Below are 126263 nucleotides of genomic sequence, written 5' to 3'. Positions count from 1 at the left end.
GCATCTCCTAGGAGTCTAAGCCCCCAACCTGTCCACCCCCACTGCTGGCTGGGAATTAAAAACAGCCAGTAGTTCACGATACCCCTGGGCCTCCAGGAAATGAGGGAGGGAGAGAGGATCTGTCCTGTGAGTCCACATGACTTCTCCAGCCCTCAGCTCCAGGAGCCGTGTCTGTGACTCCCAGCCCAACCAGAGGGCTTGCTCTGGCTTGGGGAGGTAGTGAACAAAGAGGGGGTCCATGATATAGGGGGACCTAAAGAGAACAGAGGGAGGTGGGGAAGAGCTGCCCCCTCCGTCCACACGCACACTGTGCCTCCCATCCACTGTGGCCTCAGCAAAGATGGCCACAGCACACACGCCACAGCACACACGCCGGACTGTGCTGCCTGGAGTGGGAGAAGGGAGGGAGAGAAAGGTCTAGACTGGCCCTTTAAGAGCCACTTAGGGTCAGAGAGCCTGGGCTACAGAGAGGGGAAGGAGCTGATGTCAGAAGACGGATGGGCAGCAAGATGGGGATTGATGCTAATGGGGGAGTTAAAGCTAAGTACCCAGACACGCAGAGGGCAGAACTGCAGATCTGTCTTCCTCATGCTCACCCCCCTCCCCAAACCAGTGCTGTAAATCTGCCTTCTCAACTGGGGGAAGAGGGAGCGAGGAAAAACGAGATGCTCACTTCTCCCTTTTCCTGTTTTTTTCCTTACCCTGTGCAAATCCCCACCCCACCCCCAGTTCTTTTGTCCTCTCCCATTCTCTCCTCCCAACCCGTGAATGCTTCCCACTGAAATTTCCAATTTTTGGCTTTCCATCAAGAATTGAGGGAATGGTTTCAGCTTGCAGAAGAGCCTAAAAAGAAACCAGAGAAGATCTCCCTCATCAGCCCCTGGGTGGGAATGGGTTGGTGGGATTGTGGTGAGAGGCTGATAGACGGGAAGCTCCCACTTGCCTCGGTTTCTCTTCCCTCCATCCTCTTTTCACTTGGAGATAACTTGAGCAGCCTTCTCCTGGGACAGTAGGGTGAAGGCGGCAAGCAGGATGTTGGGTGCCAGGAGCTGGAAGTGGTGCAGCTTCAGAGTTGGGTTTGCGGAGGCCCCTGACACACTGAGATTCTGGAGGGGCTAGTGGGCCTCCAGGGGTGGCTCGGGAAGCTGCAGGAGCTGTCCACTGAAAGATATATGGTCTGGTTTCTCGGAAACTCCTGGATCATACCGTTCCCTCTCCTTGAGCACACACCCTGCCTGCTGAGTAGAGACAATTTCGGGCCAATAATCTATTTACTGTAAAGGCAGGGTCCAGCTGCTCCTCATCTTCTCAGGAGGCAGTTGGAGGTCTCAGGGAGGAAGACCTACTTTTTTTTTTTAAATCCAGTCTGAAGGTTTTTTTTGTTTTGGTTTTTATTTTTTGCGGTATGCGGGCCTCTCACTGTTGTGGCCTCTCCCGTTGTGGATCACAGGCTCCGGATGCGCAGGCTCAGCGGCCATGGCTCACGGGCCCAGCCGCTCTGTGGCATGTGGGATCTTCCCGGACCGGGGCACAAACCCGCGTCCCCTGCATCGGCAGGCGGACTCCCAACCACTGCGCCACCAGGGAAGCCCTTTTTTTTTTTTTTTTTTTTTTTGCGGTACGCGGGCCTCTCACTGTTGTGGCCTCTCCCGTTGTGGAGCACAGGCTCCGGACGCGCAGGCTCAGCGGCCATGGCTCACGGGCCCAGCCGCTCCGCGGCATGTGGGATCTTCCCGGACCGGGGCACGAACCCGTGTCCCCTGCATCGGCAGGCGGACTCTCAACCACTGCGCCACCAGGGAAGCCCGGGAAGCCCTTTTTAAAAAAAATAAATAAATAAATGTATTTCTTTATTTATGGCTCTGTTAGGTCTTCGTTGCTGTGTGCAGGCTTTCTCTAGTTGTGATGAGCGGGGGCTACTTTTCGTCGCTGTGCGCAGGCTTCTCATTGTCGTGGCTTCTCTTGTTGCGGAGCACGGGCTATAGGCGCGCAGGCTTCAGTATTTGTGGCACTTGGGCTCCGTAGTTGTGGCTTGTGGGCTCTAGAGCACAGGCTCACTAGTTGTGGCACACGGGCTTAGTTGCTTCGCGGCATGTGGGATCTTCCTGGACCAGGGCTCGAACCCGGGTCTCCCGCGTTGGCAGGCGGATTCTTAACCACTTCGCCACCAGGGAAGCCCAAGGAAGGCCTTCTCACGGGGCCTGGAGCTAGTAACCCTTGGGGAATTCCATTTCTTTCTCCGCTTCCAGGTGAGACGGTATCTTCCATCTTTCAGGACCCATAATCACCTTTATCTCCCTCTTTATTGGCAATCAGGGCCTGTTCTGGAGAAGTCCTTCTAGATTAGGGGAAGTTCATCTCGTTTCGCCTGTCGCAGGGCTAAACCTGAACTCCTTTCTAGTCTTGGAAATAACTGGCACCTGATTCTACCTGGTTTCCAGATCCTCCCCAGTATCCATAAGAGAACGACCCTAAAACACTAATCTCATCTCTTCCCTCCGCCCAGGTTTTCCTTCAGAGGCCTAAAGCCACGTCGAGGCCATCGTCTCTGTTTCCTCAGTCTTCAGGGACAAAGGAGAGAGCAAGGTTATAGTGGGAAGGGGCGGGGGGTGAGGGTTGTGAGCAGGAGCCATTGGAACCCAGGCTTCCTGCCTCCCAGCATCTGGCCAAGCACTCCCTCCCATCCAGGGAGGTCAGCCATTGCCCTCAGCCCTAGTCTCAGGGATGCTTCTCAATCCTGGTGATAAATCCTGTCTTTGTCTTCCCTCCAACCCAGGCCCCAGGCGGCTGGGGGTCAGAGGCTGGGGGAGGGGTCAGTGTGGAGGAGGGAGAGATACAAGGAGAGTGGGAGGAGAAGACGGACAAGAGCAGCTGGTGAGCAGGCATGGGGGTGGGCAGTGAGGGGATGGGGCCTCTTGATGCTGCAGATCCCGACTGCACATTCCAGCAGGCCTGCATTCCAAGTGAAAAAGCCAGGATTCCTTGGAATCCTGGAAATACCTTGGGGATGGCCCCTGGAGCATCAGGAATACTGGGGTGGGGGGGTTGGTATGGGGTGCCTCAAGGAAGGAGGCTGCTGAAAGAAATGGGAGAATGAGAATATTGTGGGGATCATCTCTATCCCCACCAGACACCCCTCCACGCCTGTGCCCTGCATGCACGTGCATAGACGGACAGACTGACACACATACATGCGCATACACGCAAGATTTCTGGCCCAGCAGCGTGAGGGCGCCCAGGAGGGCCAGCCTGCCCCTTGCCCGGCCCCTCTCCAACTGCCTTCTCTTGCTTTGACTTTCCTGTCTCCACCTCCATTCTTTCTCTCTGCTCCCAGCCTTGCTCTCTTTGTGTGGGTTTCACTCACTCTTCCAGTTTGCTATGCTGGCTTTCTGCTAACCCTCAGCCCCTGCCCTCTTTGTCTCTCAGTCACTTTTTCTTTCCATCTTCCTGTCCCGTTCCTCCCACCTCTCCTACTTCCTTGGACTCTCCATCGGCCTGTCCAGCCTCTGCGGCTCTTCAGCCCAGCCATCCTCTAGCCCACTGCCACCCCAGAGCCCTCTGTCTGGCCCGGGGGGACAGTCAGATTGCAAAGAGGGATGGCAAGGAGAAATGAGTGACTCTGAATCAGAGTCTCTGCTTTGATGGGAGGTCTGGAATCATACTGTGTTAGGACATGGGATGGATGGAGGTGGGGGAGGCCAGGTGACTGCGAGACAAGTTTGACAAATTGAGGAGGGTGAAATGGGAGGGAAGAGAGATTGATACAGAGAAGACACAGAAGGGCAAACACTAAAGAGAGACGGGTAAGGACTAAGGGTTCCCTGTAAGTGTGTGTTTTGGGTCAGTCTGAAGGGTAGGAGCCGAGGGGCATCTACTGAGTCATACTGAGACACAGATCCAGAGACAAGATCTGGAGACCCAGCCAGAGGAACACAGATGCCATGTCCACCAGGCAGCCGAACAATTCGAGCTCTCTCACCTACCTGGGAAGGTCTCACAGACCTCTTTCTCCTCTGCAGATAGTCCTGGAGAGCCAGTTCCCTCTCCACTCACCTCCTCCTCGCCTACCCGCTCCCTGCCCCACCAGTGGGAATGACATGAGCTCTGGCTGCCACTGTCCTCAGCCCTGCTGATGTACTCTCCCATGGGTGAAACAGAGGCCAATCACCTCTGCCCCACCCATTCATTCTCCAGCCCAGGAGCTGGGGCTTACACAAGCCAGCACCCTGGGGTGGGAGGAGGGGGGCATGGGCACCAGGGGGAGGGAGAGGAACTGGAGGGGGTACTGAGGAAGAGGGGCTGCAGCACTAAATCACTCTGTTGAGGGGGCTCCCTCTGCTCAGTGGGGTGGGGAGAGGATAGACGTTTGGGGAGGAGGGAGAGAAGAATGGGAAATCGCCACATCTGGCAGGCAGGTGTCTGGCACTATTCAGGCTGTAGTCACTTTCCCAGCCAAAGGGGAGGGACAGGGATGGGGGAGGAGGGGTTCCCAGGATCCCCTGGGGAAGAGGGAAAGGCTCACAAACAGAGACAGAGGCCCAGAATCAGACAGAAAGAGACCAAAGGAGGGAGACAGTCCGACCCTACTCCCCAGTCTCTGCTTCAGTCAGGGCTGGGAATGGTTTTGCTCACAGTCCTGAAAGGAAATTGTTGGCCAGAGGACTGGGTAGGCCGGGGAACTAGAGTTCCATTCCTAGTGGGAAACGGAGAAGGCAGGAAAAGTTCAAACCAGGCCAGGCTGGGGAAACAAGCTCAGAGAATTCCAAGTCTGAGAACTGGATAGAACACCATTCTCCACACCCGTCACTGATCAGCAGCCCTCACCTCTCAAACTGACACGGCCCACCCCCCAGCAGGGCCAATGCTGGGTGATGAGTAGGAAGGTTAGGACAGCGACCTTAATTACTGAACACTGCTTTCCCCCCACCTCAGGGAGGCAAAGACAAAAATCCCTAGCCCTCATCCAGCCCCCTGTACCCTAACTCTCAATGCAGCACTGCAGGGTGCTATACCCAAGCATTTTTCTTTTTCTATCTGCTGAGGGTGACCCTGGGCCCAGTTGCCCCACAGTTGCTGAACTGAATTGCTAGGTTCTCAAACAGCAGGCGAGACTGGACAACTGTAGGTTTCATGCCTTGACGCTGGAGAGCCTTCCCCCTCTGGTTGCCTTTCTTCCCTCATCCTTTCCTATCTAAGGTCCTAATGCAGTCCCTCTTGCCTAACCCCAGAATTAACAGGCCTACCTCACAAGCAGTAGAGGTGACAGAGACCCTTCAGACTGCAGTGCAGAGAAGGGCTCCCCACGCTCCCCCTCTGCTTCAAATCCTGCAGGGGAAGGGGTAAAGAAAACCAAAGCGTTCTCCTGTCGCCGCGGCAACCATAAAACCCCCAGCTAAATCCATCTTGTGAGCTCACCGCCCCATTAAGATGCAGGGCCAGGCTCCGCGCCAGCCCAGCCACATTCATTTGTGCGAAGAAAGGTGGAGGAGGGGGAGGGGAGCAGGCTCTGGAAGGACGGGGAAATGGCGAGGAGAGGTTATTTACACCACTGTCCTGACCTTCTCGAGCACCACTGGCTCCGATAAATAACCCGCTCAGCGCCATTTCGGAGCGGGAGAGGGAGGTGCAGGGAGGGCGCCGGGGCTGCAGGCGGCCCCCACGCAGGTGCGCGTCTCCAGGTTACTAATGGCTGAGGCGGGCGCAGGCAGCTGGCTTCGGGGGTGGTGGGGTAGCACTCAGTTCCCTGGGACTCCCACTGAGAAAATACCATCCCTACCCCACCCCTGGCGCCGATTTCCAGGCGAGTGGCCGGGGAGATGCCAAGGAGGCAAAGAGCCCCGTAAATTAGGGATGGGGGGCGGGGGGGCAGAATGCTGGGGATTCTCTGAGGTGGGAGGGAAGGAATATTACAAGAGGGGGAGCGGGCGTGGGGGGGGCTGTTTAGAGGAATAGGAGCAGCTGCCGAGAAGAGAGGAAGAGGAATGGAAACATCACACAAAGGCAGTTTGGAAAAAGAAATGTTTTATTCCTCTCTGCGCAGAGCAGTATATGAAGGTGGCTATCATGCTGACTCCGCACATCTCTTCCACAAAAATGCCCCTCCAGGTCCAGGAAGCCCAGTTACCCGCCCAGTTACCCGCCCCCTTGGAAAACCGGCAGTTAGTGGGTGCGGGCAGGACGCTAAGTCTCAGGAAGGTTTCCTAAGACATTTTTGTGGGAAGTTTTGGGTCAAGGGGAGAGATGACCCAACAGTGGGTGTCCCATCCTCTGTCTTCCTGGGGAAATCCAAATCCCAAAGGTCTTCTGAAGAAAGGCACCTCTCTCAGCGACCTAGGGAAGGGAGGCGCCCAGACCTACTGCCTGGATGTAAGGCTGAGGCAGAGAGTGGACAGGGTTAAGCAGCAGAGAACGCAGACCCAAGGCAGAGGAGTGAGGCGCATGTGGGAGAGAGAAGGGGACTGCGAGAGCCCAGAGGCCCAAGTCATAAATTCCACCCTGTCCCCAGTTCTGAGCAGAAACTCTTCCTCCCAAGACTGGAATGGAGTTTTAGATCACGGACTGGCTTTGCTCCAGAGCACAGACAGGGCAAGCCAGGCAGAGCTCGCACGGGTAGTGAAGGTGGAAAGTTAAGGTATCAAACTGAGAGACAGACACTCCCACACCGAACACTCACAGACCATAGCAGTTTTGAAGCTATAAGCCAGGATCAGGGTAAAAAATGCAGCTGTGTCTGAAATACATAATTTTATAAGCCCTGTCCAATAAAATTTAATCACTGCTCCTTCCACTCTGTCCCCTGACTATGAGCTGTTCCCAATCTTTTTTCCAAGGCTGGGGGCCTGGGCAGTAAGAAGGAATGGGAGAAAATACCGAGTCCAGCAAGCGGGGCTGTGGCTGAGACTTCATCTGCCTCTCCCCACCCGCACTCCTTCTATAGAAAAGAATTCTCTCTCTCTCCCCTTGCTGGACATATGGACTGTTGGGATGAAGGCCGGATAAAGGCAAAGGGAGGAAAACACTCAGAACATTCTTTCTCCTGCTTTGATCTGAAGTGTAGCTGCAGCAAAGGGCACAGAAGCGGAGGAGAAAATATGGGGGATAGGAGAGCATGGGAGCATAATCCAGTCGAGCAAGGAAGAGGGTGCTCCCCCTGCCCTGTGTCCAAATCTGCTGAGAGCTTTACTCCCAGGACTGCAAAAAGGAGTGAGAAGGAACGGGAAGCGTATACGGGTTTGCGAGGGGGCAACCACAGACAGGATGGAGATTAAAGGATCCCTGTTATCCCCGAGATGACCCTGAGAGCATCAGCTGGGGGGCTGGATGAGAAGTCACAGCAGACATGTGGATTTTTTGAGGGGGTGAGGAGCCAGGAACAGTGGGGTCTTCACCGAAGGAGTGACCACTTGATCTGTTCTTTGGCTGACTGCAGCACCTGCAGGGACAAGGGTGGCATTGAGGGGCTTGCTGGGGGGTGGGGGTGGGGGGACGGGGCTCTCCTTCCCCTCACTTGCCTTCCCTGTCCTTAGAAGACTGGCAAATAGAAAATCCCCAAGGGTAGAGGGATGGGAAGAAGCTCTCTAAGGCCCTAGAGGACTATCAGTTTGGGAAATTCCAAAAAAATTCAAGTCCACTGGGGGGATGAAGAGAGAAGAGGTATACCTGGGAGGAAAGAAAAAAAACTGGGGGTTACCGGACATATGCTGAAGCGGGGTGGTAGGGGGAGAGTTTTACCACATCCAGATGGACCTCTTGGTAAGAATTCCAAGTGGGTAGAAAACAGAATCCCTCCCTGGCCCCCCTCCGCATCAGGTAGACAATCTCTCTGCAAAGTAGCAAGATCGATCTGCAAAACCTGCATATTCTAGAATGTGCACTTCCAGCTTAGCCCTCATTTGAATAATAAGAGAAAGACAGAGAGTGTGCATGTGTGCACGCACACAGATCGTGTGCTTAAGGCAAGCCTCTGCTGGGGAATAAATCACTGAATGAGGCATCAGGCAGGGAGGGTTTGAAGGGTACACAGCAAGGCTGACAGCCTACTGCTCATAGGAAACGGATAGGAGTTGGAGTGGGGTAGGGAGCGGCGGGCTATATGAGCCCCAGTTTTCTGGACTAGGAGGGAGCCCAAGAAGATATGTCTTCAGTCTCTAGTCTCCTGAATTCAGGCTTGGTGGGTTGGGGTGGAATACTACGCTAGCCTCTTTAGTGACCCAGTCCATCTGGAGAGGACAAAGGAAGAAAGTCATACCTGAGACACGGTCTGCTCCGTAAGGGGGACATCTTCTCCCTACGGCACAGAGAGACAAGCATTCAGCGTGGAAGAAAGCTGGAGTAAAACCTGACTGAGGTGGGACAATGGAGAAGGAAGAGGTGGTCCTTTAATGTCATTTTATTTATTTATGTATTTTTTGCGGTATGCAGGCCTGTCACTGTTGTGGCCTCTCCCATTGCAGAGCACAGGCTCTGGACGCGCAGGTTCAGCGGCCATGGCTCACGGGCCCAGCCGCTCCGCGGCATGTGGGATCTTCCCAGACCAGGGCGCGAACCCACATCCCCTGCATTGGCAGGCGGACTCTCAACCACTGTGCCACCAGGGAAGTCCAGAGGTGGTCCTTTAAACTGAAGCAAAGGGCACATGCCCTAACCTTCTCAGTCCCTCCTAGGGACTAGTTAGTACAGCCACAGTTTTACTTGGCCAGAGGGACTGTTGAGCAAAAAAGGGTCATTTCATCCATCTTCTGTTTTAAGGCAGGAGGACTTCTTAAAAGATTTATTCCATTCCAGGTAATCAGCAGGTTGTCTGATCCTCAACTTGGGGATGGGAGACCAGATTCCCTAGTCAGAGAAGACCTTCCCCGAATATCAATATCGCTAGGGAGAGGATAAGGGGGAGCCCAGGGTAGTTTAATGGATCCCGCAAGGCCTGATGGGTAACGACAGCATGTTAATTTGAAGAAATAAACTGCTGCAACAGCAGCCTGAGAAGGGGAAGGAGGGAGTTGGTGAAGGCGGTGGGGGTGGGGTGGGGGGGGAACTTCTCTCTTGCCACATAGAGACATATGTTAGAGGAGAAGATTAAACTATGCAAATGGAGCCCACGGCAGTTAAGGGAGAAGATTTCCCATTACCCGGCACTGTCAGCCTTCACTCTGTGGAGGTCAGAGCCGAGACATTCTGTGAATGGAGAGACTGGCTTTGCTCAGGCATCTCTGCACCCCTACAATTTGCTGGCAGGCTCTCTCTGCACCCAGCTGACTCGGAGCTTTCTCTGGTTAACTCAGTGGCCTCTTTCTGCTACCACTAGCACCAAAGAGGACAGAGGTTCTGGCAAATAAGTACTTCCTGACGGAGAGGTACTGTTCTCAGTCCTAAAAGACTTTAAAAGACAAGGAAGACATTCCTCTGCCTCAGGTAATTGGGATTCATCCCCACAGGAAGAAGCAGCCAACCTCAAATTCCTTTATCGTTTCAGAACCATCAATATTGAAGTTCCCTTTATTTCATCTTTGATCTAATAAGTATGTATTAAATGTCCACTCTGTGCAGACTGTATGAGATGCTAGGTACCAGGTGAGGGGCAGAAATATATTCCTCCTGCTTCCCGTCTTTGAGACAATGAGAATTTGAAAGGGAAGGAGACAGTATTCCACAAGTATGTATTCTACAAGCCCCAACCCTTAGATCATTTAGCAGGTCTGGCCCTGGAGGGTGAGTAGATGGGGGATGTAGGGGGGAGACAGTCCTGCTTACCCTTAACGCCACCCGGTGTACCACTTGCTGGGGATCGCTCTCCAGGATCACCCTGAAAAGACAAAGAAGAGACCATTGTTCACTCTGTCCTGAAGAACCAACTTAGTGTGGGGAAACTGGTCACTCGGCCCACTTGCCTTCGGACAGGGGCAGTGGCCCCACCCCTCATCCCAGATCCAGGGAGGTCCAGGGAGGTCAGAGCACTCACCCTCCGTCTACGATTTCATCCACAGCCAGGAAGAGCCCCTCCATGTTCTCCAGCAGAGCTCGCTTTTCTACGTTTTTCCTGAGTCCCCGAGAGAAGAGAAAACCCAGCCTGAGTGTGAAAGGGATCCTAGGACATTGTCTGAGCTGGGGAGCCTAAACTAGACCAATATGTGTCTCCACGAACCACACAAAGAAGTAAATAAGCACTTTCTGACTAACCCATTCTAACTCCCTTCCTACTCTTTTTTTTTTTTTTTTTGCGGTATGCGGGCCTCTCACTGTTGTGGCCTCTCCCGTTGCGGAGCACAGGCTCCGGACACGCAGGCTCAACGGCCACGGCTCACGGGCCCAGCCGCTCCGCGGCATGTGGGATCTTCCCGGACCGGGGCATGAACCCGTGTCCCCTGCATCGGCAGGCGGACTCTCAACCACTGCGCCCCCAGGGAAGGCCCCCCTTCCTACTCTCATTTGCTGAGTAACGATCAGGGATGCCAGGAAGAGATTCAAAATATACATACAGTCAACTTCTGACTATTCAAGGGCTGATTTCCAGAGCTATTGTTTCTTTCCTACCTGCCAGGATGCTGCTCACAACATTGCTCATGAACACTGACATCAGTGGGTGGAAAAGAGGGAACACACAGAGCTAAAACTCAATCTGGAGGTGGCGGGAGGTGAGGAGGGGCTGAGTGCAAACTCTGTTTGCACTCAAGCTCTGATAAGCCTTCCAAGCTTCTCTCTGCTCCTACCACCAGCTCCCCCAGCTCTGCTCAGGCCTTGAAAAGAAGCCCAGCTAGGGGGCTGGGAACTGCCAGGGCCCGGCCTCCACCAGCCTCAGATCTGGTGGTTGGTGCATATGGCCAGTCACATCCGTCAGTTTGACTCTTTCACTGGATCACCGAAATGAAGTCTATTCCATCACCTGGCTAAGAAATAAATCATGCCCTTCCTGAGGAAATCTGAGCCATTCACCCTGCTGATTCTGTGGGGCTGAGAGTGCCTGCTGTTCTGCTCTGTCCGGATGGCTGTCTGTACTGGGTTCACTTGGGAGCCCTGGATGTTTTCAGGAAAAGTATCTCGTCTCTCTTCTATTGCCCACCTGCATGGGGAACAGAGGGCTGGAGGGGAGGTGGATGGGGAGGAGACGGTAAAAGGCACATTCTTCCTGCTCTCTAGAAGGAAAAACTAAGGGCCGGACGTGAAAAACTGTGAGTGCTGCCTCCGTTCCCAGGGTGCTGGTGTTGCATCTGGGACATTTCCCAATGCTTGCCCTTTCTCTACCTCGAATGTAAAGAATGAAGCCGGGAAGGCACCTTGAGCGTGCTTGGAACTCTGACAGAGCCACTGGGGGATGCGAGAGTAGACACAGAGGCAAAGATTCTGCTCCCTCCCAGTCCCTTTTCTCAGGAGAACTATTCCACAGGAGTAACACACTCTCCCATCCAGTCCTCCCCATCAGTGCAAATTACTCTGAAATAATAAGCCCGACTTCTCAAGGTAAATCAACTCCCCAGAGCCTCTGCTCATCCCCCACAAATCCCTGGACCTGAAGAACAGTGACTGTCTCTCGCAAACAGATGTCAAGAATGGCCTGCTCACCTCAGCATCTGGCTCAGTGAGTCGAAGAGGCAATTCAGAACAGCCATGAGCATCAGCTGTTTGGAGACAGAAGAAGCAGGAGGATAAGGTTTAAGGCCCTGAAAGCTGCTACCTGAAAACAAAGCCCTCTAACTCATTAAGCATCAAAAGACACAGGCCTTCACAAAGGACCAACAGCATAAGGTGGAAGTGAGAGTAAAACAGGAAGACGACCCGTGGCTTCCCACAGAAATAAATTCTGCTTCATGACTCCATAATTTTAGGTCTCTCTTTGACCAGACTGGTCAAACAGAACTTTCCTGTCGCAGTCTTCTTCATGTCTTTACCAACTGTATGTGTGTTACCCTATGTCTTTGGTAGAAAAATCATTAACCAAGCAATAGATGAGGTCAGACTGCTGTCAAAAGAGAATGGACTTTGGAGTCAGGCAGATCTGGGCTTAAATCCCAGCCGAGCCATTTCTAGATGTGTGACCCTGGGAAAGTTGTCAGTTTGAACCACATGAAACTGCCACTTTTGTAGTCCAACAGTGGTCAAATGTAAGTAATTTCATATGGTTCCTCAAGGTTTAGTTTCCTCACCTATAAAACAAGGGCACTAATGCCCAAAACTCATAGAAGTGCTGTAAGGTTTAAATAACAATGTATTCTACAAAGCACTTACAGCAATAAGAACTCAGGAAAAGTTGGTTCTCTCCAACTTTGACTTTTGCCTCAAATTAAGTAAGGGCTTATTTTTACCTATCTACTCTCCTAGAAGTTGTGACCTGAGGTAAATAGCTTTTCCTGAGTTTAGGAAGCAGGTTAGGACTACACCCACAGTCTTCAGAGAGCCACTCAGAACGTATGGCTTTGACGTGACCCACAATGTTGCCTAACTGACCCAAACTCAGTCAGGTGTGGACCCTTCACAGCAGGAGCAAGCGTCCCCTGAACCCTGACCACACCTCAGAAATCCATCTCAAAACACCATCCAGGGAAGGCCATTGACATTATACGTTAGTATGGATCAAAACATAGATAGTATGGATCAAAACACAGACGGTGTGTCCTACATGGACACAGGAATCTGGGAAAGCTTCCACTCTAGGTTGATTCAGGTGCTCAGCCGTGTCTGTGAGGCTGACAGGGATCTCCAACAACTGCGTTAGCCAGTCGACGCCAGAGGGACACAGGGACGCGGCAGTCCTAGGGCCCAGAACCAGTCAGGAGGTCCTGCCGGAGGTTCAGGAAGGGAGAGCAGAGACAGCAAAGAGGGGTGGGGATTCTCACCTCATTTTCATAGGAGCTGCCGATCACATAGAAATAGAGATCGATGCTGCTTTTGTATACCACTGTCAGGCCTTCCAAGAGGGCAATTTCACCTGTGGGGGGGACAAAGGTGGAAACGGTGGGTGGCCTGAGACAAAGAAGTAGGAAAGAGGGAGTCACCATGAACTCCAGGTATCCAGCTGTGTGGGGCTGAGGGGAGGCAGGTCTTAATGACCCCCAAAGACTGAAGCGGACCTGCTTTTTCTTTTTGGGTGGTAGCAGAGGGCGGCAAGTGTACACTTGGGGGAGTCTAAGTATCTTCTCCTCTAACTGCTCCTGCCCCCCAGCCACCAGTAGCCTTATTTCCCTCGTCGTGTACGAGACAGGATACTAGTCAATCCTTCGGAGGTGGAAATGCAGAGCGGTCACCTTTACAGACTTCCATTTCCCTGCCCTAATGGACGCGGTACAACAAGCAGAGCTGCAGTTAAACTTGTCAAGTGAGGCCCATAAATCCGGGGGCCAGACAGGGAGCTAACAGCCAGCCTTCTAGCGCGGTATTCCCGCGTGGGGTACGCTCACCTCCCCATTACATTGCTGAAGAGTTTATTACATGAGGGGAGGAGGAAGAAAGAGAAGGAAGAGGCAGAGTCATTTCGCCCTTCCTCCGCCGCCCGCCGCCGCCCCCTTCCCGCTGTGGCTCTCCCACTGCAGGGAGTAGTGAAAGGAAGACGACCTACTGTCAGTCCGGTGGGTCTTGTTGAAAATGTTCTTCTCGAAGGCCTTTTGCTCCTTGACACTGGGGTAGGTGTCGTCATAGTACTGGTCAGAGGGAAAGGAGATGGGTTGGGTCATTAGAGCTGGGAGCCCAGAATGACTAGCGACTGTTTTGCCCTGGATCTTGGATTTCTCTCCTTCAAGGCGTGGGGTGAGGGAGAAATACTGACACGAAGAAGGGAGAACTACAGAGGCAGGGAATGGGCCGCGAGTAATCGGATACAAAACAAGGTTTTTAAGGACCATGCTACAAGCCACCCCGCCTCACGGTTCTCAGACCGTAAGGGCAAGAGGCCTAGAAGCCCTGTGATGAGGCTCTGCCCCATCTACATTCTAGGGCAGCAACCCTGAGGCCATTCCCAGGCGCCACCCCAGGTCAGGGAGCACTGCTAGAGAACACAAAAGGCACCAGGCCCTCACTGTGCAGAGCTGAGGAATGGGGAAGGGCTGCAAAAACCTCCTCTAAAGAAGGGCAAGCCCTGCCTGTGCTCTCTGATCTCCTGTATCTTAGCTTCCTTTCCAGTAAACTGAAAGAAGTGGGAGGCAAGCTAATACACTGTGGAGCCCACTCGCAAGCTCTCCCTGGCAAGGGGGTGGAGATGCAGGCTGCTAAATCGCTCTGCTCTTTAGGGGCTAATCCGCTGCAGTCAGCTGAAGACCTATAACAGGCCTGGCATTTAGTAACTGGATAACTGTTTCAAAAGGTGTCCTGCATAGTTACATCCAATTACAGGGAGGAACAGCTGGTGAATTCTGAACTAATCTCTACCTGCTGATTGATTTATGCTATGCTCGCCCGGAGTTAATCCACCAGGGACAGAAAAAATTTCTCCAGGAGGGGGAGAATATGGAGGGAGAGGAGACGGGTGTCCTTTCTCCTCTCTTTCAATAGATCCAAAGTTAGGAACATCCCACTGGGGAACTCAGCAGGTAACAAGCTTGGTGGTGACTGGAGACCTAGGACTGGAACCCTGGAGCTGCAAGAGAATTCCCTGGAAAAACCCAGGCAGGATGATGAGGTAGAAGAGAAAGGGACAGGAGTGATGGGCATGGGCAGGCTGCTTCTCACATCTAGACACTGCTTTGTTCAGAAACCAAGGTTCCAAAGTTTTTTCCTGTTCTGATGTTGATGACAAAGTCTAAGGATGGCAAGTAGGGAAGCAGGGCAACTAAGAGACAGGAGCAGTTTAGGTTTTATCTGGAGTAGTCAGAGGTAGATGGAAGAATTCTCAAAATTATGTGTGGGTGAATATGAGTTAATAGGGCCAGTCCCAAGATCCAAAGCTCAGAAAAAGTCTGTCTTTGCTCCTAAACTAATCTGAAAGGGAATCTCACCTTGGCAAAAAGTCGATCTCCGTCATTGTCCAGAATCAGGATGGCTTTGACAGTATACAGGGAGGGTTCCTGAAGAGATATGAACATACCTTCAGTCCTGAAGGCTCTTGCCACCATTAGCAAACCAGATACCTTCCCCTGGCCCCACTGGGGCTGCAAGGGGATACACAGGTGCCTCTGTAGGTCCCCTATCCCAACCTGGTTAGAGTTTGACATTTCCCACTGAGAATGACCAAGTGGTAAATGAACTGAATTGAGGGAGGGGACATTTCAACAAAGGACCCAAAGCAGCACCAGAGAAACAATTTCTATGAGCCAGACTCACAGAGGGCTTAATATTTGTTATTTCCAAATATTATGCTACAGTTATTTTCCAAATTACTCTCCCTCCCTGGTCTCCCAGGCACAGGTGGGTATGGAATGTGGAATGTAACCAGATTAATTAATAGGCACTGCACGAGGCTTTTTGAAAATAGCATTGACTGCCCTAGTGTACTTGGAAGTTCCTGCAGTCCCGATGCAGTAGCAATGCAGAGGTATAAAGAAAGCCTTCCCTAAACCACCCACACACTGAGCAGATGGAAACAAGCACGCGTGCACGCACACACTCACACACAGACACACCAGTTCTGAATGCAGCCCAGCGAGACATCCATCTTCCAAGACTTCCCCTAGGAGCTCAGCTCCTCTACTATACCCTGACGACCACCACGTAACTTGCCAAGACAAAAAGCAATCTGAATTTGTGGTAGTTAAGAAGCAGTAAGAAGAGGCTCCGTCTAAGAAACACTCTGGAGCCTGGAGACAAGGAGCAGGGGTGGAGTGTTCTTTCACAACCAAAAAGCAACCTTTGAGGAAACTGGCTCCATAAAGAAATCAGGGGCTTCCCTGGCGGTCCAGTGGTTAAGACTCCGTGCCTCCACTGCAGGGGGCACGGGTTTGATCCTTGGTCGGGGAACTAAGACTCTGCATGCTGTGTGGCATAGCCACAAAAAAAAGAAAAAGAAAAGAAAAAGAAATCAGAGTCTCAGCCTTAACAGTTACACTAAAACTCAAAGCATATCACTTTGCAAAAGCGCCTTCACTCCGGCAACTTCCAGGGAACCAGCTAACAGGAAAGGAAGAAGAGGAAGGGAAGGGAGCCCGTGGGATGTGTATGGAAGGTGTCTGCAGGCTCACATTCCTTGACTTTCTCATCAGCGTTACTTACCGTGGATATCCTTCTCCCGTGCTTTGAGACAAGAGTGTTGCTTTGCTACCTCCGTTTCCTGGCCCTACTTAGGAAACCCACAGCCTTCACAGGGCCAAACATATTCTCCGAACGTATGTTTAACAAAGACCCAAAGGTGATCAGGAAAGATTCACTGCCAAGGATCTGCAGCCTCTACAAAGGTAAACTATCCCATAAGGCTCCAGGAGGTTTATGGTTCCATGCAAAGAACCAACCTTAGCTCAAGGAGTTAAGAATGAGAGTAAAGGGAACCCAGTCTTTTGAGAACAGGGTGATAAAGAAGGTAAGCTTTCCCCACTCGGATTCTTGAGGACAGAAATTTTTGTTTCTTTCACTGATTTATTACAAGTGTCCAGAACAATGCCTGACATATACTAAACTCTCAGTATTTATTGAATGATTATGAGAATAAATGAAGTTTGAGAGTAAAGTAGAAATTTATTGATGCAGTAAGCATCTAGGGGATTCTCTTATAATTAGACATCCACGTACAGGTAGATTTTTTGGTGTGGCCATTTTGGGTGATATTACTACCAAGTCATCCTCCTCTGACAGACATTCCTTCAAGATGCCCATGCTACACATATTACTCTATGGAACCCTCTCTCAAACTAAGGGACTCTGCCTAGCAGAAGGACGTCCTCTAGAGTCTCATCTAAAAAGTCACAGATAAAGCAGCTTTCCTAACTCCTAATTCCCCACAGAAAGATCTTCCCATAAAGCAGGCTCAGTTCTATAGCAACTTGGATCCTCGATTCACCAACAGGGAGACAGTCATGGGAATGAATTTTCTTAATAGAGGAAAAGCAGTCCATAAGGAAGGAAATTTAGAAGAAATCGTTTTTCCCACAACATTTTCCCTGGAAACCTTCGGCTCTGTTTCGCTATCCGCATTCACAGCAACCTTGGAGAGCTTCCCAATGGTTGAAGCCGGGCATTGATCTGGCGCAGGTAACTCGTGCCTGCAGCCACAAAGTCTGGCATCTCTAGAAAGGATGGGATCCCAAAGCAAAGAAAAACCCTTACGGCAGGACTTCCCTGGTGGTGCAGTGGTTAAGAATCCACCTGCCAATGCAGGGGACATGGGTTCGAGCCCTGGTCCAGGAAGATCCCACATGCCACGGAGCAACTAAGCCTGTGCGCCACAACTACTGAGCCTGTGCTCCAGAGCCCGCGAGCCACAACTACTGAGCCCATGTGCCACAACTACTGAAGCCCGTGCACCCAGAGCCCATGCTCTGCAACAAGAGAAGCCACTGCAATGAGAAGCACGCGTACTCCAACGAAGAGTAGCCCCTGCTCACTGCAACTAGAGAAAGCCCGCGCACAGCAATGAAGACCCAACACAGCCAAAAAATTTAAAAAAAAAAAAAAAAACCTTATGGCCACCAGCCAACTAGGACAGTCAGACAGTCCTCTGTGGCCAACAGGGTGAGAGAGTGCCTAAAACAGCCAGCAAAGAGAGAGACAGATTCCTAGGTCCTGCTCCTGGCTCTTTTCACTGGCTTCCTAGAAGACGCAATCAAGGAAACCCCCAAAATAGAAACCTGGATCTTCCTGGGAAGGATAAAATACAGGCAAAGGCAGGCAACGAGAAGACCAGAAGGGACCGTAAGTATGAAAAGGGTAAGATGGCACTAGAGAAAAGGCTGGTCATTTCAAACTTCCAAAGAAATGACTACACTAAATAAAGCTGAGAACTTAGGCAAGAGCTTAAATGCTGCTTTAATTCTCCACTCTGCTACAGCCACAACTGGCAGCTTCTCCTTTACTTCTCCTGCCACCTCCTGACTGCAGCTGGTTCCACTTCAGCCTGGGGCCTTTACCTCTCAGGAGTGGGGAGGGCCTGGAGTTCCTCTCATATCATAACCAGCCAGTTTAAAGGGCCCAGAAGCCATTACTGATAATGTAATTTCATTTTAAGTTTTTCACAAAGGGCAAGTTTATAAATAACTCCCAGCTCTTGAGAAATGGGCTTCCTGGACAATGGACTAGGCTTGACCTTGTAACACATTAAATGCTGATTATTGAGAAAGACACTACAAGCTTAGGACCATGTTCAAAGGATTTAAAAGGTCTATCCTTCCCTCCCATTCCCAAATGGGTAGCTGCTAGAAAGCTTTCGAGACAAAGTTCTGTGATGCACTGACTTTCAGAGAGCCACAGCCTGAGTGTATAACAGAACTTCACCTCAAATGCTAATGGTGCCTGGAAATGATGTGCAGGCAGACTGGTGTTTGGGACGGTGGGTGGCTCGGATAGATTTTCATGTCCATTTTTATTATCAAGAAAACTAGACTGGACTCCTCAGGAGAGCTGAAACAACACCGAATGAGCAACGAGCCTGCTGCAAACAAGTCTTATCTCAATCACGGGCTTCTGAAGCCTGGTGAAAAACATCAACATCTCCCAGCATCCCCTACCCCAGCACACAGAGGACTAGAAGGGAAGAGTCATTCCTCGTGCTGCCCCCTGTGGGCCTTCGGATGACCTGCAGCTTCCTCAGGATTATAGTCATTAGCAAAAACATTAAAAAGGCAACTCTGGAGAAAAGCTCTCTATTTGTGTGTCTTGTAAGTCAATCTAGGAGAGGTGGGCCCTGAAGAAGCACTGAATTAAGTCTATCCACAATGTATATAGTAAGAGGACACTCTGGGGTAAGATCATGATACGCCACCAGAAGAGGACTAGGGTAGTGTTTGGAGCAGGTAGACAGGATATTTGAGGCCTATGATTAATTATTTTATTTGATCCTTTGTGGGGGATGGAGGAGGAAGAGGGAGGGAGCCAAGAAGTCTTTGTGGAGTTAGAGGATGCTATCCACAAAGCTGAAAGGACACAAGTAAGAATCTGGTTGAGATTCCTAGAAAGTTCATTCCCCACTTGTAAAGAAATCTTTATGGCCATGCCAAAAAGTAGTACCCTGGCTTGGCAATGGGTCTCCATCAACTAGAAACAAGATGCTCTTCCCTCAACCCGATTTATAAAGTAAAACCAAGACAAAACCAAAACCAAGAGAAATTTCTAGATACCACTCCCAGCCCCACATGGCTAAGCAGGTATTTTGCTCTCTGATTCTGTGCCAATTTCTTTAAAATGAAAAGCTCCTCTGGGATTGAGGGCTCCGATTTGCCAGCCACAAGCCTGGGGACTTCAGATGAAAAGAAAAGAAGAATTAGGCAAAGGTTTTGCCAGAGAAGGGCAGTTTTCACATACTACCCAGGGGTTTGCTTAGATTCAGGCAGCACAGCTCAGGAAAGAATAGGAGCCACAGGTACCACAGAACATTACCCATCTGACCTGAGACCAAATATCGGTTAAGAGGAAACTGAACACAAGTCTTAGGAAGGAAGAACTGTTGGCAGGAAGAGCCACCTAGAAAGAATCTTCCTATCTGACACAGATACAAACCATGAAAGCACGGTCACCAGAAGTCTGCCACTACAGGAAAAAATGTCTCTAAACTCCTAAAATCCTTTATTATAGTCTGCATCAGCCATTAACTCAAGTTCCACCTTTCTCTGGGACTCAGCTTTCTCATCAGTGAAATGAGAGGCCTGAGCTAGATCAGTTAAGTTAATAACTTTTCTGAGTTACAGCAGACCCCCTTTGATAAGCTGACGAAATCTATGGACCTTGTTACCAGAAAAAATACACATTCACAAATTTTTATGATTTCAAGGAGTTCATAGACCTAGGTTTAGAATTAAATGAGATTCTCTCTGAAGACAAAAACACAGTGCAGGGAGGGGAGGAAAAAAGGGGGAAATGAGTGATACTTTTGTAAATCACCCCCTGTCCTCTGCCAGGCACCAAATAATGACTTCAAGAAGTATGTGTGTGGCCTTCATAAATTAATAAATGATTGAGAAAACTAACACAGCCAGCAGGGGGAGCTAAGGTCAGCACCACACCCCTCCAGCTTTCAGTATTAAATTTCGCGGCCATGGGACAGGCAGGACAAAGATAACCAGGCCCCAAGCTCTTCAGGAATGCAAAGTCTCAGGTCCTTTCTTAAAATTCCAAAAGCTTGTCTGCTAGAGAATTTTTTGCCCAGGGGGTCACACAGTCCCTAATTCTTCAACTATTCTGGAAATGAGAGAATTACAGAAATGAGGGGACAAAGCGAGGAGCACTGCTGGGAAGACATGAACTGAACAAGCAGAAATCACAGTACTCCACACCTGAGGCCTGAGAGCAACATTAGAACTTCCTGCCTGCCCAGTTTGATAATCCAAGAGCTCTCATTTAAATATCATGCAGCAAAGGGAAAACTCAAATGGGGCTAGACCTATTTCTGATGAGTCCTTGCTCATGATCGGTATCATAATTTACTCCCCGCCCCATCCTCCATCTGCTTCTGAAAACAAAAAGGTAGTCTCTGAAAGACTGAATTGACAGCCTCTGTGTTCATCTTTCAGTCTACTTGCTCCCCCAAATCAACCCCCGAGACAGAACTGCTCTCCTCTCCCCTAGTTTCAGCCTCCCTCTAAAAACTACACAAATAGTAGAAAAGGAGTTGGAGAAAATTGGTGGACAGAGCTGTCCAGGCCAACTGGCTGTGGATGGGGATATCTGCCTTAATAGTGGGAATATTAAAAAGCCAAAACAGGAGACGTAGGCTTCATCTGCAGCATGTAAGACTTAGGTTACACAACAGGAAAGACTTCCTGAAGAGGTGAGGGTAGTCAAACACCGGAAGAGGTGACACAGGCCAGGGAATCTAAGGACAGGAGAACTCCTCTAATAATCTGATCTGAGGAAAAGCCTGTTCTGTGCAGAATCAGCTGAGGCAGAATGTGAGAGGGCCCTTGCCAGTACGGATCTCTTATAATGTGCATGGACCCAACCTCCTCATCCAGCTTCATCAGATGCCCATGGGCACTCTGCCTTCCATCTTCCTAATTACTCTAGAAGTGGGTAGGTAGGCACTAATTCTTTACCCGTTCCATCCTTTATTTGCTTCTCTAGCTCCCCTTTCCATAACCAGTTTTCTTGTCAGTAACCTGACTCTAACCAAGTCACAGTGATGGACTAAAGTAAAAAACAGTAGGGCTTCCCTGGTGGTGCAGTGGTTGAGAGTCCGCCTGCCAATGCAGGGGACACGGGTTCGTGCCCCGGTCCGGGAGGATCCCACATGCCGCGGAGCGGCTGGGCCCGTGAGCCATGGCCGCTGAGCCTGCGCGTCCGGAGCCTGTGCTCCGCAACGGGAGAGGCCACAGCGGTGAGAGGCCCGCGTAACGCAAAAAAAAAAAAAAACAAACAGTAGCAAGTATCTAGCTGAAAAAGACCCTAAATCTGCCACTAGGCTCCCTCAAATATCTGGATAATTGCATTCATCCTCTGCCTCCCAGGGAAGACCTGGCTTCTCAAGGGTCTGGCTTTCTTCACATGGAGGCCCCCTCCTCCTCTTTTGACTGTGTGACAGCTCCCCCAGACCTCTGATATAATTTATACCTTGCCGGGGACCAACTCTTTCCCACCACTGTGAAGGAGAGGGAAAAAATACATATAAATACGTCGGAAATCTATAACGAGGTCTTCTTGGAGGGCAGGACATGGGGGGAGTTAGAAGCAGCGTCAATTGCTCTTTAGGGGTTTTAGTTCAAGCCGAGGTCTGCTTCCAGCAATCAACCATTAAAACAAGCCGGCCAGAGTAACAGCACAGTTTATTCTGATCATTTAATTTGAAGTGTCAATAAATTAAACTTCAATCAATTAAACTCGGTGTGCAATAACCCAGATGGACACCCCGACACCAACATAATCACAATAAAAATTTTTATGGTTGCCAGGGACCTCACCGGGGGCAGTGCTGGCACTGCTCGCGCCCTAGCTGCGAAATATATCTCCACAGTGCAGGAACGAGGAGATTGCTTCTCCTAACGAAATGGACGGGCCAGGCACCGGCAAGGACGCAGCTGGGAGAGGGGCACAGGGGACTGCCAGGAACGAGATGGGAGTGCTTTGGGGGCTTAATGTAATTGATACCTTTGCCCAGAGCAGGGGGAGGGGGCATTTAGGCCAAGTACCTCTACTGTTAGTGCCAAAAGAATTTAACAAAAGCCCCATTAAGATGATTCAGGAAGCAAAGGCCACGGAGCAATATGAACCTTTAAGAGTCACTGATGTATTCTGCAGTTTCTTCCTCCACACATACACATGCTCTCGTGCACTCTGGATGCCCTGATTTTTGAATGAGGCTTAGAATTCAGGATCTGGTCATTGTTTTAGGATAGAAATTTATTAAGGGGAGAGTAAGAATAAAATTAAGAAGTCTAGTCCAAAAAGCACTGGAAAAGCACTCAGAAAGTGAATCCAGAGAGGATTAGGAAAAATGAAACCTATGAGGAAAGATGTAAGGATCTAGACTGCTAGAGTAATTCAGTTTTGAGGAAAAAAAGGGTAAAGAGGGGAAGGAGGAAGGGGATAAGTCATTATCTTTAAGATTCCGTAGGTTATTAATGGCGAATGGTGACCTGCAGAGATCCCTCTCTATTCACAACTAAGAGAGTACCAGCAGAAGACAGCAGGAAAGGAGGAAGCTGAGTCCAAAGATGCGGGCTGGGGGCATTATTATCAAGCACTGGGAATGGAAGGAGATGAAAAGAGACCCGAGAAAGATCAAACAAATCTGCTTGAAAGGTAGGGCTGGATTACCTAATTCAAGAAAGAAACGCCACCCACTGTAAAGTACCTAAATGAAGGGAACCTATTGGCATTTAGAAATTCCCATAATCAGATCAAATTTCTAATGATGGTTCTTCTTGCCCCCCTCTAGCTTACTCTTCCCTTCTTCTAAACATCCTGTGGCTATGGGTCTTGTAGAGGTGAGGAGACAAGAATATGCTTTGATCAGGTTTCCCCAGAGGGCCAGCCAAACCAGGAAACAGAAATGTGAGAGGAGGAAGCCTAAAGGAACTTTAGAAGGTATCTGCCCACTCTAAGGAGTGTTTTGTTAAATACTATCCAGGCACAGTAAACTCTTTAGCTCAGCGGAGAGCTAAGGTAAAATCCAGATTAACTGAAAGTACAATTTGGCATACTGAAGACGTGGAAAGCCCATGATGAGATAACATCAGAGAGACACTTGGTCTGGGAGGCTTAGGAGTCGAAAACTAATCCTAGTCTTGATTGTGCTTCCTTGAGGAAGCCCTTTGCCCTAAACCTTCGTTTCCCCTTACCCCATCGAACAGGTTCCTCATGACAAAGAATCAGTAAGGTTTCTAGAGCAAACTTCAGAGGTACCTGACCAGGTCAGCAAGGATCTGTAAATGCAGCATCTTAGGTATAGATTAAAATGGATATAAGGAAGAAGCAGGTTGAAACAGACTTCGCTGAGGAAGCAGAGACAAGAATTGAGGTAAGAGAAAATGTGAGAGAGACTTTCATATGTAACTCCCTCAGGTCAGCACTACACACAAATCCCTTGTTAAAAGAGCTCCTCAAGTAATATCGCCCTCACTCCTTTACCTCTAGGCAGGCTCCCTTCTAAACAGATCTAGGGGGCAGTCTAAAAATTTCTTAAACTTCCAAAGAAACAAATTCCCTAGAATTTATCCCAGACTGTTAACTGGTTAAGAATACTGGTTAATGGCGGGGGAGGGGGGTGTGGGTGGTGGTGGGATGAATTGGGAGACTGGGATTGACATATATACACTAATATGTATGAAATAGATAACTAATAAGCACCTGCTGTATAAAAAAATAAATCAAATAAAATTCAAAAATTAAAAAAAGATATAATTCACATACCATTTACTCATTTAAAATGTACAATTCAACTGTATTTAGTATATTCATAAAGTTATGCAACTCTCACCATAATCTAAGTTTAGAACATTTTTATCACCCCAAGGAAACCCCATACCCACTAGCAATCACTCCCCATCACTCTTCTCCCATCAGCACTAGGCAATTACTAATCTGTTTTCTGTCTCTACACATTTGCCTATTCTAACATTTGATATAAATGAAATCATATACTATGTGGTCTTTTGTAACTGGCTTCTTTCACTTAGCTTATGTTTTCAAGGTTATCCATGTCGCAGCGTGTATCAGAGCTTTATTTCTTTTTATTGCCAAATTGTATTCCATTGTATGGATATGCCACATTTTGTTTATCCATTCAGAAGGAGATGGACATTTGAGTTGTTTCCACTGTTTAGCTATTGTGATAAAGCTGCTATAAATATTCATGTGCAAAAAAAAGAAAAAGAATACTGGTTAACCACTTGGTACAGAAAATGTCTTTAATAAGATTTTAAAGCTTTCTACCTAGACTTAACCAACCCATATGATGGGAAGGAATTATCCCTATCTTTGCCATTTTGAAAGAGGGGAATTGAAACCTGTTATTCTCTTTTACCTGATGAGGATCTGGGTGTGTACATGTGAAGAGCTGAAGGAAAAAAAAAAAGGCCTAGAGTTCAACTCAATTAAGGAAGGAGCTGGGAGCAAAACTCCTACACCCACATATATATATGTTAAAATCCCCAAATTGAAAAGGAGGGGGCGCATTTTTGAGAGAAACGCTCTGGTTCAGTTCTAAAGAAAGGGTAATAGTATTTTATTTTTTTGAACAAGAGAAAAGGATCACATGGACAGGGGAGTGAAAAGGCGCCCTTTAGCCACCAAAATTCTTATATAACTAGAGGAATAGTGGGCATCCCAGATCCTACAATAAGAATTCCCAAAGTTTAAATGAAGAGAGAAAGGAGAACAGAATAAGGAGTCGAGAATAAGGAAAAATATTCCACACTCCATGCTGACTCTATCAGGTATTCCAGAACTCTGATGGAACACTGATTCCTCATGATGCCAAATCTACATAGTAGGAAGCCGAAGAAGAAAATCGTGTTTTTTGAAGGAATATGACAGGGAATTATCAACGGAGAGGCACACTGTGACAACTACCAGGAGGAGCATGTGATGACAAACACCTGCACTCTATTCTGACAATCTGAGGCGAGTTTGGAGTTTTGGGGAAACTCAAATCAGGATATCATCCACAATGATCATAATCAGAGGGAATCTGAAGGACCCCAATCCAGTACGCTCATGATACTATGTGTCCTAAGGACTCCATGTGCTCCCTTCAACTTTCCACTGACTCTGCCCTCTCCACGGCAGAGCTTCCTACTCTAAACCGAGGCTTTAGCTCCTGCACTAGGCCACACGCTTATTCCAGGAACCGGCAGAACGGTCGGACCCCGAGGATTACCCGGAACTCCCCTTTCTACCCCCTCCCACTCAGACTGAACCCCGACTCCCGGCCCCTCTGGACATCGCAGCATCTCGGCCGCCCCTCCAGCTCCTACCAAAATCAGCGCCTCCATCTTGCCCCGCAGCTGGTGCCGACGTGGAGCCGCAGAGACAACGCCGCCGCTGATTGGCCCTAAGTCCTCATTAGATCCCGCCCACAATGAGGGTTATTGGGCTCCCAGGTGTCAGCTATTACTGTATTAACCAATCAGTGTACTAGCTTACTTAGCGGAAGCAAGGTGTCCAGCCAGAAGGCGCAGGTATTTGATTGTCAGTTTAAACACTCAATAAAACAACAAAACCTCACTAATAAATGGGGCGGGAGGGTCAGTGGGGCGGGGTTGTTTCCATGGGGAACAGAGGAAGCGATTATCAATTTTCAATTGGCCGGGCTGAGGGCACATGATATCGTCGGCCGGATTTAGCAACTTTAATTCGCACTCCCTTTAGGGAGCGCTGTGTCTCTTTAGCCCTTAACACAGGCAGCTCTCGACGGAATCCTACCCTAATCCGCATTCCAGAGCCTCCATTAGGTCCCTGATGTCCACGGTTGCTTTGGGAAACACTGCTAGCTCTTCCTTCAGACTCGCTCAGATCCCTTCAGCATACTCGCAGAAAGTCTGCACAGCCATAGAGTAAAGGCACAAGATGCCCAGCGTGTTATTTAGATAAACCATGGCCTCTAGAGGTTGATTGCTAACAGTAACAATCTTCCTGAGGTGGAGTCCTAGACTTTGCTTGACCCAGGGAGTTTCTAAAAGCAGATTTTCTTTGGCCGGACGTGAAACGGGATGTTAGAGCTTTGGAGACTAGAGAGGGGAGAGTAGGAAGGACAAAGGGATAAAGAGTCCAGGATAAGGAAGGGTATAGGGAACAAGGCCTGCGGTTTTCCAGTAGGGACAAACCGTTGCAAAATGAGAAAAGAGAAGTTTACTGAATGCAGAGATTTCACAACAGGGAAGAATTTTGATGAAGTTTAGCTTTCCCCCACCCCTCAGTTCCTTGGCCCCTGACCCCCCCCTTAGGTCAGTGACACCTTCTATTGCGTTATATTGTCCCCCAAAGGTTTTTGTGGGGTTTTTTTTCTTCCATCTCTAAAAATTATGTCTTTAGGAACTCTCCAAGAAGAGCATCCAAACCCAGGAGTCTTACTAATAATTTCAGAGCAGAGTCAGAGTGCCTAAGAGAAAAGTATAGAACAATACAAAACAAACTACAGAGCTAACATATGCTATGAAGGAAGATATATGATTTTCTGGTAAAGTCCCAGGTGACAAGCCCCAAATCTGGAACCAGCAAGGGTATATCCTTTATCTATTCCCATGAGGAGTCCTTCAAACACTTAGCATTGTGCCTGGAATCACAAGATAGTCCTTGGCTTGGCAGTTTAATGATAATACTAACATTTATTGACCACTTACTATGTACCAGGCACATGCTAAATCTTTGAATACATTATTTAATATATTTTTTTAAAAACTTATGAAGTAGATGGTTATTACTCCCATTTTACAAATGAGAAAAGTGGAGCTCAGAGCAGTTAAATAATTTACTTAGGCCATACAACTATTAATTGACAGCTATACATTTGGGCATAGGAGGTCTGGTTCTAAAACCATGCTCTAACCCACAATCCACTCCTCTGACCTGTGATACAGGCTCCCTGTATCCCAGTCCTACCTGAAGTACCCTATACCAGTGCCAGATGTTCTATAGGGACCACGAGGAGGAAAAATATGTGATGTGGTTGGTTTGGGGGAGGGGGTTGGCTCCTCTTTCTTTGTGGAGTAACTGACAAATTTTAACAGTCAGACATTGTTCCAGAAGATGGCTGATTCTTAGCTCTCGAGCCTCTTGAGTAAATGTGCTGTGGAGGGAAGACAACCGGCTGGATAGGAGACATTAGTTCTTGTTGTGACTTTGCCTTAATAAAGTCCTTGTACCCTCTCTGGACTACAGCTGCCACTTTTGGAAAATGGGGAGGCTCAGACCAGAGTTGTTTTTTGTGTGTTTTTTTTTTTGCAGTACGTGGGCCTCTCACTGTTGTGGCCTCTCCCATTGCAGAGCACAGGCTCTGGACGCGCGTGCTCAGCGGCCATGGCTCACGGGCCCAGCCGCTCCGCGGCATGTGGGATCTTCCCAGACCGGGGCACGAACCCGTGTCTCCTGGATCAGCAGGCGGACTCTCAACCACTGCGCCACCAGGGAAGCCCGCCCTCACTTTTTTTTATGGCCATTTATTAGGGGGCGGGGGAAGCCAGCACCGTGAGGCTTGAAGGATCTTAGTTCCCCCCACCAGGGATCTAACCCACGTTCCCTGAAATGGAAGCTGGAAATCTTAACCTCTGGACTGCCAGGGAAGTCCATGAAGTGGTGTTTCATTGTGGTTTTGATTTGCATTTTCCTAATGACTAATGATTTGAGCATATTTTCATGTGCTTGTTGGCCATTTGGATAACCTTTAGAGAAATATCTATTCAAGACATTTACCCATTTTTTAATTGGATTGTTTTTCTTTTTGTTGGTGAGCTCTAAGAGTTCTTTATATACTGGACACTAGACCCTTATCAGATATATGAGTTGCAAGTATTTTCTCCTATTTTGTAGGTTGTATGGAACAGATTTCAAGATGATTAATTTGACAACTCTGTGTGCAAGAAAGATTGGAGGAGAAATGAAAGGCAGTAAGACCGACTAGGAAGTCATTGCACTTCTTCAGTTTGCAGTGAACGCAAAATAGTAACAGTAGGAAAATGCCCCCAAAAGATTGTGTACCACAAGTGAAATTAGGAAAAGTCAAAGTGTAATGGATGAGACCCATATTTAGAAGGAGCAAATAACCTGGTGTAGTTTCAGGAAAGCATAATTCTTTTTTTTTTTTTTTTTTTTTTTTTTTTGCGGTGCGCGGGCCTCTCACTGTTGTGGCCTCTCCCGTTGCGGAGCACAGGCTCCAGACACGCAGGCTCAGCGGCCATGGCTCACGGGCCCAGCCGCTCTGCGGCATGTGGGATCTTCCCGGATCGGGGCACGAACCCATGTCCCCTGCATCGGCAGGCGGACTCTCAACCACTGCGCCACCAGGGAAGCCCTTTTTTTTTTTTTTTTAATTTATTTAATTTATTTATTTTTGGCTGCTTTGGGTCTTCGTTGCTGCATCAGGCTTTCTCTAGCTGCAGCGAGCAGGGGCTACTCTTCGTTGTGGTGCGCAACCTTCTCATTGTGGTGGCTTCTCTTGTTGCGGAGCATGGGCTCTAGGTGCCTGGGCCTCAGTAATTGTGGCACATGGGCCCAGCTGCTCCACGGCACGTGGGATCTTCCCGGACCGGGTCTCGAACCCGTGTTGCCTGCATTGGCAGGCGGATTCTTAACCACTGCACCACTAGGGAAGCCCAGGAAAACATAATTCTATCAACATATCTAAAGCTCTAGCAGCCTAATCACTTAAAGTAAAATGACTGAAGCCCTAACACAATCAGACTCTAACCTGATCAATTATAATAAAATGGCTGAAGTGAACATAAACAGAATCAGTTATATTAACTTGGCTGGAGCTGAAACCCAATCAATTGAATTGTACCTTGTCTTCATGGAAGGGAGAGATAATCTGCATAGAATTCTCCCTCTCCAACCAAAAAAAAAAAATTTTTTTTTGTCACTATGTCTCCTGCGATGTTTAGGGAAGAGCATTCCGTTTGGCCAAGTGAATATCTTATATATTTACAAAGGTGAGGGATGCAGTTCTATTAGACATTAAAATTATCCAGCTAATTTGAATCACTTGTTCACTAAACAACCTTCTGATTATAATATTTGACTTCCAAAATTGCCAACTATTTCGATCAGTCAATAGAATTGCCTAGGCTACTGTAAGTTTTATGTCGAACTATGTAAATGAACTGTATGGCTTATATATCATGCTCTTTTAAGTTTAGTCATCATAAGTGGGCTCTCCCAAGATGAATTAATTGACCAAAATCAGCTTCTGGGAATTCACGCTGAGGTTCGGATCCTCTTAAAGAAAAAAACAAAAACAAAAAACAACTATGTTTCTATCTCTTGCCACTCTAACATAAACCTAAGTGTGGAAGGAACCACATTTCATGTCCTCAGAGAGAGATAGTGAGAGGAGTTTTTGTTGTTCTGTTTTTCCATTCTAGAATGGAACCAGAGACTCAGAAAAGTGACTCAAATTGCCTAGGGCCATACACAGTTCACAAGATTGACTGAAGCTGAAACCTAATCGTTTGAATTGTACTTTGTCTTCATAGAAGGAGATAGTCTGCATAGAATTCCCCTCCTCGGCTTTCCTGGTGGTGCAGTGATTAAGAATCCTCCTGCCAGTGCAGGGGACACGGATTCGATCCCTGGTCTGGGAAGATCCCACATGCCGCGGAGCAACTAAGCCCGTGCGCCACAACTACTGTGCCTGCGCTCTAGAACCCGCGAGCCACAACTACTGAGTCTGCGAGTCACAGCTACTGAAGCCTGTGCGCCTAGAGCCTGTGCTCCACAACAAAAGAAGCCACCGCAATGAGAAGCCTGCGCACCCCAACGAAGAGTAGCTCCCACTCGCTGCAACTAGAGAAAGCCCGCGCGCAGCAACGAAGCCCCAATGCAGCCAAAAATAAATTAATTAAATAAATTAAAAAAAAAAAAAGAATTCCCCTCCTCAACAACAACAACAAAAAGTTGTCAATATTTCTCCAGTGATGTTTAGGAAAGAAGATTCTCTGTTTGGCACATGAAAAGATGTTCAACTAATAATAATCACTAATTATTAGAGAAATGCAAATCAAAACTATAATGAGGTATCACCTCACACCAGTCAGAGTGGCTATCATCAAAAAGTCTACAAATAATAAATGCTGCAGAGGGTGTGGAGAAAAGGGAACCCTCCTACATTGTTGGTGGGAATGTAAATTGGTACATCCACTATGGAGAACAGTATGGAGGTTACTTAAAAAATTAAAAACTTGAGTTACCATATAATCCTGTAATCCTATTCCTGGGCAAATATCCAAAGAAAACTATAATTCGAAAAGATAGGGGGGCTTCCCTGGTGGTGCAGTGGTTGAGAGTCCGCCTGCCGATGCAGGGGACACGGGTTCGTGCCCCGGTCCGGGAATATCCCACATGCCGTGGAGCGGCTGGGCCCGTGAGCCATGGCCGCTGAGCAAGCGCATCCAGAGCCTGTGCTCCGCAACAGGAGAGGCCACAACAGTGAGAGGCCTGCGTACCGCAAAAAATAAATTAATTAATTAAAAAGACAGGGACTTCCTGGTGGTCCAGTGGTTAAGAATCCGTCTTGCAATGCAGGGGACGCTGGTTCAATCCCTGGTCAAGGAACTAAGATCCCACATGCCACAGGTTAACTAAGCCCGCGCACTGCAACTACAGAACCCACACGCTCTGGAGCCCACGCGCCACAACTAGAGAGGAGTCCACGCACCACAACGAAGAGCCCGAGTGCTGCAACTAAGACCCAACGCAGCCAAAAATTAATAAATATATAATAATAAAAAAGATACATGCACCCCAATGTTCATTGAAGCACTATTTGTAAAAGCCAAGACATGGAAGCAACCTAAATGTCCATCGACAGATAAATGGATAAAAAAGATGTGGTATAGGGCTTCCCTGGTGGCGCAGTGGATAAGACTACGCCTGCCAATGCAGGGGACACGGCTTTGTTCCCTGGTCCGGGAAGATCCCACATGCTGCGGAGCAATTAAGCCCGTGCACCACAACTACTGAAGCCCGCGTGCCTAGAGCCCGTGCTCCGCAACAAGAGAAGCCACTGCAATGAGAAGCCCACGCACCGCAACAGAGTAGACCCCGCTCACTGCAACTAGAGAAAGCCCACGTGCAGCAACAACGACCCAACACAGCCAATAATGATAATAATAAAAGATGTGGTATATAAATACAATGCAATATTACTCAGCCATAAAAAAGGATGAAATAATGCCATTGCAGCGACATGGATGGACCTAGAGATTATCATACTAAGTGGAGTAAATCAGACCAAGAAAGACAAATATGTGGTATCGCTTATATGTGGAATCTAAAAAAAGAAAATGATACAAATGAACTTATGTACAAAACAGAAATGGACTCAGAGACACAGAAAACAAACTTATGGTTACCAAAGCGGAAAGGAGTGGGGGAAGGGATAAATTAGGAGCTTGGGATTAGCATATACACACTACTCTATATAAAATAGATAACCAACAAGGACCTGCTGTATAGCACAGGGAACTGTACTCAATAAAAATAAATAAATTTAAAATTTTTTTAAATAAATAAATAAGCGGATTCCCTGGTGGTCCAGTGGTTAGGACTCGGCGCTTTCACTGCCATGGCCCGGGGTCAATCCCTGGTTGGGGAACTAAGATCTCTCAAGCCTCCTGCAGCCAAAAACAAAAAAAACAAAAAGCCAAAGGAGACGAATGCATTTCTATTAGCTGAGCACTCTAACTCCTAGCCCAGGGCTTGCTCTGCCTCTTGCTAAAGCAATCATAGATTGCTTCTACTCCAGCCACTGCAGAATGGGAAACAGCACAAACAGCGGTAATCACAGACAGCAGTGTTGGCAGCTACAGCTTATGGCCTGGAGGTGTGGGCACATGCCCTCTACAGGATGACTGGTGAGGACACCTCCCTCAAGTGTTGGGTGCTCAGAGGGGCACTCCCTGACAGTGAAGCAGGTCTTAAGGAAACAGAAGAAGGTAGCTTCTTTCTGACCTAATAACAGTCTGGCTTTGTCTCAGAGGTGTAGGAAGTGTCTCCCCAACATACAGCTATGATGGAACTTAAGACGTAAAGAGGAAGCTTCCTGGGATTATATAGCTGCTGTTTTCATCCAAGGGAATGGGTGGGGAGTTCTACCTGGATGAACTCTTAAGACTGCCACCTTGTGATTCAGCCGTACCTCTGAATTATTTTATCATTCTTCCTCATGACCGAATCCATGCAGTCGGCATCACTTTGGTGTGGTGCAGAATTGAACGTTAGCTGTGCACTCAGAGGAATCTAATTTTCTCAGCTCTTCACAGAGCTGAGAGGGTATGGCTAGGAACAGGGATACTTCTTTCATCTTAATAAGGTAGAAGGTCAAGCATGTAGATGCAAGTAAGCTGGTAGATTTGGTATTGGAAAGATAGGGCAGTCTCATCTAATTGCATCTATTTTATCAATGAAATATGGGCAAGGTCATCTGCTGAGAGGGAAGTGGAGGGGGTGCTGGAGATTTTAGAAGAGAGAAAGTGTGAAATAGTTATTGAGTAGAGTAGAAAAAAGAGTTTACTAGGGAACTATAGAATTAGTTGGCAATGTTGGGTTTGGGGGGCATAAATTTGAAGTATACTAGTCAGCAAGATTCTGAGATTTCCTCCATCAATATTTAGTTGCCCAGGTATAGATGTGGAGAAGCTGAATTGTTAGACTTAACCAGAAATGTTTTGTTTGGTTTTGTTTTGCTTTCCAGGAAAGTTCAGTGGAGACGGAGAGGGGCAAGGAAATTTACAGTGTCTACAAGTTTGTAGTTCTGGCTATGAAGGGGAGTGGATGGATTATTTTAAAAATAAAATTAAAAGTAGTACAAATGGTTTAGAGGTCCTTGAGGCAGGAAGGGATTAGGATGGGAGGAGGGGTGTTAGGGTATGAGAAGGAAAGGCAGATGGTAAACAGAGAATGGGTTTTTCTGGCCATGCCTCACAGCTTGCAGGATCTTAGTTCAAACCCAGGCCCTGGCAGTGAAAGTGCCGAGTCCTAAACACTGGACCACAAGGGAATACGTACTTTCAGTTTCAGAGGATTTTATCTGGATTGAATTGCTCCAGCTCACTCTTCTTTTCCAACCCTTGGTTTTCCCTTCTTCCTTCTTTCCATCTCTCCTCCCACCAGAGAGAGAGAGGCAATGAAGTCTGCTTTTCATTTCTGGTCTGGACGACTGAGAGGCTGGCTCTCCACCAATCCTCAGATGGATCTCTCTTTTTCTCTCTCTCCATTCTGGAAAAGGGAAGCTGATATTTGGGGGATGATGTGGCCCAGGAGCCCTTGACCTTCCTCCCCATGGGTATCTCATTCTCTGGCAAATGATCTCTTTGGGGAAAACAAGGCCAGAGTTAGCAGCAACCAGGCTAGGAACGTGGTTTCAGCTGCAACCAGAAAGAGCACAGACAAGAACCAGGGAGAGTGGGAGGCCCTGGTGTGGAGACAGCCTTCAGGGGAAGAACTTTCAACACCAGAGAATCTGGGAAGTGGCCCAGAGACACTGAGCAAATTAGACAACCCTCATCCTGGCTCTCCATCACCATACATGAGACTTGGGGAATCAAAGGGACCCGGGCTCACACAGTGAAGACAATCCCAGGATGCTCCCTTCTTGTTGGTTTGGCCCAGACGGTCACTCCAAGAGACTGGAAGCACCTCAGGAAAGCCCTCTGAGTCTTCCCAGGGAGGGCCAGACCAACCTGCCCCAGGGTCCTTGGAAGGAAAGGACTATCTGAGAACTTTGATAGGCAACTAGACTCCTGGCAGGGAGTGGGCCCTGAGCCTCGTCACCATGACCTACGCTACTGTCCCAGGAAAGTGTGGGAAACTTCCCCTCCACCCAAACCTCCTTTTATACCCCTGGACTTCCAGACTCTGTAACTGATCAAACCTTTATAGACTTTCCCCCCACAGCTATGTATTTACACATATTGTTTCTTCTTCCCAGAATTCTGTCCCCCATTTTTCTCCCTAGAAAATTCAGATTCTTCTATTTTCAAGACTAGTTGAAAGGTTACGTCCTCCCTGAGGCCTTCATTGAGAAAGTTAGTCACTCCTTTTTCTGTTTCCCCGAATGTAACTTATCCATTCTCATATCACATCACATGTTTATACATGCGTCTGCTCAAAGGCAAGGCTCACTCTTTTTTTTTTAATATTATTTATTTGAACCAATTTGGCACTTTATTAATTTTAGTTGGTGTGGCATTTATTTTACTTATTTATTTTCCCTATTATTATTATTATTTGGCTGCGTAGGGTGTTAGTTGCGGCATACGGGATCTTTGTTGAGGCATGCAGGGTCTTTTCCTTACAGCAAGCGGTCCACTCGGGTTTCTCCCTAGGTGTGGAGCGGGCTCCAGAGTGCACGGGCTCTGTATTTTGAACAGCGTGGGCCCTCTCGTTGAGGCCCGCAAGCTCTGTAGTTGTGGCACGCGGGCTTAGCTGCTCCCGCCCCGGCATGTGGGATCTTAGTTCCCCAGCCAGGGATCGAACCCGTGTCCCTTGCATTGGAAGGTGGATTCTTAACCAGTGGACCAGCACGGAGTCCCAAAGCTCACTCTTTTTTTTTTTTGCGGTAGGCAGGCCTCTCACTGCTGTGGCCTCTCCCGCTGCGGAGCACAGGCTCCGGACGCGCAGGCTGAGCGGCCACGGCTCACGAGCCCAGCCGCTCCGCGGCATGTGGGATCTTCCCGGACCGGGGCACGAACCCGTGTCCCCTGCATCGGCAGGCGGACTCTCAACCACTGTGCCACCAGGGAAGCCCCCAAAGCTCACTCTTTAATCATCTTGGTATCCTCCAAATTTAGCAATCTGTTAAATACTCTATAAATATTTGTTGAGTGAGTGACAGTATATTGTACTCAGAACTACACACCTTGAGGTATATATAAAAAAGACAAAACATAAAATGCAACCCCTCACAAGAAATTTACCTATTAGTTAACAATAAGTTAATTTAATATATTTATTTGATAATAATAGATGTACCATATATGTGTCATTTAATAGTGCTTACTATATCCCAGACACTGAATCACTAAATTAAACATACATACCCACTTGTTAACTTCTCACAATAACATGTAAGGTAAGAATTGTTACTATCCCTAAATTACAGATGGGTAAAATTAGGCTCAGAGAGATTAAAGAATTTGCTTGAGATCTCAAAGTGACTGTCAGAGCCAAGATTTGAATGTAGGCATTTCTGATTCTAAAACTTGTGCTCTTCACCATTAAACTATGATGCTCATGATAAGTTTTGTATAATACTGTTTATGTCATCACTATTACAAGATGATGTAACAAAACACAAAATCATATGGTTCAATTGGAAAAGAAACAAATTTTTTTATAAATTTATTTGTATTTTTTATTTTATTTATTTGGCTGCATTGGGTCTTCATTGCTGCGTGCAGGTTTTGTCTAGTTGCGGCGAGTGGGGGCCCCTCTTCGTTGTGGTGTGCAGGCTTCTCATTGAGGTGTCTTCTCTTGTTGTGGAGCATGGGCTCTAGGCACGCGGGCTTCAGTAGTTGTGGCACGTGGGCTCAGTAGTTGTGGCTCATGGGCTCTAGAGCACAGGCTCAGTAGTTGTGGTGCACGGGCTTAATTGCTCTGGGGCATGTGGGATCTTCCCGGACCAGGGCTCAAACCCATGTCCCCTGCGTTGGCAGGCGGATTCTTAACCACTGTGCCACCAGGGAAGTCCCAGAAAAGAAAATATTTAAATGAGGTTATTAATTCTCTGGTACATATAATAATTGCAAAAGGAGTTAGACAAGAGAAATATGTGTAAGTGTTGAGGTAGCCAGAGAAAATGTTGTGGAGACAGAACTTGAACTGAGCTGGGTCTTGGAGAGTAGATCAGAGGAAGGGATCCAACATTAATGTCCCTTGTGTATAAGCACTATGTGTACATTGTCTCATCTGATCCGTAACAAGAAGCTCTGTTCTCCCCAGTTACCAAGGGGAAACCGAGGCTCAAGGAAGCTATATAATTTGCCCAAGTCCACACTGCTAAGTGTGAGCTGAGACTCAAACCCAGATCTCTTTTCCACTCTGTACTGCCCCTGGTTGGTAAAAAGGGCCAAGGAGAGCACTCTGGTGCAAGGGGGCAGGAAGAGCAAAGACAGGAGGCTGGAATGAGCAGGATGCCTGTTTAAAGGAGGAAATAAATAGTCAGGCATCAAGCCTTCCATCCTCTAAGGAGCAGAGGGTGGGACTTCCTAGGCAGCTCCGCCCACTGCAGAGGATTGCAACAGGGTGGGGTGGGGGTGGGGGTTTTGGGGTTCCTGGAAGGTGACTGAAGCCCGTAAGGCTGGCACCATGCCCATGGTGTGGCTACAACTGGCCCCGCCCAATAGTGCTGGGGTGGGAGAGCCATGGTCCCGGAGCTAGTTCCTGGAAGTGTACCACCCCTCCCCCACAAACACTGCTGTATCCTGGTCCTGGTTCTCTCCCAGAACCAGGCTGCCTACCAGCTTCAGTTCTGGCCCAGGTATCTCTCCACCAGAGTCTGGCTTCCAGATAGACTGTTCTCAATTCCCAAGCCCCTGAGGCACTCTGGCCTCCAGGTTTCTAAGCTTCTATCTCCTAATAATAACAGACTCACTCTCTTATTGATCTCTTTTTAGCTTCCCCAAAACTCCCTTTATCTTCTCCCAAACTCCATTATCTCCATTTTCCCCAGTGAGGAAGCAAGGCTCAGAAAGGTTGAGCTGCCCAAAGCCACGTAACCCGTGAATGCAGGGACTCAAGTCCAGGTTTTAAGGTTCAAGATCTGACCCTCCCTCATTCTCCTCTACACCATGCAACCTACTCCTCTCTCTAGATTTAGAATTAAGCTCCAGGGGTTATTTCTTCTGGACTCTTCTGGACTCATTTATCAGCCTTCATCTGTTTTGGATTCCGTGCGGGGCTCTGCTAGCAGGGCATAACTCATAGTCGCCCAGGTCTGGGAACCTCAGTCCTACCCACTCTCTGGACCCTTTTGGCCTGAAAGTGGGGCTCAATGTCCTCAACTCCTGAGTCAATCCTCTAAGAATTCTTATCTGTGGAAAGGAACCTCTTCAAAGACTTTTTTATTCTATCCTCACCCAAACCAGAACACAAGGAAAAACCAGTGGATGGCTTAGGAGATCTGTCTCCACCATCTGGGCCTCAGTTTTTATCTCCCTTTTCTTACTTTAGTAAGAGGGGCCTCACTATTCCCTGGTCCCAGACCCCCTCCAACACCTCCCCCAGCCATCCGGGGTAACCGCCGGGCTCTGCAGCCTAGGATAACGTCCAGCCCTCCCTTGCACCCTGTGGCTGCCTCCCTTTCCGTCTGTTGAGAGAGGAAGCCAGGGGGTGGCGGGTGCAACCCTGCAGGGCACTGATAAAAGGGCAGCCCTGCCCCCGCCCCCTGGGGCCACTGCGGTCAGCCCAGCAGGCAAGCAGGCTAGGCAGCCACCTCCCTCCGGGACCTGTGGCCCTCCCCAGGTTCCACCTCTAGCCACCCCGCCCTACTCGGGAAGCTGGTTGCATAACCCAGCGGGGTGTTTGGCAACACTGCTTGTGGCTTGCCCTGATGGTGGTGGTGGTGGTGTGTGCACACGCGCTGGGGTGAGGGTGGGGTGGATTGGCGGGGGGTGATGACAAGTCAGCCTTTTGGGGGTGCCTGAGCAGCATAGATGGAGAATGGTATAACAGTAAAGATATGTGGTCATGTTTTTCTCCATATTCTGTCTCTGCCACCTTTGCTGAAGCAGGAGAATCTTACGTATCCCATCTTAGGGATAGGAAAATCTTAGGTATCCTGGCTTGCCCAGCCGCAGACACTATCCAACCCATTCAGGCCCCTAATCCCCTGCTCATCTTACATCAAGCGAAAGAGATTTAAGATAGAAGGAGGTTGACTCTGGACCTCAGGGATCTGAGAGGAGGGAGCTAAAGGAATCATCCGCACCCCCGAGGGCTATAAAGAGCGTTCTGGAGGCAGGACAGAGCCTGGGAACCGCAGTAACAGCCTCTTCCTATGGGAGGGGAGTGGAGTGAGGTGGGAGAGACACTCTGGCCCGTCGCCTAAATGAGGGCTGTCTGTTCACTTAGCTCAGCCTGCACGACCATGCCTGTCCCCGCAAACAAGAAAACTGCTTCAAACACATCTATGACCCTCGCACGGGATGGAATACAACCTCCCTAGTTTAACTTTCAAGACTTTACTATCTAGCCCCAGTCAAATTTCCCAGGCTTACATTTTACTACTTGCTACCTCACACCCCATCCTAGGAAACCCAAAATACTCCTCTGTGTTTGATGCTTCTATGTCTTCACACCTTTGTTTGGAATACCCTTCTCCCCTTCTTTTCCTGGTGAACCCTGAGTCATTCTCCACAGCCCAACTCAATTGTCATCTTCTCTGTGAAGCCGGCTATGAATTTCACCAGCAGCAGTTCAGCTCCACAGCACTTTATATAGACCTTTATTACTGGAATTCCCTGCCTAGACTGTTAATGAGGACACAGACTATGTCTTATTCATCTTTGTGTTCCTGGAGTAGGAAACATGGTAGATACACAATAAATATTTGTTGAATGAATGAATGAACGAGCAGACACTCAGTAAATATCCACTCATTCATTGAACAACTTGTGTTATCCATAGTTGTATCTGCAATGCCACAAATAACGTCCTGAACTGGTAGCTTTCATTCAGTAAATGTTTGTCGACTAGCTGTAACCCGATATCATTACTGAATCAGTCACAAGTGTGACTATCTCCACCCCTCATCCCCTCTGAGGGGCCCAAATAAGTATATAAATGAGAAAGCTATCTGAATGCTCATGTATGTGACCCAGATTCATACCCAGGTCATCAAGAGATTCTGAACCCACTTGTAACATGCAATGAAGCCAGGGGTCACCTCCTGCCCTACACAGATCATGCCTGTAGAATTATGATCTCCTGGGATGGGGATGGAATTCAAAACACTGAACCATGGGTTTGGCATGGGTGTTGCTCAAACCCCCACACACAGGCTGCAAGGAGGCTGCAAAGAGGTGGGTATCACATTGCCTCTTGAGTTGCTTGGTTGGGTTATTGGGTTGTGGGGGTGGTCCTGAGAGAGAATCGGGGTGGCTGACATAGTGGTGGAATGGTGGGGACACTTGGAAGACTCCCAGAAGCTATTCTTCACCAACAGGGACAGAATATTTTCATTATTTTAATAGTGAACGCAACCCTCTAAGAGAATGCTGGCTGAATGCCAGCTCTGCCTTAGGGTGGCACCTGCCTTCCTCCCCAGTCTTTAACTGTTTCCAATTTAACTTGAACATCATAAGAAGAAAAAATAGAAAAAAAGTGTAAGCTGCAGCTATAAGGAGTGAAGCTAGACATAGGAAGGACTTTCCTTAGAGCTGAAAACCGCTAAAAGCTAGGAGGAAGCAAGGCTTTTCTCCTAGTCTCTGCAGAGAGATCTGTTTGGCCTGGGACTTGGGTTGTGAGTTTGAGGCAAATGGATGAATGAGTGACTTCTGGGGTGTACTTACTGGTCTGCCCCAGAGCTGCCGTGGGTGCTGGGGGATGGACCTGATATCCTACACACGTGTCCTGGTCTGTCCAGTGTATGTGGCTGCCATGTGGCTGGGGTGCCTTGCCTGGAAGAAAGGACAGAGGGCATCTAGGGTCCCCTTTAAGGGAGGTGAATAATGTCCCTGCCGGGAGCCTCCCCCACCCCCAACTCCCCTCACCCACTGACAACAAACCTGTCCAAGAAAGAGGCCTTTGTCCTAGGACATCTGAGGCTGCAGGGGGAGGGGAGAAGGCTACAGGTGAAAGGACACATCAAAGCAGCCGGCCCCTCCTCCCCCCAAAAGCTCCCCTACCCCTTGCCCAGAGCCCAGGCTTTCCTGAAATTAAAGCAGTGCCCTGAATGCCCACCTGCCTAACAGCTGGGATGCTAGACATCTGGTCCTTTTCTTCAGCTGCCCTCCACCTTGCCAGGACTCAGTTTCCCTGCCCCTCAGAGAGTCAAGGGGGTAAAGAGAAGGAGGTTACAACTTGTATAAAGTCTAGAGGTCACTCTGCCACGGATCATCAGGTTGGAATCCATCAGATGCATGGGAGAAGCGCAGAGCTGGCTGGACTCCTGGGCTCAAAAGGAGGGCTGGGAGAGGCTTGGAGCCATGCGTGCCCCCGCTGGCTGGGAGCAAGGTGGGGGTGGGGTGCGGGCAGAAACCACACCGGGCTCAAGTTTCCTCTCTTGGCCAGAAGGGGCAGGAGGAGAGGAGGGCCACGGGGAAAGGGGAGGGTTGGAGGAAGGACGGAGAACTCAGGCTGAGGGCTTCAGAGAGGAGGCTGGTGTGCCGGCCCCTGAGGTCCCCTCACTCGGGCCCGAGCCTACACACTGGGCGCTCAGCGATGGCCTGGGCGCAGGGCACGGCCCTCCCCGGTTCTCAGAGGTAGCAGGGATCCTCACCCAGAAGGTGTCAGCCCAGGCCCAGCCTCCCCAGAGACAGCACCCGGAGCCACATCTCTCTCCTCACCCTGCTTGGACCCTGCCACAGGTGCCTGAGGGGCAGGGTGGGAGGAGGATTCCAAGGGGACCCAGGGGCAAGCTGGGGAGGTGAAGGAGGCAGCGGGAGAAAATAAGCAACTTGCCGTGCATTCCTCGGAGATCTCAGACCTTTCCAGGCTGCCTCTGGTTCAGGAATTTGACATCTTTGGGAATTTCTCTGGGAGAAGACCTAGATGGCTTTTTGAGCCCTCTGGGATTCTGGGGGTGAAAGGCTATGGATGGGGACCAGACAGTGGTCCCCTGAGGCACGCCTGAGGGGCTGGGGAGTGACACTGAGTAACCCTTCAGCAGGCTGGCTGCCCTGGGGCAGCCAATGGACTCTCAGGTATATGGTACCCTCCTTTCCCCTACTCCGTCCTATCCCACTGCCCTGTCCAGCCATCTGGGAGGTTTGGGGAATGCTAAGGAACCCGAGACAGTGGATGCCTGGATTGCTGGGAGGTGTCGTTGCAGCAGGATGGGCTGCTAGGGGTAGAGGGTGCTGAGTTCTCGCCTCCCTTTGCCCGTTCTCTTCTCTGGGCCTAGGGTAGTAGCTGGAACTGGAAAGGAGAGGAAGGCATCCCACCCCAGCTTAGTTTCTTCCGACTGGAAATCTTGGCAGCTTGGGAGGTAGAGGGCTGGGAAACAGTGGAAGAGAAGAGGTCAGGTATCACATCTGCTGGGGCTGAGATTCTCTAGTCACTGGCCCCCGAAGGACTGGAGTTGGGGGGTCTAGTGACCAAGTGACAGGATGGCAGAAACTTGTCCCTCTCTCCCTTGTTCCATGCACCTGTTTGAGTCATGTATGCCCCCAGGAGACTGAACCTTACTGTGATCAAAACTGGCCCCCCACCTACCCCGTTCACTCTCCCTCCGCACCTCTCTCCCCAGCCCCTTTTCCCTCCAGGCTATTTCTTTCTCTCACTTCTGTGTACCTCTCCCTCCTTGGGGATTCTTCCTAACCTTTCTGAATAGGCTGCTCATCTGCCTTACCACACCCCAAGTTTTACTGATCCCTCCCCATCCTTTCCCTGCCTCTATTGACACCTGGAGAGGAGGGGTTGTCTAGTAAGCCTCAGTACACGGTCCCAGACAAACAACAACAACAGCGTCCCAGAGGCGAGCCCTTTCTCTGTCTCTCCCCCTTGTCAAGGTGTTATAGAGCCCTGGGCTGCCGATGAGGCCAAATATCTTCCTTTCCCCAGCATCCCTCCCCAAATGGTCCTCATTCTGTATCCTGAAACATAAAGCTCCCATGTCATTCTGTGTGTATTCAGGGATTGTTGTAAGATCTTTCCGGGTAATCCCATCAGGATGAGAGTAAAGAGGGTGGGTTAGAGTCTCTGGAGATGGTGTCCGTCCTACCTGATGTGCAATGTTGGGGAGCAAGATGTCTGTGTGAACTCAAAGTGTGGGCTAAACTGGAAAGTGGGAACCGTCTGTTGTAAAAGAAAAGGGACACAGGGAGGCATGTTCCACTTTCCCAGTATCTCTCCAGCTTCTGTACCCTCTGTGATGTTCTATTTGATCCAATTCTGACTATACCCTCATACCTCTGGCTGCCAGCCCCCTGGCCCGTCTTCAGGATGGGAGACTCCTAAGACCTGTTGAAGGTAGACTTCCTGACCTTGCCTGTTGTATAGACCACCACCCATCTCTGAGTGTCTAGGGAAAAACAGACTACGCCTTTCTGGCCTGGTGCAAACTTGCCACTGCACCAGGGAGCTGGTTGCATTTGAACCTGAGGCTCTCCTTAACTGCCTCTTTCCTAGCCTCCCACCTCCCCCAGCAGCCCTTCTGGATTCTCATTTCCCTGTCCCAGGGAGAGGGGAAGATTAAATTCCTGGTCTTTATGAGGAGGGGCTGATATCTAGTCTCAGAGACTAGGGCAGCCTAGAACCCAGCCTTGCCTGGGTCAAGGGTGTGAAGCTAGGAGAAGTCTGGAGATTACTTGCCAGGTGCTCTTCTGCCTTTGCATTCTTTTAAGTCCATATGGTTGGACCAGTTTAGTAGTTTTCAAAGTAGGGTGGGCCTCTGGCATCAAAAACACCAGGCCACTTGTTAAAATGCTGATTGCGGGGTACCTGCGCCTATGAATTCAATTCGATAGGTCCAGGGTGGCTTTCAGAATTCTGTATTTTCACAAGCACCCCAGGTGAAGGCAGGCCACAGTAAAGTTTGTGACTGCCTGAGCCAGATGCAATCTACTGCAAGGAGGTTCTCCAAGTCTGTCCCCATTTAATAGGAGAGTCTGAGTAAGAAGCGATTTGCCCTAGATCATGCATCTGGAAGGCTAGAGAACCTGGTCTCCTGCCTCCTAGGACAGGATCTTTGTACTGCACCTAAGAGTCAGATCCGGGAAACTATGAGGGACAAAATGGGATGTGTGTGTGTGTGTGTGTGTGTGTGTGTGTGAGAAGGACTGTGAGGCAAGAGTCATCGTCCCTGCCCCCTAAACCCCTTCTCCATTCACTTTGCCTTTGGGCAATTTCCGCCAGAACCTGGGTGGGGGAAGGTGGGGTTCCGGTGTTGAAATGGCATCCTGGACAGACATAAACACCCCACCCTCTGCCCACTTGCCAAGGGCCTGTGCCTATACCAACTCCCAGCTCTGGGGATGGCAATATAACAAGGGTTAGGGTTAGGGTTAGGGTTAGGGGGCAGGGGCTAGGGGAGATCCTCCTTTGAAAGGACAATTTAAAGTTCTCACCAATTTTGTGGTGAGTCAAAGAGTGGATCCCATATTAAATAGCTGTGATAGGCCAACCTTGTGGTGATCTAAGGTCACCCAGTCCTATGCTCTGTCCTTCTATAAGTCTCCCTCACCCACCCAGCCTGCCTGCCCTCACTTACATGGCAAAGGTAGGGTGTGGTGTCTGGCCCTAAGAGATCAGGAGGTCCCTGTCACATCTACTTGAAGTCTCTTGCCGAAGGCAGGGAGAACAGATGAGGGTGAGATGGGTGTCAGGGAATAGGGAGGTGGGATGAGGAGAGAGGTTGACAGAGAGGAGAAGATGAAGGTGGGGTGAGGGGTTACTGAGAATGTTGAGCTATCCAAGCAGAGAGGGACCTCCAAGTTCAACTTGTCTCACTCCCTGGTTTTACAAATGAGGAAACAGAGGCTCAGAGAAATGTGATGGCTTGCCCAACATCATGCTGCTGCCCTGTGGCAGAGCTGCAGCTGGAGCCCAGATCCAAAGAAAGGGGGCTGGAGGGAAGTGTGTATTCAAGCCTCTAAAGAAATATTCCTTAGAAGAGAAAAGAGACTGAGATTCAGAACTTCTCTGGTGGCGCAGTGGCTAAGAATCCACCTGCCAATGCGGGGGACGTGGGTTCGAGCCCTGATCGGGGAAGATCCCACATGCTGCGGAGCACCTAAGCCCGTGAGCCACAACTACTGAAGCCCGTGCGCCTAGAGCCCATGCTCTGCAACAAGAGAAGCCACTGCAGTGAGAAGCCCGTGCACTGCCAATGAAGAGTAGGCCCCGCTCGCCGCAACCAAAGAAAGCCCGTGCGCAGCAACGAAGACCCAGTGCAGCCAAAAATAAATTAAAAAAAAAAAAAAAAGAGTCTGAGATTCCACAGAAAGAGTTGACTGATGTCGACCGCCAATAGAGTCTCGGCGAATGGAGGAGACATGGGAGCAGGATTGGGAAGGCGCCTGGAAGGTGGGATGGGCTAGTGGAGTCGGCAACTCTAGGTACCAGACCTGACTCTGCTATTTATCAGCCTGAGTCTCAACTTCTGAATGGAACTTACAGGATCTTTGTGGAAATCAATCTCATAAACGAGTGCTTATAAACCACCAGCTCGGTTCTAGACAAATGCCAAATAAGTCTTTGCTGTGGTTATTATATGACCTCAGGAGAGAAAAGACCCCTGGTTGTATGGAGTGGGGTATAGCCAGGATGACCCTGTGGGACACAGGGCAGAGGTCCAGTGTCTCCCGAGACCATTCCTCCTCTGCTGCCTGCTGCTGATAAACCTCTTATCTGGCCCAGGCAGGGGAGCCCAGGGCCAGGATAGGAGGAGAGGGCAGGGCTGCTATCAGTCACCAGGCCTGGGCCATATCTTAGAGAAGGGGAGGGGCTGTCTGCTTGGCTCTTCCCACAACACACTCCTTGGGGATCCCCAAGCACTCGCTCTCATCTTGGAAAGAAAAGACTGAGATCCTAAAAGTGAGGGCAGAGGAGGAGAGCAGGAGTGATCCCTGATGTTGCTGCAGGAAACAGGAAAAATAAAAAACACTGGATGATGTGACTTTTGTCCTGGCCAGTGATACAGTTTTGAGGAGTAAGAAGTAGGGGAAAGTGAAGGCATCTTGTCCGAAAAGAAGATAAAAACCTACTGTGCTCCCAAAGGAACTGCCTACAGCCATAGCGGGTGAGATACAGACAACACGGCAGAAAAAGGCTTTCTAGCTTCAGGAGTTTGTCCGATGATGAGTACAGCATGAATGGGGGTGGGGTAGGGCGGGGAATGAGGCATCTCCTTCCCTCAGGTGAAGCTGGAGGGAGCCTCTCCATGGAGGAGGACAAAATCGCTGACCTGTGGCAAGAGAGGCCCTAACTCCTGTTTCTCCTTTGACACAGACTGCTGGGACCATTTGGGCTTTCGGGACCTTGGACCAGGCCCTGGCCCAGTAGGATGCCCCCGTGTCCTCCCCAGCAGAGCAGGAACAGGGTGACACAGTTGCCCACTCTGGAGCTGGGTGAGATGGAATTGACTTGGCAAGAGATCATGTCCATCACTGAGCTGCAGGTGAGTGGGGTTAGGGGGCAGGGGTGGGGGGAGGGAAAAGCAGAGAAACAGGGAGTCTGGCTGGGACTGAGGCCGGGGGCTGGAGCAAGCAGAGCCCAGGGTCTCAAGATGGAAATGTTCCAGGCACTGTGAAAGGAAGGGCTGGAGTCAGAGGGCGATCTGGATGGAAGACCAGAGCATTGAGGGGGAGGGAGTGTGGATGAGCAGGAGATAGGAGTGGTGGGGAAGGAAGGATCTGATTGGGGGTGTAAGCTCTCTTGGCAGTCACTCTGCTTACGTCTCTCTGCCCCACCTCCTGTCCCGCCTTCCCTTCCTCACCTTCTTCTGTTCTGACCTCCTCCAATCCTGCCCATCTTCTTCCCTCACTTCCTCCCCCTGCCCTCAGCAGCCGGGGCGGGGTGGGGGTGGGGTCCCCTTTCCCTCAGGTAGCAGAGCTGTAGTTCTGACCTTGGGAAGGGGGGTCAGACTATGCCGGGGTCCTCTCCTCCTGCTAGTTGGACAAAGGGGTGTCTGTTGGCCTAACAATGATGCCTTTGTCCCCAGCTGGGCTGGAGCAGGGTGGCTCCCCGATGTGGGTTGGGGGCCCTTTTCCAGCACGTTCTCTCCTCCTCTCTGCACCTGGGCAGGGACAGAGGGACTGAAGGGGAGAGGGCAGAGCTTGTGCCGGCTCCCCAAGGTAACTCTCAGCCCCAGACTTGGCTCTGTGCCCACCCCCTTCTCTTCCCTGCCACCATGCCTGGGCCCTCAGGATCTGCCCTAAGCCCTCTTCCCACACAGCAGCTCCCTCTGCTGGGCACCCAGGGCATGGCCAGGGTCTGAACTTGACCCTTTGACCCTAGATAGTGGCAGCAGGAAAAGGGTTCCGAGGGTCATCCTGGAGACACTCCTTGTCTTCCTGAAGGAAATAAAGGGACATGAGCCATTTCAATACAGTAAGAACTTCTCCTGAAGAGGAGGGGATTCCATAATTGTTGCGTGACTTCCCTTCTTGTTTAAGCCACTTTCCTCGTGAACGAACTGTATCACAACTTTGCCAGAAGCTTTCAACGATACTCAGCACCGTTCTCTTCCCTTGTGCTTATCTCACTGGGTCTTTCAGGGGACCCGGCTTGGTTCTGAGAGACAGCTGGTTTCTTCTCTTCCTCAGCCTGTCTCCAAACCTTTTGGTGTCTTTTCTTGCAGGGCCTAAACGCTCCAAGTGAGCCATCCTTCCAGCCGCCAGCCCCATACCCTGGGCCCCCGCCGCCTCCAAGTTACTGCCCCTGTTCAATCCACCCGGAGGCTGGCTTTCCCCTTTCTTCACCACCTTATGAGCTCCCAGCACCCACATCTCATGTCCCAGACCCCCCATACGCCTATGGCAACATGACCGTACCAGCCTCCAAGCCGCTGACCCTCTCGGGCCTGCTCAGTGAGCCCCTCCCAGACCCCTTGGCCCTCCTGGACATTGGGCTGTCAGCGGGGCCATCCAAGCCCCAGGAAGACCCAGAATCCGACTCAGGATTATCCCTCAACTACAGTGACGCTGAATCTCTTGAGCTGGAGGGGACGGAGGCTGGTCGGCGTCGCAGCGAGTACGTAGAGATGTACCCAGTGGAGTACCCCTACTCACTAATGCCCAACTCCTTGGCCCACCCCAACTATGCCTTGCCACCTGCCGAGACCCCCTTAGCCTTAGAGCCCTCCTCGGGCCCCGTGCGGGCCAAGCCCACTGCACGGGGGGAGGCGGGGAGTCGGGATGAGCGTCGAGCCCTGGCCATGAAGATCCCCTTCCCTACGGACAAGATCGTCAACTTGCCAGTAGATGACTTCAACGAGCTGTTGGCACGGTACCCGCTGACGGAGAGCCAGCTGGCACTAGTCCGGGACATTCGAAGGCGGGGCAAGAACAAGGTGGCCGCCCAGAACTGTCGCAAAAGAAAGCTGGAGACCATCGTGCAGCTGGAGCGGGAACTGGAGCGGCTGGGCAGTGAGCGGGAGCGCCTCCTCCGGGCCCGAGGCGAGGCCGACCGGACCCTGGAGGTCCTGCGCCAACAGCTGACGGAGCTGTATCGTGACATTTTCCAGCACCTGCGGGATGAGGCAGGCAACAGCTACTCCCCTGAAGAGTATGCATTGCACCAGGCTGCTGATGGCGCCATCTTCCTGGTGCCCCGGGGGACCAAGATGGAGGCCACAGACTGAGCTGGCCGGAGGGTTGGGGCTGGTGATGGAGGTTTCCTTCATTCTCTTCTGATAAAGGTGCTCCCCAACCGTGAGGCCCAGAAGGAGCTGAGTTCTGTAGACCAGGAGGGACCACAGTGGGAAACCTGGCATTTGGAAGGTCCAAGGTGTGTTCAGTGAGGCTTGCCCGGAGGCGAGGACGCGAGGGGAGGGCTGGAATCTCTCTTCCGTGATTCCGTTTCCCAGGTCTCCAATCTCTTGTCTGAGCTTTGGTATATAAAGCACTCTACAGAAACAGCTTTCCGCTGTGTCTTCCTTCTCGAGGGAGGGTGATGAAGGGGGTGCCCTCAGAGCTCACTGCCTGCTGGCGGCAGGGAGGTAGCTCTGCCCTCAGAGCTCACTGCCTGCTGGCGGCAGGGAGGTAGCTCTGCCCTCAGAGCTCACTGCCTGCTGGCGGCAGGGAGGTAGCTCTGCCCTCAGAGCTCACTGCCTGCTGGCGGCAGGGAGGTAGCTCTGCCCTCAGAGCTCACTGCCTGCTGGCGGCAGGGAGGTAGCTCTGCCGAGCTTGCTTCTTTCCCTACGGCTCTGTATGAGGACGTGTGGATACACGACGCTTGGGCCCGAGCAGTGATGTCTACCGCCTTCGCTCCCCTTCTCAGAGCCAGGGGCCATGGGTGATTTGTGGAACCACACCTTCTCGGGTGGCCCCCTATTTATAGAGCTGGGATTGTTGCCAGAGCCGAGTAGACCCTCTGTGAGAGGTCCCTGAGTGTTAGGCCACTCCTTTTACAAACTTTGGGGCACTGGAATCCTAGAACGCCCACAGGCCGTTTTCCCCTCCTCATGCCTAGTTCTACAGGACTCCCTCAGCCTGGGCCCTGATATGCCAGAGCTCTCTCACAAGACTGAGTGAGCTGCTCTTGATTGCAATGAGAGAATTTGATTGGACACCCAAGTTTCAGGGGATTTCACACCCAGGTCTGGGTACCAAGTCTGCTCCACAGTGGAGCACAGTATGCATTTCAGTGAAATCTTCCATCTCCCTGGTTACATTAGACAGAAGTTACCCAATACTTGTTTCGGTGCCTCCGCCCCCCTTTCTAGATCCTTGAAGATCTAGGGCCTTTTATTAGTATATTTTTTCTTCGAACACGACTAAGTTTCAGAATTCTTAGCCACATGGATCAAAGTCCAGTCAAACCTCCTCCACACACCTTCATCTCCTTGCTTGGAATTGCGGTGGTTCCCACTCTTCCCAATCACTGAATTATATAAATTACATTTTGCTTCTTTACACTTCTATTCAATTTTACTAGCTCCATTTCAATAGAGAAACCTTACTTCCAAGTTCTGATATTCATTAGTTGAGACAAAAAAGCAGACAGAAGTGATCAAACTGGAATCTTCATGCCTACAGATTCAGGAAAAAAGTGGTCTCTAGGGAATGAAAGCTTCCTAATAGATCTGAAGACAGTCCAACCTGTCAACTTTCCAAAAACCTGAACATGTGGGATCAAGTGGTAATGAGATTAGTTGTTCAATTTGACTAGTTTGCTTAAGGGATATCAGAATGAAGTTTTTCATTCTAACCAAACTCACAAAGATGGTTAATTCAGAGGCAAATTTAAACATTCATTCATTCAACCAATATTTACTGGGCACCCAATAAGCTGAGGTATCATTCTAGGCACTGGATAGTCAACAGGAGACACTTCCCATGGAGTACACCATAGCAGGCAAGACCCTCAGATACACGTATTTAACAGTACCTAAGGCCAAAGACGGAAGGGTGGTCACAAGAATTTGAACAAGGTATTAATCTTCCTACAGGTTATTTCCTCATTTAAAACATAGGGAATTTACTTTTAAGCAAACTGGTAGTCTCAGTTCTATCCCTCCAAACCATTGTTGTATGGACTTCCTTTACCTTCTTACCCTTGGCTCAATATTTTTGAAGCCTGAAATAGACCAATTAAATGTTCATTCACCCAAGATGAGATCCACTATGCCCCTCAGGAACTGAACAGATAAGCACAGTTTCAGAAGAGACTCAAACTCAACAGCTGGCCTTCACTACAACTCCATTTTCCCTTGCCAGGAGAGCTACAAAAAAGACCTGTTCAAGAGGAGCAGTAGCGAACAGCTCACTTCTGGGTCAAGATTTACTCCTGCAGTGAAATTAAACCAGTTTCTCTGATTTCACTAAACCATGGATGCTGATGGGACAAACTTTAAAAAATAGCAATACACAGCATTAGAATCACTTCCAACAAACCCAGTACTTCCTCCATCTGAATTAACACGTGGCTATGCTTGAAACATGTATAATGCAGTTTTCTTTAAACAGCTTACAGTGACTACATGGAAACACTGGTAAGGAATGAGGGTAAAATTCTTCTGGTTTACCATTAACTCCTGCATTTCCCATTCTCAAACTTGACCTAGTAAAGAACATGCACTATCTCAAGTTATTTACCATAAACATCATGAAGACGACATAGAAAACAAGAACTAAAACCAAGTTAAATGCATTTTATTTTTAAAAAGTCCATTCACAAAACTGAATGATTAATTCAAGCTACGCAGCAGCTAATGACTACTGCATGGCAGTGAAAATGAAGTGCACAGTGGCTCAGATAAAGGTCCTCATAAGGATGGTCCTGCAAAAAAGAAAAAAGCATATACATAAGCAGGTGAAAGATTCTACAACTACACCCATTCTCTTTACTGAGAATCCAATTGCTTTAATAGCTTTTTGCCAGCTACAGTCTGTTAGATAATAGAACAATAGATCTTACTTTTTTTAGTTCCGAGGCACAGCCTGGCATTTTACTTTAGGAATACTAAGCACTGTTACTTTATAAAAACCTACCTTTTAGCCATGAGCTTGAACTGGAATTTTGTTTAAGAGTTGCTAAGCCTGTGGTAGCACACTCCTCCCTAGAAAAGCAAACAGCCTTTAAGAACTAGCTTTTCTCAGAGACAAGGTCCATCTCAGGCTAAGCCCTCCCACCCCCCACTAATGGTCCGCCCACCCTCCCACCAGCATTCTGGGGAAGATTCTAATATATTACTTTGAGCCATTGTTTTAAGTTAATAGGTCAAAAGATAGGAAATATAGAAATTAAAGGGTAAAAATGTATCACTGTAGAAGTAATTAAAGTGCTGACTTCCTTCAGTTGGGAGCCGCCAAGAGTAGGGTGTCAACTTAAGCAATTCATTTCCAGAAAAACCAAGTTCAGCTTAACTGGACTAGTTTTGGCTCAATATATTAAAGAAAATATAAGAGAAAGCTGGATTTTAGAGAGCTATATGGATGTAAGTAAAATCTGTTCTTACCTACCAGCATAGCAATAAAACCTTTTCTCCTGGTTCTGACTGCTAGTCCTAAGAGTCAGGTGTGCCTTACTCTTGTCTGCCTCCTTCCTTGCGATGGTCACTGAAACTTCACTCCCTCCTAGCTTTCGTGGAGCGTGCCGTGGCCTGCCCCTGGCTTATCTGTACTCCACATACCACAAGTGTCTACTCTCAGCTGTAGAGTGTCTGACCTCGGAGCCATTCGCGCTATACTTGCTAGCAGTTCCTAGTAGCTGAACATCTCTCCTGGATCTTTAAAGGCATTGTCACGAATCCTGAGGTATCTGCAAACTCCCTCAATAGTTAAGGTTCCACCTGCCATTGCAAACTCAGCCAGTATCAAGCCCATGGAACTATTACCCACACTTTCCCACCCACCTCCACCTCCCACCCAACCCCACCCAACCCCCTCCCCAAACTTCCAAGTAACACACCCATGGGATGGAATACACAGTCCTAGTGATAAACAAATCTCTATTCTACTAAGTACAATGGCACTGAAATTGAGGGTACCAAAGGGAGGGCTCAAAGGAAGCTATGTACAAATAACAATGATTGGATATTAAGTAAACTGTTATAAAGGTTTAGAAGTCATTTTCTATACAACCAACATTTTAGAATGTTTGTGTCATCTTGTGCCGTATTTAAAGGAAAACTGCAGTTAGCATGAATTAAAGTAAATAACATGGCTCCTCACCATACCCAATTTTGATCTCCATACAGATAATTACTAGTGTGTCAATCCAGAAACCTATATATACCCACCCAACCGGAACAAAAACTGCAGTTTTCCTTTAATGTAAACCTGTTTTTGTGTTAAAGAGTAAATTCCTTACTGATACTGGTCAGTTTAAAAATGTCTCCCCAAAACTTCTAATTTGTGGATTTATGGGGTGGCATTAGCCAGCATCTGGTTTCTATTCCCTGGCAGAGTTTTGAACTTGAACTGTGATAGAAGCATTCAACATTATCAGGGGTAGTGGGTAGGGAAGGCCCAAAGCTCTGCCAGTCCCAAATCCATACAGTTGTCATTCCATTCAAGAGGGTATTAAATTGTTTATTTATTACACATGATAATGGATGATACACAAGCTTCATTCCCATCTATATCTGGTACCATAATCCAATTTAGATATATTGCATAGGATGTGCCAACAATCATATATTAATAATCAAAAAACTCCATGACTTGGCTTGGGTGACCCTTTTTCACGGTGAACTCCAAGGTCACAACGCAGTAACTGTCAGTTCAACTACACCAAGGTTTCAGAAGACAGTAGCTTCTCCACCAAAGCAGGTTGTAAATAAATTTTGAATGGAACCTGGCATCACCCTGAAGGAATACTAACTTCACACTGTTGGGGTGGTTTACCAAAATGGCTTCAGAGTAGACTAACTTTACACAGCACATTTAAAAAAAAGACACATTTATTCAGCGTCACGATCAGACTATTACATTTAGCAATCAACAGCATGGGTGCAAAAAAAAAAAAAATCTACATTAAAACCCTTTGTTGGAATGCTTTACACTTTCCACAGAACAGAAACTAAAATAACCTGTTATACAATTAGTCACAAATACAGTCCTCGAGTTTTTTTGCCCATACACATGAGTATTGTCTAAAACATGTCTTCTTTGTAGCAGCTAGGCCCTGCCACCACTGTGCTTGGCTGAGTTCACAAATCTGTTGTAACCTGTAGCTTCCCTGTCACTTCTCTGGCTCTCCTCTCCTGCTAAGCTTTGTTTCCTGTTGAACAATATGGAATAAAGTTGTTAATCTAAACATATTAAGACTCAAGGCTACAATCCAATAGCAAGTTGTTTCCCACAAATTTTGCTGATCTGAATATTAACTTAATATCCACAATTTTACTGTAATTATAATGTTAACTATGTTTCACTGCTCAGCTACATTAGGGTTACTGTGTTCATTATCAATTACAAGAAAATTAAGTGAAAACAAAAAAAGCTGTTCACTTACCTGGCAGTAATCAAAACCTTCTGCCACTGCCATAGCTACTGCTGCTGCTGGAACCACCATAGCCACCTAAGAACAAATTTGTTCCCTTAAGCTTTAGGAGTATGAATAATAACTGTAATACTTTTTATATTTGGGGCTTTCATATTTGTATTATATAAGTTCAAATTCACAAGTTTGGGCTCACATGATTTTCCTAACTGAACTACAAGTTACCAGTCACTTAAAATTTCCTCAAGATTTTAAATTGTCAGTTTTCCTGCACCTGCCCTGCCTAAAGGTCTAATATTTTCCTCAACGGCACTAGTTTAGCCCTCCCATACCACATATACACCATACCTTGGTTTCGGGGTTTGGCAAAGTATTGGCCTCCACCACCATAGGGGCCAGAACTTCTGCCTCCAAAGTTTCCTCCTTTCATGGGTCCAAAATTTGAAGACTGATTGTTGTAACTGCCAAAATCGTTGTAGCTTCCACCACCTCCAAAATTGCTTCCTAAGAATGGAAAAGAGGACCTTTATCTGTTACTCGGGGAAAATGATAAATTCTGGTGTTCAAAGTAAAAAAGTTGCTTGATCTGCCTTGCTCCCAAAACTGGTGGCTCCAATGTTTATCTTTGTATTTTATCCCTCCTGGGCAAGGCATTCAGTTGAATAATCCAATAATTAAAAAAAATTTACCCAACTCACGACGGTATAGCAAATAATATATTCTCTTGCCTTGAAGACCTTTACCCATTCAGGGGCACAGCAAACACATGCTGGATACGTCAACTAAGTGCCTAAGACCCCAAGAGTTAAGACACTAAATCCTGCTAGAATCTAATCTAATTCCAACTGAAGACACCACTATCCACTTATCCATGTATCTATTTGGGAGTGAGGCGGCCCCAGCTTAAAGCTAGGAGGAGGTAGCATTGCAAGCCCGTTAATTAAAAAAGTACCATGCAGCGTAACACACAAAAGCATCAAGTCCCCATACTAAAAGGCTAATCTAGCTATTGCACCAGTACTTGGATCACTGGATACCTACCACTACCACCGCCAAAGCCGCCTCCGCCTCCTCCGTTGTTATAGCTGTCACTCCCGCCATAGCCACTGCCCTGGTTTCCATAACCCTGTCCACCACTTCCATAGCCTCTGCTTCCTCCAGAGTAACCAGGGCCGCCTCCTCCATAACCACCTACAAGAATACAATTCTTCTCAATAAGACAAAAGTATTCAACAGTCAAATTCTGTGATAGCATGACAGCTAAAGGCCTGCTCACAACATGCTATTAGGTCAGAATTGAGCTTATCATGCACTAGACTTTTAATCTCTATTAGCCTATTCTAAAGGTTGCCAAAACTTTTAATCTGTGGTTCCTTAAATAAAACAAAACTTACCATCATTACCGAATCCATTATAGCCATCCCCACTGCCACCATATCCACCACCACCGCGGCTGCCACCAAAGCCACCTGGAGAAAAGCAGAATTAAAACAAACAAACAAAAACCAGGTTTGAAGTATGTGGATCGCATACAAGTCACCCCCTTCTAAGTCTAAATTTTAGGAAGCGTTAAATCAGTAAATTATTTCCATATGCAAGACTAACTAACTACCGGTTAGTGAGAAGCCAGAACTACATCTGGATTAAAATGTAACTTCGGATAAGACATCTGGGGCTAATTATAATTTTACCATTAACTCTCATTAGTAAACTATAACCACACAAACCTCGACCGCTGAAGTTTCCTCCACGACCAAAGTTGTCATTCCCACCAAAACCACCTCCACGACCACCACCAAAGTTTCCAGAACCACTTCGACCTGAAGAGACGAGTTTTAAGTGTTAGGCTGTACAAATTGGAATTGCTCAAAATTATGTTTAAGGTTTAATTAAGTAACAAACTGACCTCTTTGGCTGGATGAAGCACTAGCCATCTCTTGCTTAGATAGGGCTTTCCTTACTTCACAGTTGTGGCCATTCACAGTGTGGTATTTCTGAACTGAAAAAATTTGGAGATAAAGAAAACACCAACACAGCATTTAGAATACAGCATGGATTTCAAAACCCTTAGCAAATGCCAGCCACCCGATACTTACTGACAATCTTGTCTACAGAGTCATGATCATCAAAGGTTACAAAAGCAAAGCCTCTCTTTTTGCCACTGCCTCGGTCAGTCATGATTTCAATCACTTCAATTTTCCCATACTGTTCAAAATAATCTCTTAGATGATGTTCTTCAGTATCTTCTTTAATGCCACCAACAAAAATCTTTTTCACAGTTAAGTGGGCACCAGGTCTTTGAGAATCCTAACACGAAAAAAATTAAGTTAACTTATATTAACAAAACCTATCCCCAAGTTAAGAATTTTAAGTTTGTTACACCCCTAAATGTTAAGTCCCCCTAGTGGCACACTTCCAAATGACTAAAGGAAGGGGGGGGAAAAGATCACTTACTTCTCTTGAGACGGCCCTCTTTGGTTCCACAACTCTTCCATCCACCTTGTGTGGCCTTGCATTCATGGCCGCATCCACCTCCTCCACAGTGGCATATGTGACAAACCCGAAGCCTCTGGAGCGTTTGGTGTTTGGATCCCTCATTACCTTTAATGTTTAATACGTAGTAAGCCCCCAGAAGCTATTGCCTTTTCTACCTTAAGTAAGGCAATAGGAGACTTTATACCAACCCTTTGTCTGAAGCCCTTCAATTTCCCACTAACCATCTAAAGCTAATCAATTGGGAGCTTTTTAATCAGTTAAAGCCACACCTTACTTGAAACTATAATCCCATTAACATTCAGACGGTAATACAGCAAGCTAAGCCAAAGAAATCAACGAGTTCTACGGTCCTTTGTCTCTTTCAAGTCTTACCACACAATCTGTGAGCGTTCCCCACTGCTCAAAATGGCTCCTCAGACTCTCATCGGTTGTTTCAAAGCTCAAACCTCCGATGAAGAGCTTCCGCAGCTGTTCGGGCTCTTTGGGTGACTATGAGTAGGGGAAAAAAAAGCGGTAAGTGGGGCTATAACGCAAAACACCTTCCAGCTACAAGAACCAAAACTAAAACTAGATAGCAACGTACGAAACACTTATTGTTCCTTCTGGTCGCAGCAAGCCACGTGCTTCTCCGCACTGGGGGAGGTTTGTTGGGTGCTGGGTGGGTCGGGAGGCGCCGAGCGCATGCGTCCCTCACTCCCTTCGACGCACGCGCAACAAAAGGACTAGGAGGGAGGAGTACATCGCCAATATCGACTATAAATGCTCTTTAAGAAAGTCGCCCACTGAGACAAGGTAAAAAAACATATTGAATGTACTTAAGAGTTTTGCAAGGTGGACCGAGCCTGCGTGATAGCTAAGGGTTGCAGGACGGCAGCCTCATGGCGAAGAGGACAAAATGGCGACCTCAACTTAGGGAGGGGTAGGCCCTGGCAGAGACCGACGAACTGCTGAACCGGCTGGGGCAAGCAGCCAAACCAGGCCGAACCCTACTGAACTCAGGAAGGCGCGAAAAAGAAAATTTAGGTGGAGAGAGCGTCCTACTCACCTCTGACTTAGACATAACGGCAGTGGAGGGTGGGGGGAGACGTCAACGATGCTAACTCGGCGGCGTCCACGAGCAGAAAGAAGTAAGCTACCGAACGTATCTGCCAGCCTACCTTCGGCCTCGCTCTTTTATCCCGCCTCCTCGCTTTCAGCATTGGTAGACTCCGCCCCTGAGTAGCTCTGATTGGATATTTGAAATTGCTCCCCCCCTACTATTGGTCTCTGGTACTGCAGTGCTGTGTAACGTCATCCGTTTGGGCGTTCTACGCAGTCTCCACCCCTCGGGGGGGGGTCTATGGGTTCCCGAGTAATATTATTAACTAGTCTGATAGGCTAGTCAACCAATCATTCATGTTTGAATGCACTTAGGTTATTTAGGTAACTTTTTAATTCTCTACGTTACGAATTTTACGTTCAGCTCATCTGTCAAACCATGATTGATACTATGAATCAGAAAAGTAGTTAGCATGTAACAATTTTTTTTTTTTTGGCAGCGACTGCCTGCTGAGCGCATGTGTAGTAAAATGGCGAGTTTACGCAGGCGCGTTAAGAAGTTCCGCCTGGCGCTTGGAACACGTGAAATGGCGGGCAGGAGACAGCGGCGAACCTAAGGCGCCTGCGTAGTGGCGGGAGTTGGGCCCCTTTTTGCGCAGGCGTAATGGGCGGGGAAAGGGTCCAGTCCCAGGATTGGTCGCGCAGGCGCAGGGAAGGATCCGTTTTGGCGGGCGGTTGGCGTTACGCAGAACGCGGCGGCAGCGGCGGCCTGTGGTCCGGCCTCACCACCGAGGAACAGGGGAGACGTTAGCGTGAGTGATCGGTCTCGATCCCGGGTAAGTGGCGGACAGTCTTGCCTACGCATACGAGGTCTTGAACCGACTCCAGTTGGCCCCGTTATTGTGTGAAATGAATGGACCGCGGGGTGGGGGCTAGTGAAGGGGGAGCGGTGGGTCCACCCAACCAATGGAAGAACAGGGGCGGGATGTTTTATTCCCGTAGTTTCTGTGGAGCTTTGCAGCCGAAGAGTTTGACTGGCGAGTGAATAGGCCAATTGGGTCCTCCTTTAGCAGCCGACTGACCGGTCCTTGGGCCATCGGTATGTGGGAGGCGGGCTTTCTCTTCCTGAGCAGCGGCTCACTGAGCCAATGAGCACGAAGCGCGCGGTAGGTTGGGCTCCTCCAAGAGGCAGCGGTTTGACTCCAATGGGGGATGCGGCAGTCGGGCGGTTAAATGGATGGACCAAATCTGGAGCCAGTAGGCGGACAGCTTACGGAAAGCGCTCGGGCTGGCCGTCCAATCAGCGCTCCAAAAGAGGGAGGTCTTAGATTTGGGGATGCAAGGATGGGGAGTCACTGCCTGCGATGGCGCGAGGGGGTGGGTATTTTATTCACAATGACTTGAACGAAGCCTTTGGGTCTCTTAGGCCACACACTTCTCTGGTAGGGAACCTGTAAGTTTGCTCCTATAGTTCTCGAGTTTGGCTTTATTTCCCCATGTAGGTACATCCCACCATCCAGCAATGTTTAGGTTTTGCGGGGGGGGCAACAAGGGAGGTCTTTTGACTTTGAGAACTCGCTTCTTTAGGAAGACGGACTTGAAATGTTAGAGCGAATAGGATAAATCTCTTTGTATTGTTGTGGAAAGGTACCCAAGAAAAATCAACATAATTGTAATAATGCATATTTTCACGGACAAAGAGATTTGTAAATCCACAGAAAAAGTTTTGGAAAGCTACATACCAAAGCGTGTTACCTCTAGGGATACAGTGGGATGGAGACAGGTCCGATTTCCAGTGTTTAAATCTTTTCAGGGATAATAATTTGTGATTCAAGTTAAATTTAAAAGCCAATTGTTTTTGTGTTTTCAGTTATAAGCAAGTACTTCTCAACACCTCCTTACACCTCAAAAAAGTTCTATTTTTCAGTTAAGAACTAAGGTGATCCTCTGTTTAAAAATACAAATTTTAAAAAGGTAGCTTTTTTTGAGTACTTAGTATTGATACCTGCTAGGCATTATGCTAAATGCTTTGCAAGTATTGTCCATGTCCCCAGTGCCTTTATCTTAGGCTCTTCTCTGTGGAACTTTTCTCTCCATATATATCTCTTTCTTTACACCATTACAGATCTCCTAAGCCCTTTCTGCTGTTCTATTGAGGATATCTGGATTTGGATAAAAAGGAAGTTGCTTAAGGAGGATGATACTTAGGGTGTTGGAGACAGGAGGACACATTCATCACCTGGGTTATATTTTTGCCTTTTGATTATATTTCCTTCAAAGTATTTTATATGCAGTTCATATCTTGTTAGTAATGCCCATTCGTATCAGTCGAGTGTATTTTAGTAAAACAGAAATTTTCATTGCATATTGGCTATATCAGAGTCTATACTGTACTAATATTTACTGATTTATTTAGTGTCAAGGGAAAAATGTTTAAATACTGTAATAAGTTCAAATACATATGAAGTTCTCTTATGAGTAGAGACCTTTCTGACATTGTACAAAAGGAAGATGATTTTAGATGAGCTTATCGTGAACCAGAGGAGAGATTTTCGTGTTCTCTGGCACTTGCAAAAGGAAAACCTATTTTGTATTTGCTTCTAAACTATTCGTAGGTATGCTAATAATGCAGCTACTTAGTTTATAAGAACTAAAGTGAAATAGATTAAGGGTATCTGTCCCTAATTTATTTAGGTCTGAAAGGAATACAATCTTGATCTACTACAGGGTTTCTCAAGCTCAGCACTATTGATATTTTGAGCCTGATAAATGCATCTCACCTCCCCCCACACCGCCACTTGTGACAATCAAAATGTCACCAAATGTCCTGGGAGGGAGGGGTGCAAAATCTCCACTTGAAAACCATTGACTGAAATGACAGATGGTAGAGTTGATTATCTTGACAAAATCTTTTATTTTGCCAATTGGAATTTAGAGGGAGAAGATGGGTGAAGTGTTTAGGAAGTATCCTTTGGTAAATGGATCACTAAATCCTCATGATTATGTCTTCAGATATAGCATGATCATTGTTTGATTGGATAAAAGGAAAATTTCATTAAGGTTTTTACCATTTCTTGCAGTTTGAACGTTGATTACATCTTGTGTTTGTTTGGCTTCCTAAAATAATGGCAAATATGTTTTTGAAGAAGGTAGACTTTGCTTCAGGTGCTTATTACATTCTCATTTGACTTAATCCTGTTTCCTTTAAAGTTTCATTATGCAAATAAATGTGCAAAGCACTCTGACATTTTCTTTTTTTTTAATAAAATTTATTTTATTTATTTATTTTTGGCTGTGTTGGGTCTTTGTTGCTGCACGTGGGCTTTCTGTAGTTGCGGTGAGCGGAGACTACTCTTCCGTTGCAGTGCGTGGGCTTCTCATTGTGGGGGCTTTTCTTGTCGCGGAGCATGAGCTCTAGGCACGCAGGCTTCAGTAGTTGTGGCTCATGGGCTTTAGAGCACAGGCTCAGTAGTTGTGGCGCACGGGCTTAGTTGCTCTGGGCATGTGGGATCTTCCCGGACCAGGGATTGAACCCATGTCCCCTGCATAGGCAGGCGGATTCTCAACCACTGCGCCACCAGGGAAGCCCCTCTCTGACATTTTCTCATCTATAGTACTCTATTTCATTTTCTTAAAAACACAGGTCGATTTCTGCTGATCTGATTTTTCAGCTGTGTAGAGACTTGTACACTGGGGGAAAAGAAATACTGACTGAAAAATAGGTAACCAAATCATGCCACCCTAGATTACTCCGAGTAGATTCATCTCATTTCCAGCCCCACCTACTTGGCTGTAATCAGTGACCCCTTATTTGATGTTTTTAATGGTATATTTTAATCTGAAAAATTTCAGGACTTGAAGCTAGACTTTTTGGTTTACTGTGGTGTGCAAATAAAAGTTGTTTGTTTTATTGTAACTTCCCTTACAGTGTCACAGTTAATAGGTCTGATAAACATTTCTTTCTGGTGGGTAATTTTTCATTGAAATTCTGAGACTATCACATTGAAAATCCTAAGTTTAGACTTATTTCTTGCCTTTGGAGAACTTGGTTTGGTTGTTAATTTGTTCCTCTCTGTTAACAATATAAAATGCTGAGCCTTTGTTACAAAAATTAAATTTCAGGCACTTGCACTTAGAATTTAGAAGCATCTTATTGCATCCAAACATGAAATATTATTCACTAAAAGGGAAAATAACACATCTTCGCTGGTCTGTCTGAAATACAGTAAGTAGACAGCTTCTGTCTGGGCAGGAGGTGAGCAAGATGATAACTGGGGAAAGAGAAAGAAAGAACATACCTCTGAAGTGACTGGATTTTTATATTATCTAGGGAAGTTCTGGTGATTTTCACTGCCCTTGACAGTACCTCTGGAAAAGAGAGAAAGGTATCCAGGGTACAAAGGTTTCCAAGGAAGACTACTATTTTTTGCTTTTATCAAGGTATTTTATTTTACCATATAGCATGATTTATATATCTTACTGAAATAGCCCATTTAACATCCCCTGGTAAAGCATTTTTTCTTGTCCTTTTACTTGGTCTATTTTTATTTCCATTTACCTTATGTGAAACTGGGCCTAAATGCTCTGGATGTTGATTTAAAAAGCAATAAATTACAGTGTGAGATATCACAACTGACTTAGTATGGCTGATATTTACACATTGTTATCTATGAACTTGGACTCTGGGCAGTTGTCTTTTTTTCCCTGACATAAACTTTGATTTTCCTTCCCTCCTTGTAGAGGATGGCTTTAGCTGATCATCGTACTAATGGGAAGGAGTCCAGGTCATCCTGAGAAGAGTTGGCTTGTGCAGAGTCCAGGACGCAGATTTGTTGGATTTCTGTAAGCCACTCGAAGCCACGTGTTCTTTTCTGATGACAACTTTACACTTGTGTTGGCAGAACACCCACAGTGACAACTGTTGCCCATGTTTAGTCTGTTCGGGAGCTCTACCAGATAGCATGTTTGGGGGAAGACCTACACTGTTCTTGTTGGAAGCTGTGTAAATATTAGATCTTTCTGAATTTATCTTCTCAGATCTGCCATAATTTTAGATAAATTGCATCCTGTGATTGCCTCAACTTACCCTTTGAAATGAAAGATTAAAGGGTTTAGGCATTCTTTGGGTCATTTAAAGCACAATTTTTTTTGTATCAGTAATTGGTTTTATATATGTCTGGTTTATGATTTTTACAATTTTATTTCCCCTGTGTCTTGGTTTCCTGTGGCTGCAATTACCACAAACCTGGTGGCTTCAAACAACAGGAATTTATTCTCTTACAATTCTGGAGGCCAGAAGTCTGCAATCAAGGTGTTGAGCCCATTCCGGAGGCCCTAGGGGAGAGTCCCTTTCTTGCCTTTCCAGCCTCTGGTGGTTGTCAGTTTTCTTTGGCTTATGGCCTCATCTCTCCCTGCTCTGTCTTCATGTTGCCTTCTCTGCGTGTCTGTCTCAGAACTCCTGCCTCTCTTAAAAAGATACATGTGATTGCACTTAAGGTCCACTGATAATCCAGGATAAATTTCTCCTTTCACATCTTTAAATCACATCTTTTGCCATGTAAAGTAATATTCACAGGTTTGAGGGATTAGGTCATGGATAACTTTTGGAGGGCCATCATTCAGACTGTTATACCCTGGTTCTCTAACCCCTATCCAAATAAATTTTACCTAATTCAAAAAGGAAAGGTTATTTTTAAAAATGAGGGGCAGCTGGGGGGCGGGGGAAGGCTCAGGAGACCCAAGTGAGCCAATTGCCCTCTTCAGTCCTTAGTTTCTTTTTTTTTTCTTTTTTTTCCTTTTTTTGGCTGTGTTGGGTCTTTGTTGCTGCACATGGGCTTTCTCTAGTTGTGCACGGGGGCTACTCTGTTGCGGTGCGTGGGCTTCTCATTGCGGTGGCTTCTCGTTCCGGTGTGCAGGCTTCAGTACTTGTGGCTCGCAGGCTCTAGAGCGCAGGCTCAGTAGTTGTGGTGCATGGGCTTAGACGCTCTGTGGCATGTGGGATCTTCCCAGACCAGGGCTCAAACCCGTGTCCCCTGCATTGGCAGGTGGATTCTTAACCACTGTGCCACCAGGGAAGTCCCAGTCCTTAGTTTCTTATATGGAAGAAATTGGATAGGTGAGAACTAATAGCCTTCTGGACCTAGGACTTTTATGAAGTGACTCCTAAATTGTCTTGGAGTTTATTTTTGAAGTTAATTTTAAATGCAAATCAAGAACTCATTCTTATATTTTGGGCCAATGTAATCCACTGGTGGTTTTGCCTAGGACTTGAGGGACAGAAGACTTCGTTGGCTGCTTGTCAACTTCTCAGGATGTTAACACAGGATAACAAACTGTACTTGTTAATTGTGTGTGATTTTCTAAAAAGAATGTAATGGACTAGCTGGGCCACTTTTCACTCTTTCTAATGAGGCTGTGGACTGTGTAGTCTGCATTTCCTATCCAGTAAGAATAGTTCATCAAATTTAAACACTTACAATCAATTATACCTCAATTTAAAATTATTTTTAAAGAGAGGGGAGTAAGCAGAATTTTAAGAAAAGAAAATAGCACTGACAGATTTTTCTAACTGAAAATAGGTCATGGACCTAGTTTTAAAATTTTTCACATGCAGTCCTTTTTTTTTTTAAACCAATTGGCATGCCGGATCTTAGTTTCCTGACCAGGGATCGAACCCGTGCCCCTGCAGTGGAAGTGCAGATTCTTAACCACTGGACCACCAGGGAAGTCCCAACATGCAGTCTTATTCTTCATACTTACTAAGTGCCTGTTCCATTGTGTTTCATTGCTAGGAAGGACACCAGAAAGCATAGGATTGAGATGGTGTCACTGAAAGGACTACTTTAAGATCAAGTTTCATAACACACTCATTATTTATTTCTTCCATGGAGAGGAGGAATCAAATTGAATTCAAGTATTTCTCTGATTGTAATCTACAATTCTTAGAATAAAGCAAGTTCATATCTGAACCAGCAGGCATAATTATGTTGGAATAAAATGCCGTCTGCTAAAGAGATCAGCCAATAGGCTGGGAAATCTATCTTAAGTTTGGTTTCTAAGGCAAATCCTTGTGCCTTGTTTCTCATCCCTAAATTAGTAAGACTCACTACCTCACAGGGAGTTGTGGAGGGTAATATACTGCTAACTTGTTCAGTATTTCACAACAATAAATTATATCTAGGAATCTGATGAAATATAGACAAACCTCATATGTGTAGTTAGAGACAAGCATAGGTGAAACTTACAGATAGTAAGCAAATTCATTAAAGTTATTTTTAACATCCAACATTTTACCTTCTGTTTCCTGTGTATTCTCGAGTGTTTTCTTGTTCTTTTTCCGTAATAGACATGAGGTAGGTAGGGCAAATAGCTAACACTAGGTTAGATGATAAAAGGATCAACTCATCAAGAGGACACAATAAAAAAAAAAAAGAGGACACAATAATTCTACACAACTAATAATAAGTGTCAAAGTACAAGAAAGAAAAAAACAATAGAACTAAATAATAGACATCTGCAATTATGCTGGAGACTTCAACACCCTCTTTTAATTAAAAAAACAATAGAACTGAAATAGTAGATATCTGCAATTATATTGAAGATTTCAACACCCCTTTTCAGTAATTAATAGAACAAGTAGACAGAAAGTCAGTACGGAATAGACTTGAACAACACTATCAACCAGTCTGATGTAATTGACATTCATAGGATATTCCATCCAACAGTAGCAGAATACACTTTTTTTTTCAAGTACACGGGAACATTTACCAAGACAGACCATCTTCTGTCATAAAACAAATCTCAAAATTAAAAGGATTTGATCATACAAGTATGTTTTCTGGCCATAATGGAATTAAATTAGAAATCAGTAACTGAAAGACATCTTGGAAGATCCCCAGATATTTGAACTAAACACACTTCTAAGTAACCCATGGATCAAAGAAGAGATCACACACAGAAAATTAGAAAATACTTTGAACTGAATAAAAATGATAACGTCAAAAAAAAATGATAACGTCAAAATTTGTGGATATAGCCAAGGCAGTGCTTAGATGAAAATTTATAGTATTAAATGCTTTAATTAAAAAGGCAGAAAGATCTAGAGTCTGTTTCTATCTTAAGAACCTAGAAAAAGAAGGGATAAGAGTGATGGTGTTTAAGGGTACAAACTTGTAACAAGTAGTAAATAACCCTAAAGATCTAATGCATGGTATAGTGAATATGGACAATAATGTTGTACTGCAGTTATGTAACATAAATATCACTACATTGTCCACCATATTACAATACACAAATGTATCAAAGTAACACACTCTACACCTTAAACTTACAGTGTTACATGTCAAATTTATTGAATTAAAAAAAGAAGAAGCAAATTAAACCCAAAGTAAGCAGAAGAAAGGAAGTAGTGAAGGTAAAAGCAGTAAGTAGTTGATGAAGTATAAGAAAAACCAGTAGAGAAAAATCAATGAAACTGAAAGTTGGTTTTTTGAGATGATAAATAAAATTAACGAGCAAGTCTGATCAGGGGAAAACGTCACAAATTACTAATATCAGGAATAAGAGAAGGGCTATCACTACTGATCCTGCAGACAGTGGAAGGGTAATAAGGGAGTATTATGAACAACTATGCCAATACATTCAATGTCTAAGGTAAAATGAATGGCTTCCTTGAAAGACAAACTACCAAAGCTCACTTCAGAAAAAATTCAGAACCTCACTAGCCCTATGTGTATCAAGGATAATGGAATTTGTAGTTAACACCCTCCCCACAAAGAAAACTCCAGGTCTAGATGGCTTCACAGTTGAATTTTCCCAACTTCTACGGAAGAAATAATATCAAATTCTACACAAACTGTTCCAGAAAATAGAAGAGGAGGAAACACCAACGTGTTCATTATTTTTAACTACGTGTTCATTATTTTTAACTTCATCTACTATTAACTTCCCTGCTTTTTATATATATATATATTTTTTTAAATAAATTTATTTATTTATGGCTGTGTTGGGTCTTCGTTGCTGCGCGCGGGCTTTTCTCTCTAGTCGCGGCGAGCGGGGACTACTCTTCGTTGCGGTGCATGGGCTTCTCATTGCGGTGGCTTCTCTTGCTGCAGAGCATGGGTTCTAGGGTGCACGGGATTCAGTAGTTGTGGCTCACAGGCTCTAGAGCGCAGGCTCAGTAGTTGTGGTGCATGGGCTTAGTTGCTCCGCGGCATGTGGGATCTTCCCGGAGCAGGGCTCGAACCTGTGTCCCCTGCATTGGCAGGCGGATTCTTAACCACTGCACCACCAGGGAAGCCCCTGCTTTATATTTTTAAAAGTGTTTAGTTTTTTTTACCCCCCACAGCAGACCTATGAGATAAGTAGGGCAAATAGCTAACACCCTTAAAGTTAAGTGAACTGTCCAGTTCAACTTTTCAGTGATCTAGTTGGGATAGGACCCACATCTCCTTATTCCTAGTCCTGATATTGCCACTGTTAACTAGTTACCCCTTTAGTAGCTTTTTTGTAATAACCTTTGGGGATGGTGCTAACCAGTGCTGACTTAACTAAGGAGAATCTTAAAATCCTTAGTCCTTAGTCCTTAAGTTGAAGACTGGGCTAGGCTCACTGCTTATGCAATGCTTGACACCTATTTGGCCCTCAATAAATGTCCCATAACCAATTTTAGAGCAAGGATCAGTATTACTGTATCATCCTTTTGGCATAGGATCTAAATTGGGATGATGGTTGGAAGCTAGACAAAAAGAGAGAAACATCTTATTTGGCATAAGCAATGTGTCAGAGTGCTCAGTGGAAGAGCTGGGTGGTCTGAGATTGGCCATCCCTTTAGCTGTTTATCTGATGGCCTTTCTTTGCATTTAACTGTCAAGATATCTGAAGTGTAGAGCACACTTTTATGATATTGTGGCATAGTAACTCACACTTAAATGTCAATAGAGACGCTTGCAGAGACGTACAAGGTTCAATAATTTCTGGTAGGTTTGTTTCTCCTGTCACCACCCATTATGTATTTTTTTTACAGCTTTTAAATTGCCAGAGAGAAATTGGTCAGGATCATAATAGATGGCCAAGGAGCTGCCAAGGATACCGTTGTATGGGATGGGAAAAAGTTCAATACTGGCTTGATTTTATTTATCTAAATTGTAGGCTATGACTTCAATATAATTCATGTTGCTAATACACCAAGGTAATGGCAGAGCACAAAACTATGCCATATGTTGAAGGAATGCTCTCTTTTACTCCTGAAGTTTTACAATCTGAGATATCTTTCTTATTCCAATTATATAAAAACTCCTTTTTTTGTCAGGATGTATTAATCAGGTTTTAGCATATTGATTTAAAGTCTAATACCATCTCAACAGTTAAGAGATTTTAGTTTGGTTATGCAAATTAATTTTTATGACTCTTGAATGTCTTTGCAAAACTAAGACTCCGTTAGAATGTAAATTGTTTGCCATAGTAGAAGCTCTTCCTTCAAATAGAGGTTTTGTTGAAATGACCTGAAGGGGCCCTTGTAACCCTTAAACTGCTGATGGCCAAAATCTGTACAAGCTAGATAAGTGTGAGTCTTAATTTTATGGCTGTTTAGAAACTGCTCTATGACCATAATTTTATTTGGTGTGGATACTTCAGTTCTCTTTTAACCCTTCCATATTTTGTGAACATGAATTGCCAAAGTGGTATGTAAAAATCTAAGATTCGTGGTAATCTACTCAAACGTTGCTCTTTGTCATTTTTCTTAAGATTTATGATGAAATTGCTAGGTTCTTCATGAAAGGTGACAAGATCTACTAGTTCATGCTTCATCACATTTAATTAATAGAGAGGAATGGGTGTGAGATTAACACTCACTAGAGACTGTGGTGCTTTGAGATGAATTCAGTACATTCCAAGGATAGAGTTGTTGGAAGCACCATCTGGAAGACATTTGCCCATAGTGATACAAATTCTACTTTCTCATGAATCTTGGAACAATTGACTATCTAACCTCTTGCCCAGCGATGGGTTTAGGTGTGCCCTAACTAAATTTAGAGAAGATGGACACTTGGGAGAAGAAATTCGGTAGATTTGAATAAAAGAAAAAGAAAAATTTCATGTAAAATTATTATTTTGTGGAATTGTGATCTGGTAATGAGTTATCAAGAATTTGTGTGTTAGTGGTAAATATACCAATGAACCAGACTTAACGCTTTGAGCAGTTCTGAGAATTGCTATAGTACACATTCATTTATATTTTTTAATGGCATTCAGAGATTGGAGGACAGTACAGTCAAATGAAATTTATAAGGCACCCTTTATCTCCATTTATAATGTAGATATTTTAATCTAAAAGAACAAAAGGCTCTTTACTCCCTTGCTCGCTGGAGCGGGAGGCTTAGATAATCAACAAATAGGATACTTTGCCCCCAGAATAATTCTGTGACTGGTTGAAGCAGTGCCTTGGCCTGATTTTTGAAGGATCATGAACTGGAGCTTCTGCTAGCCAAGGGAGAACCATTTCCTCTTTCCACACTCCTCTCTATTAATAAAGTTTGTGTTCTCTGTATGTGGCTTGTTAATGACAGGGGTGTTAACGACCACAGTTAATCTTCCTCCTCAACTCTTTCCTAATCCAGTCTCTTAAATAGACATTTAGAAAGCTTTTAACTCCTCTTGAGTTGGGTGCCCATAGGCTTTTGGTGGAGGTGGAGTGATAGTTAGCAGCCCATTTAACAAAACCTGAGACAGCCGGGACAGCTGTAATGTGCCGTCCCTATGCTGTGTTTTTGTTAAAATGTCACATGGCTTATACTTTGGAAATCATAAATCTAGTGGAAGAAAACATCTTTATAGAGGGTATTTTAGTTTTATGCTGTATGTGTTACAAACCTAAAACCATTGGTACTTCTAGATCTATGAAGAGCAAAGAACACAAACCAGATTAAAATGGTTCTGTAAATTTGGTTGCTTTTCATCTGTTTTATTTGCTGCAATAAAGCTATAAAGAGGATGCCTTGAAGACAATGTTGTAGCTGACAGTTTAATCTTCGAATAAGCCACCAGCTTTCCCCAAGGGCCTTAGGGGAGAAATGGGAGTTTCTCAAGCCTAGACCAACTGAAGTCACCCATCAGGCATATTAATATATGTGATAGGGACCTTTGCATATGCCCTCGCCCTTTCCTACTCTTTAGAATGACTTTCTTTATAGAAGATTTTGCCTTTTTAGTGGGCTTATAAAATTTATATTGAAACTCTAAAATAAAGAGCTCATTGATTATGCATTTTGACATTTGGTTTGACTAATGTCAGTTTAGTAGGTAGTTCAGTGAGGCAGCTTAGCCGTCGGTTTCATTACTTTTTAAACAATACAAAGAAAACGTAGAGAAAAACTTAGAATATATATAATACATATATATGCTTTTGCTCGTAAGTCGTGATGAAAATACAGTGTGCTACACCGAGATCTAAGAAAAGCCACCAGGACAGTTGACATTGAAAAGTAGTGACTGGAGGGACTAGAGCAGAGCCTGAACTAGACAGAGTAGACAGATACCAGGGATCTCATGTGGGTGGTTCTCTGTTTCCAGGATTGACTGGTTGATGCAAACAGCTAATCATTATGTCTCTTGTTCTTCTGGATTGCTCCGGCTCTCAGTAATGCCTTCTCTGTAATTTCTGGGCACTGGCAGTTTTTACCTTTTTTTTTTTTTTCTTTTACCCGTATAATGTGTGGGGCTTTTTTTGTCCCTCTCTTTCTGCTTCACCTCCTCACCTCTTCACCCCCCCCCTTTTTTTTCCTGGAAGATTCATGTGTTAAAGAAGTTTCCTGTCATCGACTTGGAATGTGGGTTCTGACTGTGCCTGACCCGCAAAGCTCTTTGATGTTTGTCCAAGGCTGAATTTTCACCAGATCCCTGGTTTAGGTGTTTTTCCCCCAGCACTCAGAGGCCTGTAAGGTGAATTTGCCTTGTATCGTTGATATGAAGAGTTGGTGGGCCTGCTCTTTCTCGTGATCTGATGGGCCATTAAATTGCTGGATTCTGTGGTTGTTGATGCCTTTACCACAGAGTTCCTGTGTATGTTCAAGAAAAGGCTGAGAGCTGTTATGTCTGAAAGACTCTAGAAACTTGAGAAGCTCACCCCTTCCCATGGAGATTTCCATAAGGATAATAAGGTTGTGCTCAGAGGCTCAGCCTCTCTTTCTCTGTCATGGTATCGGGATTCTACCTTAATCAAGCCATCATCCTGCCAGCCATGTCTCATTTCTCACACTGGAATGCTCCCTCCGTCCAAGCTCAGTGTGAACCAACAGTCTTGATGCTTTATCTGGTCCAGGCTCTAGCCCTTAAATTGTCCGTCTGACTCTGTGTTTCATTTGACCCTAATACACTGGGTCGCACTGTCTAAAAGAGAATTACGTCCCCTCCAGTGTCTGAGTGCATTTCTCATTTACTGCTGCTCCTGAGCAGATCTGTAACTTCAAGGTTAAGATAAGACACATTCCATCAGAACTATGTCGTCATCCTTGCCAGCTTCTGGTCTGTGACTGTCCAGGAGATTTACAAGACAATTGCATGCCATTCTTTACAGAATATTATGGTTGGACTCTGACTCCTGGCATAAGGCCCAATTTGATTTGTCAGCTGTTACAAAACCCATTTCCCAAAGAGAAAGGGATCTTAGCCATGTGCCTTTTAGGCAGTTCTTAAAAGAGTGGGAAGGAGGGAATTGATCTGGCTCTTTATTTCCTGATGTTTTAAGGAGAAGGATGGACACCTGAATGTTTTTGTCCCTTTCCTCCTTGAATTCCCTTGTTTCGCCTGAAAGGTTTTGCTAAAATGTCCTTTATCCCTTTACAGAATTGCTGTTAAGTCTTTTCATTCTGCCATCTCCAATGCATTCCTGAATTTTAAGGAGTAAGAATTTTGCCCTTGAGAGAAAGGGTTACCTGCATTTTCTCTGAAGGTTTATTAGTTTACCAGCACCTGGTTAACAAAGACAGTTCCTCCTTTCTTGCTCTCTAACATGTTGAACTGCAGGAGTTACTGCATGTGATATGGTTTAATGGCTTAGGAATTTGGAAGGTCACATATTTCCTGCTGCTGTTGTATTAGGCCCTGTAATATTTTTACAAAAGCTTCTCGTTGGGGGACTGTAACAGCCCTTTGGTTTCAACATAAACTCACTCTTTCCCTAGGTGGTAGGCAGTGGGGATTTATTTGGCCCACTTTAGTGATTCTGGGGTTAGAGCTAAAATTTATTTACTCAAGATCACACATGGCAAGTTAATCACAACCCTGATCTAATTCCTTTGGCATTGTTTTCATATCCCTTAACTACAAAAAGTTTTAAAAAGTTAGGAAGAATCGAGACAGGCAGTTTTTACTCAGATTTCCTGATGGGTCTATTCAAGGTTGAAGAAATCCTCATAGTTGAAAACTGTCCACTTTGCCCTCACACCCTACAGTTTCTTCTGTTTGATAACCAAAATAACCAGTCTTGATGCTTTATCTGGCCCAGGCTCTAGCCCTTAAACTGTAAAAGAACCACCATTCTTTTTTTTCCTCAGTCGGGTTCTTTGCTTTTGATTGTCCCTTTTTCTTAATCTCCTATGGCAGCAGCCTCTACCTCTAAAAGACCCGTATCTGTAAAGCAGAGAGCAGAGTTTTGGAGCTCTCTAAAATGTTCTTAGGGCCAGGAGAAAGGAATTCATGGGACTGCAAGTCTTAATTCTCTTTTCTTTATTTCAGTCTTCCTTTTTTCAAGTATTAGGGATTCTTAATATACAAAGTTTTAAATTACTATACTGTATAATTAATGTTCCAGGTGGGTAATTATTTGAAAATTTGTTTTATAACATTACAAGAACAACTAATGAGAAGTGGTTTTAATAGTAATGGTTGTGACTGGACTGCTCCCTCCCTTCTCTTTTTTAAAACTACTTAAGAATTAAATTTTTTTCTACCGATAATTTCAGCTGAAAGGTTCTTTGGTAGTGCTTCAAGTCGCTACATTCTGTTTCTGTATCCAGTAATTCCCCCCAAAGGGGAAGTTGTATAGCATCTTTGAAATCCTTCCCTTCCCCCTCTCCGGTTAGTCCCTGCACCCCACCCCCACCCCAGCAATCTTAATTAACTGTTCAGTGACAGATGGTAGAAAAGGCCTTGTCTAAAGTGCTTCTGGTGGGCTGGATTAGGGGGTGGGTAGTTTGTACTGATCTTGAAGAAGGAGCTAGCCTTTCCTCGCCTCCCGCCCCCCCCCCAGTTGAGCTATAATCCTGTTAAATCTTAAAATGCTATTGATTAATTCCCAGTGCTCTTAGAGGAATAAGCACAAGTTTTGGGTTTAAAATCCAAGCGCCAATTCCCTAGAGCTCTGAATGCCTTAGCCTTGAGGCCAAGGGAGGTACCTTCCAACTTCTCCACCCAGTCTTCACTGAAAAGAAAAGTTAAGCCTTTTAACTTTTCCGTTTGCCTCTCCCCCCCGCCCCTCCCTTAGTCTAGTAAGGCTGCCAGTTGCCATGGCAACGGACTGGGACAGCTGCGCAGTGGCGCCTAGGCAGCTGGGTGGGGGCGGGGGAGCTGCCAGCCCGCCAAGCCCCAGACCTGGGAGGGGAGGCCCCTTCTGTTAGCCCAGAGGGAAAGAAAGAACTGGGGCGATCCGGTAGGTAAAGGAGGGAACCCCCATTCATCTGCTGCCTCTGGGGCTCCTCTTCTGCATGAAGGTGTAAAGGTAGATTTTCCTCTTTTCTCCCTCAAACTGAAGAGCACATATGTAAATCCTTGTTTTTCCTTGTGAGGCAGGGGAGGCCATAGCCACAATGCTTCACTGCATGCATCTAACCCGGGGCTGGTTTTAACCCTGGCGCTCTGACCTAAACTGCTCAGCTCCCGGAAATTCCAAGGTGAGTGGGGGCGGGGGTGGGTTACTCTCCTTGGAATATGACATTTCCTGCCTCTGGTGAGGTTGGAGGCTGCTTTTATTTTAAATAAATCAGATTTTTTTTCTTGAAGCTTAGGACTTTCCCCTGAATTCATGGAAAAATTATTTTGAAACCCCTCACCTACATTACCCCATCCTCCCACCCCCTCTTCCAAATAAAGTATGTTAATGAAGACATAGTTTTATTACGAGGCAGTAATGGGTACAAACAGTTTTTTGGGTGGGCAGACCTATTGCTAGTAAGTTTTGGAGATATGGTTTCCAACTATATATTCTGGGAATAATTCCCTAAAATTTGCTAATTTGAAGTAAATTGATAAATGCAACTTTTTATGCTACTCGAACAAAATTCCGAGATCAGTAGCGACCTTCCCTATTCCTGGGGTGGTCTTCTGATCAGGATGGAAATATTTTTAGTGCTGAAAAAAAGCTTTAAAGGTTACAGCAAAATAAAAATAGAGTTCAGCTAAGAAAACAATTCCTGCTACTCTGTAATCCAGACTCTAGGCACCATTTAACATGGTTAAGGAAGAATTCTTAAAAATGATTGTGGGAATTTAAAAAACTAGACTCTCTGTTGAGTACCCCTGGTTGTGCATATTTCTGAGCTTAACTCAATTTCCATTTGTGTTGCCTTGCTTCAGCTTTCCTTGGGCCTATGAATGGTTCCTCTGTGTTTTGAGGCTTCATGTTGATGTGAGTCTGGGACCAGACTTCTTTTTCCTCCTCCTCTTCCTTTGGCCCAAAGTCAACTCCAGTTAAGAGGAGAGGTGTACCTCCTTAATAATTGGATTAGTTGAGCCTTAAGAATTATTGAACAACTCAATGACTAATTTTGATTTTTAGGACTAAAAAATCTTTTTCTCCTTCCTGCCTCCCTCCCATCCCCAAATGAAAGGGGAGGCTTAATGTGTTTGAGATGTCAGCCTTGCTTTCGTGAGCTGATGGATGCTCAGAAGGGACAAGCTCAGTTTGTTTAAGGGAAATGTACTGAGTCACTGAAAATGTGGTGAAAGATGCTTGAGCAGGACTTTTTTTGTGCTGCTAAGAGACTGTTCAGGATGCTCAGAGCAGAGGAAAGTTAGATTTTGGTGGCTTTTCTTATTACTTTTTTTTTTCCATTTTTATAAAAAACCTTATTAACCTTGGAGGGAAATGTGTTAATTCTATCACGGTTCTTTTAACTGAAGGTTTTCCATACTTGTCTTTGAGTTTATGACTTGTAAACAGTTATAGAATTAGCTAGGAGTAAAATCCCACACATTACTTGTCTTATGGAATCTGAAATTAGAGGAGTTAGATAATTGTGCCATCTAATAATTTTGATCTTGTCAGCTGAAGAGAAAGTGGGGATCCGCCCATTTTTGATTAAACTCTTAGGCCTCATCTGTAGGATGCTTTAAGATGCAAGAAAAAGGTACATGGCAACCTTGTGTTATACCCCCTGCATCCCATCCAGAGCAGACAGTTTTAACTGCTCACATGGATTCTGACCATTTCTGTCCTTCCCATTTGCAGGAACCCGGTGGCCTTAGTCCTTCAGGTGGAACAACGTGAGACATGGGAAAGAAAACCAAGCGGACAGCTGACAGTTCTTCTTCAGAGGATGAGGAGGAGTACGTCGTGGAGAAGGTGCTAGACAGGCGTGTGGTTAAGGGGCAAGTGGAGTATCTACTGAAGTGGAAAGGCTTTTCCGAGTAAGTGCCTTCTCTCAGGCTTTGGGACTCTGCGCAGGTGGACGCAGACACAGGCATTTCCCTGTAAACCATCACCATCTTTTTCTTTCACCACCTGCACTCCTTTCTAAGAGTTGGAAGACACAGCAATAAACTAAGCAAAATCTCCCGCTTCTTGGAGCTGATGTTCTAATGAGAATGCTTTTGAGAGGCAGTATAATGAACTGGTTAGGAGCATAGACTGGGGACCAGATTGCCTGGGTCCAGATTCTTGCTCTACCACTTATGATATGAGCTGGGTGACATTGGTGAAGTTCCTTAATCTTTTTTCTTCCTCAATAAAATAGGGATTAGAAATAGTCTATCATAGAGACATTGGGGAGATGTGTAGAGCCTGACACATAAGCTCAATGTAAGTATAAACTGCTGCTGTTACTATTCCTTTGGATGTAACTAAGCTAAAGCACATACATTTAAGCAGAAGAAGTCGTAGTTGATCCCATAGCCCATAGCTTTCGATAATGATCCTTGGACCTCAAGATTGTCCTAGGATGAAACACTCATCTTAATGAGAGACTTAAATCTGAGACCTCATTTTTCCCCCAATATTTATTTTTAAAAATTTCAAGTATACATACAGCTAAGGCAAAAGAAGTTGAGTGAACACTCAGATACACACCACCTAGTTTCTACAGTTAACATTTTAATATAATCTATCCCTTTATCTCTCAATTTGTCTTTTATTATTATAAAACCCTCTTTTTAGGTCAGTGAGCTTTAAGAATGGTACTGAAGTGTTGACTATTCAGAATTAGGCAGTAACTGACTTTATGTTGAAGTGCTAAAGTAGGTTATTCTTTCCTTTGGAATAAGTAGAGCTAGACACACAAGCATAGGAGAGGTAGCTTGAAAAGTGAAATACATGAAGCTGTGTGATCATTAGGCATTTTGCCTCAATTTCTCACTAATTCTCTTCTCAGGACGCCTGATAACAAAGAATGGGTTTCTGTGACCCCAGTGAGCTTTTAGGAACTGGTTTAGGCTCCTCAGAGTGGTGCTGTCCAATAAAAATGTAATGCAAGCCACATATGTAATTTCAAATTTTATGGTGGCTACTTTAAGGAAAAGTGGAATTAATTTTAATAATATATTTTATTAAGCACACTACATCAAAATGCTATTTCAAAATTAATTAATACAAAAGTTATTGATAAAATTTTACATTATTTTTCATGCTTAGGAATTCAAAATCTGATGTATATTTTACATTTTGTAGCACGTCTCAGTTCATAGCAGCCACATTTCAAATGCTCATTAGCCACATGTGGCTAGTAGTTACCATACTGAACATCACAACTTTGAAGTGTGAGACTTAAATATGATAAAAGATTGAATGTTTTGCCAGTACCTTTGGAGAAAGTTATGAACAGGAGCCTTCAGAATATATTTAAGGTTATTTTACTGTGTGAATCAAGTTTCTCATCTGGAGCACTGCTGGTGTTTTAGGTGGGGCAGTTTACGCACTGCACGATGCTTAGCATCTGTAGCACACACACACGGCACTAAATGTGGGTAGCACAGCAATCAGAATGTTCCCTCCATATTTCTAAAGAGGAGTGGTATCACAACATCTTCTAGAGATGTGAACTATAAATTTGAGAGGCCTAGAGCACCATGAGAAAGGAATTAAAATACACCTAAAGACTTTGAGGGTGTTTATTTGGCCCAGTGCATCACCACTGGAAATTTTTGGGCATTTTGAAGAATTTCAAGACTATATAATTCAGCTACTGGTACCTTACATACATAAAAGAGGAAAAGAAAAGGTTTAGGGTAGATGGATTAAACCTTTTTTTTTAGTATTTACTTTATTTTTTTTGGCTGTGTCGGGTCTTAGTTGGGGCATGCGGGTCTTTCATTGGGGTGCGTGGGCTTCTCTGTAGCTGTGGCGCGTGGGCTCCAGAGCATGTGGGCTCTGTAGTTTGTGGCACGTGGGCTCTCTTGTTGAGGCGTGCGAGCTCAGTAGTTGTGGCGCACGGGCTTAGTTGCCCCGCAGCATGTGGGATCTTAGTTCCCCGACCACCACGGGTCGAACACGGGTCCCTGCATTGGAAGGCGGATTCTTTACCACTGGACCACCAAGGAAGTCCCAGATTAAACATTTGTCCTTACTTTGTCAGAAATATCCAGAGTTCATCATTAAAGACCGGAACAGATTGTGCCTTTTCAGCATTGTCTACAACTAAGTACCTACTGTTTACTAGGCAGTGGTCATATTCTACCTCATGTGTTCTCTTTAATTCTCATAACAGCCTTTAGAGGTATTTTCAGTTTACATATGAGGAAATTAGTTGTTTGCCAAAGATAACAGAACTGGTACGTGCTGAAACAAGGACCCAGCATCAGATTTCTTTGGCGCTAAAACCCAGATTCTTTATAAATTATACCGTGCTATCTTTTGGGTGAAAATTGATTGATGTAGAAACAACAATACCAATATGGTAGGAAAAGGGATAATCTCATTAGAAGACTGGCTTTCCTTGCTAGCAACAGAGATTCTCTCCTACCTCTGCATCTGCTTACTTATTATGCTACAGTGTTGGCATGTCTCTTGATTTTCGTGCCTTAATTTCTCCTGGGATAGTAAACTTACATATACTGTGGATTTAGGAGAAAGTTATTGTATGAGGAAATTGTTTTGGTTTTTTTTTTTTTTTTTTTTTTGCTGGAAGAAGAGCTATGAGGAAGAGGCTTTTCCGGTTTTGGCTCAAATGTTTTAGAAATAAATTTTGTTTCATTCTTAAGCTGTTTTTGCAGAAAGTTGAAGTCTAGAGTAAATATCTCAGATTTTCCCATCATTCTGCTACTTAGTTATTATGGCATGTGTTCAAACCATTCCAATTTAAAGCTACCTTATTCAAAAAACAAAAACAATGAAGGATCTAAAATGAATGGTGCATAAACGTAAAAAAATTTTCCTCAGTCAATGAAGGGATTATAGAAACTGCTATGATATATTTACAGATATATCTTAATGTAGCTAATTCTTACTATATAACCAAAAGAACCTCTGCCACTGGCTAGGAGTGAAGAGGATGCCTGGTCTAGTTTTTCCCGTGTAGAGACATTTCTTGCTTTGATTCCATAAACTGCAGATGGTAGTTGGTTTGCTTTTCTAAAACCTATGCTGGGGATACAGAGAACAACTTTGTGAATACCAACTACTTGTTTTCCTCATAGTAGGACTCCCTTGATCCAAGTTTAATTAGACACAATTTTTTTAATTTGGATTGTTTCTGCTTATTAATATAAAAATGTATTTTGAAAAATGTATACCTAGTAACGATAGGTTGAATCCAGAGCGTTGAATTAATGCACTCCAAATTCCAGTTTTGAGTCTTTTCCTTTTTATGGTTCGTCTGTATTCTAATGATTTAAGCCCTTACTACCTCTTTTCTAATTATTTTAATCTTCTAATAACTTGTTGGCATTTCTTCAAAATATAAGTAACATATTTAAGACAGTATAAACTGGAGTGCATTTAGAATTAGGTTGTCTTCTCTTCAGCATTTGCATAGATGATTATATGTATGAAATCACATTATTTTGCCACTTACAAAGCAGAACTTATATTTGAGTGTTTAACAGCTTTATTGAGGTATAAGTTACATACCATAGGATTTATTTATTGAAAGTATAAAATTCAGTGATTTTTAGTAAATTTACAGAGTATGCAACCATCAGCATGCTCCAGTTTTAGAACATTTCTGTAACCTCCCAGAATTCCCTTGAACCTAAATATTTGTATGTAATCCCAAGCCCTAGCCACAGGGAACCACTGTTCTGCTTTCTGTTTTTAAATTTGTCTTTTTCCTAGAGGTTTCATGTAAATGGAATCAGACAATGTATAGTTTTTTCCATCTGTTTCCTTTCACTTAGCATGTTCTTTATATATATACATATATATAAAAATTTATTTATTTTTGGCTGCGTTGGATCTTCGTTGCTATGCACAGGCTTTCTCTAGTTGCGGTGAGGGGGGGCTACTCTTCCTTGTGGTGCGCAGGCCTCTCATTGCGGTGGCTTCTCTTGTTGCGGAGCACAGGCTCTAGGCGTGCAGGCTTCAGTAGTTGTGGCTCATGGGCTGTAGAGTGCGGGCTCAGTAGTTGTGGCGCACGAGCTTAGTTGCTCCACAGCCTGTGGGATCTTCCCAGACCAGGGCTCTAGCCTGTGTCCCCTGCATTGGCAGGCGTATTCCTAACCACTGCGCCACCAGGGAAGCCCACTTAGCATGTTCTTGAGGTTCTTCCACGTTGTAGCATATATTAATATTGTGTTTCTTTTTGTTGCTAAATAGTATTCCATTGTCTGGATATACCACATTTTGTTTATCTATTCACCAATTGATAGACATTTGAATTGTTTTCTGTCTTTGGCTGTTAAAATGCTGCTATAAGTAATTGTGTGCAAGTTTTTTTTGTGGATATATTTTTTCTCTTGGTTAGATTCCTAGGATCAAATTTGTTATCTCCTTTAAGCCAAGGTTCTTTCCTTTTTGCCTACTTGTCGTCTTTAAAATAAAGGCATTGGATTCCCTCTCCTCCCCGCCCCCCTCATTTCTTTCCTTTTTTCTCCATTCTTTTTGCCCAGGGAGCACAATACTTGGGAACCCGAGAAAAACTTGGATTGCCCTGAGCTAATTTCTGAGTTTATGAAAAAGTATAAGAAGATGAAGGAGGGTGAAAATAACAAACCCAGGGAGAAGTCAGAAGGTAACAAGAGGAAATCCAATTTCTCAAACAGTGCTGATGATATCAAATCCAAAAAAAAGAGAGAGGTAAGCTTTATTTCTCCTTTTTCCCCCCGCAAACTATTATTCTGCCTCCCCCAATCCCCCTCCTTCCAAAACAAGGGCATTATTTTGGTTATTTCTGTTCTAAGGATGGCCTGCAAGGTAAATTGTTGAACAAAAGAGCTTCCAGGGAGACATGTTGATCGACCACAGCGCCCCCTCCTGGATGAGTGAGAAACGTAATATGTGTTCGCTGAATTGCGTTAGGGTGGCAAAAATAAATCCCATAAAACGTTAAGCTACTCTGTGCCTTATCCAAGTATAAGTGGCTAATTATCTTAGAGAGGGAGAGTCTTTGGTGAATTTTTTTAAGGATATAAAGAAGCTTTTAAAAAGCTTCACTTTTCTTTTGTTCCAAAGGTAGCACTTACTTTCAACCCTTTATATTCTTTCTTTTTTTAATTAAGGTGAAATCCACATAAAATACAATTAACCATTTTAAAGTGAACAGTTCAGTGGCATGTATATTCTCTTTTTATCCTATTATATTTTTACATACTCCAAATAAATTTTCATCTTCCTTTTGAATCTTTTTATTGTTCAGTTTGGAAAAGTGTGTTTATGAAATTTTGATTTGATTCAGTTGCCTTAATTCTTCTGAATTTTAGCTCTCAAGTAACTAGCCATAAGCAGTTATTGCCTCTCTCCTTTTTTCGTCTATATCTTTTCCCTCTGGGCACACATATACACATACCCCACCCCTCAGCTTCCACTCCTTTCATTTATTTCAAGGTTGTGAAGCCTTTTGTGGTGAAGGATGTACTGTACCCTTAAAGTTTAATAAAATAAAAGCGTAAGTCTGCTTCTGAATCTTCTAGCATCACTGCCATAAGCATCCTTATTTATCTTCATTCTCCTTGGATACCCATCTTTCTAGAGCATCAGTTCTCAGCCCTGGCTGCACATTAGGATCATGGCAGGGGACTGGGGGGTTGCTTCAAAAACCTCCAGTGCCCAAGATGCACCCCAGACCAATTAAATTCAGATTTCTGTGGGTCAGACCTAGGCATCAGTATTTTCTAGAGACTTAACACAAGTGATTCCTGGTCTCCCGAGGAAAGAAAATGGGAGACCAGCTTTCCAAAAAGAATTGAAATAAGAGTGGAAGATTGGAGGCTGCCAGTGGAAGTGGACTCTAGGTTTTTGTTTGTCTCCTTATTTGTTTCCCTAGTTAATTTTATGTTTTGCAGTCTTATTTTCAAAACTGCCCTATTCTGGTGAGGTGTGTATATCATTGTGATACAGTGTACTGGTAAATAATTTGAGAATGCCTTCCCTTCTCTAAGGAGCTAGGACTTGTTTCTTTCCTTTTTTTTTAGCCCTTTGTATTCTGGCTCTTGTCATTTGATTCATTTTCTAGCTAAGTAAAAAGACCAAAAAATAACGCAGCATAAGACTTCTGTAGCTATTTGTGACATATAGTGTGTATTGGCTCAACCTAAGGCTTCTGTCCTTTTCAAAAGAAGCGACCTGGCTTTGAGACGCTGGCCAGTGCAGAGAGTTTTTTTCCTAGGCCAGGTTCTGTTGCTGCTGACCTTGAGAACCACTCCACGTGTCCCTTACACTGTAATGTTCATCTGGGGGCCCATAGCATTCTCAGCAGTGCTGGCGGCTGTCAGGTAGGCAGCTGGGAAGATAGGTGATTGTGTATCTTAAAGGTGCAGGAGGGGATTTCGTTTCTTTCTTTAGACCACTGCAGAAGAACTTTGTTAGCCGGCGTTATGCCTGATGTAAGATTACCGCCTGTGTAATGATTTTAGCATTTTCCTCACCTCGCTCCTTTTCAGCAGCTTGAACAGTTTTCTTCCCTTCCCTCCCTATGTGGCAAACTGTTTTCAGCCGCCAGCTACGATTTACGACTTGGTTTGTACACCAGCATTCCAGCTGTGAGCAGCTGTGTGCACATCTGGGAACCTCCTCCCTTTCAGCACCCCCCAAAAGAGGCTATGCTTTTGAGTCTGTATGTCCCCTGATTCATGCATGGAATTTCCTTCCCAGTGTGGGTTCTGGTATCTTTGGGGACCACCTGGATGCTGAATGTATCTCTCAGAAGAAAGCAAGGTGAATGTCAGATCAAAGAGATTTTATCATGAAAATCAGACAGAGATTTCGTTCACTTAGGCAGTCTTTCTGAATCTTTTTTTGTGTTGCCACTAGATAAGTGGCATTATCCTCCATAATGAGGTTTTTTAAATTACCTGGTTTGTATAAAATTTCACCATTTTGCTCTCACCAGTGCCATCACACCTGAATCAGACCCTATGCTCCTTATCTAGATTGCAGTTTGACCAAGTTTGGATAATCCCCTATGGAATTATCAGTTTGTTTTAAATCACTGTCCAGTTCTGCTCTCTAAAGCTGATGACCTATCTCCATCAGGAGGGGACAGGCACAGATCAGGGCCTCTTCCCCAAGTGTGTGGGTATTACAGTATGTGAGCTCTGAAAGAAATTTTCTATTTTATGGTAGTGCCTTGAATCATTCTTATCTCTGTTCTTTCATAAATATAGATGACTATGTGAAAAGAAGTATTAAAAATATTGGTCAGTGTTAGGTGAACTAAAAGTCTAGAAAATAAAGATTGAGAGGTGGTATATTTGAAGTTTATAAAATGAAAAAGGACTTAGTTCAGGTGGGCTTGTTTATCATCTCAGAAGCAACAGTTTAGGGGTAGTCTGTTTATCATATCAAGATTAGATTAGGGGATTAGAGAAGTTACTAGATGATGACTCCAGAATATTTTAAGGGATATTACGCAGTTTTAGGGACCACTCCTAACCCTTTGAAGGAATACTTGAAGGACAACTGCATCTTCCTGCAAAAATATCTTTTAGCATCATTGTCACTGGCTGACCCAGTATTGTATTTAAGTTCTAAGAACTTTATGAATTGGGTGACAAAAATGGTGTCCGGTGATATTAACTTAGGTTGTGCTTTGTTGAGCTGAGAAATGGGGAGGTTTTTTACTCTTATCTCCAAGCTGTAACCTTTCTTCATCTTCTGTTTATAGCAGAGCAATGATATCGCTCGGGGCTTTGAGAGAGGATTGGAACCAGAAAAGATCATTGGGGCGACAGATTCCTGTGGCGATTTAATGTTCCTAATGAAATGGTGAGAGAGATTGGGCCTCACTCTGCGATTGTGTTTCTTTACCAGTGGCTTGAGTCCGTATGGAAGATAGGGAGGGAAGACAGTATTCCCCAACTAAGAATTTTGATCGTCAGTGATCTAAATTGTTAACTGATACCAACTGTCAGTATTAAATGGGAATTATGGTTCAGAATGGATTTAAGACATTGTAAAGCTTTGGTATGAAGCCTAATTATATTAGCCCACATACCAGAGAATGGTAGAATTGAGGTAGGAAGCAATATAAATGTGACCTAACTGTTTATTTACACAGTTCTGAATCATTTACCGTCACACCATGAGCCTGTGGCCATGGGATAGGAGTTGAGTGAGGCTTTCTGCCATCGTTGAAGACCAAGACCACTGAATAATGTCTAAAAGAGAAAAATAATCTTAAAGAAAAGCATTAAAAATAACACTAGCCAAAGCACAAGTTATTTCATCCGGTAGAGGGAATGGCTCTTAAAGGAAAGTGTGGTTACTTCCCTTCAGTTTGGTTTCTTAAAGACAAAGTGATTTATGGTGTGGCCCTCACTACCTCTCTGTTTCCAAGTGTTCTGGGCTTGTGATTTAAGTTTGGTCTCTAAATAGAGGGTTCGTGCTACAGTGCCACAAAGGAAGCTAATTACATTAAAAGTTGTATAGTCAAGAGGTTTAATATTTTATCTGATCGAAATTTTGCTGGTAAATTACCCAGAAGTCTATATTTGAAGAATCACTATACTCTCTCTGAAGTAAGGAGCTGTATTGACTGCTTTTCCCACTCAGCCATATATGGGACTTATGACTTACATTCACATATTAACTAGCTTTTTTGACCACTGTCCAAATTTGGGTAGCTGCTCTGAGCTGTGTGTTTTCCCCCATCTCTTCTCATCCATAACGCTCACCTCTATGAATTCAACATCTCCGTCTTCTAGAGAAGGAGTTAGTTGTCTTTGCTCACATCTCAGTGGAATTTTAATTTAAAATATTTTTTTTCTTGTTTTGGAATCCTGGTTAGTTAAGGAACTTGCTAGATTTTTTTGTTATACCAGAGAGTAGAGCATGTGTAACTTGGGTACTTGAAATTTGCAGCTAATTCCTACATTTCATTTTAGTGACTAGATTTTACATTCTTTGATGACTTAAATTTCTGTTTTCTTATTGTTCCAATCCACAGTTCTGACCAAAAGGATGAGTGTTTAAAAAGGCCACAAGATGGGGGTTAGGACCGTTTCACGATCCAGATGATGCAGAAACTGGATTGAGCAATTTGTGCATAATCAATAGGGCTGAATGTAGGCTTGATCGTGTGTGCATTCACATGCTCGTACACACAAATAAAAGTTATGGGAGCAGAATTTGTATAGTAGTTTAGTCTTCAGCCTTTTGTCGAAGCCTGCTGTTTTCGATCTATTCTAGCTGCAGACTTCTGTTTCTTTCTGATGTAGTGGTTAAATGATATTTACTGACAGTTTGATTCATTTACTTAAATTTCTCCTTGAAAGTGTGGAACTGTTAGGATCCTTTTCCCTTTGAAATCAAGATGGAGAGGAAATCAAGTCAGCTAAATCATAATTTAATAACATAAATCTATGTTTGGACAGACTCTCGCTCTTCCTCTCGTTCTGAAGTCTCATATTCTTTCTCTCCAGGAAAGACACAGATGAAGCAGACCTGGTTCTTGCAAAAGAAGCTAATGTTAAATGTCCACAAATTGTGATAGCATTTTATGAAGAGAGACTGACGTGGCATGCATATCCTGAGGATGCGGAAAACAAAGAGAAAGAAACAGCAAAGAGCTAAAGGAGGGGGTGGTCTCTGCCATTTCTCTTTGTACATAATACATTCACCTCCCTGCCTCCTCTCCCTCTACCCACCCCCTTCTATCCTAAACACATCCATAAAAAATGTGCTTATCACTGTGCTCCACAGGAGAAATGTCGGTATTGGTTCTCTTGTAACATAACTGACGGTCTGATTCATGATAGGTGTCTCTCTGTGAAGACCAGGCATTTACATACTGTGTGTAATTCTCACCAGTTTTTCCTTTGCCCTGCTCTCTTCCTTCTGCTCCCCTGTGACCTCAAGATGAGTTATAACTTTTTAATCACCTTAGAGTCTTGATCTTTTCAGGGTTGGTCGCTTTTTAGTGGGGGATTTTGCTATAATGATGATGAATTTTGGTTTCTTTCTTTGGCTGTTGGAACATGTTGATGACCAGCTAGGCTTTGTTTTGAGATGTTGGGTTGGAAAAGATGTTGCCCATCTTTTTAAAAAGCCAGTAGCAACTGCCTACGTGTTGGGGCTTCCCCAGCCTCATTCAGCTGTACCCAGGAGAATACAGGGTTCCTCGTGTGGTCTTCTGGGCCACCCTCTGTTGTTCATCCTCACCCATCCTCCCAGAATAGCTCCATCCTTTGGAGGGCTTGAAATTTTACATTCAGATTTGTCAAGGCACTCCTTTTAGCCCCAGGACTTTTGGCCTTGTCTCTCAGCGATCCCTGATTCTGCTTCTGCAAGTTGGTGTAGGCTGTCATAAAATGACAAGATTATTGACTGTGGAGATTTGTAGCTATTAGTACATGAGGATGACGGGGTAGGATACAATTGTCTTTATGATCACATATGGTATATATGTATTATTTCCTTCCATCCCTCCCGTTTGGATTATCTATTTATGTAGGTGTGAGTGACTGCCTGGTGCTTGCTTGTGCCAAGGTGCTAGGCACCCTCCAGCCCTGCCAACTTTTGTGGCCTCCCAAAGCATTCCTGTTACCAAAGAGGCTTCAAACCTGACCCTCACTTCTCAGTGGACCCAAGTTTCCCTCCATGCCATTATTTTCAGTGGGGAATTCTTAGAGGGGAGCCATTGGCCACAGTATCAATTTTAAGTATTCATAGTGTTTATAATCATAAATGTCCTGCTTTGATGACTCCTGGATTTGCCACCAAGAGTCCCCAAAGTATTAACGCTCTTCCCTTTCTCCACCCTCAAACTCTTAGTTGTATCTTTGTTTTTTTTAAAATGCATTTCCATGGAAGACTATCAACCTCAGAGAGTGACAGGCCCCGGCAGTAGCATGTTGACACGACCTTGTCCTACTCAGCAAAATACTTCCCTTTTGGCTTCTTCCTGCTTTACCATTATATTGAGAGATTATTTTTCTGATTATATCCTCTGCCTTTGTTCCCCAAGAAACACCCTACTTCTCGTTACCTTTTTTTCTTGTAGTTGAAGGGGGCTAGAGAATCAAGACTAAAAGTAAAGAAATAGCAGGGTTTTGAGCATCCTTGTCCCAGCCCAAAGCTGAGGAGATAAGAATAAATGCTTGAAATGGCCTTAACTCTAGAGTTCACCAGCCATTGAGGTTTTTGTGGTTGCTTTTGATTTTTAAAACATACATAGCTGTCTGGCCAGGAGCATTCAACCATTTCTAGATTATTCAGAGTAACGAGGGGAATGGAGAGATTGCTCCAGTCCACAGATGAGCCGAATAATATGCAAATCATATACCCATTCATAGCATTTGTTAACATTGCTTCCCTGCTCAGCTGCTGATTGAATTCTGTGTGGTTGTATAAATTATGTCAAAAATTATACTGCACGGTTGAGAAGACAGCTGTTGCTGCAGTGACATGACAGACTGGAACAATGAAGCTTTTGGTTTCAGCCATCCAGGAAAATCCTTCTGAATGGTAATGTGATTGGGTGAGAACGCATAACCCATACCTCAGGTGGGTAGGGGTTTCATCTCCATCTTCCTTAACTCTGAAGGAATTAAAGGCCTAGGTCAAGTGCTGGATAGTTGACAGTTGTTAGTACTTAATCTGATGGGCATCTGAAAGAAAGGATAGTCAGAAAAGAGATTTTTCATACAAGTAACTAAGGATATCAATTAGGGTATACCAGAATAGGACAGAAGTAGGCCAGAGCCACTGAGGAGGTAATCCGGGTCTCTTAAGTTGGCAGGTGGAGAAAATGACAGCTTATCCATGTAGCCAGAGTGTGTCTCCCAGGAGCAGTGGGTATGTAAGCAAAGTACAGTGACCATATTTTTAGAGCCCAAATCTAGCCTGTGGACAAAGAACACAACCGAATTATTTGGTACTAAGACTGGTCTTGAGAAACGTGGGACACATAGTTGCCAGGGTTGTAGGTAATACGTAAGGCATTCATCAAAATCAGATTTCTTTTAACAAAAACCCCCAGTATCGTCTACTACTCATCACCCCTTTAATACTTCAGTCTTCGCTCCATTCATCTTTTTCTGTCCACAGTTTACTGAATCATGGTCTTGTACTGAGTGCTGCCCAAACAACTTGTTCTCTCCCTGCCTACCCACTGCTACTTCTGTAGGAACAGAGGGAGCCAGAGGCCAATACTGATCTCAGCCCTCAGCAGAAAGGAGACGGATGCTTGCCTGTTCTTCTGGCATTTGTTAGTGCTGAGTAGCTGTCCAGGCCCTTGGAGGATTGCAGCCTCAAAGAGAAACCTGCTTTCATGGGGCTTTCTCCTCTCAGAAGAGTCAGTGGCCCTGGGCTAAGCGCTCTTGAACATCTAGGTCTCAGGTGCTCAAAGTATATTTTTCTTATGTTAAGTCCTCTTTCAAAACATCTTTCTAATGCTGAATTTTTTCTTGAAATCAGCATTCAAGGATTTCTCTTTCCAGAGAATGTAGCAGAGCTTTGACCAGCAGAGTCTACCAAGGTCAGCATAGCTGCTTTTCTGAGCCCTGGGCTGGGCGGATCCCCTCACATTAAGATCAGCTGTTAGAGAACGTCAGCCCTGATGGAAGCACCCATTTTTAACCTGGAGAGAGCCGTATCATTTTTCCTCCTGCAGTCCGGTTTTCATCTGCTCAAGGGAGCATTTGGACCTGTGGTGTTCCTTAATGCTCGAAAGTCTATGGTCCTCGGCTGGCCCCCAGCCGTATATCCGTACTACTTTTTTTTGTTGAAGAAAAGTTGGTCTTTTTCCTGTAGTTCCTGCAGTTTTAGATTCTTCTTAACTCTTCGTACTTGTGCTGTAGCCTCCCTGCAATCCAATTTCCTTATCTTTAGGCCAAATCCTTTGGCCTCAGGGAAGGTGCCTGTGATTTTCATCTTGTGGTTTTGTCTGATCTGTGTGTAGCCCAGCCTACCTAAGGTACAGTGAGGGATCCGTGTTTGGGCTGGGGAGTGATTGTTTTTGCCTTTAGGGTTCAAATTTGAGGGCCTAAAATAAGTTGGCAGTGACCTGAGAACTTCAGGAAGGGTTATATCATTAGATTTGAAATGTGGAAATGGTTTCTCACAAATTAGGTCAAAGGAAAAGCTCATTTTGCACCCATGGCTCCATCCCTTTGGTTTAGGTTTTTAGAGTGTTGAGATCTGTACCTTTGTAATTAGACCACCAAGCAAGCATACCTGTGTCAGGTCAGAGAGAGGAAAGGTCTGGACCCAGTGTATTTGTTTCATTTTGGCTTTACCACTAATCATAAAAGTTTTCAAAAATAGAGATGTTACCAGCCTTGCCCCCAAGAGCACATGCTTGGAATTGCCTGCCCCCCAATTAATCATGGTGGATTTCTATTGAGCCATCCACATTCCGGCCACCTTAGTTACATCAACATGCATTTCATTCAATGGACGTTTTTTGGCCCTGGGGATACCAAGTTCAAACAGATGCAGTCCCTGACCGCAAAGAATCTTCATACAGGTGTGGGATGAACTACTACCAGTTCATTGTAGTAAATGCTACAAATGGGCACACATTTTATATTTGAGGGCAGAGACAACTGACTGGTTGGTATAGTTTGTGGCCCTAAAGTAGGAGGGTGACAACAGGTTCGTGTGTAGAAAAGACGTGATCTTGGGTGAATTGAACTAACTGGCCATAGATGGACCACAACAAAGGGTTGTTTTATTCCAGAAAATAAAGATAACAGGTTTGGTTAGAAATGCTACTACAAGAGAAAGGTGAGTGGAGGTTGAGAACCCCTGGCTTCAGTCCCTATTTGAGGCTCTTTGCCAAAGTATTTAAAGGTAGTTAATCCTTGCTTGTGGAAGGTATTAACTATGTTGCAGATCCAGTTACGTGTTGTTGCTGTATTGTGGGTTCTGTAAAATGTATTCATTATGGATACTTCATCAGTGTTGCTCACACCTTTTTCAGTTTCTCATCCCTTTTGAAGGAATTAACATGAGGCTGGCTTGAAGCCTAAAACAGGGACATGCTTTCCAATGACAGAAGATTTGCCAAGAAGAAAAAAAAAGGCTTGGGGCACATCTGGTAACACCTGGGCATCTATTCTGGGCAGTGTAGTTTTATTTAACACCTCAAGATGGGGATTTCTAAGCAGAGACTTGTGGCACTTATGTGGAAACCTCTCCCAGAAATACACATGACCCAGAGTTTCGGATTTAATCAGCCTAGGGAGGTCCAGGGTGAGGCCTGTGAAGAAACAGTCTGGCCTTAAGAAATGTCCTAGTTCTGACCATGTGATCACAGGAAAAATGCTACTTTGCCTGCATAATTGAGAGTTGGATAATTGAAAGTTGACCCAAGTGTGAAGGTTCCTTGGATAGCTTCATAAAAATTCTAGTTTCTTTTTGCTTGCGCTGGATTTCTTGGATTTTAAACTACCTCATCTCGTCTTTTTAGAGTTACTTCAGGCTTGTCGTTGCCACTTTAACATCATGCTTGACTGTGGTGGTTTTCTAAGATGGAATGTTTCCTATTCGTTGAGAGCGTGTTTTCTTGCTTTTTATCCTGGTCCTCATTTCACCTAACATCATCACATGTTGCTCCTCTGTCAGAGAAATATTTTAAGATAGTTTAAAATCTTGGTTCATGGGAAGAAAGAGACCCTCCAATGCTATATTTGTCTCTGAGGTCAGTGAGAGAAGGAGTTAAAACAAGGTGGTGGGGGAAGGGACAGAACCTGCACTGGAGGCAGCCGACAGGGGAAGAACCATTAATTAAAACAATTTCAAAGTCAACTGATTGTGATCATTAATGTCACAATAGATCAAAACCTAATTATCACTGCCTAGGTAAGAGCCATCAGTATTAATCAGAAAATCTAATAGGAAACTATTATCAAGAAATTAGGCCAAATTGAATGCAATGAAGTTCTTGCCATTCTCTCTCCTCTCCTTTTTTTCTTTTTTCTTTTTTTTTTTAATTTGGCGATGTCCCCTGGCATTGGCAGGTGTGACCCTCACAGTTGACCCAGGCCCCAGTGGCCAGTTTGTCATGATTTCTGAGAAATTCCAACACAGACTGAACCTGAACTGTCACTGCTGCTTTAATCAGTCTTGAACTTTCTCATCACCTGGTCTCACCCAATGTGATCAGCCATCAATGAAAAAAGGTTTATATTTAGGTCTTGGAACGGTTGGTCCTTCCTGGAACTAGAGCATCCCTGGTGAACATTATACTGTGTGTGTTGATTAATCATTCTTCGAGCTCCTGAGGTACGTAGGGTCCTGTTGCTCTGGCTACTGCAAGTAGGTATGGAGGAAAGGAGGGGCTTCCTGCCTGGAGATCCTTCCAGAAGACCTTAGAAGATAGAGTTTCATCATGTCACGGCCCTTTTAAGGCTCGAGTCACTGTTTTGCAGTTTCCAGGAGCTTTAGGATTTGATTCTAAACCAGGACTGTCTGTGGTTTTAAGTTTTTTTCCCCTTCGTTTTAGGGTAAGGGTCATAGTGATTTCTCCCAGAATCCAGTGTAAATCCAAAGGAGGGGGGAACATGTTTTTTCTTTTGCCTTTCTTTTGTTAAAGATTTATGCCTCTGGCAGGAGGTAAGAATATGACAAGTGTCTTCTGACTAGTTATAGAGATCACTTTATACCCTCTCCCTGAATGGAAGAATAAGTGTCACCATCTATATTCTTAACTGTTTTTGAAGATACTGCAATTCCTGAGGTTGAGCTGAGGCAGAAAGATTGGAAAGATGCTGGCCCTGGGTATTGTGGGGAGGGATGAGTAGCAGCAGGGGGTGTTTGGTGGTGCTAGGGTTCCTAGCTTAGCCTGTAGAGAATGTTGCTGCTGCCACCGCAGTGGCTGGCCTTTCCCCACCAACCTTGGAGCTCAGAGCACTACCCAGACCACCTCTGAGGAAGTTGTTCTTAGCTTTCTGCTTGAGTGTGGTCTTGCTTCACTCTGAATTTTAGGAATTTGGGTTACTCGGTATAGAACTTTGAGAAATTGGTGTGACTTAGTCCTTCACCTCTTAAAGTAAAGTGAGTATTTCTTTACAAAAGAATTCATGCCCTGGGCTTCCCTGGTGGCGCAGTGGTTGGGAGTCTGCCTGCCGATTCAGGGGACGCAGGTTCGTGCCCCGGCCCGGGAGGATCCCACATGCCGCAGAGCGGCTGGGCCCGTGAGCCATGGCTGCTGAGCCTGCGCGTCTGGAGCCTGTGCTCTGCGACGGGAGGGGCCGCAGCAGTGAGAGGCCCGCGTACCACCAAAAAAAAAAAAAAAAAAGAATTCATGCCCTTAATGTTTAAACTGTAATTTTATTTTCAAGACACCCATTAACACATGACTTTCAGAAGCAACTTCTTTCTTCAAGGTTCCTTGCGTTGTGCTAGATAAATAATGGGCCATCAGTTAATACTTGTGGGTTGATTGAGTTCATCTGGTTTGCAGGGTGAGGTGTGCTACTGGCTTCCTTTTGCTCCCAAGTGCACTCTTAAGATGTAAAATGCTCCGGGGATGGACAAGAATTGAGTGGATGCTGACTATGGTGCCAACCTCCTCAACTGATTCATAATGGCTGACCTTGGGCAAGTCACTCCTTTCAATGCCTCAGTTCCCCATCTGTCAAATGGGGATAATAATACTGACCTACCTCACAGGGGTGTTGTGAGGCATTGTAAATCAAAGTTGCTAGAATACTTTAGGGTCCTCGACGGAGGATGCCCTGAGCCGAGGTCTAGGCCTGCCATAGGCTTTTGTCCTCACTGAGCTGTCCCAAGGTTGGAACTACTTAGTGACCTTGGCAAATTCTCTGCCCCCCACCCCTCATCAAAGCTGCTAGTTCAGATGTTGACAGTGTTTCCATGAATGTTGAAGTCCTAATAGTGCAGACTTAGGATGTTACGGGGGAAAGCACTTAGTCTATTTTATGTCTTGCATCCACAAAGAGAGGCTGTTTGAGACCCAAGAGCATTGGATTAGGGAATCAGGGATGCTGCTGCTGCTTTCTCTGCTGGTTGGGAATTAAGGTCCCATACCCCATGGGCTTGGGACAGACTTGGGTTGTCTCGGGAGCAGAGCACACACAGTGGGTTTGATTTATATCTTGGCTTGCTGCTCCCTGAACCGATCCCAGGACGGCTGGGTCACTTCACCCCTTCGTGGTATCTGTACCCGAGCCTTTGCCTCCCCATAGGAACCAGCTGGTTCAGTAAGCATAACCACTTCTTCCATCCCCCACCAAAAAAGAGCCACATCTTGGAAAATTTTTTTCTAGAGATAAGCTTAACACTCAGAATCGGGCAGTGATGCTCCTGAAAGCTTCATCCAGTTCACTGTATTCAGCATCTGTCATCTCTTTCTCGGTGTCCACTGTCTGAACCTGACTTTGACCTTTCTTCCCTCTGGTTTGGGAAAGCTTTGGACACTTTGTTATTTGCCCAGGTGTGGGCCCAAGAGCCTTGCTCTCCGTCTCAGTTCAGGGGCTCGGCTGGCTCCTCTCCCCAACAGGGCTCTTTCTCCTTTCCCTCTCCTTGGCCCTAGATGTGTAACCCCTGAAAAAGCACAAGGTCCTGGCCCCTTGCTGTGGTCACATTCTGGTTCTCATTGTTTAGTGGACTCTGCTCCTCTGTTGACTGCACTGGCGGCACCAGGCGGTTCTGTGGAGTCCTGGAGGATGGAGAGAGCACGGTCTGCCATCCTGCCAAGTAGCCAGGAGTTGATTTGCCCACGGCCACAGGCCTTCTCACCCCTTCCCACAGGATGGGATCTGAGAGATTCCAGAGGCTGGGTTTCTTTCAGCACTCGGTGCCATCCTGAGTAGCAAAACAGATCACACTTTGTAGCCAGATTTCTGAATGGAAAAATGGGAAATTGAATTCTCTATGGACCTTTTTGGTTTGTGGGGGAGTTTTGGTTGTGTTTCTGGGTTTTATTTCAGCCAAACATGTCTGCTTTTGATTTTTTTTTTTAGGATAAGTGATATATATATATATATATGTTCGCCTTTTAAATGTAAATGTTTAAAAGTAGGCAATTTATGTGTTTCCACAACTGACATCTGATGCAGACCTCATTCTCTCCCCCTCTTCCACTCTCCTCTTTTCCCTCTTTTCATACTCTTGTATTGGTTCTAATAAATGGTTGCTTTTCAAATACGGATACTGAGTGGTGGTTTCCAAAGTCTGGGTCTTACACTCTTTCGTTAATTTGGGCCCCAAATGTCATCCAGTGGCTGCGCATGCATTTGTGACGGAGCTGGGAGGCTTGGAGAGCAAGGGCTTTTTTCTAAGGATTGTCGGTCTCTGACTTTGCGCAGATAGCCACAGGGTGGCGCAAGCCTGAGGGAATAAGAGAACGTGTATCCTGTTCCCTGCTCCTTCCGGTAACCCCTTCAGACTGTATGCCTTCCTGGTCTTGGAGCTGGTGTCTCCTCGAAATGGCTCCGAGAATAAACATTAACCCTTAGGAACCCAGGGGACCCCTAGAAAAGTCAGCCCCTAGTTATTAGAATTTGTGGCACACCACATGGACAAACAATCTGAATCAGGTTTGAAAATCCCAATACATGTGAATTACGTTTATGAGCTGTTACGCTTTTGATTTGATTTTGATTTCACAAATACCAAAGAAACGGAGGATCTAATGACTGTGGGTCATGGTGGGGGCAGTTGGAGGTTGGATTAGGAAGGAAAAAGAGTGTGTGGATAGTCAAGCATTTATTGGGTGATACAAGCCTGATGCCGTTCTGAATCTAATGGATACGTGGGCAAAAACTCACAGAGGAGTGAGAAGTGAAGCCGGAGGGATCCCAGGACCCAGACATCCTCCCGGGAGGCACCTCCGCTCGTTTTCCACCATCTCTTATCTGCAATTCTCCCTCTTGTTTTCCCTTCTTGCTGCTGAGTTATAGGGTCTCCCCAGTCTAATCTCGTAAAGTCTTATGAAGACATCTGTAGGTTGGCTAGTTTAATGGTCCATGACCCCATAAACATGGGACAGGAGAGCCATTTGGTCCACTTCAGAGCCAGACCTTTCTGAACGTTATTTATTTCTTAACTCTGAAGCCTGGGACTGCTCACCCCCTTCCCTTTCCATCTTTTTCTAGTCCTCTCACCATTGTGCCACTTTGCATTGGGCTCATCAGGAAGCACGACTCTGGGGTTTTGACACCCACTCCCACTCCTAAGCAACTGTGTCTCGGTTTTTGTTTCCCTCTGACGTGTCAGAGGGTATGCCTGCCTGGCCGTCACTCAGATGAGCTCCGCACCGCTCCTCTTCTCCCGGGAACCCTGCCTCTGTGTGCTGGGCCAGGCCCCCGCCGGCCAGTTGTGCCTTCCCTTTTGTCTCCGCTAAAGGGCCGCAGAGCTCATGGAAGTCCAGGCAGGCCCAGACAGCCTAAATGGAGGGCTGCAGTGTGGGAGTCTGCGCTTAGCGCACGGCTTGAAATCGCCCTGCTAGGAGGAAGCAGCCCCCCAGGCAGCCTCCGCCCTTTGGAAGGAAGTGTGAGCTGGGGGCTGAGAGCCCCACTGTTGAGAGCGGCTACACAGAGGGGAGCCCATTACAGCCTGTGGATACGCCGAGCTGATCCCCGAGCCTGGGGTGTGACCTGCGGGGTGGATGGGGGATAAACAAAGCAAAGCTGGGCCAACTGGTGTTCGAGCGTGCCACACGGTACGGTGCCCTCTGCTACTCCAGCAGAGCTGGGGGTAAAGGATGAGTGAGAACCCTCACGGACTCCCCTGCTTAAAGTCGTGGACACGGTGAAGACATGTGAATGGAAGGGTCTGGCTCTCAGCTCCGTGGCTTGTCAGCCTTTGTTTTATCCTCCCCCTTGCTCTCCTGCTTCCCCCACCGCCTCTGCAGCTGTAACATCTTGCTTTCCAGGTGCCAGCTCCCTCCTCTCTCAGCTTCTGTCTTTATTTGTGCGTCTGTATTCTTTTTACGGTTCCTCCCCTTTGTCTGCTCCATCGTGTGTGTTTTTCTCTTTCTTTGTCTTTTTTTTCTTCTCATTTCTGGTCTCCGCACCCCATGTTCTCTCCACCCCTTTCAAAGTCCATAAGCAGCCTCAATTTGGACATTTAATTTCAACCCCATCAAATTATTATCTTTCTTGCAACAACCTGGGACTCTGTACGAGCTCTTTCTACCCCACACCGCCTCTGGAAACAGGTGCATCTCTCCGTACAATGTGATGCCCCCTCCCAGACCGGGGGAGGTGAGGCCGGCTCAGCGGCTTCATGCCCCTTCTCAGCAGAACCTTGTGCGATCATTTGGTTATGAGCCAAGGGCAGAGAAAGAGCTGCCGAGAATTGAGCTTGCTGGTAAATATGGGGGCTGCTGAGATGAAAAGGTTTTGGGGGTTATTATTGCACCCTTTCCTCTCCCTCCCCCTTCCTGCCACTGCTGTCTTCTGGGGAAGGAAGCTGGTGGGGAGCCGAGGTATTGGCCACAGCTGCTGCAGCTTATGAAATTCTGCTTCTACAGCTGCAGCAAGGGTGGGAGTGGGGGCAGGTGAGCTCCGTAGAGAAGGGGAGGAGGGCAGGGGCGCCAAGCCCCTTGCCTGTGCTGTGTGGGAACGGCATGGACCCTTCCTTCCTGCTACTTCCAATACCATGCAGCACCTCTCTATGCAGCCTGTTTCCGCCCTAACTTCTCACCCCTGCTATAACCCTCTGCTCCTCTCTGTTTCAACTCTTTCGGGCAAAAGCCTGGAGAGCCAGCTCTCAGAGACCTGAGCCTGACTGTGCTCCTTTGTCCTCTGTCACACACAGCCTTTCTCTAGTTCCTGCCTTACCACTCCAGTCCCGTCTGCAGGAGAAGCTGGGTGGTAGAGGGGATGGAGCTGCTGCTTTGAGCCCTGGGAGAGAGCAGGGCTGGGGCTACCTGTTCCTCAGAGGGGATGGGGAGGGTGCAGGCACATCGGCTCCTAGACCAGGACACAGGATGCTCTCTCTCCATGTGTTCTCTACCCTTCTCTCCTCTCCCCAACTACCTGCCTCTCTCTGACTTTTTCTCCTGTTCATCCTTTCTCTGTTCCTGTTTTTCCCTTTTTTATCATCAGTTCCTTTTCCCTTTTTTCTCTGTTTTTTACTTCCATGTTACTAAGAGTAGAAGTAAGTAAGGGGGCTTGAGGAAAGGGGTTGAGAGGGAAAGAAAAGGACACGGGTTTTTTTTTTCCACTTCCCCTTTGGAGGTGTGGGGATGAAGAATATCGCCCGTTTTTCTCTTTCTGGGGATTGAAGCATCTCTCCACCCTCAGCCCTTCTGATTTTCTCAGCAATGATGTCTAAAACAGGGATTCCTAACCTTGAAAAACAGTCTCTATTTTTATTTGTTTCTTTATGATTTTGTAGATGAGCGAAAACCTTGCCATCCTTACAGTCAGTTCCCCGTGTGATATGTTTCCGTTAGAATGTTTAAGATGATCACTTTGAGAATTTCATAACCGTGTTGAGATGACTGGAGTCTGGGGTGTTGTAACGAGGCAGGAAGTCACTGATTTTTAGTGTCCAGCTAAGCCAATTGGATCCTTATTTCTGTGTGAGTTTGTTGCAGCCTTTCAGCATGGGAGTAAAAACTTTCTTCCTGGGGGACTCCCGTTGCCCCATTCCTCAGCCTAGGGGATCATGGGGCAGATCGGTCAAACCCAGATCAGTTCCCAGTTTCCCTTCCTCACCCTAAAAGGCAGCCCAGTCTGCCTGTAGAGGGAGGCGAGGAACAGTGATCTGATCTCTCATCCCCTCCCTTTACTTCACCCCACGCTTCTTTCAGTCATTGAGAATTTGAGGGTTTGGATCAGAGAAGAGGGTTTCTGGTTTGGATTAAGGAGCTGGGCTAGGAGGGATGGTTGGGGGTGAAATTGCAAGCTTGGATGGAGGAGGTGGGAGAGAGAGAGAGAGAGGGAGGGAGGGAGAGAAGCGGGTACAAGGCTGTCCTTGTGAAAAACTGGGAGACTGGAATGAAATGAGGAAGGATGGGAGATGAGAGGCTTGGAAAAACATGATGTGCAGGGGGCGCATGTGCCATGTGCCAGAACAGATGCGAGGAATGTGGACGCTCACAGAGGGGCCTGCAAGGCCCTCTGAAGCTGCATCTCCTGTGTCCAGGCGTATCGTCTTCTTCGCTCTGACGCAGCTGGCTGGAACTTCACTTCTGAAGAGCTCTGGGCAGTGAATCAATGTAGTGTTTACCCTCATGTGTTCTGAGTTAGAACAGTCTTTGCTCTAGACTGGATGACCACCCTGAAAATCTAGGAAATGTTTTCAGTTACTTCGGAAGGCCCTTCTGCACCCCGAATGACTTCTGTTTCCACACTGGCATGGGAGGTGGAGGGCCTGCAATCCTGGTATTCCTCCCTTCAATCCCCGATCCTGCTTCAGGCGGTCCCAGGAAGGGTCTGAGAGGAGAGTGCGCTGGTGGGGGGGCGGGGGTTGGCCATACAGGGGCCCCATTGGCTGCAGATAGGGGTGCACTAATGTTCATTAGAGATTCAGAACTGAATAGCTATTGCTATCACCTCCAAAGAAGGGATGGGGCAAACAGCTCCAATTTTGCCCCCAAGGAAATGGCGGGTTTGTGTGTGTATGAGAGTTGGAGGGATGTGTTAATTTGAGTATAACTCTCTGAATATATGTTTTTGCTCATCTGAAGGTGTTAAATTCCATGGCGTCCAACTTCAGTCACTCTAACGGCGGGGAAGCAACGGCCTAGGTAATTCCAGGCAGCAGATAACCCCCAAACCATTTATGAATATGACTGAAATGTGCTTTGGACTGTGCTAGGGACGGGCTTTGGAAGGTGCCTTGTGGGCCAAGAGGAGGAAGTCATTAATCGCGGCAAAGGAAAGCTGCTCTTAGCTCTGCACCAGGACAGCCATACAGATCAGAGGCAGAAAATGGCAGGCACTGAGTCTGTTCAGGTGGAAAGGCAAGGAGGCCAGTAAGGGCCTCAGGGGCAGCATGCTAGTGCAAGGCTAGTAAGCATGTGGGAAGGTCAAGGGCACAGAGAGTGGCAGGATAAAGTGTGGATTGAGAGAGGTTAGGAAGCAATAGAAGCTCACAACTGACCTTGCTCTGGGGCCAAAGCACCAGCCTAGGAACAGCCCGGGCACTGGAAAAAAATCATTAGGTGAGAGTTCTATCAGGCTTTGTCTTTCACAGGCTGTGTGATATTGGTTAAGTTAATTTTCCCTTCTAGGTGTCAGTTTCCTGAGAAGAGTCAGCTGAAATGTTGAATAATTATTTCATTTTTCACTAAATAGTTTATCTTATAATCATAACAGAAAGTTGATAAAAGAAAAAAGTGGAAAAAGCATAATCCTATCACATTAATACAATACATATTTCTATGTTTGTGCGCTTGATCAGATCTTTGTCCATAGGAGACAAATTCCTATTTTTACATTGTGTACCATTTTGTATGTTTTCACTTATCATAAAATAGTTCCATAGCACTATGTATTCTTTCTTTTTCTTTTTTGTTTTTGGTAGCCCAGGTGGGATGCAAATAGCACTATGTATTCTTAACAATTATTGTTTAAAATTATTATGAGAGAAACTAAGCCCGTGCGCCACAACTACTGAGCCTGCGAGCCACAACTACTGAATCCCGTGCGCCTAGAGCCCGTGCTCTGCAACAAGAGAAACCAGCACAATGAGAAGCCCACGCGCTGCAACAAAGAGTAGCCCCCACTCGCCGCAACTAGGGAAAGCCCGCATGCAGCAACGAAGACCCAACTCAGCCAAAAATAAATTAATTAATTAAAAATAAATAAATAAAATGATTATGAATGTATTACATATGAATTCTATCAGGACCTGGGGTCTGGAAGGCCCCTTTCTACCTCTCTGGCTGCTTCAACTCAGCTTCGTACCTTCGAACTAGTGGTGGTTCCCGTGTTCCACCCTCAACACTTGTTCTCATCTGTTTCCTCCTCCTGAGATAGCTCAAGCACTCTCATAACTTCAACCATTACTTATGATAAGGCTCGTGAGCCCCAGACCTATAAGTCTGGGCCTCAACTGTTTCTCTGTCCCCTCTGTGTCCACGTGCCTCCTGCTGCCTCTTCCTGAGTATCCTGGAGGTTTCTCAAAGCAAAGAGCTCTACGGGTGGAGTACATGTCGTCCCTGCCTTCTGACTTCACAGTCCAGGACACGGCTGGTGCTGGAGGATGGTCATCACACACTGACTTTCTGAAAGATGGACAGTGAACAGGATGTGAACATAATTTAACGAATGACATGATATGACATCGAGGTGGGTTGGATTTGTCTCCATCGTCACCAGCAAGTGTGAAACTCACCAAGAACACCAGCGTGGTTTGCAAGACCCTCACTGCCTGGACTGTCTGGCCCCAGCTCCAGTCCTCCTTCCTGCCCTGCTGCTTTCTGCATGGGACTGTCTCGGTCTCAATACCCTTATCAGTGAGGCTGTCCCAGCAGTGAGGTTGCACATTATGTCCCTTGAAGCACCAGAAAATGTTGGTTTCTGAGTTTGGGATCTCCCAAAATGGCTCCTAAATCCTTAGTGCCCTGGTGGTGTCTCAGGCCTGGGAGGGAAGCGCAGAGGACAGAGGTGGGTATTGGAGGGAGACGACAGAGAGCTCCCCTAGGAGAGCAGGGGAAACACTGGGATGGAGAGAGGATAGGCTTTCTAGAGGATGGGAAGAAACTAAGTCGAAACTAAGTCCCAGAGGAAAGAGGAGAGAGGAAATAGAAAAGTGGGTGTATAAAAGGAGAGGAAAAGAAAAGAGTAAAAAGAAAGGTGAGAAGGATGAGGTACGGTGGAGAGCGAAGGAAAGGCACCACATGAGGGAGGGGCACATGAGTTGTGTCCAGCACCTCCTGGACACCATCGCCATAAAAGAAAGTTGATGAGAGTCTTGATGGGGACAACTTCACCAAATGTCCTGTCTGTGGAATGGGGCGGGGGAGGGGTATGTGTATGCAAGACGATGTCAGAAAGATGATGGGTCTTGTCACCAGTTCAAGGAAGTTGAGACCAGACAGGAAATAGGGCTGGTATGAGGGATCCTTCTGACTCTGCCCAGGGGCTGTTGAACAAGATACCCACAGAGCAAAGTAGAGCTTTCCATGCAATGAATGCATTGACACCTCACAACTCTGAGAGGAGACCAAGCCCTTTGTGAATTGCCTGAGGTGTCGCAGTTGATTAGTGATAGGGTCAGGCCTGGAACCCAGGTCTGTCTTCCCCAGAACTTCATGCTGTGTTTTGTTCCCAGAGCTTTTAGTTGTGCCCTCCTCAGTCCTGGGATGCCTACTTAGGGCAAGATTGGCCATGATCAAGGGGAGGCCGGGCAATTAGGGGGCCTGGGAGCCTGCTGTAAGTTGACCAAGAGAGCATGAAACCACCAAAAAAGACAGGAGGCACCGGGAGAGGGGCGGGGGAGACAGGAGAGGGGATGGTAAGAACAGACAAGAGAGTCAGGGACCAGGACTCAGTTCTGAGGTTAGCCCCGGAGGGTACTTGCTTCTAGCGGTCAGGCAGCCTGATGTGATTTGGGGGTTTGTGCTGCCCCCTGGTAGCCATTAGGGGAACAGCAGTGAGGACGGCCCTCATCAGACAGGCTGGTATGACCTCCACCCTACTTCGCCGAAGGTCTTGCTGTCCCAAGCGTTCCTGCAGAACGCACACTGGTGAAATCAGAGGCTCTGGAAACCTCCATCCCTTAAGCTTCTTGGCTTAGATTGTTAGCGGATGTGCTCTTTTCCCCAGGGAAGGGACAAGATGGATCCTCGCGTCATCTGCCTGGAATATCAAGGAATCCAACACTTTTTAACACAGAGTAAGCATTTCATGAACTACTTCATTCAATCATTATGAAGACTCTATTAAGTGGTCAATAGTATTCCTATTATTCCCAGTTAAGGAAACAGCCTCAGTGGGAGGAAGTTACTTGCTGAGGCCTTGCAGCCCTAGAGTTTGACCCTAGGCCCCATGACTCTGAGTCCACTGCTCTTTCACTGCACTGGCTCTCCTCTCAGAATCCTGGTTTCTCACTCCCCACAATCTTTCTGTTGCTTGGAGAGGTGCTTGGACCAAAAGGGAATGGGGTGGGAGCAGGAACTCTCCTGTGGGCTCACAGATGTCATGTAAAGGATGCTTGGGACCAGCACGGGTGTCTCAGCTGTGTCCTACTCCGAGTGCCTGGGGCAATTGCAGCTTCATTCATTCATTCATTCAGTATTTCTGAACATCTCCTGGGCAGGAGGGCCAGGAACTTGGGAACTGGGACACAGCAACGAACATAGTCCCTGTCTTAGCAATCTGGTGGGTGCAACTGACCAAACGTTTATACTTAAGTGTTAACAGATGTCATTACAAATTGCCAAAGGTGAGAGAAATTAGGGAGGGAACTAATTTCTCCCAGAGGAGGGGACGTTTTAGCACCGATTTAAGGATGTGTTAGGCAGACAAGAGGGAGGGGCAGTCTAGGTGGAAACGAGGAGCAGGTAAAGGCCAGGCAGAGGAGGAGAGCTCCTGAGGAGTTTAATGACTCTCCTGCAGTTTTGTGTAACTGAAGCACACGCTGTTGTGTGCCTGGGTCTGGCTACGATGCAGGAGACAAGGCTAAAGGTAAAGAAGAGAGATGCCGGTAGGATGTGAGGGGCTTTCCTTGGTGAGAGTAAACAATATAAGCTTTATTTTGCAGCCTAGGGAGTCCACAGAGTTTTAAGCTGCTGACCATACTTAGACCTGTTTTTTGGCAAGGTGCCTCGGGAGGCCGGACTACCACCTAGGAAGCTACGCACTAGTCCTGGCAGGAAAATCCGCCCAGAAGCCCCTGGCCCGAGGCATCAGAGCAACATGAATTCGTTGCTTGACCGGGTCGCGTCACAGAGAGACGGAGAACGGGGATTTGGGGTTTTAGGCCTGGCCTGCGCCTGGGGGAGGCAGACAGATGCCCGGAAGGTGGCGCGAACTGGGGGAGGTGGCTCAGGGAGGCGTGAGAACCCGCTAGCGCCCGAGGCGTGAACAGGCACGGCCAAGATGCACGGAGGGAGCGCCCGCCCAGCGTGGGGCCCGCTCGCCCGGAGCCACCCGCCACGAATTTATGGCCCAAAACCGGATGCAGCTGTGTGCAGCTGGGTATGCAAATGTATGCAAATTAACACTGCCCGGACCCGGGTTTGGTCGCCAGCAGCGTCCGTGGGGGGGGAGGGGCGCAGCCTTGTGAGTGCTCTTCCGCTCTCTAAAGGAATTCAGAGAGGGTGTGTGCGGGGTGCATCTTCCCTGCCCTGACGGTCCCCCCTCAGGACCGTGACAATCTATTGTGACGAACGTGGAGTCCCCTCCCTGTCCCCGACGACCTTGTGCCCCCCCACCCCTAGGGCGTGGGCAGAGGGACCGTCCCCGGAGGGGACGCCACCAGAGCATCCTTGCTGGAGAGAGCTTCCTTAGTGCGGAAGCAGCCGCGGGGCAGGGGCTGATAATCCCACACCAGCCTCCTAAATGTTTCTGTCCTCGCCGCCTGGGAAGGGGAAGGTCGGAAGGCATGTTTCCTTTCATCCTTTCATTGCGATGTCCTCTCAACCGCTTCTAGAGAAGTCCTTCCAGAAGTCTAACCACGGTCACACGTGCTACTGTTTCTGTCTTATCTTTCCTGTGATTTGGTAAGAAAACTATTCCCGAAGTCCCAGTTGTTGAGTTTTTACGGTGTGGAAATGGGATGAAGGATTGCTGGGAACAGCCGCTCTTCCCACAGCAGCCACATGGGGTCTTCCTTGCGCTAAGAATGGAAAATCCAGCGCAATGCCAGAGCGCTGGGAGGCTGGGGCGCCTGGCGCAGTGTCTTCTCTGCGGCCCCGGAGCACTCAGACCCGCAGGCGTCCGACCAGCCCCGCCCTACCCCGGTGGCTTCACTCGGCTGAAGATAACCTTCAGCTCTCTCACCTCGAGCTCCAGACTGGAGATGGGCACTCTTGGATCTCCCGCTCCTTCCTCTAAGCCTAAGGAGCAGCGGAGGGCTGCAAGTGAGTCGAGGCGAGGAACTCGGGCCGGACACAGAGTAGGCGCTCAATAAATGCTTTCGAGATGAACGAAAGAACGTGGCGGTGTCCTGTTCAGAAGCTGGCGGAGGGACCCTCACAAAACACGAGGGCGCCACAGAGGCAGCGCAACTCCCTACCGGGGAAACTGAGGCCATCTATGGACCCTGGCGAGTGGGACTTGGATAGCAGTACAGCTGGGGAGGTCCTGTACTGAGAGGGGATATTAGAAGGGAGGGGCAACCAATCAGAAAACACCTTGGATTACTTTGACCACGAAAGGCAGGAGAAACGAAGATCGCGACGACCGCTAAAGGGAGGCCTTGTCAGGATGGGGAAATAGGATGTGGAAAAGGGGCTGGAGGCTTGGATTGTTTAGCTAAAAGAAGGAAAGTTAAAGCACCCACTTTAACTTGTTAGGTTTAGCTGCAGCAGGAGGAATGGTGGTCAGACACCAGGAAGGACTTCCCTGTTGGAGTCAGACCTGCGCTGTATGGTGTAAGGGGATGATGATACCCCGTACCCAGGGGCTGGAGGCAAGTTACCCGAAATCATGGAAGCCCGTCAGGGGTTGTTGGCATGCGAGAGGTAATAATAGTTTAAGAGACACAGTTGGCAGAAGCCTAGGTGGAGGCGGCCAACCTTCCCCGACGGAAGAGGCTGCAGGATCCGAAGGGTAGGCGGCGTCCGACCAGGTGCTCTCACTCTGACTACCCACTGGGACAGACTCAGGGTGGTCCTGCGACCCGTCCCCACCTGGGGCTTGCTGGGGGCCCATCCCCAGCCGGATGCGGCGAGCTGTGTCTGGATGAGCTCAGGTTTCGAGTCTCGGACTGCACGCTGGCCGCACAGATCTCCACGAAGGTCTGCGCACTGGCTCCCGCTGCACCTCGGCCCCCCGCACCCCCTCCTTTGGCGCGTTCAGAGCACTTCCTTAAATGTCCTCTCTGTACCCTTGGGAAAGGGCTCCTTCGGGAAGCTTGCCCCGCCAGCGCCAGCCGGGCCGGTATTCCGCTTGGCACAAGTTTGTTTGCCTTGTGACCCTTCATCTGCGAACAGTGACCACACCTTGATAAGCACATAGTAGGGACAGCAAATATAGCCTTGGGGTGGAGGCCTGGTTTTAAAATTTTGTTCTTACTAACTGTGTGACCTCGGTTTGAAGCCTCCATTTCCCCATCTGTGAAATGGCGATGGTACCCCCTGTCTTGTTCACTTTCCAGGCGGTTGGAAAGAAGAATGGATGAGAAAGTATTATTTTACGTAAATTGTGAGCTATGGGAGTTCAAGCCAGAACTGGCTGTCTCAGATCTAGGATCCAATATTCTAGGGCAGGACCCCAGTTCCCTGAGGGATTCTGGGTGTAACCCAGCGGGCGCGGACCTGTAAACCAGAGATGGGAGACCCCACTGTGGGAGCCGCGAGTCCGGGCCTCCGGGACAGGCCCCCAGCAGAGGGCGCCCCGGCCCGCGCGGCCACTTCAATACTGTCCTCTCCAGATCCGGCCTGTCTCCCGTGCGCCCTCTGCTGGCGACGGGGGGCACCGCCGCGCGGCCCCTCCCCTATGCCCACCCATTGGGCGGGTTTCTGCTTATCTCTGTTCTCATGGCCACGCCCCCTGCTGAAGCCGGACTGAACTCAGAAGTCTGACCCTTCAGCCAGGCCTGGCTCTAAATCCCCCTGTTCCCCAGCTCTGTGGAGGAGAGTCCGGTTCATCCCCAGCCCTCAGCCCAGGTTTCCTGCCCATCTCCGCTCCCATGCTGGTCCGATGGCTGTGGGTGGTGAGGAAAATCGCCGCAGCTCGAGGCTTAAGAGTATCTATATCCAGACTCATGGAGGCTTGAAATCTAACCTGCCTGCTCCCAGCTCCCGGGCCACTGCCTAGTCCTAACCGGCCAGACCTTCGGGATCTCTCAGCCGGGACATGCTTCAGCCTTCTAACTGGACCCCCCTGCCTACCGTCTCTCCTCTGCACCTTCTATTTTCTCTTTCCAAAACACAAATCAGGGCAGGTCACTCTCCTAAACTCTAGTAGCTCCCCACTGCCTGCAAGAAAAGGTCCAGACTCCTGCTCAAGCCACCTCCATCCTTGATGATCTGGCCTCCAGTCTTATCATAGGTTGCCTCCTTGCCTCCCTACTCATAACTCTCCAAGCACATATTGGTCTTCCATGTCTTTGCACATACTTTCCATCTACACTTGGCAAACTCCTACTCATTCCTCAAGGCCCAGTTCAAATGTCCCCTCTTTGGATTGTTTTTCTCTGATACCCCCAGGTGGGAAGTTTCTGTGCTCCTGTGGATTTTATAGACACCTCTTTTTTATGGCACTTATGGGGGGGGGGAATTATCTATTTACAAGCCTGTTTTCCCCCCAACAGGAACTTGAGCTCCTCTAGGGCAAGGTTTGGTTATTTGTCCTTGCACATACTGGCAGTCTAATATAGGTCTGAACTTACAGTGAACGGCTGACCCGTAGCTCAGCCCCAGACATGGAGAATCCCTGTCTTGTGTCTGCCCCGCTGCCTGAATGTAGCAGAGGTACCCTGCCTGTTTAAAGACTGGCTGGATATGCCAATCGTCTCCCTCCCTCAGCCCTGGGGCTGGATTCTGCCTCCCTTCCCAGCCCCTAGGAGACCAGCTGTCCCCCTTTTCTCTCTGTTATTTGCTCCCCTCCCTATTGGGAGGGGTGTGGTCCAGACCCTGTAGGTTCTAGGAACTCAATTCTAAGTCCTGTGCAGAGATTTATTTCTCAAGAGCCCAGAAACAGATGATAGGGGGAGGCTTCTCCCCTCTGCAGAGTCCTGGAGACACCCCACTGATTCTTGGACCCCACCCCAAGTCAGCCCCCTCCCCATCCCAGGACTCACCTGGTCCTTGCATGTTTAGCCTGGGGCTTGGGGGCAAAATCATAAATTTGGGAGACAAGAGGCGAGATAAAGATCATTTGTTGAAAATGGTGTCATCAGTCATGTGCTGGAGAGAACACATCCAAGATTTCCCCAAAGCTGGGTGTTCAGCTACCCACCCCCAATTCCCGGTTATGGTTTCCTCTCCTCCCCGCAAAAAATGTGCTCCCCCCCACCCCATCAGCTCCTTCCAGGGCTTGAAGTTGCCTGATCAGTTTGTTTCAGCCCTTCCCATCTGCATTCTCAGAAAGCCCTCAGGCTCTCTTCTCTTCTACCTTGGGAGGGTCTCAGGATGGAGATGTCCCATCCCCCATCCTTCCTTACTCACATTAATGATCACATTTCTGAAAGAGCCTGGAGGGGAGATTCCCAAACTCCTAGTTGCAGAGTTTCAGGTTGAGGATGAACAGATAAATAATGGCTTGCCAAATTAATTAATTATTTTATTAGCCTGAGTAATTATTAATCAGGTCATTAATCACCCAGCTGTGCACTATGAATAGTAATTGTGCGGTGGTGGTGGGAACAGCGGTGGAGCAGGTTATGGCTCTAAGGTCTGCCAGTGTCTGGACCGTCTACTGGTCCTAGGAAGATTTGGGAAGGTTTATAAGGCCCCATCATTCCCCCCACCCTCAGACTCATGCTTAGAGATTAGGAACCGAATGGGGTCTACCTGGATGCCTTTCCAAGGGCAGGTACCAACTTCATCCTTCTCTTCCTGATTTCCAGAGTTCAGATGGATGCAGGACTTGGCTGCTGGGGATATGCACACAGAGGTGAAAGGAAAATGAAGACAACTTGCACTTATGAGTGTGTGTGTGTGTGTGTGTGTGTGTGGAGGGGGGACAGGGTGAAAAGAGAGAGGGACCTGGTGTGGAGAGACAGAGAGACAGAGGCAAGTCCTAAATGTGCCAGGTGTCCCCACAATCTCAGTCTGACTGGTCAGTTGATATAGAAGAACGATGCTGGGATGGACTCAGAGTTTTGCCTTTGAAACTGATGCTTTGGAACGGGGTGGATGCCACCGGAGAGGAGGAGAAGTAGAGGAGGTAGAGACCAGAGGAGGGAGGAAGGGAAGGTGAGACAGTCAGGAGAAGGGAGGAGGGAGGAAGGGAAGGTGAATGGCTGGTTCTTTACCTTTGGCTTTGGAACTCTGCTGGCTCCAGCAGTCCGTGTTTTGCTCTTGCCGGGGTGTCTGATGATTCCTTTTGTACCTTCCTTTCCATACCACCCACCCTACTCAGGACCTGGTGTCTCCTGAGGTTTGGAGGAGGCCTCAGCTTCTGAATCTTTCCCCTTGGCTACTTCCTGGGACTCTGCCCACTGCCCTGTGGGGTTGGAGGGAGGGGAGATGTGAGGACAAACAGAAAAGGTGAAGTGGTGGCAGATGACTCTGGCCCTTGACACCAGGAAATCATTCTGTAAGTCTCACCTCCATCCTTCTTGCTCCATCATCTCACATCCTTGTGTGGTGCCCCGACAGGTAGCAGTAAGCTTTTGTCCCTCGTGCTGTCCCTTCTCTGGGCCTCCTTCTCCCTGGGCCAGGTGCTCTCGGGTCCCCTTCCTGTCATGGCTCACTTGGGAAGGGGTCAGTGATCATGTTTTTAGCTACCCCAGGCCCCTCTGTCATTGTCCATTTCACCTTCTGTTTATGGTGAATTTCACTCTTTATTTGCCATAGTCCTGCTTTGTTTATGACCTGCTTAGGGTCAGTTTCGGTTCTGTATCTCCAGTTTCTCTCCCATGCACTGTGTTTATTCCTGTTCTTGACTCCTGCCCTCTTTGTAGGCCCTTCCTCAAGACCCTCCTCTGAAAGGGGTGAGGCGGGGGCTCTCGCAGGCCCAGCTCCACCTGTTTGGGGCTCAGGCTGCTGTGAGGATATGAACCCCACACTCTTGAGGCCCCGGCCTGGGGAGGGCCTGCCTGCGGGGCATCCCTGTTCAGTGTATCCTCTTAGCAGAGCCGTGGGGGCAGGGCAGGAGGTCAGGCGCAGGGGCAGCTTCTGACAAGACAGAGCCTGTCCTGAGATAAACACAAACACAGGGCCTGGAACCCAGCCTCTTGTTTGGAATTCTTGACAGCTGGGATGGTGGTGGGGTGGGGAGGGGCTAGTTGGCTGGAAAGGAATTGGAGGGGGGAGAGCAGACCTCCTGGAGAGTCTGGGGATGCAGACAAAAGGGACTGCGGCCCTGCAGCCCTTGACATTGCTCAAGGATTCGTTGCTGATGACTTTGAGGAAAGGTCTAACACCTAGAGTCCCCGAAGGTTGACCTCCCTTCTTATGAAATTGCCCAGTGGTGGGCGTGGGTGGGTGAGCAGAGGATGGGAAGATCCGTGGATTCGCAGTGCCTGGGGGCCAGGAAGGGAAATGCAGCGCAATCAGCCGAGGTTACAAGTTTTTCCTCTTGTCCGACTTCCTCGTTTCCCTCGGTAAGGGACTGGGGGCGTGGTGAGGGGGGAGGGAGAGTGGAGGAGGCCAAGTTCCTGGCTCTTCTCTCCCAACCCTCCCCGGGAGTTGTTCATCTTCAGCCGGGTTCTGAGCGTTATCTGGAAGACACTCCAGGGAACCAGCTCCAGCTCTGCCGGTGTCTTTATCTTGTCTGCAGACAGACTCAATTAACCTCTTCCCATCCTTGGAGAGTGCGCGAGGGCGTCCTCCTCCCAACCCTAGTGCCCGCCTTTCCTAGCGTCTCTGGGGGCATCATACATCCCTCCCAATCCATGTCCCCCCCCCCACCGGCCCTGTCTTTGTCAGGTGGGCACGTCGCTGGAAAGGAGCTGTCTTACATTTTCTCTCATTCCCTTCCCCTAAACCCTCTCTCCCTGCATCACTGGGAAGCCCTTCTAGAAGACTTTCCTTCCTCCCTCCTCTTCCATTCAGTTTCATCTGCCCAAACTTTTCCCTAGAACACAGATATTCTAGTCCTTGACTCGTACTGTGAAACCTCTCTGAGCCCTATTGCTCTTGGTCCTTTTCTGGGTTCCACAGAGGTTTTCCCTGACACTTGGAGCGCTGGGGAGAACCTCTGCACCTCCCTGGCTCTTCTTTCGTTCCTAAGCCTCAGGTTTCTAGGCCCCAGAGGGGAGAGGAGGCTGCAGTTCTGCCCACTGCCAGCAGAGGGCAAGGGCAACACACCCAAGCCCAGGCAGAGGGTGTGGAGGCTGAAGGGTCTGGGGTGGGGCCCACCGCGGTGAGAGGTGGGACAGCGGCAGCTTGTAGCATAGGGACTGGCTTGAGGGTAGACTTAGTGGAAAATTTCTAGGACCACTAAATGGGGTGGGAATCTCTAGTTCTTTGCCTTATTTACAAATTCTGTAATAGCTAATAATAGCTACAATTTGGGGCAGACACTTTATATATAATACGTCAAATTCTCAAAATAACCGTGAGGTACTATTATTTTCATTTTACATAATGGTAAACTGAGGCTGGGGAAGGTTAAATCATGTGCCCAAGGTCACACAGGGAGGAACTGGCAGAGCTGGGATTCGGTTCTGGGATTCGGTCCCTGTGGGGTGGCCCATGCCTGGGAGTCTGCATCCTCCCCCCAGACACTCAGTAAGGAGCTTGGAAGGGGCCTGGAAGGGGCCCTTGTGGCGCCCACCCAGTTCCCTCCTTCCGGCGCCCAGCAGGGTTCAAAGGAGGGGTTGGGAGGCTGGGCGGGGGCGGGGGGGACCCCTGCCCCCACGAGCCTCCCTCAGCCTGGCCAGATGCCTTTGGGGCCTGGAGACAAGGGCTGGAGAATGGGGCTGCCATAAACAGTGTCCGGCAGCACCGCAAGGCTGTAAAACCAGCCCGCAGAGGCTGGAATGTGGAGGGATCCAGGAAGGATTTTCCGGCCTGGTCTGACCTGATAGCATCTTTGGGGCCCTGGGGTCAAAGGGGAGCCCGCCTCCCTCCCCTCCCTCTCCCGGCCATCCTGCTGCTCTTTCCTTTCCCCTCCCCGCCTCCTCTCCTACGTTTCTGTAGCTGTGTCCATGTGTCTTTACCTCGACTTGCTCCTTCTCAGCTCCTTCCTCTGAGGGTGGTTCAACCCTTGTGTGAGCCTGTTGGCTGTGTAACCATGCGACTCCTTTGCCTTGATCCCCATCTGTAAAATGGGGAAGCACGCTAGTGCCTATCTCAGAAGCTAGATGAGGTAATATCTGTAAAGCACTTAGGACAGTGCCTGGCCCATATGAAGTGTTATCTAATTGTCTGTTAATATAATAAATATTAGTGTGTCTGGTATTTATTTCTGTTTCCTATTTCTGTTCCCTGCCGAGGGATCCGAATTAGCCAGTGGGTTTTCTTGTCCTCATCTTTTCTCACAGCCTTCACCTGGATCCTGGAATGGAAGCAACTGAGGGGGAGTTGACTCTAAAGGAAGGGTGCCTGCTGGACGTTCTATCTCCCCTTCCTGCAGGCCCCCAGGGCGGCTCTGAGGGCCAGGCAGCCATACCTTCTCTAGCCAGCAGGGGGCAGCAGACGCTTGACTGTGCTGCCTGGGAAGGGGTGTGCCCAGCTCACCTGGCCCTGCTGAGGGCAGGGGCCAAGGAGGGCCATGAGGAGATCCCAGAGATTGTGTGTCTGTGGCACCGCCAGGCTGATTCCAGAGTGTCTCCTTCGTGCCCCTGGTCCTCTGTGTGTGTGTGAGAGTGAGGTGGGGAGGGCAGTGTCCTGCTCTGTGGTTACCCATGTTGTGACATTGCACGGGGGCAGGTGTATGTTTCTCAATGTACCAGAACCACCGAATCAGAATGTTACAATCAAAAGGGACTCAGAGATTGTGTAATGGTCCAATCCTCTTCTTCAGATGAGGAGGCTTAAGGCACAGAGAGAGCAAGCTGCTTGTTAAGGTTTGCGCAGCAAGTTTGCCGCAGAGCTTTCAGACTCTTACCCCATTGCTATTACTAGTGGGTGTACCAGCGTGATCTAGGGGCACATACAGTCTCATTCAGAAACGGGGCTTCAGAACAAGTGCCTGCTCGGTCCCCAGGCACGGTGGCTGCCTGCTGGAAGTGGTCCTGTCCTCCCCTTCCTGGCTCCCCTTCCAAGAGGTTCTGCCCCAGCCTCTTCCTCATGACTCAGCTGGGTGAAGAAAGCTAGGTTTCTGGACATCAGAGCTCTCGCAATAATAACAGTAAAAATATGTCAAGGGACTTTCCTAGCGGTCCAGTGGTTAAGACATTGCGCTCTCAGTGCAGGGGCCACGGGTTCGATTCCTGGTTGGGGAACTAAGATCCTGCATGCCGTACAGTGGCCAAAAAAAGAATTGGCGAATAAAAAAATGAAAAAAAATTGTCGAGTAGTTATTGCCACTGCATCAGATCATTCAATTACTTAATCTTTCAATAACTTTACAAGGGAAGCACTCTGACTGCTTTCAATCTACACGTGAGGCAACGGAGGCACAGAAAGGTTGAGTGCCTTGCCTGAGATGACACAGCCAGCGGGTAACCAGGCTGTCCCAAGGAAGCTCCAAGCGCTCAGGATAATGTATCATATGATGGTGCGAGCCCAAGTTCCAGTAACCTGACTGCTTACTGAGGGCTCACCACGGGCCAAGCACTGTGCCAAACACTTCTCATTCCAAGTGGACTCCAATCCTCATGATGACCCTGCGAAGTAGGTTTTATCATCACTTTGCAGAGGAGGGAATGGAAGCTCAGTCAGTAAGCAGAGGAGCCAGGCCTGTGTGGCTCCATGAAACCCACGCACTTGGCCATCCGCCGGTGCAGCGCTCTCAAACTTTATATCACCTGGGGATCTTGTTAAAATGCAGATTCTTGGGAATTCCCTGGCTGTCCAGTGGTTAGGACCCCACGCTTTCACCGCCGAGGGTCCAGGTTCAATCCCTGGTTGGGGAACAAAAGATCCCACAAGCCACTTGGCACGGCCAAAAAAAAATGCAGATTCTGGTCCAGTCGGTCTGGGGCCAGGCCTGAGATGCTGCAAGTCTATAAGCTCTTTACAGTGGTGCACAGATCGTACGTCGATCACTAAGGGTCTATGGCTAGGCCTGGTCCTGGCATGATGGACTTTCTCTGGACTTCAGTGTCACCATCTGAGAAGAAGAAGAGGCTTGTATGAATCTGGATTCTCAGTGCAGGCTCTTTCTCTCCCTCACCACTGCATTATACCATCTCTAAGCACTTGGCATCACCGTCTCTTGGAGTGGCGGTGGAGGTGATCTTTAAGACCTCCTGGTGTGCCCGCTATTTTTTTTTTAAATCAGTCTTTTTTTAAAAAAAATATTTAATTAATTAATTTAGTTATTTTGGGCTGCGTTGGGTCTTTGTTGCTGCACACAGGCTTTCTCTAGTTGCGGCGAGTGGGGGCCACTCTTTGTTGCTGTGCGCGGGCTTCTCATTGCAGTGGCTTCTCTTGTTGCAGAGCACGGGCTCTAGGCACGCCGGCTTCAGTAGTTGTGGCACGTGGGCTCAGTAGTTGTGGCGCATGGGCTCAGTTGCTCCGCGGCATGTGGGATCTTCTCGGACCCGTGTCCCCTGCATTGGCAGGTGGATTCTTAGCCACTGCACTACCAGGGAAGCCCAGTCTTTTTAAAAAAATATTTATTTATTTATTTCTTATTTATTTTTGGGTGCATAGGGTCTTCCTTGCTGCACACAGGCTTTCTCTAGTTGCGTTGAGCGGGGCCTACTCTTCGTTGTGGTGCGTGGGCTTCTCACTGCAGTGGCTTCTCTCGTTGCGGAGCACGGGCTCTAGGCACGCGGGCTTCCGTAGTTGTGGCACCTGGGCTCAGTAGCTGTGGCTCGCGGGCTCTAGAGCGCAGGCTCGGTAGTTGTGGCGCACGGGCTCAGTTGCTCCGCGGCATGTGGGATCTTCCTGGACCAGGGCTCAAACCCATGTTCCTTGCATTGGCAAGCGGATTCTTAACCACTGCGCCACCAGGGAAGTCCCTCCCTGCTTTTTAACAGCTGGGAAAACTAAGGCCCTTGCGGGGGTGGGTTCTTTCTCAAAGTCACAAAGCACATTCATGGCAGATCCTGAACTAGAACCCATATTCCTGCCTCTGTCAGGTGGCCTGTACTCTTCCTGGAAAGGGTCTTGGGTGCTCTAGGAATCCACAGGGAGGCCCAGCCACTGGACACTGGCAGGACTGGGGGGGGTCCCTTGCAAGGCTGCGTGATGAGTCCTTGTTACGGGTAATGGTGTCAAAGGGGAAACTGAGGCAGCTGGAAGCAGATTGCCCTCCTTGCATTGGTGCCGTCATGTCTGTTTTGCTTTTTCTCTCCTCTCTCCCCATCTCTGTCCCTTGTTGTTTTTGCTGTTGCTAAGCCCTGGGTGTCCCTAAGCGCACCCTATCTCTAGTTGACTCTCTCCCGCCTGTTCCCAGCCTGCCCGCATGTGGTTACAGGGGTGACTGTGAATGGCTCTGACCAGTTGGCCTGGACCGCCCCACTCTCTGTTTCTCCTGCTTAGTCGGATCTTCCCACGGTCTGTGCCCGCCTGGCCTTCTGCAGCAGGAGACTTTTGGGGTGGACAGACCCCCTGAGGTTGACAGTGCGGGACCTGCCTATCTGAGGGGGGGGGCTAGAACAAGAAGGTGGTCCCCTCCTGGCTACGGGTGGACCTCCTGCAGAAGCTGGCTGGACAGGGCCGCCGGCGCCTCACCCCTGCCCCGAGCGGTGGCATTCAGGTTGGTCTCTCTCTTGGCCTTTGGCTCGGGGGGTGGTGGAGCACGCATAACCCTTGGTCTTTTCATGCCACCAGCCCTGCCTGGTCTCCCGAGCGGTCTCCTGACCTCACGTGTTTAGCTAGAGGATGAGTAGACCAGCTGCTCCCTGCCCCAGGTGGGGCTGGCTGAGAAAGGACCGGGGGTCAAGGCAGCTGGTCCCACCTCCCTCCAGGACTTAGACTGGAGGCAAGAGATGCCAGCAGCTTTCTTCCTGGCCTTTTCCCAGGGACTCCAAGGAAGTTCCTGACCCCTGGGTGGAGGCCGGGAGGGGCTAACTGATGGAGTCATTCATTCTACAGATGTCTACTGAACACTTCCCATGTGTTAGGTGCTGGGGTGGACATCAGAGACTCGGGCCCAGCTCAGGTCCTGGTGAAGCAAGAGGCCCTGGACATGGACCAGAGAGAGGGATGGAGGGCCCCATGCAACAGGACTGAGAGGCAAGGCCAAGAAGACCTTTCCTGGAGTCTGCAGCCTGAACAGAAGAGAGAAGCTCTCCCTGCCTGCACGTGTGGGGACCGGTGTGCAGATGGCGACCTGGACAGTTTGCTCGGCCTCTCCGGGCCTCATTTCCCTCCCCTGAAAAATGACAGCATGAGGCTAAGTCAATGGTTCTCAGGTGCCAACTCAGAATCACCTGTGGGCTGGTTAGAATTCACACTCCTGAGTCCCTCTGACCCAGGAGCTCTGGGTCAGGACCTACATTGTTCCCCTGAGCTCGCCATGGTTTGATGGCCAGGTGATGGGAGTGGAGCTGGAAGGCGGCGGGGCCTCCCAGGGCCCCTCCTGTCTCCTGCTCTGATCCAGTCGCCGGCCTGCACTTGGGAGGAAGCCACTGTGCCAGGCACTGTGCTGCGTTCATTTAGAGCACAGGCAGGTACTGTTGCTCCCATCTTGGTGAGAGGGGAGTAGACGGAAGCTCAGAGTGGTTAAGGGCAACAGTCCTATCATAGGTCCTCATCACTGCAGGGCTGTGGCACTCGTCTCCACTCCGTGTTGGTTTCTCTTCTTTTTTATGGAAGAGATGCTTCCCTTTTCCATCTCCTCACCTCTTTCCGTCCTCTATCTTTCCTCTCTCTCCCTGTCATCTCCAGTTTGTAATAATCTAAAATAACTTCAGACTCATCAGTCCTTTTCTCGGAAGTCCTCCCTGTCATCTGCCCCGAGTCCCTCCTCCAAGGGGAGTTCATAATCCCCATTCCTTCCTCACGAATGGGGAGGAGAGAGAGTCCTAAACATCACCGTCCTGACCGTCACCTGCCCCACCTGACTCCCCCTGGCCTCCTGCGCCCTCCCTCTCGTCCATTGCCAGTGCCCCCCACCCCCTGCCCCGCTTCCTCTTCAGGTTTCAGAAGTGTTTGTTTGGTTCATAACAGGGGCAAAAAGCCAGAGTAATCCTCAGGAAGGAATCCTCTCTGATCCCAGAAGGAAAGATCGAGGTTAGATGCTTGGAAGGACTTCCAACTAGCTAAAGGGAACAGTCCTGAAAGGAGGCCGTGGATCCCTGGGGGAAGCCTGGTCTCTATCCGGGCTTTGACCCTCTCCCTCTCCCCACTCCCTCTTCTTCACACCCCCCAAGCCCCTGTTGGGGTGACTGTGTACCCATCCTCTGACCTCTTGATGGACACTGGTGTGTGTCGGGGGGTAAGTGGTCATGTGCTCCTCAGGGCTCCACTGGTGCTGAAGGATGGGCTGGGGCACACTTCCACCCGGGCCTTGGCCATCGTCCCTGCTCTGGGACCTGTGCTCTCACCACCCACTGCAGCCTCCCTCACCTTCTCAGGATGCGAGCAACGGAGAGTCTGCAGGAGCTGCCTCTCAGGAGATCTGTGTGTGTGTGTGTTGTTACATCTGTGGAGCCAGGGGTGTGCATGGCCGTGCGTGGATGTGTGTGTATGCCTGGCTGTCCCCCTGTGGTTTTGCATCAGCCCTTGCCCCAGAGCTGTGGAGACCCTTTGGTCTCTGTCCCCACCTTGTCCCTGGGGTTAGCTGGTGGGTGTGATGAGCTCAGGGCTGCAGATTGGGCCTCTCTCCAAAGGTGGGGCACTGGGGGCTGCTTCCCTGGATCAGGGCTCCGGGGTCTCCAACCCCGCCCTCCTTTGGGACAGAGCTGCCTGTCCTGCCTGCATGTGGCCACAAGGGGGCTCTGGGACCAAGTTTTCCTCCTTTCCTCTGGAGCTGCAGCGATTCCCAGCAGGGCAGGCACCCCGAGCTTTTCTGGGAGTGCGGGCCATCCTCCTGCAGCTGCCACTAAAGGGTCTCTGCCAGGGTGGGAGGCCACCGGAGGGGGACACTGCCTATGCCTTCATAATCCTATTCTGTCAGGAAGTCTTCAGCTGTCTACCCTCCATTTCTATTGCTACTAGGGAGAAGAGATGGGGCTCAGTGAGCTGCCCTTCCCCCCTCCTTCTCCTTTTTTTTGCATTACTACTCTTCCCTTTGCCAGGCTTAAAGTAAAGAAGTTATTTTCTTCCACAACGTCTGACCATTAGAGTGCAGATTCTGCTCTGTCACAGCCAAGGACAGGATAGGCAGCAGCAGGAAATACGTAAGCTAGACATCAGGAGGGACTTCCCAACCAAGAGGGGCATGAGCCACTGGGCTTGGTATCTGAGGGAGGCTAAACACAGGGAAGTTGCCTGTTCATCTGGGGTGAGGCTCTGGTTCTGTGGGGTTGGGGAGAGTCCTCTGTGATCCAACATTCCCAGCTCTACTTCCCTAGTGTGGGTTAGAGAGGATCGCTGGGTACAATTGCTTGCCCCTGGGCATCTCCGAGCCTCAGAGAACCATGGATGTTGCCGGATCCTTGGGCTTTGGGGATGGGAAGAGACCTGTGAGGGGTCATTCAAAGGAAAACACCTGACTCACTCCTTCCACTGGCTGGTGATCACTGGCAGAGGGAAGGATAAAATGACAGAGCAGATTGAACGTCATCAACCTACTAGGCAAAGACTCCATTGATGCGGGGTGGGGGGGCCCTTCCTGGAGTGGGAGACGGCCCGCACTTCACACTCCTCCGTGGGGTGTGGAGGTGACTGGTACCCTTCTGTCCTCAGCACCTCGACTTTCCAAATGGGGTGTGAAATGTCATCTGCCCCTCTTTCTTTCTTATTTTTTAAAAAATTTATTTATTTTATTTATTTATTTTTGCCTGTGTTGGGTCTTTGCTGCTGCGCGTGGGCTTTCTCTAGTTGTGGCGAGCAGGGGCTACTCTTTGTTGCAGTGTGCGGGCTTCTCATTGTGGTGGCTTCTCTTGCTGTGGAGCATGGGCTCTAGGCGCACAGGCTTCAACAGTTGCGGCACGCGGGCTCAGTAGTTGTGGCTCACGGGCTTTAGAGCACGGGCTTAGTTGCTCTGCAGCATGTGGGATCTTCCTGGACCAGGGATCGAAACTGTGTCCCCTGTATTGGCAGGCGGACACTCAACCACTGTGCCACCAGAGAAGCCCTGCCCCTCTTTCTTGTGTGTCTTCAATGCCAAGAGGGCCCTGGGGTTGTGGGGAAAGCAGAGTTTTGGAGTCTGACCCCAGAGCATGGAGGCAAATGGCATACCTCTCTGCCTCAGTGCCTCCATCTGTAGGGTGAGAATAAGCACTCCGGCATCTCAGGTGAGATGTGTGAGACTGTGTGTGAAGGGCCTCAGGGCTCACAGCACAGCAGGTGCTTCTGTCCCCCACCCGCACCCCCACTCCAGGCTCACTTGTTCTTGGAGAAGGAGAGAAGTGCCCAGATGGGAGAAAGGGACCCAAAATGATACTAGGGCCCAAAGCTCGGGGTCTCTGCTGGATGTGCCTGAGGCTCAAAGGCTTGGTCCCCCCGCTTCTCTTCCCCACTTTCCTCACTGCCCTTTTCTGACCCTTCTTCCCTCTGTCCCTTGCCCCACCTCTTTTCTTCCTGTTCCCCCTTTTCCCCTCAGCTCAATTCCTCTGTTCTTCCAACTTCATCTCTCCATGCAGCATTAAATTAGGTGAAAGGGATTATTTAGAAAACCAAGAAGTGCACATCCTGTGCCCCTGGACCATCTCCTGGGACTTCTCTTGCATATGGTTCCGACTTCTTGGGTTTTTTTCTTGACCTCCCCAAGAGGTTGATGCTTCTGTTCATGGGCTGGGCTGGGGAAGGAAGGTGGTAATGAAATCCGGTCCAGTTAAACAATGTGTGCTCTGAGGAAAGAGCTGAACGGGTGTGGTGATCCCTGCCCTTGAAGGACTCTCAGTTAAGGAGTGAGGCTGGGGCGTCAGCAGCAGGTGACAAGTGTTTCCTCAAAGGCTTAAATGTGGTGCTGGGGAGCCATGGAGGAAAATCAGGGAAGGCTTCACCGAGGAGGTGATAGTTGAGCTGGGTTTTGAGGGATGAGCTGGAGTCTTCCTGATTCATAAGGGGGTGGGAAGAAAGACAGACCTTTCAGAGGGATCCACCATGGGCAAAGACATGTTGCTAGGAAGGGGAAAGGAGAATTCAGGAGACTGCTGTAGTAATTCTCAGGGAGCTTTTGGGATACTAAAATCCCAATCCAGGAGAAGTTAAGCAACAAGATCTAATGGTTTGCTCACCGGCCAGACAGGAGGGTTCTTCCAGAACAGGGCTTTGCTCCCCGATAAATGAATGACAAGGAGAGGGTAGCACAAGGGACATTGAGAAGAGTGTGCTGGGCTTGAACTTCCTCCCTACTTGCTGCCTATACGACCCTGGGGAAATTACTTAACTGATTCTGGGCCTCAGTTGCCTCATCTATAAAATGGGGGTAGTGATGCATCATCTACCTGAAGACGGGTAAGACAATCAGTGGGGTTTCTTGAGGTGCCTTCCAGCACTGAGAACTGTAGTATTATGATCACTCTGGGCTGTGTGACCAGGGAGGTCTTCATGGAAGAGGAGGGCTTAGTGCCTGCTCTTAAAGGATGCTAATATTGAGCTAAACAGACAGGAGTGGGAAGGCTGGGGGAAATGTGGGGACAAAGGTCAGAGCCAGGACAGTGAAAGTCATGTCTGGAAGACAATGTGTGGCTGGCGAACGGGGTTGAGAGGCTAGCTCTAAGGTAGGAGGGAAGTTGCCTGTTGGCAGGGCAGGAATGTGACTTGTGCTGGCAGGGGGTGTTGGAGAAAGACTCACGGGCACCAGCGTGTGAGCCCCACCCTCACTCCTGCCCACACTCTCTCTGCCCCCCGCCCTCCTAGGGACCAGACTGAGCTGGAGGCAGCCTTGAATTGCAGAGACAGGGTCTGCGGGATGACTGGGAATCAGGGACACGCAAACGCGACGCAAACAGCATGTAAATCAGCCGCTCTCCCCTAGACCCACTGCCTTAGGTCTGCTTGGTCTGAGGTTGAGTCATGGGAGGAGGTGGTGGCAGAGGGTCTTTTCACCTTCCCTGCCAGGGCTCCTCCTGCCTCACTGGCTAAGCCTGCCCAGACATGGGGACACATGCTATGCTGTTCTTTCCCTTCTGCAGGCCTGGGAGCTGTCCCCCGCCAAGCTGGAGCCCTTGCCCATCCTGTCCATCCCTGGAGGATTGGCCTGGTTCCTGTGGGAGACTCCCAAAGCCCACAGGAAGTGTCTGAATCTCTCTGAGCGGGCGAGTGAAGGGCAGGTCAGAGAGATGACCTGGGACAGAAGGAGCGACAGGGATGGAGCACGGCTGGGGAGACTGAAGGGTAAGGGACAGGGCGTGGAGAGGCCTGAGGAGAACACACATTCCCAGGAAAATGGATAGATGCGGACCCAGTGGGCGAAAAGCCCCAGAGACCCTGACTGACAGAGGCAGACGGAGAGAGCCCTTCTCATGTATCCAGCCTGGGACACGCTGCACCAGTGCCTCTGTTGGCTTCCTCTCACCTGTCTGCCTGTTCCAGGCGGATGGTCCCTTTGTCTGTCTAGCTCTTTGTTTGTCTCTTTTTTTACCTGTCTCTCTCCCAGCTCCCCCTTTTTTCCCCTCTGCTGTCTGTCTGTCGGTCTGTCTGTCTCTCTATCTGTTGCTGCCCTCTGCCTTGTCCATCTCTCTATGGAGAGAAAACTGTTCACTGGGACTGTGGGACCCCTGGGTCCTTGCCTTCTGGTCTCAGACAGGTTCTCGCCTTTCCTCTTCTTGAATTTGGGTTTCAATTTCCTCCTTTCTAGGGTGGCCCCACCCTCTGCCTCTTATGTTGCTTATAAGACTCAGAGGTGTGGGCCAGTGACTGTATTTACGATTGCTCAGGCACTGGAACAAAAGGTTTAATTCACTTGAGACGTAATACTGCTTTTCAAACTTCTAAGGACAAAGCAAGAAGAAAATAATGATTGCAGCATGAGGCACAGTGGTTAGACATTCAGAAGGACTTCCCAATAGACAGGTATGGGAAATATTATGACAGGTCAGCTAAAAGAGATTAAACAACCACCTTCATAATCTCCTGCGGAGGAGCCCCATGGGAGGGGGTGTTGGGCAACATGGCCTTCCCTAGTCTGTGCAGTCTAAGAAAAGGTCTTCTGCTGTTGTGACGTAGCAGGCACTCACATGAGGAGGCTAGGGTACCAACTTACCCTAGGGTCCCACCTGCGCAACTTCCCAGGTGGCCGGGGGAGAGGGTCCGCGGGGAAAGTGGCATAGAGGAAGTGCTATCTATCTATCTCCCCACCTCTACCCTGTTTCCCCACCATCTTCCCAAGCTCAGGACCACCCCGCCCCCCGACAATCCATGAGAGATGGCTGCTGGGGACGGAGTGATGTATGTAATGCAGATAAAATGTCAGCAATTCTAAATGGGTCCGGAGATGCAGCCATGGGCTGGGGGTGGGGGGCGGTTGGGGGGCGGGGAGGGAGAGAGGGCGGAGCAGGGGGGAGAGAGGAAGGGAAAATGAGATGTGGGTCTTCACCAGGATGGCGGCAGGGGCAGACACCCCCTCCTCCCAGCAAAGGCCGGAGGAGGGGTGGGCCCAGGCAGCAGGAGCCCAAATGAGATTTTGAAGAGGGAGCTGGAGGGTGGGGGGTGGAGGAGAGGAGGAGGCGGGCGGGGGCAGCGGGGCCGGAGCTGCTGATGTATAGCGGTTTCATAACTTCCTCAGTATTAAAGGCAGGTTCATGGGGAGGGCAGCACCATTAATCATGAGGCTGAATGGGGCTGGGATTTGCTGAGAGGCGCGCTTGCTGTCTGTTGTGCCCGCCCGGCTCAAGGCGGGAGGGGACAGGCAGGGATGCCCATCCTGAACTGAGGGATAAGACCCGAGGAATCTATTTTGGGTGTTGGGCAAGTGGGTCCTTGAGGGTAAAGGTGGGGGAGCCGGGGACCCTGGTAGGAAGGAGGAAAAGAATGGAGAAGTTTGTGGTAGGGGCCAGGGGCTGGGGGGAATGATGCGGGCAGCGGCTGAGGGGACCCTGGGTGGGGAAAACTGGGGAGGGAGGATTGCGCATTTGAACATGAAATTGATCACATGTAAATACAATGCAAATGACATGCAAATGAGCACAGGATTTCTCTGCGTCCATAGCTCAGGCATTCTCTTCCTTGGACTGAGAATTGGGGCCAATTTGCATCCAGTTCCATGCCCAGTGCCTTGTTTCTTTATTATTAATATTTTCAGAGGGAGAACACAAGGTCTCACTTGCTAAGCGGGAGAGGAAGCCAAGGTGAGGCTGGTCCCTCTGGGCTCCCTGGGAAAGGGCGAGACCACTCCCTCTCCCTGTTGGGAATGGTAGCATCAGGAAAATTGACACGCCTGAGTGACAGTGAGGGAACTGAGTGGTAGGACTCCTGGGCTATGCACCCGAATTTATGGGAGTCTGAGAGGCAGAGGCTCAGCAGTGAGGCAGAAAGATGGAAAGAGACAGATCCCCGCAGCTCAGAGACAGGTACGCGGATAAGATGAGGATGCCTCACATGTCCTGCGAGGTAAGGCATTGGCATCCTCTCTTCTAGGTGAAGAACGAAATGGCCGGCCCAAGGTTCAGAGAGGTGATGAACTTCCTAAGGTCACACTGCTGGTAAGTGCCTGACCCTCAGCTCCGAGGTTCCTTGAAAGCTTGGTGATGTTTCAGCCCACCATAAGAGCATCTCTGAATGAGATAAAACTAGAGAACAGATAGTCATCTTTTCAGCAGGTGTTTATTGAGTACTTACTTGGTACAAGGCAGTGGGCCTGTGCTCAGAAGAGAGAAGACTAAAGATTGATCTCTCAAAATATACAGTCTAGCAAGGTTCATAAGCATTTTAGCAATAAGTGAAACTGAACAGTTGGTGACAAGGGTCACCAGGGAGGTACAAGCAAAGGGAGGATCAGGGAATGCTTGCAGGGGGAGGTGGCATCTGATGTGAGCCTTGGGGAATGGGTAGAATGTATTCAGTGGCAGAGATGGGGAGGGAAGAATGTTCCAGGTGAGGGGGCCAAGATGGGCCGTGGCGCAAAGGCAGGAGAGGATGAGGGAGTCAAGCTCTCTGATGTGTGGGAGCACAGAATGTGTGGAGAGGTGTGAGGGAGGTTAAGCTGTGATGGTGAGGGAAGCGGGGGTCAGGACACAAGAGAGCTGGGAGGCCACTCCTGGGATGTGGATGTTACCCGGCTGGAGGTCAGCTGGAAGTAGAGGAGAGGGTAAATCATTCATTCAATCATGAATTCAGTAAATAGAGATTTATTGTACATGAACCATATGCCAGGGCTGCCCTGGTAGCTTGGGATGCCAAGCTCAGGTGAGGTCCCTCCTTTAGGAAGTTGGGTCAGCGGCAGTGTCCTCATCAGTACATGCAGATACGAGAGCATGTCCCTCACGGTGTTAGTGTGAAGATTAGATGGGAGACTCCACATAAGGTTCTTAGGGTGCTGTCTCATCTAGAAGGAACGCTCAGTAAAGGTTCGTTCTTGTTTTCAGCCTCGTCACTACTCTGAAAGGTATGGGATGGAGGACAGAGGCAGGGAGAGGGGTCAGCAGTCCACTGCAAAACGTGGGGAGAGATGGAGTGTGGCAGCGTGGGTGGGAAGGAGGGGGCAGGTAGAAGGCTGCAGGGACCAGAGAAGACAAGTGACAGAGCCAGAGGCAGGGGCAGGGAAAGTGTGGTCTGGAAACACTGTAGGGGGAGGAGCTGGGCTGGGAAGACTCAGCCTTGGTCAGGTCCCTGCTCTGGGGCCAGTTTGCTGGCAGAGCGGGGCAGGGCAGGGGAGGGCCTGGGTGGTGGGTAGGCTGGAGGCTGGGGTTCTTGGGTCCTCTTCCCACTTGGCTACTTGGACCCTCTTCCAGACTCATCTTGACTTCTCAGTTGCTTAATTTGGCTCAATCTGTGGGAGATGCACCTCCCACTCTGCCTGAAGTGTAACTTTCATCCTCCTGCTGCAGGACCTAGCTATCAGACGAGTCCACTTGGCTGTCTGTCTGTCTGATATCTGTGTGGTCCCTTCAGGATAATTGCTCTGGACAACTCTAACACCACTCAGACAGATTGTCTGGCCTCCTGGCCCCGACATCTCCCACCACTGCATCAAGCCAAAGTACTCAGCCCCCCCAAGCCCCAGGCTCTGGTGAAATCCGATTAGCGAGGAGAGCGCTTCGCTGAGCTGACAGCTCCTCCGATAATTGCTTCCCAAGCAAGCGATGCAAATCAGCCCATCCAGCCAGTCCCCGCTCCTCTCCTGGGGACCCAGGCGTCTAGGCCCCAGGAGAGGGAGAACACCTGAGTTGGAGAGACTTTGGAAGCTGTCGCCTGCCTCCAGCTAAGTAAAGGCCACCAATCCATAAAGCTGGTCTGTGCTGCCTCTGGGCTGAGGAGGGGGCAGTGGGTGGGAAGGCTGGGACGGGGGCCCCACTGGCTCTGCATTTCTGCCTTAACTGAGAAGGCGTCATTCTGCACCTCACTCTCGCCCCTTGGAGAAGAATCCTACGTACCCATTTCCCGGTAGGGTAGATGAAGGCAGAGATAGAGAAGACAGAGACAGGGAGATGCCTGAACCTGTTAAGAAATAAATGGAATGGGGCTTCCCTGGTGGCGCAGTGGTTGAGAATCCGCCTGCCAACGCAGGGGACACGGGTTCAAGCCCTGGTCAGAGAAGATCCCACATGCTGCGGAGCAACTAAGCCCGTGCACCACAACTACTGAGCCTGTGCTCTGGAGCCCACGTGCCACAACTACTGAAGCCCACACGCCTAGAGCCTGTGCTCCACAACAAGAGAAGCCACCGCAGTGGGAAGCCCACGCACCGCAACAAAGAGTAGCCCCCGTTCGCCACAACTAGAGAAAAGCCCGCACGCAGCAACGAAGACCCAATGCAGCCAAAAATAGATAAATAAATAAATTTATTTTTTTAAAAAAAGAAAGAAACAAATGCATGAATTCACAGCCTACCTCCCCTGGTTCTCCAGGTATAGGAAGGAGGTGGGAGCGGGACCTGCAGGACTTACAGATAGCTTTCTCCATTTATGAATCCCCTCCCCACCAGCCTGGGGGAGAGACATCGAGGGTGAAGTCCCCATGGAGCTCTGTGCTGCAGCTGTGATATGATGTATCTTTGGAGGCGTGGGGAGCCTGATCAAATCCTGAGACTTCTGAGACTTTACCAAGGAGGACGTGTCTTTGGGATGCAGTGGTTCTTGCTTGTCCCGTGCATCAGGGACTTCTTGCCACTTCCCTAATTCAAGGTCCTTTTAAGAGCTTGTTAATGTCTCTTCCTTAATGCCCTTCCTTCCTACAGCTTCCCCTCATCCCATCTCCTGCTGACCCTGGAGGCCTGAAACCACTTTCCTCGCCATCCTGAGCTTCCAGCCCCCAAACCTAGCTCACATGGGTCACTGTTTTTGTGGAAATCTCCAGGGACGAGTTGCCCAGTCTTGTCCTCATGCTTGTGTGTCTGATGTGGCTCTATGGCCTGGATCTGGGGTCCTCAGACTAGCATCTGCCTGAGACCCTGGCACAGGGCCATAACAGCAACACAATTAACCTTTATGGAGCACCAATCCTGGGCCACCCCCTGTACTAAGCACCTTACGTAATTAAGTCACTTAATTATCACAAAAGAAGACTTGGATTGCAACGATTATCCCATTTTACAGTTGAGTTAACTGAGGCACAGAGAAGTTAAATAACTTGCCTCAGGTCACCACTAGTAAATGGCAGAGCTGGGATTCAAAGGCAGGTGGTCAGAGTCCAGAGATCACACTCTAAAGGCCTCTGCTACATCGCCTCTCCTCTCCAATGCTCTTTGAATGTTTATTGGGCTGACTGAGAGAGGACAAGTGAGACAGCGCCCACTGTGGTGGGGCAGAGGGACACGGCTACACTGACAGACAAACACCTGAAGCCCTTTGGGGTTCCCAAAGGTGGCAGGAGCCAACAGGGTGATACCTGTTACTTGGGGAGTGGGAAACATGGCCTTCACCTTCTCCAACCCACATATCTATTTTCTGCACTGGAGCCCTGTGCTAGACAGCTCCCCTTCCCTCCCCTAGGAGCCTGGAGGCAGGGGAAGGGCTAAAGATCAGCCTAGAAACCCAAGTGATCTGGGAGTCTGGGCTAGGACCTCCAGAGGCCGATAGATGGCGCTCGTGGCCCAATACAGCCCAGGCAGCCCAAGGAAACCAAAGGAAAACAAGCCAGCAGGTTAACCCCTTCCCGCCTGGGCTCCAGCCCCAGAAGCAGGCTGGTGGGCAGCTGAGGGCGCTGCCGCAGACCTGGCTGGCCCCTAGGGAGTGACCCAACTCTCTAGGCTCTGTCCAGGCCACAGCCTGGGTCTGCTTCTGCTGCTTCCCCACAAGCTTTATCTGTAAATCCCAGTCAGCCAGCCCCCTGGAGACTTCCCAGAGGGCTAGGAGACTGAGACATGGACAAGGCAGGCTGGGAGGCTCCATCCCAGCCAAAGTTTCATCTCTCAGCCTCCATCTCTTGAAAGTCTATGGATCTCTTTCTAATCACCTCCACTTCGGGAGAACTCCTCACCTCCATCTTCCCTGAGAGGGACTCACCAAGCGGGGAGGAGTAGCATGGACTAGAGACAGAGAAGGTCCCCAGGCCCCTACGGGATCAGCTACAGCCACTCACTGGGGGTTGCCCAAGATTCAGTTTCTCCCATGTTGGGACTCCCCATCTCTGGGGTCCCTGTCTTACAGGGACAGAAACATGTATCCAACACTTCCAGGAAGTTGGAATTGGGGGTGGGGGTCCTGGGGATCTCTGCTTGCCTGTCACTCACTTCACTCATTACTGTCCTGTAAACAGACTTGGAGTGTGGAGGGGCTGCCATGATGATAACCTGATAGTGCTTGGCAGCAAGGGACAAAGGCTGGGGTGGCGGGAGGGTTGTCAAAGGGTTGGTGAGGCTCCTAGACTTTTTTTTTTTTTTTTTGTCTGCATCACGCAGCTTGAGGGATCTTAGTTCCCTGACCAGGGATTGAACCTGGGACCACAGCAGTGAAAGCGCCAAGTCCTAACCATTGGACTACCAGGGAATTCCCTCCTAGAATTCCTAAGCAATGAGATAACACCACCGGTGTGGTTCCCCTTCCCTCCTAATTTTTGTTTAGAAACACACAAATGCATAGATCTATGGAGATAGAGGAGCCTGAGCAGGGACCTGGCTAGTTCAGGATATTCTTTTATTATTTTTCTGCGTTGGGTCTTCATTGCTGCGCGCGTGCTTTCTCTAGTTGCGCGAGCGGGCGGGGGGCTACTCTTCGTTGCGGTGCACGGGCTTCTCATTGCGGTGGCTTCTCTTGTTGCAGAGCACGGGCTCTAGGCGTGCGGGCTTCAGTAGTTGCAGCACGCGGGCTCAGAAGTTGCGGCGTGCAGGCTCCAGAGTGCAAGCTTCAGTTGTTGTGGCGCATGGGCTTGGCTCCTCCGTGGCATGTGGGATCTTCCCAGACCAGGGATCGAACCTGTGTCCCCTGCATTGGCAGGCAGATTCTTAACCGCTGCGCCACGAGGGAAGTCCCCAGGATATTCTTATTTCACTCATTCCAGAGAAAAAAGCAGAGATAGGGAGGTAGATGTACACAGAGGGAGAGAGAGACACACAGATACACAGCTATACAAGAGACTAGGGATAGAGATACATTTACATAGGCAGAGAGAGTCGAAGACACAGAGAGGGAGAGAATCTAGCACAAATGAAAGCTCAGGAAATAATGGAATTTGTTGAGGTGGATGATTAATTCAGTTTCCGAAGTCTTGCCAGGGTAGGGGTGGTTTCTCACCTGTGGTTCAGAGGCTCACTGCTCACAGTTCCCTGAAGCTCCTCCTGCATCCTTTAAGTTTTTGTCTGCTGGTAGGAGAGCAGGGGAGGCTAGGGAAGGGGGTAGCATCCTTGTTCTCTCACCTCTTCCTGTTCTGGGATTCATTGGTCTCCACCTGCAGGGAGACTGCTTTCCCTGGTCTCAGTCATGGCTGTGCTGGAGTATTCAGGGAAGGGGGATGGGAGGAATCTACAAGATAACAGGCCTTATGGTG

The 126263-nt window shown here is 47.7% G+C and overlaps 4 protein-coding genes and 2 long non-coding RNA genes across 16 annotated transcripts; 3 read left to right on the top strand and 3 right to left on the bottom strand.

The window, feature by feature from the left end:
• Positions 1-6001: 6001 nt before the first annotated feature.
• Positions 6002-25543, bottom strand: COPZ1 (COPI coat complex subunit zeta 1). Of its 2 annotated transcripts, none has more exons than XM_004274218.4 (9): positions 25470-25543; positions 14919-14987; positions 13547-13628; positions 12828-12919; positions 11557-11612; positions 9959-10036; positions 9751-9802; positions 8249-8287; positions 6002-7432 (listed from the first exon to the last, which is right to left on the bottom strand). In XM_004274218.4, the coding sequence occupies exons 1-9, from the start codon at positions 25485-25487 to the stop codon at positions 7385-7387; spliced, it is 534 nt and encodes a 177-aa protein (XP_004274266.1). In that variant the 5' UTR covers positions 25488-25543; the 3' UTR covers positions 6002-7384. The 2 variants fall into 2 exon arrangements, with proteins under 2 accessions (XP_004274266.1, XP_049550209.1); XM_049694252.1 differs by lacking the exon at positions 6002-7432 and adding an exon at positions 7479-7659.
• Positions 25544-35513: 9970 nt separating this feature from the next.
• LOC105748219 (uncharacterized) lies at positions 35514-40358 on the bottom strand. Its single transcript, XR_004485505.2, has 3 exons — positions 40108-40358; positions 39717-39824; positions 35514-35876 (listed from the first exon to the last, which is right to left on the bottom strand). It is a non-coding gene; the product is annotated as an uncharacterized LOC105748219 (long non-coding RNA).
• Positions 40359-40522: 164 nt separating this feature from the next.
• NFE2 (nuclear factor, erythroid 2) lies at positions 40523-47945 on the top strand. 2 transcript variants are annotated; one of them, XM_004274221.4, is made up of 3 exons: positions 40523-40733; positions 45316-45484; positions 46667-47945. In XM_004274221.4, exons 2-3 carry the CDS (start codon positions 45371-45373, stop codon positions 47666-47668), a joined length of 1116 nt encoding a protein of 371 aa, XP_004274269.1. In that variant the 5' UTR covers positions 40523-40733; positions 45316-45370; the 3' UTR covers positions 47669-47945. The 2 variants fall into 2 exon arrangements, with proteins under 2 accessions (XP_004274269.1, XP_033292010.1); XM_033436119.2 differs by lacking the exon at positions 40523-40733 and adding an exon at positions 40852-45106.
• A 223-nt stretch (positions 47946-48168) lies between these two features.
• On the top strand, positions 48169-52616 carry LOC125960370 (uncharacterized). The gene is made up of 2 exons (XR_007469940.1): positions 48169-49459; positions 49746-52616. It is a non-coding gene; the product is annotated as an uncharacterized LOC125960370 (long non-coding RNA).
• On the bottom strand, positions 50165-56659 carry HNRNPA1 (heterogeneous nuclear ribonucleoprotein A1). 4 transcript variants are annotated; one of them, XR_007469939.1, is made up of 12 exons: positions 56516-56659; positions 55843-55959; positions 55429-55575; positions 55071-55281; positions 54881-54973; positions 54702-54794; positions 54369-54443; positions 54016-54165; positions 53323-53478; positions 52987-53052; positions 50520-50587; positions 50165-50307 (listed from the first exon to the last, which is right to left on the bottom strand). XR_007469939.1 is itself a non-coding variant. In XM_049693846.1 (11 exons), the coding sequence occupies exons 1-10, from the start codon at positions 56528-56530 to the stop codon at positions 52997-52999; spliced, it is 1113 nt and encodes a 370-aa protein (XP_049549803.1). In that variant the 5' UTR covers positions 56531-56659; the 3' UTR covers positions 50165-50307; positions 52987-52996. The 4 variants fall into 4 exon arrangements, 3 of the variants coding, with proteins under 3 accessions (XP_049549803.1, XP_049549802.1, XP_049549801.1); XM_049693846.1 differs by lacking the exon at positions 50520-50587; XM_049693845.1 differs by lacking the exon at positions 50165-50307 and having other exon boundaries at positions 50375-50587.
• A 520-nt stretch (positions 56660-57179) lies between these two features.
• On the top strand, positions 57180-92423 carry CBX5 (chromobox 5). Of its 6 annotated transcripts, XM_033436120.2 has the most exons (7): positions 57180-57344; positions 60839-60948; positions 61249-61350; positions 73952-74130; positions 78760-78946; positions 81972-82072; positions 83728-92423. In XM_033436120.2, exons 4-7 carry the CDS (start codon positions 73994-73996, stop codon positions 83876-83878), a joined length of 576 nt encoding a protein of 191 aa, XP_033292011.1. In that variant the 5' UTR covers positions 57180-57344; positions 60839-60948; positions 61249-61350; positions 73952-73993; the 3' UTR covers positions 83879-92423. The 6 variants fall into 6 exon arrangements, with proteins under 6 accessions (XP_033292011.1, XP_033292012.1, XP_004274270.1 ...); XM_033436121.2 differs by lacking the exon at positions 60839-60948; XM_004274222.4 differs by lacking the exons at positions 60839-60948; positions 61249-61350 and having other exon boundaries at positions 57183-57344.
• Positions 92424-126263: the final 33840 nt, after the last annotated feature.

This window comes from Orcinus orca, chromosome 11 (assembly GCF_937001465.1).
Source record: "Orcinus orca chromosome 11, mOrcOrc1.1, whole genome shotgun sequence".
Classification (NCBI taxonomy): Eukaryota; Metazoa; Chordata; class Mammalia; order Artiodactyla; family Delphinidae; genus Orcinus; species Orcinus orca.
The sequence above is the reverse complement of the archived record's forward strand: the minus strand, read 5'-3'. Positions and strand labels throughout refer to the sequence as shown.

What these genes read in the sequence shown, in the direction of transcription:
- CBX5 (XM_033436121.2), top strand. Translation starts at nt 73,994, where the DNA reads ATGGGAAAGAAAACCAAGCGGACAGCTGACAGTTCTTCTTCAGAGGAT. An exon ending in AAGTGGAAAGGCTTTTCCGA is followed by an intron (nt 74,131 to 78,759) that starts GTAAGTGCCTTC and finishes CTTTTTGCCCAG; the next exon opens with GGAGCACAATACTTGGGAAC. An exon ending in TTAATGTTCCTAATGAAATG is followed by an intron (nt 82,073 to 83,727) that starts GTGAGAGAGATT and finishes CTTTCTCTCCAG; the next exon opens with GAAAGACACAGATGAAGCAG.
- COPZ1 (XM_049694252.1), bottom strand. An exon ending in GAGATCGACTTTTTGCCAAG is followed by an intron (nt 13,629 to 14,918) that starts GTGAGATTCCCT and finishes CCCTCTGACCAG; the next exon opens with TACTATGACGACACCTACCC. An exon ending in GCAGCTCCTATGAAAATGAG is followed by an intron (nt 11,613 to 12,827) that starts GTGAGAATCCCC and finishes GTCTCCAAACAG; the next exon opens with CTGATGCTCATGGCTGTTCT.
- NFE2 (XM_004274221.4), top strand. Translation starts at nt 45,371, where the DNA reads ATGCCCCCGTGTCCTCCCCAGCAGAGCAGGAACAGGGTGACACAGTTG. An exon ending in TGTCCATCACTGAGCTGCAG is followed by an intron (nt 45,485 to 46,666) that starts GTGAGTGGGGTT and finishes CTTTTCTTGCAG; the next exon opens with GGCCTAAACGCTCCAAGTGA.
- HNRNPA1 (XM_049693846.1), bottom strand. An exon ending in AGAGGGCCGTCTCAAGAGAA is followed by an intron (nt 55,282 to 55,428) that starts GTAAGTGATCTT and finishes TTTTCGTGTTAG; the next exon opens with GATTCTCAAAGACCTGGTGC. An exon ending in CTCTGTAGACAAGATTGTCA is followed by an intron (nt 54,974 to 55,070) that starts GTAAGTATCGGG and finishes AAATTTTTTCAG; the next exon opens with TTCAGAAATACCACACTGTG.